This window comes from Rhopilema esculentum, chromosome 16, assembly GCF_057945365.1.
Source record: "Rhopilema esculentum isolate cy_ngs chromosome 16, ASM5794536v1, whole genome shotgun sequence".
NCBI lineage: Eukaryota > Metazoa > Cnidaria > Scyphozoa > Rhizostomeae > Rhizostomatidae > Rhopilema > Rhopilema esculentum.
The window spans coordinates 1-144,179 of NC_142830.1; the positions used below are offsets into that span (position 1 = coordinate 1).

Consider the following 144,179-nt stretch of genomic DNA (forward strand, 5'->3'; position numbering starts at 1 on the left):
CACTCTCCCGCTATAATCATCACTCTTATACTGAGATTTGAATTTATCACCCATCAGTTCTTCCACCAACTGCCCAACATTGAACATGCTCACGTCTTTACTTTTGTCACTAACCACCTGACACAATTAAAGCGATTAGCCTATAAATCAACCATGGGACATTTAATGTAGGCCAGACGTGCACGTTTTGCAACAGTAATTTCTTCCTTTTAAAATACAATCTTCTTTAAAATTTCAAACCATCGCTTAGACAGTAGAAATGATGAAGATACCTTATGTTTTACAGCCTCGCAAATATCAACTAAGATATTTCACCGTACGGATATATCAAAACAGAATCACTGAGAAAGTTCATTTTCGTATTAGGGGTATTCTTTCCCTTGACAATGAATTTTCAAGTTTACAATTGTAACAGCCATTAATGCAAGATAAGACTTTTGGTTTAAAAAACCACAAGTTTACCAAGAAGGGGGTTTTCTTCAAACGAAAACAACTTAGAAAAGACAGTGAAGAAACACAACATTTTCTACAAAATTTCGCTATGTATTTAAAGGGCCTGGTTTGTAATGTCTGGGGATCTTTAAAAAGATTGCTTGATAACTTTGATAATTGCTTGCTTTATCTCCTTTACCATAAAATGAGAGTTTTCTGCAACATCGATAAAGTAAGGTATGAATCTACAGTCCAAGGTTGTGTAAACTTACGTATAGAAGCTGCATCACTGGAGCATTACGTGGAAGCTGAAACAAAACATTAATAATATTTTATAGACTGAAATTAGGAGCAATCTTATCATACCATATCACCTCGATGTGACATGATATGATGTGACACGATACTCTATCGGCTAATGTAAATAATAAAAACAGAAAAATATTTACAAATCTACCAGACCACTCTCCATACGGGTCGTGCTTCAATTGCCATTAAAGTAGATGAATACTTCCACCCCTCAACCCAGCAGCAACCGGAAAGATGGCACCTAACAAGCCCCAACCAGGTCCAGAAACAGACCTCATCAAGATACATAGAGTAATGTTTATTTTTAAAATATTAAAAATATGAGTCCTATCAGAGGTCAAATAAGGGTGCAAAATACAGAGGAGCATTTCCGTTGATTGTATTCACTTACCGCTGCATAAAGGGAACAGAGAAGGTCGACAGTGAGAAAGTCCTTCATTTTGACTCCTTCGTTTATGAAAAGGGAAACAAAGTCAACTTTGTCATCAATCAGGGCAGTAAACATTGATTCGTGCAAATGCTCCATCTAAAAAAGAAATTCTTGATTTTCAATATGCCAAAAGCTGAAACGCATGAAAAGCATCAGAGGTCGAAATTTCTGCAACTGCTAGAAGCGCTAGCTAGTCATAATAATCAAATCTGCCATGAAAAAGATTCGTTTAATTCAAATGTCCTTGTTTCATCACCACATTAGAGTTTACTCATATAATTATTGATAGAAATAGTCTAAAATGATGACAGGAGAATTTACACCTCTGAAAATGTCAATTGAACAAAGGCGACGTTATCCTGAACCCAACCCATGCGGTGAATTAATAAAATGAAAATAAATGACGAATCAAAGTAATGAAATGAAGAAGGAGTAAGGGCAGCCGAGCTTTTAAAGGCAGCTTGTCCTTGAGCATTGCGAGACGTATTAAGCTAGAAAAGTTAACGAAATGTGTTCAATTTTGGCCTTCCTATTGAAGGCAGCTGCCCATATTTTGGAAAAAAGTATTGCAATTTTGTTTTAGGACACAAGAAAGAGTATCTGACGTTTTACAAGTAAACTGAAGGCAAATAGTTAGAGCCAACAAGTAACCATGACCCTAATCTCAGGCTAGATAGGTGTATAACACAGACCCTACCTCGATAAGCTGCCTATGGCCTTCGATAAATATCTCACTTTTGGCAACATCAATACGATTCCAGGCGAGAGCTAGTCGCAGTTGAGACTGAATGTGTTGGTTGGCTGCAAGAAAATTTCTTTGTCATCAAAACTTCGTAACAAAATGCATATGAGTCAAGTAGACCAAATACTTATTCCAAATCAAGGTAAAACGTCAGAAGAAGAGGATCAGGCAAACGAGAGGTTCGTTTCATTTGGTTTCAAAACAGTACAAAACATAGGATTCGGCAACTTTCAGAAAAACTCATAAAAAATCTCGCTACACTTCAATTTGTTCAAAAAAAGTAAACGCATACCTTTGAGAAGAGCTTTGAGAATGGCCAAATCGATATCCTGGGAGCTGTTATCATCTTTCAAACGATATACAGAGACCTTCAAGAAGAATTATATTTTCGTTGCTTTACGCTTTTCTTAGGACCAATGTAAATCAAACAAGACAATTCTCTTTCAATTTGAAATTTTCATTAAATTTGAAACTTTCATTTCTTTAAATTTAAAAAGGATCAAAAAGAGAAATATCACATGACTATGAATCCATGCATTATAAAATTAAGAGATTTGGTTTCCATGTTAAAACTTAGACTTTGAAACAACTAACGTATCGTCCGCTTTCGTCTTAGGTGGATGTAAGTTACAAAAATACATATTACCATTTTCCGGTCACGTAACAGCTCTTCAATTTGTTGATAAACCCTGTCTCTACTTTTTTCTCCAAAAACTTTTTCAACCTGCTTTTTCACATCATCGACAAAATCCTCATCAATCTCTTGAATTTGTTTGTTGGCATTGCTAAAATATACAAAATAATGATAATAATAATTCATATCTTCGTTTTCAATTAAATACGTTCGCTTAACTAAAGTTACAAATAATTATAACAAATAAAACAAGAAAACTTATGCAGGATAAACACTATAACAGTTACAACATTGCAGTAACGACACTGTGTGTCCCATGCCTCATCGTCTCAAAACGAAACGTATAACATGTTAAAGAAATCTCAGAAATGTATAAAAGCTTTTAAAAGATTGCTCGCGTTCCTCATTTTGACGTATGCCTAAAGAAAGCTCAATCTACATTTAATCACATATGTACTAAAGTGCATATTCTCTTTTGATTATTGATCAAAAAATTTTGGGGTTTAATACTCGAGCATTTTTAAAAATTGGAGCTTTTTCAGTACGAATTTACAATTTGAAGCTAATCAACATGTTCTCGTCTAGTGCTTCAAGAGTATTTACGGATAAGTGCTTTAGTTCTATTTCATTTGCGTAGGAATTCTCTAGTAACAAAAAAAAGCCAGTAGGTTTGGAATTTTTTTTGGTTTTCCTTTGCAGCATTTTACTGTAGATACAGATGTGGCAATCCATAACCTCCGTTGATTCTTTGAAAAGAAAAAACTGCATGCAATATGGAATTACAATTCGTATGGATGGTTAGAATAATACTAACAATTTCACATGCTTGAATGCAAAAGCGACCACATCGGCAGCTCTTCCAGACCCGTCTATCACAACAGCCGGCACACCTTTTTTTATTGCTTCAGCCATCGTTGCGATCGTATTCGGACCGCCCTCTAAGCACAGAATCACAACCGGGATTCCGATGGAACCTAAATCAGAGAAAAATCGAAACTTAAAACTAGCCAAAGAGGATATCTTAATGCTGGTTTAAATAGAAAGCGTTTCAGCGCTAGATAAAAATTACCAGATTAAAATTAAAATAAGGTATGCAAGTTATCTAAATAATGGACAGTTAGATGTAGAAAAAAAAATAGAACACACCAGCACTTGAGGAAGATTCAGTCTTTAAATTGTGCAGAATGGCCCCTTCTAGTGTTGAGCGCAGGCCAATTTCAACGCCATATTGTCCAATGGTGCCATTATCAACAAGAATGAAATGTGAATGGTTCATGTCCAATGGGGCTTTACTTGGATCGGACGTCGCTGTTGTGTACGAGGCTGGATAGCACCCTTTTCCATTCTAAATGGATTTGATAACACAACATTATGAAAAATTTGTAACACCTTGCTACATAAGTCAATGACAGTCATATTGAAAGATGCTCAAACAACATTGAAAGGTTTAGATTTCTGAAACCTTGTGTTGCTTTAGCAAACGCTTCAAGGTTCAATTGAATTATCGCACATACGAATAACAGAATCGTACTGAACACATGTTTCTACTAAGTTATTCAGGCAAGTAAACTGCACGGGATTAACAATGTCCTTATTTACAACTTCATTTAGCTAGCATATATGTAGTATTTAGTCATAAAGTTGGGGATGAAATATGTTGGGTCTTGTTAGATGGCAGACAACACAAAAATAAACGTAGATTGTCTTTATATTTTAAAATCAGTTAATAATGATACTGATGAGTTTTGTGTTAGAAAGTCATATGCACGTGTCAGACAGAAAATCTTCTAGCCAATATGTTGTAAAATGTTTGCTTTTTTCAAAGCTATATTTTTCTTGTATCTGTATTGGTCATTGGTTTTTAAACAACAACACTATTCCATTACGTTTTTTATCAAGATCTAAGTACCATGTTCAACGAATTTTTTAAGCCACAGCATTGTCAAATTTAACTGATTCAAGGAAAAGTTCGAGTATATAAAAAAGATATCGAGAGTATGGTTGAGAGTATAGCGGCTAGACATTGTTTTTCGCACTCAGCTTGTACAAGCGCGTTGGTTGTAATTGCTGGACTGCTTTCACCATTATTTGCCCTCCTGCACTACAGACACTGCAAAGATCATAAACCAGACACGGTTTGCTGGGGAATTAGGACGTTAAACAAACCACTACATCCAAACGTGCCAGAGGTTCATCGTTATAAAAATGGCCTAAGTCAAAGACTTTTGTTTTTCACGTCACGGAAATTTTTCAAATCACGGATTTCACGTTATAGAAATTCTAACTGTACTTTCCAGTTACTATATTATCCAGTTACTATATTACTATATTATAAATGTTCCATAGAGCAGTTGCAAAAACACACCGAGCCTTAACCTGCAATGGATGTGCCCAGCTTTGCCATATCGGCAATGTATCAGTAACTGAACACAAACGGCTGGAGAAAATCAAAACCTGGTACTGCCCTACTTGTACTAACAAGCAAATCTTGGAAAGTAAAGATTTGTTACCCTTTGCAGATTGCAGCAACCTGCAAGAATTTTTCCATTGTGCAGGTCAAACTAATGACAATGGAGATACCTGGGATGCAATGTTTAATGAAACAATTGATCAACAGTTTTCAACAATTGATAGGACATCAACAGAAACAGCAGAAGAAAGGCTCTTAGAATTGCGTAACAAGGACAATAGAAATGTGCTAATCTGCCATCAAAATATAAACAGCATACAAAAGAAAATAGAAGACCTAAAAGAACTGAACAAATCCCTGAGTGCGCAAATTTTATTTATAACAGAGACGAAAATTGACAACACCTACCCAGATGAACAATTCAAAATAGAGGGTTACAGAATTTTTAGGGAAGATAGAAAGAAGGGTGGAGGAGGCATAATGGCCTATGTAACAGAGCAAGTAATATCTAAGAAATTGAAAACTCCAAAAAAATGCTATGAAAAATTCGAAGTTCTGGCATGTAGCATAGTGCTACCTGGAGTCAAGTTAATTGTTCTTTGCCTTTACAGACCACCAAAAGCTATTGGAAAGGAACACTTCCTTAAAGTCGAAAAAGAGATAAATGACATTGTAGGCTGGGCAGCAATGCAGGGAAATAAATTGGTAGTCCTACGGGATTTGAATTTAAATAGACTACAACCAGAGAGTACAGAGGGAAAAATACTTATTGGATTAGAAGAGGTACATAATCTGCAATGCATGATTGAAAGGCCAACCAGAGTCACTGATAAAACATAAACATTAATTGATGTAATTCTCACAAATATCCCAGATAATTTCCAGCTAAGCGGGGAGCTCGACTCCGGTTTAAGTGATCACTTTATGACATTTGGCCTGATGAATACACGTATCAAACAGCATAAAAGGAAAATTATTACCTTCCGTAGTAAAAAGAATCTGAACCATGAAGAACTCAAGAAAGATATTGAAGCTATGCCCTGGCAAGTGACAGAGACATTCGATTCAGTTGACGATAAATGCCATTTTTGGCATGAATTAATAAGCCAAATCATTGACAAACACCTACCATGAAAAAGGATGAGAGTAAGAAAGAAAGATGTACCTTACATGACTCTGGAATGGAAAAAAGCAATCAGGAAAAAGAGAAGGTATGCAAAAAAATATGGAAGAGAAAGAAATGAAGAAAACAAAAAACATAGAAATGAATGGAGGAATAAAGCAACCCGAGAAAGGCGGTCAGCTATAAAGGCATATTGGAGAAAATTATCAGAAGAGATGAAAAACAAACCAAGAGAATTCTTCAATGCATTTAGACCATTTATACAGTCCAATACGAAGTCTTCTAATACAAATGCTATCAGACTTAAAGTGGACAATGAAATTATTAGTGACCTGAAGCTAGTCTCCAAACAATTCGTGACTTATTTTGCAGAGATGGGTCACATAGATGAAGTACAGCAGGAAGAAACAGAGTCTCTTGATATGCATCCAAGTGTCATTGCAATAAAAGACAACTTTGATGTCAGTTGTGAATTGAAATTCTCTTTCCTGTCCCAAAAAAGTGTCGAAGAAGCTCTGTCATTGCTAGACCCAATAAAAGCCACTGGATGCGATGGAATAACGCCTGAATTTCTTAAAATGAATGCTGAACAACTAGCTCCATCTCTAACATCATTATATAACTCGTGCATCACGCAAGGAAAGTGGCCCATCGAGTGGAAAAAAGGAGAATGGGCACCAGTTCACAAGAAAGCAGATAAAGACATCTATGAAAATTACAGGCCAATAACAGTTCTCAATGCAGTTGACAAAGTTTTTGAGAAGGTGCTCAGTGAGCAAGCTACACATTCATCTGGTAACAAACTAAGTCCGTGCTTGATAGCATACAAGAAGCAAAACAGCACAGAAACTTCGCTGCTGAGACTGATTGAGGATTGTAAATTCGCCCTGGACAATAAACAGATAGCAGCCATTCTCTCAACAGACATGATCAAAGCCTTCGATTCCATGGTTCCAAGTCTCCTGCTAAAAAAGCTTGAATCCTATGGCCTGGCCGAAGATTCTCTGAGATTAATAACATCCTACTTTGAGCAAAGACAGAATAGGGTCAAACTAGGAAATATAAGAAGTGAATGGAAGGAAACAACAAGAGGATGCCCACAAGGATCAGCATTCGGTCCCATGTTGTGGAATATCTTTCAAAATGACTTGGTCTTCAAAATAATGCACTCTCAGATAAGCATGTATGCCGACGATCATCAGATCTATTATTCCGGAGAGAACGGTAATGAAGTTGAGATGCGTTTGAATAAAGACATCAAGACGGCCTCACAATGGTACAAGGACAATCATCTGAAAGCAAACAAAAACAAATACCAAGCGATGGTAATTCAAAATAGCAAGAAAAGCAATATAAAGATAAAAGTGATGGCTGATGAAAACAATGAAGCAGAACAAACAAGATGTCTTAAGCTGCTTGGTGTTGAGGTTGACGATGAGCTAGCTTTTGGCACTCATATCAGCAATTTGTGCAAGAGAGTGAGTCAGAGAATAGGTGTCTCATCTAGATTTCGTAATATAATACCTACCAATGCGAAACTAACAATCTACAAGTCAGCCATTCTCTCTCACTTAACATATTGCAGTACAGTCTGGCACTTCTGCAAAGTAGCAGATAAAAGAAAGATAGAGAGACTCCAAGAGAAAGCCCTTAGAGTTGTTTATAATGATAAGTCTACGCCATATGCACAACTCCTTATGAAAGCAAACCTGCCATCTCTCCAGAATAGACGACTTCAGGACATTGCCATACTTATGTATAAAGTTAAAAACGGCATAGCCCCACACTTTATAAAGGATTTGTTTGCAGTAAAAGAAACTCCCTATGAATTAAGAAACAGCAACTTTGTAATTCCGAAATTTCGTACGGTAAAAGAAGGAAAACATTCAGTAAGATACTTTGGCCCATATCTGTGGAGCAAATTAAAGAGAGCCATCAAGGAGGTGACAACAATAACCCAATTCAAGAAATGTATAAGAAGAATGGACTTAGAAACTCTTTTAGACTGCAGACTTTAGTTTAGTTGTACATAGGATTTTTAGAAGTTTTTATGTTTTAATAATTATACTGTAATTTCATATTTTATGCTCTAATTTAAATTTATATACTTTTTTCGTTGTGTCCCCAAGTAGCTTGTAAGCTAAATATTTTTTGACACATTAATAAATTTTTTGATTGATTGATTGATTGATTGAGGTCGGAGGATAAGAATTTCAAAAATGCTCGCATCACAAACCTTTGACACCAGGCAATCAGAATTATCAACTTGTCCCCAAGGTGCAATACCAATGCAGTTTATTTTCCCTGACTGATGTCCAATTTGAGTTCTGCTCATGACAGCCTCTCCGACATGTTTCATTACACCAGTGCTGGTTCCACCTACAGAAAATTTGAAAGAAGTTGAGATCAGGCTGGTGGTATATGTCTGCAATTAAAGGAAGATGCTATGGAATACCACTTTTGGATAACAAAAACATAGTAGCAATGTATGATAGTAGAAATAGTAACCTGTGATTATCCAGGCACCAGTTGAGACAGCAACTTTGATCAGGCCTTTACTAAAAGCTTCCTTTAGAGGCGGTTTTAGTTTAAAGCTCTTGGCACCTCCAGTTACTGAGATCACTAAGTTTGGCACATTCAACTGCCATTTTTGAGTAAGAAGCTTCAACAAAGGCAATGGGTTTGTATCATGGGAAAGTCGTATGTACTGAAAAAAACAAAAAACAATACCGAAATAACTAAGAAGAAAATTTATTTCATAAAATATCGAAAGGAAAGATTCCACAAAAAAATTTACCTAAAACTTGACGTGAAAGAGACAGCAGACAGTTTTTATAAACAGACGTAGGTTTGCACTGCTCAATGCAATGACTAAAAAATTGAAATTACAGCTTAATTGCAAAGTTTCAGTACAACACGTCACGTCATACCATGTTGGGTAACAGACAGCATCTGTTTTGTTGCCCAACAAGGTATGATTTTAACATATAAATCTGTTTTGTTGTTTTCAAAACTAACGATATTTATCACCTACACAAGCTCTTCATAGGTGACGCTAGTAAATACGAAAATATGTAAATATAAATGTGATAATTGTCAGTTTTTCTGCGATGATAAGAAAATATAGTTACTAAAACTAAAGTGACAAAGTGACAATGTTCAAAGGAAATCTACATTTAAATGCAAAATCTTTAGTTAATCACCATAATAGAAAGGAAGAATGGATATGAGTTTTCATAGTCTTGCGACAAGTAAAGTTCGAGAGAAACAAATAAAGAAAAGCAGGCCAGCCAACTCAACGGGCGTTAGAAATCGAAGCGATATAGGTTAAAGAGAAGGACAAAATTTTGTGGAAAGCATTATATAATTACAGACGACATATAAGTACTAAAAAGTTCAGAAATACAACCCATTCAATGTTGAAAATATTTAAACATGAACTAAGATTGACAAAGAAACAAGTGGAGAATTGCTCACAGGTTTTCTTGTCGATGGATCTTCGGCAAACTCTATTTCCCCAAAGGTTCTTGTGCTGACTTTTTTAGTACACTGCTCTGGTGTCCATTTCATTTCAGAATCTTTGACTTCTATAAAACCATCTTGTTTGTGTTCAACTTTCTTCATACCACATTGGCAGAACCTTTCGACAGAAACAAAAACAATGTCGCAAGCAAATCACAATGAAATAAATGAAAAATCAATGATTTCCATGAAACAGATATGAATCAGATTTATATAGACATTTTTAGCCATTAAATACTTCTGCATCGAGGCCGGCGCGGCTAAAAACCAACAAACCATTGCAACAGACAGTGCCTTTTCGTAGCTTTGTTAAAATTCAACAAATGAACAAAAATATCAAAATTTAACAAATTTAACTCTATAAGCAACTTCCGTGAGTAACTGAACTCAGCAGTTGAGTGCAGACACCCTCAATTAAGTATCAGTATTCATTATCGAAAAAGAGGTAGCCTAATTTAAAAACAGAATTCAAGAACTAACTTAGGGACAAGAAATCTAAGAGCTACAATATTAAGGGTGACAGAGCGGCAACCAAGTAAATGAAACCAGAGTAACTTAATTGACAAATTAATGAAGGCTTAGAGATCTCATTTTTCAAAACAGAAACCAATAACTAAGTTTGGCAACAATTGCTTTAAAATCAAGTTTAGGAACCCCCCTATTTTAATGCAGTGATTTAAAAATCTAGTTTACAGACAATAATTCAGGAGCTGGATTAATAATAAGAGACATTTCCAGCCAATGAGTAAAAGAGATTTGTTAAGAATTTATGTCCGTCTCATAAAACTCTCATTCTTTTGAAAGTCGACCTAGCATCTCACTTACAGTTCATGTTTGAATGTAAAATCTAGCGCATTTAATTCTGTTTAAGAACACCTACAACATTCAACTTAAAAAAACGATGAAACAAGATTTTTTATTGATTTTGGAGGTTGCTTACTCGGGTTTAGCCTTATCTTGCACAAATTTAAAGCATTCTCGTTGATAAAATGTTCGACTGATCCAATGAGTTCCTTTCATCTACAAAATAAAGAAAAAAAGAGTTATTTATTGATGAGAAATCTGTAGCAGAATTAATTTTGAAAAAATTGTTAACTTCTGTACAAGAGACACGGTTTTGCTGGACTCATACAGTTATGATATACTATTAAGATCTACTGTCAACCAACAAAGAAGCCTCTGTACTTAATAAAGTTTTTCGCATTTCTCCAAATTTGCAGGCCTTTCAAGCTTCCTGCATTTCAGGTGTCTTTCAAGCATTTTTACGTATTGCGCACTACGTTTTTTTTATCTTTTTTGCGTATCTTTGCATCGAGAGCAAATAAAGTTTGAAATTTTACTTTAATTTTCATGTTTAACTTCTGCTTCAAAATTTATAGATTTCAACCTCATTTTACAAATTGACCGCATGCTTATGAAAGTCGAGGGTATTCTTTACTGCTTCAATGGTCACTGCGGCGCCTTGATTCAAGAAATAGGATGACCTACAATTGGGAAAATTAACGGAGAAACATAAGCAATGACCTATAAATGTCTGAACAAACTAGCTCCAGAATATCTAAGTGGTTGTTTTTCCAAATTGTCAGATTTCTATGCTCGCGTTATACGCAACAATGGGTCTGACTTACGAACACCATCAACGAAAACCTCCATGGGACAAAAATCCTTGGCCTTCCCTGCAGCCAAAGTTTGGAATTATCTTCGCTCAGAAACAAAATTCGCACCCTCTAACCATTGCTTTAAATCTAGATGAAAGACTTAAAAGCGTCTCCAACGTGAACAACGTAAATCTGTTCTTATTTTCGTTTTTTGCTCTACATTGCAATTATATTTTTAGCTTTAACAAATTCATATTGCAAATAGGCTTTTTCACAAGGCCAATAGTAAAGCAGAAAGTAATTTTTGAATTGTAACCTTGCATAAATTTGTTTCAAACGAAATGAAAATGAAAAAATGTTTCCTGATTTGTTCAAACCTGATTCAGAATTTTATGACTCGACCAAAAGACCATCGATATATGCAATCGGTCAAGAAAGTTCACGCATTATACATTCAAAATGATTGAAGGTCTCCACTGGAACGTGCTGGGGATGAGATTACGAGGGGGGGACGGTGGTTGAGGAGGCAAATGGTGAAAATGGCCCCCTTCTCCAGTTATCTTGAAATTTTGTTTAGGTAATTATACTAATCATCTTCCGTGCATGAAATATCTTTGGAAATCAATGAGAACAGAGGTTTCATTGACTCGTACATCACATTCAAAACGATCGAAGTTTTATTACATGACCAAGACTTGAAGAAGTTAGTAAGCAAAATTGACTTGAGAGCTTAACTACATTCTTGCGAAAATGGATATATATTTTTGAAGTTTAATTCAATTTTGACATCTATGTCTTAAAATAAAAAGTTCAATAGCACTTTTGCAAATTCGCGAGAGCTTTGTTCTAAATTGTCAATAACCTTGCCTTTGTAAAGGGAGATACAGTAGAAATCCGCATATAAGAACCTGTTTTTATAAGAACCTAGAGGCTGAAATTTAATCTTTTAAACCTTATAATTAAGAACCTCCAAGAGGCTGAAATTTGGAAAGGCTTTTATATTTGTATAAGGAAAACGGGTTCTTAGAATGGTATTTTGACACCCTATTCAAACTGGAAAATTAAGCCAGCTTAGAGTAAATCAGGTTATCGCATGTTGCATTCTAATTGGACAATCTAACAACACAAATTCATTTGACAGGTTGAAATTTATCATGAAAAACAAAGCTGGTTTAAGTGTATCCGTTAGAATTCTTGCGGTTACAAACATTGTTAATGTGAGCAAGGCCTTTACGTATATAAGAACCTTCTTAAAAACCTTTTAGGCTGGAATTTAAAACAGCAGCCTGCTAATTCAGAACCTATTAAGGCTGCCAGTAAAAAATCTAGGTTCTTTTATGCGGGTTTCTACTATAAATCTTTTTATTCAAATGCGACCATCAAACCCTCGAGGTGGCCTTGAAGTCTTGTTGAGTGTGTGATCTCACAGGTGCGTTAAGACGGGATGTGCACCTAATAGGCCTACTGCATGATACTTGTCACGACAAATCAGCTGTAAGGCATCAAAAAAGGATGACAGCTTGCTCTTTTCATCAGTTGGCATTCTACTATTTGCAAGACAACCATCTATGACTTCGTTGTTTTGTCTCCAAATCCATTGTCAAAATCATCAATCTCAATCAAATCACCAACATCACGTCTTCATGAACACCCCGATCTGTATCTATCAGCGGCATGCCGAAAGACCTTCAAGTGAGGGAAGGGTGGTGTAGCAAAGAAACTTTACAACCAAGTTGCGCTAGAGAATTTTCAATAAATGTATGTAATTCTTTGCATAACTCCAACTGTATTCCTAAGAGTATTGATGTTTGTATGCACAATGCACAACAATGATAATTGAAGATGTCACTATTAAGACAGACCGTTCAGGAGTCTACTGGGGGCCACCAAAGAAATGGCTGCTCTAGAGATGGCTGGAAAATGCATCTAAATATCAACTGAAGAAGAAGATGCAGAAGAGTCTGGATGGCAGTAGCAAAATCAGAGTCTGAACGAGATGCTGCAAAGATTCGTTTTTAAAGGCACATCTGCGGAATGTTTCCAAAAGCTGCAGCCTTCTCTGCCTTGCACCCATCAATAAGTAGTTCAGAATAACCGAAAAGCCAAAATCTCAACTCGAACTCTTACTGCTGACAACCCAAAATTATCAACAGCTTCTTTATATACTGAGGGGGGGGGGGTATTTTAACACCACACCCCCTACATCAGTAAGTAACTGGTATCTACTTTGTGCAAAAATCAATTAGCTTTAGTATGGTGATCGTTGATAAGTGCAGTTCAGTGTCCAGCTCAAGTATTTTCTTGTTCCTTAATGTCAGTGTCGTCAGAACTAATTTCATATTGGGGGGCTGCATTCTGCCCTATGCCCCATCCTCTGCCTCCTACCAGAACGCTACCGGGCCTATTTGGCAGTTACACTGGGAGGCATGTTTGCAAACACAAGGAGCTTGCCATCAAAGAAGCAACCTAATCAGAGATTATCAATGACAATTCATAATCAATGACAAGCTTGAAATAACTTTGCATGACATTCCAAACAATTATTTCCTTGGATACTGTCTTATTCCTTTGCATATTGATATCAAATATCAAAATAATTTGACAGAGAAAATTGTGAAATCGTGATGTTAGTAAACAAGACAAGATGCTACAAAATATAGAGGCCATTTGGTTGGTCGACAATAGACAAAACAAAACTCAAGTGGAAAACTAGAACAACAGATGTAATTCCTACCTTCCCATGAGCTAGAAATCCTGATGATGCAATTGACTCTTTAGAAACCCTTCTTCCACCTTTACCAAAAGATGACTTTGTTTTCATTGCTGCAATAAACGATGTTGATGGATCCAGGCTTGTCACTTTGTTTCCCTTCATTTCAACCTTTATATCTAAAAAAGTCTTAAACTTTCAAAAACTGTTACTGAATGTACTTTTACTAAATAAAATACAAATGACCTTTTATCAAGGGTGTGGCAAGTGTTTTCTTTCAGTGATTATCTTCCAAGACTATGAACCTAGCTAAATTTAAGAAAAAATCTACAAGGAAAAAGATATTGTTTTTCTAGTTTTTTAGTTTTCTAGTTTTTCTAATTTTAATTGACTCATTTCAAGGTGTCTTGATATTTTCTATTGTGTTAGGGGTCTTGAGAATTTCTAATGAAATATATGGCATGTTATTTATCAAGCAAGTCTAAAAAAGTTAGAACAAGCCAAACATAGGCAAAAGCAGCTACTCCTGTAGTCAGTCAGCATTACGATAAAGAAAGCTGATTGTACCAGGCTAAACAAACTATGGTAATATGTCATATTTAATAAGTCAATTTAACATCTAGTGGAGCTACTTTTGCCCTGAAAAACAGAGGCAGATCTGGCTCCTACAACAACAGTGTACATCAATTCACTAGAATAGCTGAAAATAATATATAGAAAAGTCAAGCAACACAAGTTCTATCACTTGCATAAATATCTTGGATAAAAAATTTTTATAACAACCATCTTACAACTGACTTTTCATTTAGCAGGTTTGTTATATGTTTCTATTGGATTAGGGTAACATACAATGGTAAGAAGAAATTGGCTGGCTATACTGTTTGAGCTATTTTTACAAGACCCTGATGATAAAGTATGCTTTTCATACTGATAGGTTATTCCTGTTAAACGATTCATTATTATCATTATTTACTTAAGGGAACAGTAAACTGATTTGTTATTTGTGCAGTTTTTTTCTATTGCTAGATATATACCTTAATAAGTATCCCACATTTGCTAAATAGCACCCTGACTTACAACTGTCCATCCCAGTCTTAGTGCATGAGGAAGATCTTCTGCTGCTTCCAGCCTCACGAACACTATATCTTTGTAGAAGCTCTACTTGTCTCAGTTTTTTTAAATCATTTATTGAGTGTATAAAGGTTTGTTGTGTGAAAAACAAGCAGCTAAGTCAGATTTTTTCAGAACCTACGCCTCAGACATTCCACAATTTACTGTTTAATGGACTTCCATGAGCAGAAATCAAGGAATGCAGACTGGTTTACATCTCTTTATCAGAGCCATCAAAATAATCAGATTATCAGTTGCTTTATCAGAAATCGGAAATATTATCATAAATCGGAAATATTATCATAAATATACCCTGACTATTTCAATGCAACATTTTTTTGCAAAAGTGCTGTATATGCTTATTGAAGCACTGTCTTCAGAAAACACCCATTTTTCGATTTCCTTGCATTCTAGTAGCAGAGCTTTCAAGGCATATTGATACCATGTTTGAAACTAAAAGAAGTTTTGAAAATACATCTTATGTAAAAGAAGGTTTCAATAACTTCTTTCTCAAAGCCATTATGGCTGCCTGTGGTTGTGGTCTGATGTCTCATTTTCAATGACTAGTTACAATTACATGGCACCTCCATGTATCCCATATAGGGCTGTATTTACTTAAACAAGCTTATAGATCTTAAGCTTCAAATGACTTGACCCGGATTACACTCTGGTTTACATGACCATGGTGTGTACCTTGCAAGTAGGGACAGTAAAATCTCATTTTCTCATAACTCAAAATTCCTTTACATACAGGTACAAAAAAGCTATTTTGTACCCAAGGAACCAATCGAATGGCACAAATATTTGCACATTGCTAAGACAGATGTCAGGTAAGCAATGTGTATGTCAAAACTTTTGCATTTGACTCTGGTCCATCTTTTATCGTCAAATACAACTGTTGGAGTGTAGAAAAATTGATTACCAATTTTTTGACATTGTTTACCTTACAGTGACAGTGTAAGGAGGAATTTGACAATTCTGAGACACACTTTGGTAGCTAAGGATCTGAACTTTCTGCTGATATGAGTCAGATTTTGTTACCTCAAAAAACGCAAGGGTACAAAAAAGCTTTTGAAGGTGGTACACTCTTTTTTGAAATAAATTTATCTGGAATTTACAATATTTGCCAATTTTTTGGATATGGGTAGAATCACATTCTTCTGCATCGAATGACGAAGAGTTTAATCTGATTCTGTTAACAGTTTGGCTTTCAGGGTGAGAAAACCAAATATAATGTTAAAAAAGTTTACTGCAACCTTAACAAAATTTCATAAATGTGCAATCTAGGCACACTTATAAAAATTCAACAGACTTTTCTCTTCTTTCTCTTTTCTCTTTTCTTTGTTATTGCTTTTTTATCAGTTTGTTTTTTCTTATCTTACTGTTGTTACTTTCTTAACCTTAATCCAGGTTTTATCTTGAAATGATTAGGTTGGGGCTCACATTTGAGAGTCCCTTGCAACTAGCGACTGTTTTATTGTCAATCATCAAGTACTCCTATCTCTTTATTAAGAATACAGTTAGTACAAAAAAATTGATCGTTTTTAGATCACTTCAAATGTTTTGTAATTAGGGTGTTACTCAGTTGGAATAGAATCAGGGAAACGATAAGAAATTCATGAATAACTCCGCAGTGTGATGTCAGATAGAAAATCTGACATCACACTGCGGAGTTATTCATGAATTGCTATCTAACTGGCTTGTTGGGTGTGAGATATAACATTTGCAGATGACCTTACATCCCTTTTTATAAATTGTTCCCAAACCTCTAGAACTGGCAGATCTGTTCATGTGGTCCGTCTTTCATATCGAATGCTCAACAAATGCGGCCTAGTTCCTTTACTATTCACAAATGCGTCAGCAAAAAATCTCAATCTTGCTATCTGCATCTATTGAGGAACGCACATCGTCCTTGAAGCTTTTACATTTCTTTGCTATGATAAGTTGAATACCAGGAAATCATCAGTTCGCAAAAGATTAAACCACAGCTAACCAAGAAACGCGCCGAGAAACGAAACGCGTACAGCTCAGACAATGTGGATAATCTAGGCCCAATTGTTGAAGTTTACTTTCACTCCAGGAGCCAGGAGAAGGCTCAAGAAATTACCAACGAAAAAAAGCAAGAACAACTTGCAGCAGGTATTGCTAGAGATAAACGTTAGTTTCTAAATGTCCAATGTTATCGACCTTCATTTACCTATAGTTCAGATAACTGTCGAAAATGGTTGCTTGCCAACAAAAAGAAACACAAAATAATAATCCTCCATTTAATGTGATATCAAAACAATATTTTCAATGCACCTGCAATGCAGAAAGTCTGCGAATGCTCCTCCACATCTGAAAGTGAGGAAGAACAACCAGTGAGAACAACCCATAGAGTTAGGAACTATGGAACAACCCAAAAAAGAACAGAAGTAATGGTTGGAAATGACAAAAGGAAGGAATTGTTCGCCGTCGAGAGATAAATAAAGCTCAAAGAAAGCAGCTTGGAAGCTGGGAGGATAAAGGACTCGGCCAGATACCTGAAAAACCTTCATACCCTTATATCCATTCCATGCAGTACTACAAGAGCTGGGTCACGTGCAAGACCGCGGGACAGTGCTTGTGGAATCGCCGAAAATCTAAAACAATTCTTTAGTTATTAAAAAATTATTTTGTCATTGCCAAAATCTAAAAAATTGATTTTATAAGTATATTTCAACATCATTTCATGAAAGAGACCACGAAAAGAAAGCCGTTTGTACTGCAATGGGAACAGTGACGTGCCTAGACAATTTGGCTGGGGAGGAAGGGGGGGGGGCGTTCAAAAAAGTTACCAGATATACTTTTTTGACGAACTATTTCTCCATAGAAAAATTTATCAACAATGAAATGGATTATCATATACACACTTATTATTGATAACAAAGTAAGAGCAAATAATGTGAAGGTACAAGGAAATTAGGTTTGCGGAAACTGAATTTATTGAATTTCACGTTTTTGGGTGGATCCATGAGCATCTTTTGTGGAAAACCAAAAAATGGACTACAGCTTGTTTTGAGCTCCTCAAAACAGTAATTTAAAAAACCTGCTTGGCAAATATAGCAAAGTAGGTCAAATACCGTAAATCCTTGATCTAATTGATCTAATTTAAAGTACTTTTGGCTCAAATATAAATTATCGCAAAACATCTGAACCTGTCACCAGTGAAAAGTATTGTTTATCGGCGAAAATATATTTTTCCGCCAAAAACCACTCCCTGATGCCAAAAAATTGTTCCAAGTGTAGTGCAGTGACGTATGTATTATTGTAGTGTGTTTAGGAACTTCATGCGACGAGAAATGCATTCAGAAAAAGCTAAGATGACAATAGGCAGCCTTTCACTAGCCTGGGTTAAAACATATCCGGGTTAAAAGTTATCCGTTTCTGCGTCGCGTTCCCACTAACCCACTTGAAAAACAGATAAGTTTGAAAACGAGTCTCATATTGCATAATTGAATAACGCGTTTTGTTGATTTAAGTCTTTTGTTTCATTATGTAGTAAACCTTAACAAGCTGTGAGAGGAAAAGAGTTGGATGGGTAGTGAAGAGAGAACAGCCAATTGGTGGTAACTCACTTTGATAGTTTTAAACTTGTAAACCTTTTTAAGCCGTCGTTTTGAATATTATGCTGTTATCGAATGTTGTTTTGATGTTTTGATTTGAACTGAATGGTTATGCCGTTGGATTTGACCATTCGTTACATTGGATATTAGAACATAGGCGGGGAAGGAAAATCATAGATTAAGAAAGTTCCCAACATTTGGTGTCAAGACAATTATATTCAATGAATAAGAGTGAGCATTTAGGGCATAATGGATGCAGAAAAAGCAGCGAAATCGAGAAAAGCACATCGCAAAAAGAAAGTAGGAGTTGCCGCCAAAGAAATTGGAAATGACAAGAATTCAACTGTTTGAAACCTTAGCAGCTATAAGGAAGCTGGACGAAATTATAGAAAGTGACGTTTGTGATAAGATGGGGGTATTTTAGCGGAGATAGAGGAAAGCAAAACAATAAATGGAAAGTTTCTTCGGGCCTTGTTGATTTTAGGCGAAGCATTAACGCATACCGTATCATCATCGACAAAACAACATGCTGCTAGCACAACTGTTAGGCCAAAATTGAGAAAGTTGGCACTTCAAAAATTTGATGGAGACCCCAAAGGTTGGATTCGTTTGAAGGCACTGTCGAAAAAATCCTGGATTGAGCCAACGAGATAAACTTGAGTGTTTAAAAGACAGTTTAGAGGGCAAAGCCAAACAAGTTGTAGCAGGATTTAAACTGACTGAGGTCAATTACAATATTCCCATTCAAATGCTGAAGGGCAGATTTGGCAGAGAAGTTGAAATAGGGCGTGCCCATTACGAAGAAGTGACAAAACTACAGCCAGTGTTAAGAAAGAACCAAGAACAATACTGGGATGTTTTTGTACCATTGATAGAAAATAAACTACCAGAAAACATTCGTTTGTCAGTGCTCCATCAAAAGGACCAGCAGTGGAACATAGATGAATTACTAGTAGCATTGTCAAGAGAAATCACAATTCGAGAGAAAAGTAAGCCAAACTTTGAATTCAGGATAGAGATATGCGAGAAGGAAAACAGAGAGCACACGAGTGACGTTGGACCAGGGCTAGATGTTAAAGATGGGCAAAATATCGCTAAGCAAACCGCTCAAGCATTCATAAGATTAGGAAATAAATAATAGAAAGAATGTTAAATGCAGGGTATTGTTTGATTCGGGAAGTCAGAGATAATTTATTTCTAGTGCAGTTGCCAGTATGTTTAACGATGTTGAGAAAAAGCAAAAGAAATGATTAATGGTTAGTAGATTTGGTGAAAAGGATGCCATTGAAATGCATTGCCATATCCACAATCTAGAGGGAGAACGAATTAACAGAAAGAGAAAATTTGGAAATCCATTTACTTGTGGGATCAGTCTATTTGTAGTCATTTCAAATAGACAATATTGTTCGAGGTAAAGGTGACGAACCAGTTGCAATTGAGACAAAACTTGGCTATGTATTGTCTAGGCCATTAAAGTGAATTGCAGACGGTGAAGTGCATGCTTAGGTTTGCATTGATGAAAAAAATGAAATAACTATGAATTTGCATAAGTTGTGGGACTTGAAAACAATAGAAATATAAGAAAGAGATACAGTCCACGAAGGATTACCAGACAGTACTAGATTCAATGGAGAATAGTACAGCGTAAAATTGCTCTGGAAAGAAGGTATACAAAATGTTGACAGAAACGGGGGGGGGGGGTGAAAGGCTTGGCGGATCGGCGTATTTCGTTAATTTCAAGGAGCGGATTTTGTATTTATCAGTTTGGCAGAACGGATTTTCGTATTTTGTTTTCTTGGCGGATCACGTATTTTTCCGATATTCTACGACGTATTTCGGACTTCACAGTTAGACTTACTCCATGAGCCTCTGTTTTGTTACTGCCTCACTTAACTGACGCTACAACAGAGACTCATATTCCAAAGTACTCAAAAACTGGCAACTTCAATTTTGTCTCGCTCTCGATTTTTTTTCGAAAAATTTCAAATCCACCCCCTGATTTGCACATTTTGCACAGCTTTTTCATTTACATGTAAAGATGTTAGTTTGTTCGTATGTCCATAAGAAAGGACAGTCATACTCAAACATGACACTGTCAGAAGCATCCAACAAAGTGCAACAGTGCAAGCAAGTTCTTATGGACTTTGAAAGAGCAGTCTGTTCTACAGAACTTTAACCAAGTATCCTAAATGGACCACAGGGGATGGTATCGGCGGCTACAATCTAGTCAGTAGATATTTTAGCTTGGGGTTTGCAGAGGCTGGATCCTATAATGTCATCTCTTGGAATTGTAGGCACGAACCTTCTCAGCTGCATGACGCTAGATGTGGAACATCTACATTCAACAAGCCATATTAAACACTCATTATTTGCTATCAAAATAAGAATACTGTAGGGATTTTGGCAATACCGTCAAAGAAAGTATCAAGCGCTTGTCATCATCATCCTTTTACTATCACACAAGTGAAAAAGCCTCATGGTATCCAAAGCCAGAGCATGGTATTCATTCATCAGCCCTACCTTTGGTTTCCCCACTACCTCAGATAAACATGGATGAAAAGTCAGAGGACAACTCGTCAAGAAACGACCATGGCAAAACATGGCACCATGCCAGAAATGATCTATCAATGAAAGCTAACCATCACAGAGAAAGCTAACTTTGCAAATCATCAAGATACAGTGGTTGATGCAGAGGAAATTGACAGGATTGGAAACGAAGTTGAAGAAATTGAACTCGAGTATGATTCAAGTGCTAACGACGAAGCTAATGATGCAACAAATTCTGAGCTCGACACAAGGTCAACGTTTCTGGTCGGAGTTTCCACTCGATATGGAAAAGCTGTGAGGGTCAATAACAAATACATATCATGATATCGTGACTATTGGTATAAATAACACATTAACTTGACGGATTTCGTATTTCGCCGGAAAAATTAGCGGATTTTCGTATTTGTTCACTAAAAGTAGGCGTATTTTCGTATTTCAATACCCCCTTTCACCCCCCCCCCCCACCACAGAAGTGAACACAACGCAATGAACCACAATGCCTGCCAAAAGTCTTGGAACACTGACATCAATTTCCAAGGTCAAAACCAATCATCCCCCTCTCCCCCACGGAACAATGTTGGTTTACTATCAAGGTTTTAGGTAGCACTTTCTTTTGCGCTTCTTTTATGATATTTCTCTAAATCATCAACATTGTTTGAGGGGGAAGGGGGCGGAAGTAGCAAATTTTTTTCATGAAAGGAATGAAAGATATCAAATGCAGCGTAAATTGGTGGGTGTTCCAAGTACTTTTGGCAGGCATTGCAGTTAAAACCACTTGTCAAGAAATTGAAGAATGATCCGGAAATTTTCAAAGAGTGTGATAACATTTTCAAGGAACATAAAAAAGAGAGGGTATTATTGAAAGAGTAAGAGATGATTTGAATGTCAAAGAAGGAAACAAATTCCACTTTCTACCTCATCATGCTGTGGTTAGAAAGAAGGTAGAAACGACAAAAAGTTAGAGCTGTTTAGGAGATTTATGGGGTATAAGCAATAGCGGATCCAGGGGGGGGGGCTGCAAAGGGTGCTTGAGCACCGGTCAGATTTTCGAAGTACTGTTTCTTGTCCCTGTTCCTGTGCGTGTTTCCGAAAAAAGCTAAAGATTACAACTGATTCGATGTTTTCATCTATTTTGCATGAAAAATATCCTTTCATCTAAAGAATTTTCTTTTGTCGCGTTAATGTTTACAATCGTGGCATATTCACCGGAACAAAATTCTGGTAGAATGCAAATGCTGACCAATTAGATTGCGGATGACAAAATCATCCTCCAATGAAATCCCATTATTCCATGCTATTCCGAGCACCGGTGGGTTCGTAAATTGAAATTGTCACAAACGGAGCTAGCCAATTAACTCTTTTCTCACCGGTGCTCAGATCTAGCATTATCCAATCATTTGAGCACCGGTCAAGACGAAATAGCCAATAAATATTCAGGGAAATTGATGGATAGGGAACTGGCATAGGCTTTTGGGATTAGCAGCAACTCTCGTTGGATGCATGAACAGAAACGTTGCTTTAATATTAATGGCAAAAGAAAAGCCTGGTCAAAGAAATAACAGAGAAGGGGCGATCCGGATGTTTTATGAAACAAACCTTCCATTTCCAGCAAGTGGTTTTGGTCAGTTTTCGTCTAAACTCATGAGAATTCAACAACACAGGGGACCTCTCTCTACTTACCTTATCAAATATCAGTATCCGTCAAGGCTACATCTATTGGTGAATTTTATGTACAAAACAACGGCACTGCTATTTCTCTTTTTAAATACGATTGAATTTTATGAAACAAACCTTCCATTTCCAGCAAGTGGTTTTGGTCAGTTGTCGTTGTCATTGCTAAACTCACGGGAATTCAACATTACAGGGCATCGCATAGTATATTCAAATCCAATCGGTTTATTGTTCTTGTCATATGACCATGTGACTGATTTATCCAATATGCAATGCGGAAGTAAGGGTCACAAAATAGAGGTCATTTTCACTGAAGTGCACCATTCTGTGGTGCAACTGAAATGTAAAAATGCTCTGTCAGGTCAGTGCTCCTGAATCCGATGGTGAAGTTATTTTTTCGGAATTAATTAACCGTTTTCAAGCTATAACCCTTCAAATTTGTGATTGTCAAAACTTTCCGTGCGGTCTGTGAGGAATTGCACTTCGTCGAGGAAGCGATGCAGGCTTCAGTACAGAACACTGTATTTTTCTAATTCGATAAAAAACCAAAAAAACTTGTGGAGGAAATAGTGCGATAGTGGTGCTTTTAAAATCACTACCTTCTATATGAACTCATTTTCGTACATAATAATGGTAAAAATCATACATCCAAACTTTTAACAATAAAGCTGAAGCTACGATTGTATTTAAAGTGTGTGAACTGAAAAAAGATATACAAGCGATACGAGCAGGGGCGTCGCGACCAGGAGTGTGGAGGTGTGACACCTAATATCCAAATAGGAAATTTTAGGAAAAACTGCTCAGTGGAAGAAACGCTTTAAGTAGTTCAGATACCTTCATGTCTTAAGATCAATAAAGGATCAAGCAGAGGTAGTTGCTCTGCTGGTTAAGTATGATATTCCTTGACCCTGAGAAATTATTTTGTTTTTGTGAAAATCTAGTATTTTCTTTGCAAAAGTGAATTTCTTCACGATAATACGATAAGTATTTTAGTCCGATCAATGATTTCCCCGAAAATCTGTCAAACTTTGGAAGCAGAGGGGTCATGGCCCCCCTTGCATCCCCGGCCACGACACCCATGGGTTTGTGTCAGCAGCTAAAGAATTTCAGGAAATTATCTTTTAATCAGGTAAATTTGTAGTCCACCTCTAGCTAGATATTGCGCCGATGCCTGCATTTGATCCAAAAACAGACCCAAGCAATCTTAATACAAGATGGAAAATCTGGATAAAGCGTTTTCAAACGTATCTCAAGGCCGCAAACATAACCGATGCATCGCAAACAGGGGCGGTCTGGCGTCAAAATCGCAGGGTGGCTCGAAAACTCAAAAGGCCCGGTTTAGGGAGTGGCGGGAAAAATTGAGCTACACCCACTGAAAATGTGGCCTAAAATACGATTGATTCAATATAAATTGATAATAAAGCACTGCGCTAAACAGCAGCAGTATATCGATTTTAATTCGTAAATTCGGACCAAATTGGATCCATACCTTTCCTCTCATGTAAACAGGGTTTAAAATCCCATGTAGAGTTAAGAATCAAGATCAAAACTTATTTACGCTCTCAGAGTTTCAACTCTTTTCGAAGAAGTGCAAATGAATCAGCAAATTGGTCAATGACTTGCTCGTTATCAAGTTGAAAGTTTTCTCTTCGCTTGAAATTATCAATAGCGCTGAATAATTTTTCAAAGGAAACTTGGGTGCAGCTCTCATGTCTTAGCACTATTTCTTTCTAATTCACAGGAGGGGTGAGAACCATTGATTTTCCGACAAAAATCTAACAAGCTTCTATATCTTTCTCGTAAATTTCAACATAACATAACAACATCAGAACTGAAAAAAAGATCATTTGATATATTGAATATTCTTATGTTTATTTAGGTTTAAATTTTTTCCATCAAAACATAGCATAGAACCATGTTAAATTTTTGAAAAGAGCAGAGGTTTTCCGACAAAATAGCAGTTCAGCTCTATAGTAGTCTTTTTGCTCCCTCTGGCCCCCTCTATCTACACCATTGCCACCGGCGCAGTTTAGCCACCATGACAATTTTAGCAACCAAAATAGCCACCCTAGCAGTTTAAGCAACCATAATTTTCAAACCTTTCTGGGGAGCATTCCCCATACCTCCTAGAAGCGTCTGCCTTAGGCATGCCTTATAATTTAATTTTTGTCCTGACCTGGGGCCCATAAATTCTCTCCGCGGCCCTGTTCTTGTATACAGGTTTCGAATAGTTAATGACGTCATCCCTTTATGATTTTTGTACTTTACTTTCTTACATTTCTTACTTTCAATAATTTTATGAAAAACATTTCAGCTATCTAAGCTTTGTAAACGCATTAAAAATAAAACAGTGGTGGCGCCAGCTGTAGCAGAATGGGAGGGTAATGGGCGTGACCAAGGAGACTACGCCTTTACTGTCTCATTTTAATTGTTTATTATGCCAGGTGCATTTTCATAGACAAATTTTGAAAAATATGACCTGCCCCTACCCAGTGCATTTTTCATCAATTTTAGGAGAATATCTGGACAATGTTTTGCAAGAGGGGATGGGGGGGATAACCGTCCATACTACCCCTTGGTGCCGCTACTGGAAAGCAAGAATGTCAAGAATGTATCAAACAACGATCCATTTGTTTAACCGACCGCCATGTTTATTTTAAAACAATTGGTACTTAGGTATTATCCGGCCCGAGAATAATTAAGCAGCACCGGCTCTCGGCATTCCATGTTATACACCTTGCAACAAGAAAGACGCAGGAGATTGCTGAGCCTAAACATATAAAGCGCGGGAATGGTGAAGTTTAAAGCTGAATTTCAAGAGAATTGCAGGTTTTCACAGTTGACAACAAGAAGATTCGTAATCAGCACGAAAAAACACACAGGAAAATGCTTATTAAACGTAGTGCCGGAATGGGGGCAACGAGACCAAATAAAAATCTGACACAGCTTACGGCCTATAAGCAAGTTTGCATCTTATCCATGCATCACAGTCTCGACATCCTCTTTCTTTGTTTTGTTTATAGGTGCGGGATTTTTTCCAGGATTGTTAGACCGTAATGCCTAGCAGGGACGCAGTGGCTGGGGGGCAGGGGGGCAGGGGGGCAGGCGCCCCCCTGGCAAAAATTTTGTCGGATAGTCGGAAAATCCAACATTTGTCGGAAAATTGGAAATATTAGACAAAATGTAAGGTTTTCATCAATCCTGTCCTGAAGGTCGCACATTTTTTAAACCTATCGTAAAATAGGGCATGCTCAACCCTTCTTCCTTATTTTCATTAGAGTATTTATCGGAATCTTCGCATTGCTTAAATTTGTAAAGGAAATTAACGCTTTGGTCTCAGTTGTTTTATAAACTCCCATTTCCGACAGCTAAAGTTCAAATCAGTTCATTTCGAAATGAATTCGCTGGTGTTATAGAAGACGCAAAAAGTTATTGTTTTCGCCATGACTTAGAAGAGCAAAATTTTGTCGAGCGACGAATACGCAGAAAGAAAAAGATGCCAGGGGAAAATTGCATGGATGTTTAGTAAATGCTGTTGCTTAGTTGTATTTACTAATTTAGTGAAAAACCAAAGAGAAACTCTCCACGTGTCTCTGTGAAACTTTATCATCAACTCAATTAAAAAAAATAGCTTTGTACAAACTCAAAAGTTGATAATAGAGAGTTATTGAATTTAATACAAAAAGAAGAGAAAAGAGCTAGATGAAAACAATAGAGCTAAAGAATTACTACGCAAGTTGAAAGCAAAAGTTGTTCTCTGCTATTATTTTGTGAGTTCACTACAATAGCCCCCTCCTTAGAATGTGAGTGGAGCAAAACAGGCGATTCAAACTCGTTGAGTACTAATAACCAAAGCGGTCCGGGAAATGTACTCGCCTTCCGGAACGAGTAGTTCGAGGCTGACTGACAGTTGAATTTTGTGGTGTCAATGAAGTCGTGGTATCAACTGGCAGGGGCGTGGCAATGTCAGATTCAGTATGGGCAACTTTGATACGGTCGAGACTGACAGTTTTTGGTTTTGCCTGCGATTTCGAGACGAAAGTATTTGTCATGACGCTCCAGCACTTTGAAAGGACCGTCATATGGTGGCTGCAATGGCTTTTTAACTGCATCGTTTCGTACGAAAACGAATTTAGATGTTGATAATCCTGGTGGACGATAAGACTGTGGAGTCTGGGGTCGAGGCGGTGTAGGACAAAGGTCACGCATGGCAAATTGAAGCCGATAAGCATAGACAGACGGGTCAAGCTTGGAATGTTCTGTAGAAGATGTAAAAAATTCACCAGGTAAGCGAAGATTGCAACCGAATACGAGTTGAGCAGGAGTGCAACCGATATCTTCTTTGACGATTGTCCGCAGGTGAAGCAGGATAAGTGGAAGAGATTCGCACCACCGGGTAGGATCAGGAGAAGCTTTTATTGAAGACTTGAGTTGACGGTGAAATCTTTCTACCATTCCGTTGGCACAAGGATGGTAGGCTGTTGTACTGATCCGTTTTATACCAAGAAGCAATGTCAGAGAGTGGAAAAGATCAGATTGGAATTGAGTGCCGCGATCAGTAGTGATGGTGGTAGGGACTCCAAACTGGGAAATCCAGTGGGTGACAAACGAACGAGCAACTGTGTCGGCAGTAATATCAGCAAGCGGGATGGCTTCAGGCCAACGAGTGAAACGATCGACACAAGTTAGTAAATATTTGTTGCCTCGAGATGGTGGCAGAGGTCCGATGATATCAATATGAGCATGGGCGAAACGAGCATCTGGTGTTGCAAAAGTGCCAAGTGGTGTTTTTGTATGGTGTGTGATCTTTGACTGTTGACAAGGAATGCAAGATCGAGTCCAGTTACGAATATCTTTGTTCATACCAGGCCAAACGTATCTTTGACTAACAAGATGCCGTGTAGCAGATATTCCAGGATGAGCAAAACAATGCAAGGTTTCAAAAATGAGACGACGATATGGTAGTGGAACATATGGACGAGGTTGAGTAGTGGTGGTGTCACAAAGGATGGTTCCAGCTGAAAATGGTAGAGGAAATTCTTTGAGTTGAAGTGAAGATGACCGTAGTCTAGGCAACTCTGGATCATCCTGCTGAGCCTTGGCAAGGACTGCAAAATCGAGAGTTGATGAAACGTTGCATTGATTTCCACCCAAGATAGGGTATCTGCAACAATGTTCTCTGTTCCCGGAAAGTGACGAATATCGGAAGTGAATTGCGAGATGTAATCCAAATGACGTGTCTCGCGTGGAGAGTATCGGTCAGGAGAAACAGATAAACCATGGGTAAGTGGCTTATGATCAGAAAAGACAGTGAAATGACGTCCCTCCAAATTGTGGCGGAAATGGCGTATGGCGGGGTTAACAGCAAGCAGTTCACGTCCAAAAGTACTGTACTTTCGTTCTGCAGGTTGTAAACGCTTTGAAAAGAAAGCAATGGGTTTCCAAACGCTATTGATACATTGTTGAAGGACTCCACCAACAGCAACATTAGAGGCGTCTACCATGAGGCAATACGGTGCAATTCGAGATGGATGTACAAGAAGAGTGGCTTTGGCGAGGGCAGCTTTGATGTTGATGAAAGCAGATTCAGTATCACCAGTCAGCGGGAAAGGATCGTCAATGTTGCATTTAGGTGACAAGAGATCAGTGAGCGGCGTTAAAATTGTTGCACAGTGAGGAACAAATCGGCGATAAAAGTTGATCAAACCAAGGAATTCACGAAGCTTGCGAAGAGATGTTGGAAGTGGAAATTCCTGGATGGCTTTTACTTTGGCAGGCAGGGGTGAAATACCGTCTGCAGAAATTCTATGACCCAGAAAGTCCAACGAAAGGACACCAAAAACACATTTGACAGGGTTAATAATGACACCATACTCTGATAGTCGGCTGAATAGAATTTCTAAATGCTGTAAGTGATCAGATTCCGTGGAACTAGCAATTAGTAGGTCGTCGATATATGCGTAGACAAAATTAAGACCGCGAAGTACCTCATCCATGAAACGCTGAAACGTTTGAGCTGCATTTCGAAGTCCAAAAGGCATTCGTACAAATTCAAACAAACCGAATGGCGTGCTGATTGCAGTCTTTGGGACATCATTTGGATCCACAGGAATTTGATGATAGGCACGGACGAGGTCGATCTTGGAAAAAATGGTTGCACCATTTAGATTGGCAGAGAAGTCATGAATGTACGGAATAGGGTAGCGATCAGGAACTGTTATGTTATTAAGAGCTCGGTAGTCACCGCAGGGGCGCCAGTCACCAGGTGTAGGTTTTGGGACCATGTGAAGTGGAGAGCTCCAGCGACTTTCGGAAGGACGGATGATTCCAAGTTGTAGCATGTGCTCAAACTCAGCTTTTGCAACAGGCAAGCGATCAGGAGCAAGACGGCGTGGACGACAGAAAACAGGTGATCAGAGCTTTATAAGGAGAAGATGTAGTTGGGAGGCAAAACATCGGACGTGGTGAAAATAACGAATAGTGAATACCGTTAACAGACAATCTTGTATTTGTGTCAATGAGTTTCCGATGACGCATATCCACTTTCAAGCTAAAGTTGGCCAGAAAATCAGCACCAAGGATCCCTATTAGTACATCCGCAATGATGAAAATCCAACGGAAATCACGACGAAGTCCCAAATCTAGAGCTATGGACTTTTCACCATAAGTTTTTATGGTTGACTTGTTTACCGCTTGCAACATTACAGGTGAAGGATGACATTTTTCAGAAAGAGAAGGAGGGATAACACTCACATCAGCGCCTGTGTCAACGAGAAATCGTGTACCAGTAGGACGATCGGTGACAAAAAATAGTCGACTTTGTGTGCTTCGGCCAGCGAGACTTGTCGCCTCTAGTCGCTGGCGGGGCAGTTTTCCTGGTGTTGAGTTGTGGAAGTGAAACTGCATGGCGGAGTGCAATTGCGAGCAGCTGAGCCAAAATGCCAGTGGTACCAACATTGAAGACCTGTATGACGACTTGCATTAGAGGACCGTGGACGAGAAGAGCGAGGTGGAGTTGGATATCGACTGCGAGAACTAGGCTGTGAATTGAAACGGCTTATCAGGGTTTGAACTTGAGAAGTCAATGTGCTAATTTGTTGTCGAAGATCAGCAATTTCATTGGACGGAGAAGAAGGTATAACTGAAGAAATGGCAGCAATTGGCATTGAGGGTGTAGCAACTTCAAGGATTTGGTCAGCAATGGTGGCTAATTTTTCAATTGAAACGGTGTCTGGTGAGGAAGCTAGGACCTGTCGAACATTCGTTGGCAAACGTTGGAGGAATAACTGACGGAAAATCCTGTCTTCCAACCGGGTATCACCTAGTAGGTGTTGCATCTTGCGAAGAAGCTGTGAGGGTCGTTTATCACCAAGTTCTTCAGAAATTAACAACTGATGAAAACGCCTTTGTTCTGAAGCTGATGTGCGCCTTATGAGCTCCGCTTTAAGCTGGTCGTAAGGCTGGTTAACTTGAGGATTGATAATGACGTCGCGAACTTCCTGAGCAATTTCTGGTTGCAGTGAGGCTATAACATAATTATATTTTTTTGTCTGTGAATTAATGCTACGGGTTAAGAACTGAGCCTCTACTTGTGCGAACCAAACCATGGGGTCGTTAGGCCAATATGGAGGTAATTTCAAACTCACGGCAGCGACGGGAGCGGCCATGACTGCTGTAGATAGAGCCGGAGTTGGGACGTCTAGTTGTGATTCGTCGTTCATGATAAAATAGCAGCAAGCGAATCAAGCGTAAAACAACGTTGGAAAACGGCGAGCGATGCAATGGTTAAAACGTCGTGGTCACCAATTTAGTAAATGTTGTTGCTTAGTTGTATTTACTAATTTAGTGAAAAACCAAAAAGAAACTCTCCACGTGTCTCTGTGATTCTTTATCATCAACTCAATTAAAAAAAAATAGCTTTGTACAAACTCAAAAGTTGATAATAGAGAGTTATTGAATTCAATACAAAAGGAAGAGAAAAGAGCTAGATGAAAACAATAGGGCTAAAGAATTACTACGCAAGTTGAAAACAAAAGGTGTTCTCTGCTATTGTTGTGTGAGTTCACTACAAATGAATAAGAAGGAAATAGGGAATCCGTATATCATAGTGATACCTTTATCTTTGCAATAGATACAGCTATCAGCTCAATGAATACAAGATTCACGTCTCATAAGGCAATTTTGACAGATTTTGCCTTGCTCAACCCTGAATGTTTTGAAAATATAATTGAAAAGACAGTTGTGTGCAGTGTCATTCAAAAAGGTTGCGAAGAATTACGGCCTGGATGACGAAAAATTGAGAGATGAGTACAGCTCTTTCGTCAATAATAACCATAAATTTAGGAAAGTTAGAGAGAAGAGCAGCCCTCAGCCGGCTGCAGGAGAAAGTCTTGATTTAAGCCCCGGCCAAACAACTCGATTTTTCACTCCACCTTGTTTGGCCACCTTGTCGAGCAAGTCGATTGTCGGGGAATCCCCATCGCGCTTTCTTCGGTATTCTAGTAAATTCTTAACCTATTATTCTTAAATCAACACGTTTATTTTTTATTGTGTATGTTTGGGTTACATAACTACGGAACTATGCAATTTACGTAAAAGCCTCACTTTGAGGCCGAGACAGTAGATTAAGGATCCAGCCAGAATTTTCTGGAAGCAAGCTATTGTAATAGGATTAACTACGTCAATCGTATTCTTAATTTTTATTGGCTTGAGTAGTAGTTAAAATTGATTGTGATTGGTTAAGATAAATTTTAGTTCCTTGTTTGCTTCTATAAAAGCTGGTAATTGAATCGAGCGCTAAGGATTCGTAGAGAGAGATTTTTCACTATGCACGTTGAGTTGTGTTGAGAAAAAAATTCAGAAAACATAAAGATTGTCTCTCTCTAAGAGTTTACTCTAATCATTTATTGAACCTGCGTTAACAAGCAGAGATATTCTCTACATTAATGGTCCACCGAGCCGGATAAATGAAATAGAGTAAAAGAATTTGGGAACCGAAAATGGATAATTTGGAGAAGACAAAAAAGAAGAGGAAATCTCATCGCGGAACTACGACAAAGCTCCTGAATAAAGTGGAAGATTCGTTTACAACAGTTACTAGCAGATCTAAAAGGCAAAGCAGAAGTTTTAAAAGCGTTAGATGGTGAATTTTTTGAATTGATGATCGAAGAAGCAGACGACGATGCCTGTGATGAAGAAGCAGAAGAAGCTAGCGACATAAAAGAGAAAATTACGTACAACTCAATTTCGCTTGAGAATGCCTTGAAGGAAATGGACATACAGTCATTAAGATCGGAATCCGGGACAAATTTGCAACCAGAGCCCTCGGGGAATTTGACAAGGAGTAGTTCCAGAGAGAGCCTAAATTCAATGACATCCTCGGTCAATACAGGAGATATCTGCAGTAGAAAAGTAAAACTCTCAAAGCTGGAATTGAAAAAGTTTTATGGAAAGATCGCAGAATGGTCAGAGTTCTGGGACGGGTTCAAGAGTGCGGTACACGATGACAGCCAACTTGCCAAGGTAGACAAATTTAAAAAATTAAAAAGTTATCTAGAAGAGCCGGCACGAAGCGTCGTGACGGGATTTGCACTTACAGACGCCGATTATGAGTCCGCCATTGAACTGTTGAAAAGCAGATATGCGAAGCCCAGCGTTATAAAACGAGCCCACATCAATGACCTTATCAATATGGCTCCAGTCTACAATGAGAAGAGTTTGCAGAGATTGCGTTATTTGCATGATCAGATCGAAACACGCTTTCGCGCAATGGAGGCTCTAGGTGTAAGCAAAGAGACCTACTCAAGTGTTGTTGTTCCTATTCTAATGGGGAAACTTCCAGAGTCCGTGAGAATCAATATGATTCGATTTGGAAAGAACCATATGGACTGGAACTTGGACGACATGTTGGAAGCTTTTCAGAAGGAGCTAGAGGTTCTGGAGGGACATTTTCCCATCATGCAGCGAGCCCAGCAAGGAGACAGAAGACAAGAGCAGCATTCCAACAGGCCAAGACAGCAGGATAGACCTCCAACGGCCTCTTCCTTGCTTACTACAAGAGATGCTAAGATGAAGTGTGCATTCTGCAAAGAAAGTCACGCATCCGAGAAGTGTGAAAAGGTGAAGGATCCGGACGAGCGTAAGACAATTTTAATTAAGAATGCTAGGTGTTTTAGTTGCTTAAAACCAGGCCATAGATCTTTTAAATGTCGTCTTAAGGTAGATTGTAGTAATTGTAAGGGAAATCATCACTGCGCCATTTGTCCTAATCTTGCCCGAAGTAAGGAAACGCAGCCTAAGCCTAATGCACCTAAGCTTGACCCCACCGCATCGGCTTGGGTAGGTAGCACTGGCTCTGAAGTGAATGTGGCCCTGCAGACAGCCTTAGCTCTGGTGATTGGCAAGGATAGAGTGAGAGTTTTATTTGATACAGGAAGCCATAAATCTTTCATCACAGCTAAGGCTGTTGGCAGACTCAGATTAAGGCCTGTGAGGAGTGAACAGCTAGGAATAAAGGCGTTTGGGAGTAAGGAGGCACATGTTGCTTTGCGAGATGTAGTGCAAATTTCGCTAAGTCCATGCAATGGAGGAGAGAGTGTAATAATAGAAGCTTTTGTAGTTAAGGATATCGCTGATATTCCTAATGTTCATATAGAGGTAGTTAAAAAGAAATTTGCACACTTAACAAAGTTGTCATTCTCAGATCTTTGCAAATCCAAAGACAGCTTGGAAGTTGATTGCCTAATTGGATCGGACTGACTATGGCAATTCCAATTGGGGGAAACGATACGAGACGAGCATGTGGCAGTCAAGACCAGCTTGGGCTGGGTTTTATCAGGACCAGTTAAAGGTGAGCAACTTGATTCTATTGACTGTAATGTGAATTTTTGTATTGATTCTATACCTCCTTTAGTTGCAGGTGAAAAACATGATTTAGATAATCAGATACAAAGGTTTTGGGACCCTGATAGCATTGGAATTCGAGAAAAAGATAAGGTGCATGAAAATGTACTTGATGATATTGCGTTTGTGGGTAACAGATATTCTGTTGGGCTTCCCTGGAAATCTGGACACAAGCCCCTAGCTTCAAATTATAATGTTAGCTTGCATCGTTTGAAGTGCCTTGTCAGGAAACTAGAGCAGAACCAAAAAATTTATAAACAGTATAATGACATTATTTCCCAGCAGGCTGCAGAGGGAGTAATAGAGAAGTTCACAGATCTTGAACCTGTAGGTAAGGTACACTATCTCCCTCACAGAGCGGTAGTGAGAGAGAATGTAGAAACCACCAAGGTTAGGGTGCGATGCTTCTATTAAGGATCGTGAATCTGGGGTGTCATTGAACGACTGTTTGCATAAAGGACCCTCTCTGACCCCTTTAATCTTTGATGTGCTTCTCAGGTTTAGAATCTACCCTGTAGCTCTTGTTGGGGATATTGAAAAGGCCTTTTTAAACATCGAAATACATCTCAAGGACAGAGACTCTTTAAGATTTTTGTGGCTAAGTGATATGCATGCCAAGAACCCTGGAGTAGTAATCTACCGGTTCAACAGGGTGTAACTCATCCCCTTTTCTCCTAAACTGTGTTTTGAGACACCACATTATGAAATATGAAAATGAGGATCCTGAATTTGTGGAAAAGATGATAGGAGGGTTCTTTGTTGACGATCTAGTGGTAGGTTGTGAAGACACACAGGAAGCTTTAACCCTATATAAGAAGGCTAAAAGAAGGATGAGCGATGGAGGATTTCATTTCCGGAAATGGAAGACTAATGACAAAGAGTTAGCAGGGGAGATAGCAAAGAAGGAAATAAATAGAGTGAAAGAGGACAAAGCCTCTAAACATGAAGACACATCGTTTGCTAAGGAGACTCTAGGCATGCCAGACAGTATGGGGCAGAAGACTAAGGTTTTGGGTGTAACGTGGGACAACACAAGAGATACCTGGGAGTTTAATCTGGGGAACAGAGGCGAGGTAATAGGTGAAACAGCCCAACCCACTAAAAGAGGTATCTTAAGCGCCTTGGCTTCTATATTTGACCCCCATGGGCTTGTTAGCCCTATAGCAGTATCAGCAAAAATCTTGTTTCAGGAGTTGTACTTAGGAAAAATCAGCTGGGACGATCCACTTCGTAAGGATAAGCTTGAAAGATGGGAAGAATGGGTCAAGGATTTAAAACAGACGGGTACAATTTGCCTTCCTAGGTGTGTTGTTTCCAAAAACAAAGGGAAGATATTGAGTCGGCAGTTGCACGGATTTGCTGATGCCAGCAAAAAAGCATATTGTGGGATGGTTTACCTTGTAGAAGAAACCACTGAGGGGACCTTTACTGGGCTGCTGAGTGCTAAGACAAGAGTTGCCCCTTTGAAGGAATTAACAATACCCCGGCTAGAACTAATGTCTGCAAGGGTACTAGCTACACTGATGAACACCATTATTCAAGCCTTCGGTCCACAGTTTAAGTTTGATTGCATTAAGTATTGGCTGGACAGTAAAACCGCTCTCTATTGGATCAATAACAATGGAGAATGGAAGCAATTTGTTCAGCATCGTGTCAATGAAATTGTGCGCTCAACCACCAAGGAAGACTGGGGACATGTATCAGGCATCGACAACCCAGCAGATCTAGGTTCTAGGGGGGTAACAGCAAGCCACTTGAAGGAGAGCACATTATGGTGGCAAGGACCTCATTGGTTAAAGGAAGGACAAAACAGCTGGCCTAATGTGTTCACATTAGAAGACTCGCCTGATGTGAAGGAAGAAAGAAAGAAGAACGCAAATGTGCTAATGCTCACAGATATGAGGCAAGGAGTGAGTGAGGTTGTTAAGGTCTAGGTAAGTTGCTCCGGGTCACTGCTTTTGTCCAGAGGTTTATAGAGATACTAAGGTGTCATAGAACAGGAAGCAAACCTAAAAAAGGACCCTTAACTGTGGAGGAAATAGAAAGAGCAGAAAGAACGTGGATTGAAGACACTCAACAATCTTTGAAGATGGGTGAAGATTTCAAAACGTTGTCAGTGCAGCTAGGTGTTGTAAGTGAAGATGGGCTCTTTATTTGTAAAGGGAGATTAGGTAACTCGGATTTGGATTACAGAAGCAAGTATCCAATACTACTCCCCAAATATGACGCTTTCACTGATCTTGTGACCCAAGATTGTCATGCTAAAGTGCACCACAACAAACTCCGATCAACCCTAGCTGAATTTAGAAGGAGATTTTGGGTACCCCAGGGTAGGCAACAAGTGAAGCGGGTGATAGGAAAGTGCCAGATAACCCACCGTTTAACCCACCTCCTATTGCAGAACTACCAAGCTTTAGGGCAACTGAGACCCCACCTTTCAGCAACACTGGAGTCGACTTTACTGGTCCGTTATATGCAAAGAGCAGTACAGGTGAAATGAGAAAAGTATACATAACCTTATTCACCTGCTGTGTAACTAGAGCAATACATCTGGAATTGATTTCTGACTTACATACATCTACGTTCGTTAATTGCTTAAGAAGGTTTTGTGCAAGAAGGGGAACTCCTAGACTTATAAACTCAGATAATGCTCTTACATTTAAGGCAGCAGTAAGTTTGTTGAAGAAGCTGACACAAGATCATATGTTCCAGGAGTTCACACAAAATCGTAGAATAATATGGAGATTTAACTTTTCCCTTTCCCCTTGGTGGGGAGGGTATTTTCAACGCATGGTGGGCAGCGTTAAGCGGTGTCTAAGGAAGGTACTAGGTAATGCTAGGTTGACATACGATGAGCTTAGTACAGTATTGACTGAAGTTGAGAATACCCTGAATTCCAGACCCTTAACCTATCTGTACGACAAACTCGGGGAAGCTTTGACACCTTCTCATTTACTTCATGGACGTAGACCCCCAGCATTATCGGAGGATATAGAACCAGAGCTCGAGTTAGATGAAACTGGTAATAAACTTTCGAAAAGATTTTTATATCTTACAAAAAAACTCTCACATTTCTGGAATCGTTGGAAAAAGAGTATATGGTAGATTTAAGAGAGTTCCATAAGCTGAATAATCATAATAATATTATTGTTGAAAAGGGAGATCTAGTGTTGTTGCAGGAAGATAACATCAAACGTGGACAGTGGAAAGTTGGCATTGTGAAAGAAATTATATTCGGAAAGGATGGAGAACCAAGGGGTGCAACAGTACGTAAGTATGAAAAGGGTAAGATTCTACATCTCAACCGACCCCTTCAAAAGCTCTACCCGTTGGAGATAATAAATTTATTATCACAGCTCGTGATAATAAAGGTGATAAGAGTGAGGAGAAAGTTCTGTCAAGGCAAGAAAGTGAATGTAGTGTTAGAGAGGAGAATGATAGTAGACGCCAGTCGAGCCGTGCCGCAGCCAAGGATGCGCGCTGGAAGTCTAAGCTTATGCTTGACCCATAACCTGGGTCAAGGAGGGGGGAATGTCGGGGAATCCCCATCGGGCTTTCTCCGGTATTCTAGTAAATTCTTAACCTATTATTCTTAAATCAACACATTTATTTTTTATTGTGTATGCTTGTGTTACATAAATACGGAACTATGCAATTTACGTAAAAGCCTCACTTTGAGGCCGAGACAGTAGATTAAGGATCCAGCCAGAATTTTCTGGAAACAAGCTATTGTAATAGGATTAACTACGTCAATCGTATTCTTAATTTTTATTGGCTTGAGTAGTAGTTAAAATTGATTGTGATTGGTTAAGATAAATTTTAGTTCCTTGTTTGCTTCTATAAAAGCTGGTAATTGAATCGAGCGCTAAGGATTCGTAGATATTCTCTACAACGTCTTTTTCACTCGACTTTTTTGATAGAGATCAAATTTCACTCGATATCACTCGACGCCAATCGAATTTTTCGCTCAACACAACTCAACGTACATCGTGAAAAAATCTCTCTCTACGAATCCTTAGCGCTCGATTCAATTACCAGCTTTTATAGAAGCAAACAAGGAACTAAAATTTATCTTAACCAATCACAATCAATTTTAACTACTACTCAAGCCAATAAAAATTAAGAATACGATTGACGTAGTTAATCCTATTACAATAGCCTGCTTCCAGAAAATTCTGGCTGGATCCTTAATCTACTGTCGCGGCCTCAAAGTGAGGCTTTTACGTAAATTGCATAGTTCCGTAGTTATGTAACACAAGCATACACAATAAAAAAAACGTGTTGCTTTAAGAATAATAGGTTAAGAATTTACTAGAAAACCGAGAAAGCGCGATGGGGATTCCCCGACACTAAAATAAAGCCAGATTATCCAACTTTTATGATTTTGACTTCACGGAATTTCACAGCTAACGTATCTAATCTGGAACTCGGGCTAATAGCTTAACCAACTGACAAAAAACCAGCAGAAAATTGATTAATCAAAAGAACGCTGACTATAGCACATGAAAAGTCAAGGGAGGTACGCTTTGCAAGGCTACAACTTCCCTGGCTGGGGGGGGGTTTTGCCCGAGTGCCCTGAGACATGGTCAATGCCTGAGACAAATACAAAGCAAGCAGATATAACTGGCAACAGCTGTTTAGCTTGATGTGAGGCCTTCTTTTTATTGACTCTAGACCAGGAGTGTAGAGCTAGGGGGCTCGGGGGCTGAGCCCCCCATATCAATGCCGAAAATTAGCCAATTTTTTACTTTTCCTACTGTTGTTAGCAACACTTTACGCATCTCTTATTTTTTGTAGCAACAAATAAACAATTCCTTCTGACATTAACAGTGTCGGTAAAACAGCACTGGAAATGTTTGTTTCAAATACATATTCTCTTTATCAGCTACAGACCGGAACACATGTCTAGCTGCACTGATGAGCACTGAAATTGGGCGAAACCGGATGTTGATAAGAAACTAACCTTAAATTATTCACTTTTGGTTATTCATTGCTGACTTGTATAAAAATGTAAGTCGAAAAGAACCCATTTCTTTACGAATTATGTTGACAATTTATCGCCTAATGTCCCTCTTATCGCCATTGATATCCAAGCCGCGGCATGAAAACGAGTTTATGGGTCCGATCTACTGATCAGTGGTCCGATCTAGGGAAATCCCATGACCACAAACTTCGAAGGGCTCCGACACGACACACGAGTTTGACTCAAATTTCAAAGCAGGTTCGTGCTGTTCTTGGTGAAAAGATGGATGGAAATGTTCTGTACCATTTATTGTTGCTTTTGCTTTGTATACGCTTAGGCAAATGCAATCAGCAAGCGTTTCAGAAGGCAAGTAGCAGCGGTGAGATTTGTAAGGAGAATATTTGCAAATTTGTCCTGACGCTACGAGAAGAGCTGAGCATGACAAGGACGATAAGACCGGGGAGAATTTGGACTTCAGGCGAAACCTTTTTACTTCAACTAGAGAACGGAAGGCTGATACAAAGGCTTGGAACATTTTATCAGCAGAAAGTTTACAACGATTACGATGGTCTTGTGGTTAACGCAACAACAGATACTATCACAGCAGACGGTGTTCGGCGATCGCTCATAACCATCAACGGTCAGTTCCCTGGTCCTATGCTCGAGGTTATGGAAGGCAGCGAGGTAAGGCCATGCGACAATATGAAAGCATTTAGCAAGCAAGATCGTCCTTCATTTTATCTCGGTGTTAAAGGCATTGAGTCATGGTAAATAGGCCTTCTCTATAGGGGTTATTTAATTTCGGCGTGATCGCTGCTGTTTCATGTGATATTCGCATCCGTTGTTGACAACTTGCTATTGATGAAAATGCTTTGTCAATCAGTACGAGGTGAGTTCGTGTGACCAGTTACAGGTCAACCAATAGCATCGCAGTCATGAAAATCATGACTCAGCGGATTTTGGTACTTAGGGTATACCCAATCTATTTTATCATGATTCGATGCCTTTAAGGCTTCATATGACGTATTCGACGTATTTCATTCCCTGGAAGGGTGTAGAAAGAAAGGGACTGTTAGTCATTAATCAATATTTTCAGGCGATACAAGGCCCTGTCATTAATCATTAATCATTAATTATTGATCATTAATCAGGCGATACAAGGCCCTGTTAGTCATTAATCAATATTTTTGGCTCCAGTTAAGCCGAGAACCCACTCCGGAAAATGATCCGCGGATCGGATCAGATTTTGTGTTGCGCAAGCGCTTTGGATGCAAATATGGTCACATGACTGATCCGCCATGGATCGAAACGGATCGAAAAAAAAGTTGAAATTTGAACCGTTCCGGTACAGTAGTTTTCTTTTGATCAAAATCGAATTAGAACTTTTTAAACAATAGGGCACTTGCGTCATGAGGCACGAATCCCGTGGAGATAATGTCAACGTGCATTCCAATCTAAAACGATCCGCGGATCGAAAGAACAACACGATCTGACCCGATCCGCGGATCATTTTCCGGAGTGGGTTTTCGGCTTTAGTCGAAATTTCTTTTTAGTACAAAACTGTTGGTTTTAACATTGTTTCATAGTTTCATGCACCAAAAGCAAAATTCTTATGATTTCTTAATTGAATTGCAACAACAAAAACAGCCTGACAAGGGACGTTCAGAAATTGTAATCCTCTTTCATACGTAGAACAGATTAAACGGCCAAAAGAAAAAACACTATCATTCTAAAGAGAAATCATAGGAAATACCGACATATTACGTAATGAAAATTGAAAAATTTTTGAAAAACTTTCAACGTCAAAGGAGATCAAGGACTTTACAGTGAGTCATTTGAAAGTCCATCCATCCTTATACTTGGCATTCGCTATTAGCCTTTTTGCCCTTGTGTGTAAACGTTGCAGTTGGGATAGTTTGGTGTTGGAGAGAGCACTCCTGACGCGATATTCACACATGTATCATCAGCTTACATATTTGGGATCGTGCTTTTTAGACAATTCTCAAAATCGTTAATGTATAGTATGAAGAGTAAGGGTCCCAAACACTAGCCCTGCGGAATACCGCACTCAATGCTGATTTTGCTGGAAGTGGATCCGTCTGTTTTAGCAAAGTCTGTTTTATCTCTTTAGAAACTCCATTAGTTAGTCGTGTACAATCTTTTCTAGAATTCTAGACACAATTGATAACACTGAGATAGGCCGGTAATTGTTTACATCTGTTTTTGTGCCCGTCTCATGAATAGGTGTTACTCTGGCTAATTTCCAGATTTGGGGGACAATGCCCCTTTCTAAAGATGCATTATTGCCCGCAACTCGCGCGCGATAGCGCGCGAGTGAAGGGCTTATAGTCTGCCCCGCGTATAAGTAGCATATGGAAGCTTCAGTTCATGTTGTCAGCACTTTTTCAGCAGATTTTGTCACTTTTCTGCTGCCATGACAACTGTCAATCAATTTCATTGTCAATCAATCGGCTTTGTCGAGGAGGTCGTTAACCGCCACCTCTTTGTGCGGAAGGGAATTATCTTCGGAGCGTTGCTCTGCCAAGACTCTGTTAAAGGCCTTCGGTTTTTTTGGCACGAAAACGGTGCTGCATCACAGCTCTGTTCTCCGCAATGGATTGAAGTTTTGATTCGAAGTTTTGGGAATCAAAACCAGTCGAATGCCACACTTTTCTCCCAAAAACTCGGGACCGTACGAGCAAAAGTTATGATTATCGTGATTATCGAAAAATAAATGTCAAACCCTCGAAAAACTTCATGATTTTCAAAAGGGCGTTGGACTTAAATCAAAGGCAAACTGAACACCAAAAATTCTTGATAAAAAGAATAGTTTAGCATCAACTAGAGCAGCTGTTTTTATAGAATTGTGAAAACCCAAGATGGTGTCTTCTTCGAATATCCTGACCTACATTTTCAAAACAATCATTATCAAGGAACTAATTGTTTGCGGGCAGTACTAGCAAGAGCTATTTCTAGTATATCAGTGTCGTTTATAGGATCTTTCAGGATTTTGACGGGGATTCTGTCGGCACCACGAGCCTTAGAGTTATTAAGAGCTTTTATAGCACGTTCTATATATCCTACACTTACTGTCTGAAGCTTAAATTTGGTTCCTCCGGCTCTATTTCCAAAAAACTTAAGAGGGTCATCGGAAGGCTGACTTTGTATTTTCCCCGCTAACTTAGGTCCAACCGTTGTAAAATGTTTGTTGAAAGCTTCTGAAAATTGTGAAGGTGATTTTAGTTCTGTGCCTTCAAAAATAATGCTTTGAGTCGCAGTGTCATTTGAGTTCTTATGTAAAACCTTATTTATTGTTTTCCACATAGCTTTTGGATTGTTTTGGGTTTCATCAATAAGGTTATGGTAATATTCCTGTACCCTTGCACGAAGTTCAGAAGTTACTTTGTTCCGCAATTTCTTATAGTCTGGCCAATAGGAAGCATCATTCTCGGATCTCTTTTTAGTTAAATCACATACGGCCCCAAAACTTTGCTTTGCCATTTTTTGGATGCCTCTGTAGCATGCATCGACACCCTCTTTTTGGTAATGTGCAAATATTTGGGCCTGCCGTAACCGTTTACACGAGGCCGCTCTCGAATTCGGCCGGCCAAGTTTCAAGAAGGACGCTTTCCTAGGTGGCCGAATATTTGGACGCCTAAGCGACCTGATTTGAGGTCGTTTAGCCGTCTCCGTGTAAACGCAAGGCCTAAGTGACCAAATATTTGACCGATCAAATAGTCGGCCGCCCCGTGTAAGCGCAGCCTAAGACATGGCTCTCGGGGAGCGGAAATTCATGTAGTAGTTAAGGGTCCTTTTTGATCCATCGTAGTTAATGAAGTGGCAAGAAATAAGAATTTTTGACGCTATGCATAGCGGCCTTGGTCACACTATTCATGCAGCAGCAACGTGCAAAAGTGTTTTTGGAAGAAGACAGAATTCACAGTCAGGTGTTTGGCTAATGTTCCATTTGAAGAGATTTTTACGAGTTGGAAGAGTGCTGTTAAAGCAGTGGCGGAACTAGACAAACATTTGAGTGGGTTCCAATATGGGCGTGGTCCCATATTTTTCTGGCAACGCCTTTGACTTTTTCCAAAATTGGGCGACACCCATTTTCGCTTTTTTCTAAGATTGACAATTGCAAGATTTTATTTTAACAAGATATATTATTTCATCATGATTCCAAGGCAAGTAAAAAAAATAAATCTGTAAACCAAACCAGGAATTGTCATTATGAATTCTAAAAGAATGGTTTCGATTTCTTGCCAAACAGAGGACCTTAATAAATTCCTCTAGCTGGTTACAGCAAGACATAAGCTTACTGAGTGTTGCAAGATTTGAGTGAAATTCATGCTTTAGATATTACCAAATAATAAGCAAGACAAATTTACATGTATTCATCAATTTTGTCAAAAATGGATAACGATGGACGAAGCCTCTTATCATATATAGCAAACAAACCCAATTATTAAAAAGTGCAAATTATGACATATGAAATCATCTTATCCCATTCTCTAAAGTTTTTCATTTTATCTTAATAAAGTTTTCCAACTCTATAGATAAATATATTATGTATAGGGCTTCAAGAGTTCTATAAACTTTCCACGTCAAAGAGAAAATATCTTCGACATTCCTGAGTTCCTGCCAAGAATTCTCTGCTGCTAATTGCAACGAATTCTCTCGTGAACGCCACTTTACACCTATGTGAAATGGACTTTTTGCTTGATCCATGGGCAAAAAAAGCGGTGATATGTTTTCTCCGGGTTGGCTAGGCCAGTCGAGAAAAATAAGCAAATAGTTGGCGAGGCGTGTTTGAAAAGCTTTGTTGAAAATTCATAGCACTCTTTCATACGATTATCAAATTTCATTGATCTTCAGGTGCTGGTCTCTTCCTTGTTGAGGGCTTAAAACAAGCTCTCGTCATCGTGCAGTCAAAGCCTCCACTCGCAGCTTCACGTCGCCATTATGACAACAGGAAGCATGTATGGTCAGCGGTCTAAATAAGTTCCAATGAGTTCATGAGATGGGTTCCAAGGGGGGTCTTTTGTTTGTAGCAATAAAACAATATAAGACAATCGATTGCCATGGCTACGAAAGGGTTCCTTTCTTAAAAAATACAATATGATACAAAGGGTTGCCTTGGGTACGACAGGGTTCCTTTCTTTAGAGGAATATAATACATTACAAAAGATAACCATGGCCACGACAGGGTTTCTTTTTTTCACAATATCATATTTAGAGAGCAGCAAAGGTTTTAGTACAAGAGGCCATTTGACGTTGGGACTCGTTGCGATTCATTCGAAAGTAAAGGGAAAACTGGTGTTATGTGTCTTTGGAAAGTTTGACAGGGTTCCAGAACCCTTGGAACCCGGTCTGAATCCGCCACTATGTTGAAATACTTCATGCTAAAGTTGAAGATATTAGCTGGCAGATTCCTCTGTGTACTTGACCAAATACCGTTCAGCTTTTCCAGTGATTATGTCAGTAGAAAGAAAATTTCAGCTCCCTGAGATGTTTAATTTTGAGGAAAACGTTCTTTGTTATCTGATTTTACAGCAGTTAGTACCTCTTTCGTTTCGTATTACGATGGATGTCGTACTTAAGGCTCGAGCTGTGGCTGGTGTATTTCCAAAGATTCGAATGTCGATGTAAGGAGAAGACTTTATGCCATTACGACTGACAGTTTGGCATTGCGTAAATTTGACAGAAGGCATTTGTAGATTCAGGTAAAACTGGTTTTTTGAGAGGATTATTCAATTCAAGGTAACAGAAAGTTGAAGATCAAGCCAATGGCGAATGTAATTGGACACAAGATTGTCTAGATTTTGAAAATCCCAGATCTTTGGTAGATCTGCAACAGTAAAATGCCACGAGACATTAGACAGAACATATCGATGGTGTAATAGCCGATTTTCTGGATGGAGAGGGAAGTCGTCAATATCCTTCATAAGAATAGAGAACAGAGAAACTAGTTTAGATTTATGATCTTGGTTACTCATTTCAAAATCAAACGGCCAAGATACTTAGAAGAATCGTCATTCTTGTCAGCAAGCACTATCTGGTTACAGAAAAAAAGTTTCGGTTAAAATTGGAGGGATCGCCAGTGGCGGATTCAGGATACCCAGAATTTAGTTTTCGTCTTCAGTCAATAAAATTAGGCAATCATTTTTTACCACATTTTCGGAAGAGGAGCACAGGGTGTATACACTTCTGAATCTCAAGATATGTTGTTTCAACTGCGTGTTGGATTTGCTGGGAAATTTGGAAAACCATTTAAAGGCAAAAATGTTTGACTGAACAATTTGAACGTTTCAGAGCTGGCTAAACTTTAAGATATTCCCCAGTCCCATCGCCACCCTCAGAACTACTACAAGGCCTACGAACCTCGTTGGTGTCGCAACTTCCGCTTCTAAAGAGTAGGGCGTCCAATTGAGGCGTTCAGGGGCGTAACTTGGCCAATAGTTTTGGGGGGGGGGGGGTGAAAAGGGTTTCTGCCCTGCAAAACTGAGTGGTGCCCTGCAGACCTCGTAGCAACGGTTTGTCTATAGGTTACTAGTGAAAGCTTTACCAGTGTACACTGGTCTTTACCAAGGACAAACTTCTAAGCAATAAAAACAAACTTGAAACTTCATTGCCTATGAAATTTCTATTTCTCTACGTGAGCGTAAATTGTTTTTTTATATTCACTTCATTTAATGTTGGTTTGCAAAATTAGGCTAATAAACAGCTAATTGGGGGGGGGGGCACATGATGTAGACAGCGCAACGAAATTTAACCCAGTGGGGCTAAGAGTCGAGTTTAGTGAGGTAGGAGGACCCACCATGGTTGGGTCCGACGTGAATAAATTTTTTGAAATTATACCTTGTAAAAAGGGCTAAAAAGCATCTTTCAGAAAAAAATTTAGCAAAATACTATTGTGCTAAAAGAACTGATTGTTTATTGAAAATATTATTGTTTATTGGGAAAAATAGGGAGGGGGATGTCATGCTAAAACTCTAGTGTTAGACGTTTGGGAAGGAAAGAAACGACAACCTTTCGTTTCAGATTGCACGTAGTTGTGAATGACAGAGGAAGATGTTGTTTTGATTGGGAGAATTTTTTTTCCTGAACAGAAATGTGCAGTTTCTTGTATCAAGAAGGCCATGTTCACACATCCAAAATTAAAACATTGCAATGATACAGAAAATGATTTACTGAATTAATGCAAATAAAAGAAAAATAATAAAAATATACGTGACAAAGTTAGCAATTAGATAAAACAAAATCGGTATCTTAGCGATTTATTATGTTTTTTAGTTCATGCACTCTTAAAAAGTAATAGAAAAAATGATAAAAAAATTCCTATCTTTACCAAAGTGAGGGACTTCAGCCCCTTATCCCCCCCCCCAGTGACGCTGTGCTTGTCATGAAAATAATTTACAACTTAAATTAATTTGCATGACTCAACCTTGCCCTCATAAACATATGCATCAATCATTGCATCCATTGGCTATGACTTTCGGTAAGAAATGCTTTCGCTTTGCAAATAACGGAGCTTTTCCTTACATACCTGTTCCGTTCTCTAAAATGCAATGTCAGGAAGGGAGGTTCATAACAAATACGATATTTCCATTTCAAAATTCCTAAACGGCTCTTTATGAACTTCAGAGGTGGCATTTCTGCGTGGCAATAAAGCTCTTCTTGGCGCCCTGCGAAATCTTCGATTGCCCTGCGAAATCGACTATTTTTTGGATTGGGGGGGTGTCACACCCCCCACACCCCCCCGGGAGTTTCGCCCCTGGAGGCGTTTCATCGATCAAAGTGTATCAGTCTTGCTTAGCGGGACCAATCACATTTAGAAGTAAACGCTTACAATAATAATAATAATAATAATGATAATAATAATAATTTTTTTTTAAACATCTCATTTTCATTGAATACATTTTAAATTTACAATTATACGACTCGCTTAATAATAATAATAATAATAATAATAATAATAATAATAATAATAATAATAATAATAATAATAATAATAATAATAATAATGATAATAATGGAAACTTTTCATTTTGAATTCCTGTTAAAACTACAATTACAAATCTCACTATTACAAGGTAATTTGTAACTGGCTAGCCTGTGTTTACAAAATAAAAACTATTACATCGTAGTAATGAGAAACAAAAAATTGTTAAAAGGGGTGTAGCTCTGGATTAGTCCAAGTTTTGTTTCTACAGCAGAATATATAGTATGTGGTGCGAATGGAGATGCTTGTAAGTTTGGAGATGAGGTAGCGTTTCTGTTGATGATCAATGGACAAAGAGTCACACATGTCGATGAATGAGCTGCAGGAGTCGCCAAAAATACCAAGTGAACTGATGGAAAGATTGACAAACGAGACTGACTTAAACTGACGTTTTAAGTCAGAAACGAGGGTGGCATATTTCCCTGACTTTCTGGCAGCATTGCAGTTGAGATTTGTTTCAAAGCCTATGGTTAGCTCTAAAACGTACAGACAGTTTTCCTTAGTTTTGAGAAGTAAGTCAGGGCGTAGTTGATCTCCAGTTATGATAGAAGGGGAAAGAAAGCCTGGTAAATCTGCGTAGAGAGAAGACCCATTTATTGCTTGGAAGGAAGTGGCTAGAAAGTTTAATGCAGAATTATGACGCCAAGTATAGCGTCCTTGGTCAAGGTACACTTTGCATCCAGCAACAACGTGTAGAAGTGTTTCTGGAAGAAGACAGAATTCACAGTCAGATGTTTGACTAAGGTTCCATTTCAGCAGATTTTTTCGAGTTGGAAGAGTGTTGTTAAGATACTTGATGGTAAAGTTAAAGATGTTACTAGGCAAATTGCTCTGTGTACTTGACCAAATACCGTTCAGCTTTTCCAGTGAATGTTTCAGTAGGAAGGTAATTGTGGCTCCCTGAGATGTTAAGTTTTGGGAGAGACGTTCTTTGTTGTCTGATTTGACAGCCTTTAATACCTCTTTAGTATTACGATAGATGTCGTACTGTAGGTTCGTGCCATGACTGGTGTTTTTCCATAGGGTTTGAATGTCAATATTAGGAGAAGATTTTAGGGCATTGCGACAGACAGTTTGGCATTGCGTAAATTTGATAGAAGGCAGTTGTAGATTTAGGCCAAACTGATTTTTTGAGAGGATTATTCCACTCAATGTTGCAGAAACATGAAGATCAAGCCACTGGCGAATGTAATTGGAAACAAGATTGTCTAGGTTTTGGACAACCCAGGTCTTTGGTAGATCGGCAACAGTAAAATGCCATAAAACTTTTGACAGAATATAACGATGGTATAATAGCAGTTTGTTTTTAGGATGGAGAGGTAAGTCGTCAATATCCTTCATAAGAGTAGAGAAAAGAGAAACGAGTTTAGATTTATGATCTTGGTTACTCATTTCAAAATCAAAGAAACGACCAAGATACTTAAAGGAATCGCCATTTTTGACAGCAGGCACTATTTGGTTACAGATGAAAAGTTTCGGTTGAAATTGGAGGGATCGCGTAGAGTGTTTCTTGACACCAAAGGTAACACATTTGTCAACCCTGACAATGAAGTTTGCCCATTGGCACCATCTGGTAAAGCAGTTTAATAAGAGTTGGTTCTCCTTTTCTCCACTGGTAACAACAGCAGCATCATCAGCATAATAATAATAATAATAATAATAATAATAATAGTAATCAATTTATTTAAAGTTGGCGCTACATAGCTATTTACAAAGAAATGAGCTAATCCAAGCCAACTGTTAAAACTACTACATCAAATAAATACATACGAGATTGAATACATAAAATTTTAAGTACATAATAATCCATTAAAAACAGAATTTATAGGGTAGTACTATAAAAATCTGAGCTATTTAAAACGGTAGAATTACAAAAAACCAAGCTGTGGTACGAATGTCCTACATATTTTGCATGTACAGTCTGTGCCATTCCAGCTTTCAGTTTCTTTCTTAAACTCATTAATAGATTGAGCATTCCTTATGTGCTGAGGTAAAGAGAGCCAAAGACGTTGCTCTCTATATTTGATAGTTTCGGTTCCATAAATGGTTGTTCTTACCCTTTGTACCATAAATTCATTATTATTTCTCAAATTATAAACAGCATGACACTCCCTCATAAAAGGAGGGTTGATATTTCCCTTTGTTTTAAACATTTCAATCATAACATTTCGCAGGTGCTTTACATGAATATTTACCGAGCCATCATTTTCTAGCAGAGTGTTGAAGCTAGAATCATAGTCTTTGTATGCAATTCTCAGAGCTCTTTCGTGTATTCTATTAATCTTACTATTCAAGTGCCTACTGTGGAACATCCAGACCAGTGGACAGTATTCGAATTGGCTAATTACAAATGCTCACATTAAGATTTTAAGTTTATTAGCGTCTATGTATCCAGATAAGCGAGCGAGGGCGGTGAGTTTGCTACCAGCCTTCTTACATAACTTACTGATATGTGTCTCAAAACTGAGTCTTTTGTCTATCTCAACATTTAGTAGCTTTTCCTCTTCCGCGTTTTCTATGATAGAATCTCCTACATTAACTTTGACCTGCTGATTAGAACTTCTGCCAAGAATATGAAATTACATTTGTTTGTATTAAATTTCATAAAGTTATCAGCGAACCATTGGATAGTTATACTTGAGTCATTCTCTAGCCTTGCAATAACATTACTAAGATTTTTATCGCACGCATATAGAGTTGTATCATCCGCGTAATTGCAGATATCCCTATCCATTAAGGAGAGAAGTAAGTCATTTATGTAGATGTTAAAGAAAAGGGGACCAAGAACTGATCCTTGCGGAACACCAAGAAACAGTTGTTTGTAGGTACTGAATGATCCATTAATCTTAACTCTCTGATGCCTATTTTCCAAGTAGCTAATAACAAGACATGCAGTGTGAATCCGTAAGCATCTAGTTTTGCTATAAGGTGGTCATGTTTAATACAATCGAAGGCTTTCGAGCGGTCCATTAGGATTGCGCCAACATTTTCTCCCCTGTCTAAGCTTGTTTTCCACTTTTCAAGCATTCGAACTAATGCGTGCTGCGCATTGTACCCTTTACGAAAACCACATAAAGTGACGATAAATAAGATTGCATATAATCAATAATCTGTTTATCTATAAGTCTTTAAAAAACCTTTGAAACAGTTGTTAGTACACTCACCGGTACACTTACAAGACACAAAGATAATATTTTGGACCAAAAATCAAAATGAATTTAATAGTTTCCGCCACTAACGACTTGACGGATGCATTCGAAGAAATTTCCAGTTGTCCATCAAAATTGTATGTTAATGCTTCTCTTCCAGCAATCGAATGGTTTGTCGTCGGTCTATACGTATGAACAAGTTTGTGCACAGGGGATAACGAATTCATCAAAGATTTGTTTTCCAGGAAAAGACCTTTCCTCGAAGGAATGTCTCCTCCTCCAAGGTTTGTCAGGAGCTGATCTGCTGCAGGTGTAATAAGGGGGAAGGGGTGCAAAAGTTTATGCAAATGCGTAAAAGCGTCTCTCAAGTGTACAGTGCTGTGTAAATGTAGTGAGGATTGTGAACGTCAGAATTGTTCTAATTGGTAATCATATCAAAAACGATTCATGCAATATTCCTTGGGGCATTTTCGAATTAAAGAGAAGAAATTATTTCAACCAATTTTGCTTATTAACAAAAATAAGCTGTTGAATAAGACGGGCTTCAGTTTATCAATAAGAAGAAAGCGATGTTCAAATTTTAGGGAGCTCCAGTCCAAGAGGCAAGCTTTTGATGAACACCAGCATACGAAAATGCGCGAAATATAAAACGTCTGTTCTGGCCTGCTGTTTAGAAATGTACACGACAATTTCCCAAGAATCCTACAAATTTCAAACCAGGGGTCATCCACCTCTGGCTACCCTTGGCTACAACACCATTGGAGTGAATAATTGGACATTTTCGCTGCATGATACAGATTAAATTTTGCTTTTGAAGTACGATTATTGTCAAAAAACTACTTGAAACCGTATATTATACAGGGCCAGGGGGTAAATTTTAAAATAATATGGCTTTTAATTAGCTTTAGAATACTTGATTGTTTATTGCGTTCAACAAGATACTCGAATATAGTATATTTTCTATAGTATGAATAAGACCCTTGCGCATGCTAAAGTCAAGTTTTTATCTTTCTTCAGTTAAAAAATCGTAGGGAAATCATGGTTTTTACCCCCTGGTTTGAGAAACTTCGAAGCTCTATAACTTTTTCCCTTCAATTTTTTACCTCAATTTTTTGGTATTTTTACCTCCATTTCTCGTGTATACAAAATATCTTTAGACCTTGTGAAAATGGCACTGTGTTTATGCGAATGGGATAAATATATATCCACAAGAAAACCAGAAAATTATTTTTGTTATCAATAAAAATTGTCCTTCTCTACCCCCTGTGCTTGCCCTGTGCCTTTTTCTGCATCCTGGTCCATTTTGTTCTCCTTGCGTAGCAAAAGGCTGCACAGGAGAGAAAGGAGAGAGTAGAGCATGTTAAGGCACCTAGAGGCCCATAGCCTCCACAGACACATTGATTTCTTTCCTTCTTGTGCCATTATAATCCCAGTCATATATGTGTGATGCTCTGCAAGCAATTTTTTTTTGTCTTTCCCATCCTTTTTCCATAGAATTGGGTATCCACTCGTTCAATCAATCAAACAATCAATCGGTCAATAAATTTAATTTTACAACAACAATTACTTACTACAAACTGCTGTATACATATGTATAAAGCATATTATTTTAGCAATGAATTTTGATTACGACAGTATTTTTTAATAATATAATGATATTAGATGTTGTCTAGGACACTAAAATATATCATAATAATTTTCGAACTCAGTCATCTTTTTTGTCTACTTTCTTGTTTACATTCGGGCGATATGCCTTGACCATATGCAACTTATATTTTTCTGTGTTTTCTTCAACGTCAACGGCTTTGGTGTGTGATCTAAAACTTTTTGTATGATCTAAAACTATTTGCGCGCTAAAAAATTTTTGGCCCTAGTACCCAGGGTATATCTTAACTTGAGAGTGTTTATAAGGGTTTCTGCAGAGGCATTTTTTAAATATTTGCATGATGGCTATTTAAGAAAGTTGTCAATTCTTGTTTAAATGACCCTAAATTAAACTATTTTTAGCTCTTGCATTTTGTCATATTTGGTTCACATTTGGTAAGTTCTATTTTAAAAGTAGATGCTGTGAGAACCCAAATTCAATTGTTAATGAATTCACGAAGCTGTGTTTTTTGTTATCATTAAATCATAACATTTAGCAGGCTTATGTTTATGGCCGATGGGCTCTTCTATGATATTTTCCGACAACACAATAAACTTTTCGACAAAATAACTGTTTAGCCTTACAGGGGGGGCTCGCCACCTCTGTCTCCCCTCTATCTACGATAATGAGCTCAAAGTTGATTTCGCATGGCTGCCTTTCTGTAAAATCAAGCTACAAATACATAGTAAAAAAGAGTCATTTAGAATTTTAAAATTCCGAAAGAACATCAAATCAAAAATTATCTCTAAATATGATAAATCAGCTGAATCTGTTTTTTGATTGGCTGAGATATTTCTAGTTTAGACTCGCGAATCGGAGCTTAAGAAATGTGGTTTCATAGAGAAATGAATATCTTGGACAAGACATGTCAGCAATGAGAAAATACTCCAGAGAGAGAGAAGCTCATAATATGTTTTGAGCCGGGGTTTCTTCGAACCAGATGTAAGAAAGTGCCTGTGCTTATGTGGCATTATCTCGTTCGATTTGCAACATATTTCATGTTTTTGCAAATTTGGAAATGTTTCGTGGTTTGCTGGCAAATTATGGGGTCAGAATTCTAAAATTCTAAAAATAGATTTTTTATTGCGTCACCAGTCGACGAGAGCCAAATATCATGAAGAAGTGTTACAAAAATGACGTTGTTTATGATATGGACTTTGCACACAAAAGCAGTGGATAGCAGAGTTCAACTGGCCTTTTGATAAACTAAATAGGTGTGATATTTAAGACAGTTTTAACGTAAAACCAACGAATTTGAGATTTGAGCACAGTTACAATTATTGTGCATTTTTTAGGTGGAAGTTATTGTTAATAACCAAATGCTCCATAAAAGTGCCACAGTTCATTGGCATGGATTTCATCAGCATAATACACCTTGGATGGATGGAGTCGCTTACATTACCCAGTGTCCTATTAGCCCCATGACGTCTTTTATGTACAGGTATCTTTAATATACATTAATTTTTAGCGTCCAAAAATGCTAATGTTGTTCCAAATTTAAGAATCTGATGTAGAGGACAACAACATTGATCAGGCGTTTCTCCGTCTGATTTGCCGTGATAACAATTTCAATTTTATAATATCAATTTTATGCTGTAACTCTCCAATTCTCTTTGACATATGTTTAATATCATGTCATAATTGCATCCTGCATCCTGCTTTCATCTAGTGGCCAACTTCATCCGCTTTGTTTATTATCTGGAAAAAATTGGCGACTAAATGTACAGGACGTTGTAACATTCCTTTTATACAAATATAGGAAATGCCTTAAAGTTGAATGACGTTAAACTTTTGGTAATTAGCATCTTTGTGTATTGAAGTCAATGTGAGCTGTTTCCTTGACTTCTAACATCGATTACATAATATTTTTTGCACCACCTGGATTATCTGACATGGTATTGCCCTACTTGCCGCAAAGCACTGATATAGAGAAGGAGATGGCTTGGCTGAAAGTGAAGACACCTTGACTCTACCCCCATTGGAGTCTCTGCAGATTGTTTGCCTGTTTGCCTGTGCAGACAGTCCTTGCCTCATGTTCAAACCCCTTTATACGACCAAACTGCCCAGCCACCCGTATTTTAGCCTCATTTCACTTTTTGTCAAACTGTCCATCAACTGCTGTGCCGCTCATAAGGTTTTTTTAACTATAACAAGCTAGGAAAAACTCGTGTTCTTTTCTCATGTTACTTAACATTTTCTGTATCATACTAAATACGTAAAGTTATACTAAATACTTAAATCATTTCGTGAAATTGAGCTTCTTTTTCGCTGGTATTTACAGGGTAAATGCTAGAAGTATTTGCAAAATCACCTGGCTTTGTCAAGATGTTTCTTATCTTCACTTCCTTTTTTAGGTTTATTGCATCCCCAGCAGGGACACTTTGGTATCATGCTCACCTTGGAGGACTGCGTGCAGATGGCTTGTTTGGGCTGTTCATTGTCCACGAAAAACCACCAACGATTCCATTTTACCCTTTTGTGGTAAACCATTGGCTTCACCTGCCATTTAACGAATACATGATTACAAATCCTTACAAGAAAACCAATCAGGGTGCAATTGCAGGTTCAGCAGAATACACATACAGCTTCGAGCATCTGCACATGGAAAAGCCAAGGGCATGGAGAACTATTGACGGTGTGCGACTGTCTTCCATGGTTTACACAAGCACCTTAATAAATGGAAGGGGCCAATACAAAAATAACAAAGCCCCTTTGCCGTGGTTTCAAGTTGAAGAGAAGTCTTGGTTTGGCTTTTATATCTTAAATCCCGGTGTCGAGTATACATTTGCAGTTTCTATCGACCAGCACCAGATGGTAATAGTGGATTTAGGTGTTGGAAAAATAAAACCTGTCACTGTTGATGTTGTGTATTTGAATCCTGGTGAAAGAGTTAGAGTAAAAGTTCATGCGAATAAGCATGTTGGAAATTACTGGGTACGCTCAAGAACTTTGGATGACCAAGGTGAGGCACTTGCTGTTTTGCATTACAGGGGTGCAGGCAATAACGAGCCGTATTCCTTGCCAAAGCTCTGCACAGATTTAGTTCCATGTATCATCTTTAACTGCCCCGCATCGGCATTTCCTGATGAGTCAAAAGTTTGCAAATCACCGCACGGTTTTACAGGCATAGGGAGAGCACGCGAACTGGCTGAAAAGGTGAAGAATGTCGATGTGCAAGTATTTCTTGACTTCGCATTTCCTATTGGAGCTTCCATAAATGGCTTCAGATTCGTGCTGCCAAAGAATCACCTTTATTCGGACGTTCCCCTTGACACTAAATGCTCAAGAGCCAATTGCAAAGGCAAAGCGTGTTGGTGCACCCATTATATTGGTAAGCATCGTAATTTATTTCAAGTAAACGTAGTTGGGGCGCGCCAAATGTAGAAAAAAAGTTAGAAATTTGGCATCCTTTAAGCATCCTTTAAGGATTCGATAAGATTAAAAAGCCTGTTTTTAAGGGCAACCTAACAAGTTTCCAAAAAGGTTTAAAGGTAGGAATCCTGTCACTGTGTGCGAAGAATGCCAATTCTCTTTTGATGCTTTGTAGGTAGTTCCATGACATCCTCTAGCCCATAGGCCGTTAGGTAGTTCTATTTCATATACTTGAGTCGCTTTTTGGATTGAAAACCGTTATAAAGTTTTCAATATTAACTGATGCGATGATCTTGGAGCCTTTCACCTACAGCACCTGAGGCCAGAAACGCCGAGCCGTGAAATTTAGTTGTTTGTTGCGACAAAGATAGCAATTCTTTGTTTAACTTGCTTTTTTTATTTGAAATTGCTTCAATTGGAAATTGTGGTGTTATTACGTTGCGTTTTGGTGACACGATTTGTAAGATCTCTTCAGTCGCAAAGTGCATAATTCTTAGGCACGTTTGAGCGCTAGCGTACTTGTGGAGGTAACTTCAAGGTAAGAGTACAGGGCTCTGATATGCGAAGAAAAATAATGGCCAAAGTGACAATAGCAATACACTTTTACCAATCAAAACTTTTATTGCCACTATATCCGTTTCTTATATCATATTGTGCCACAAAAGACTGATTGTTTTTGCTAAAAGCTGCGCCAACTTCCCTTCTGGCAATGATACGATACTTCTTTGCATAGTTGACTTTGCAATGATGTTGAGTGAACGATCGACTCATTGATCGTTATAATATATATATATATTTTATTTGTATTTCCTAACGTTTGCAACCGTGATCGTGGACGCAGGATTGCGAGGGGCGCCTACAAGAAATGGACATACCGAATTAAAGCCCCGAAATGTCCCTCGTGGGTTTCTGGCTGACAAGTTGCTTTTTTATCATTTTCTACCCATTTACAGGCTAATTGCTCAAAACATACAAGGGGCACGCACTACCACCCCCCATCTGAGTTTGAAGCTGTAACCAGGTGTTAGTGACTACTCCTTATCTCCATTTTTCTCATTTTTCCATTTTGGATTTTACACTTTTATTCACACATTGGTTTTGTAGTTTTTACCTTCAATGCCTAAAGAAACATATATATCCTACGATACCTAAGAGCCTGACTATAGCGGACCGCCTTCTTTGTATGCCAAGGGGGACAAGGTATCGTAGGATTTGCTCAGATGATCGCCAGTTTAAGGAACATGTAGGTAATCTCGCTAGATGGCTTAAGGATAGGGGGTATGAAGAGTCCTTAGTTGATAAACAAATAGATCGGGTACGTAGGCTAGACAGGGAGACTCTTCTGGAAAATGCGGGAAATAGGAAAACCAACGATGGGAGGGCTGAGAGGGTTCCATTCGTTACTACATACCATCCGGCACTTAATGGATTGGGGAACATTGCCAGGAAACACCATGCCTTGCTAACTGGTTCAGAAGAGCACAAGGAGATGTTTCCTGTGCCACCAGTAGTTGCTTTAAGGAGGTGTAAGAATCTTAAGGATATCTTGGTTAGGGCTAGATTAACTCGTGGGAGGGAGAAGGGACACAATAACAGGAGAAGTTCGAGTTGTAAGAAGCCCAGATGTCAAGTGTGTAAAGTCATGTCTCTTGTTTCCTCGAAAATGGCCGACTCTCGAAAATAAGCCAATTCAAAATAGCTTGATATTTTACCGAACCACGATCGAGTAGGTTAAATGTTAGGATTACATAACTTTTTCCATTCATATTCGCATTTTAGTCAAAACGTATTTATGAAATTTTGAAATCAAGTTGCAAAAATCGATTTCCCTTCTAGGAACAGATGCTTTTATATAACCACGATATATAGATAGGGCGCAAAAATCAACTTGGCCACCCCAGGGAAAACATAGCCACCCCGCCACTGGTCATGTTTCTATCTTTGTTTTATTTTTGGATAAAAATTCTTTTTGGTTTGGGTATCCATAAAGCTAGCCAGGTATAGTTTTGAAAGATTAGCAGCAGTTACGGATTTGTATTATATAAACAAACATCATATTACATAAAAAGTAAGTAATATAGAGTAAGGCTGTTCTTTGGACAGTTCTTAGAACATTGAAATATGTAACATGATTAGAGATCAAGTATCTGAAAACAGCATTTTATGAAAAGCAACAGCTAGAAACAGTTGATTTGCCTTTTATGGATCAATCAATAACTTACAAACACAGTAATTGCATTCCACTCCATTTCCACCATTCACAAATAAATACTATATTGACTCCATAGGGTGGAAATGAAAAAAAAATTACCTGTTATTAGGTTTGCTACTCTGTTTTCTTTTGGCCAGGTTTGATCTGTTCTGGTAAGATATATACATAATACGTGGTAGCTGTAGTCAGGCCAAAGTACACTGAAAATGTCCCTAAAAACAATGTAAACATTGTTGGTCAGTCCAAAAGAGGTCCAATCAAACCCTAGCCACACCCTTCGCCACACCCTATTGGCCCCGAAAATCTGTGTTTTACGCTGTTTTGTGCAGTGATGAAAATTCTTTAAATTAATGCCTGATGCATCTTGAATTAAATTCGGTGTACTTCAATTGCTATTAAATGATACAAAATTAATAATGGAAGTTTTTCAATAAATTGTCGTAGGTGCTAAGAATTAATTATTTGATACTGATACAATTAATTATCGTGTAAGCTAAGAATTAATTATTACTTGTTCCCTCTGTTACTTATTACTTATTAATTATTACACATTGTCTACTTGTTCCCTCTTAAGAACCTGTAGAAAAGGCCCCCTTCTTCTAGGAACCAGTTCCCCTTCCTGCCTCTGCCCTGTCTAGCTTTGCAAGACTTCAACTTCCCGGGCAGGGAGGTTTTGCCTGAGTGCCCTGAGACAAAAACAAAGCAGGCAGAGAAAGGTTATCTATAACTGGCAACAAATTTCTTGCAGTCATTTCCTTGCTATCGTTTAAAACGTTGTACAATTTTTAGGTTTAATTTTGCTATGTCTTGTTCATTGCATTATTAACCCTATCCAGACTAGGCTTTTTGAAACTTTCGGGAGACTAGGGGGGGCACAAAGTGCCCCCCCCCCTCCGTAATTTCTTTGTTCCTCTAGCTAGGACAATGAACTTTGTTTGGATGGTACTCTTATCTTTTCTCCACATTTTAGTATTATTGTTCAATTTTTAAGTCACGTGGTTTCACGATGACGTCATTATAATGGTGGCCGGGTGAAGCAAAAATTTAGAAAATTTTTGAAAATCTTAAAATATTCATTAATTCCAAAGCATCGGGCTAAGATATTAAAATAAGCAAATTTGATGCATTTTCTAATAGAAACAAGCAGATTGACACAATTTTAATGTTACTTCTCAAAATTATTAACGTTCCTAACAAAAGAACTCAACATATTTTGTATTTGGCTATAGTTTTTTCTATATAACTAAATGATCGATACAACCAAATGTCATGTTTGAGTTCATTTTTAATGCCTTAGCAGACAAATAATTCTAAACTTGCAGTTTTATTAATGTAATACCTATAAATCTGTCAACAGATGTGTGCGCATGCGCAGCAGAAAAATCATAGAAAAGGATGTTGAATTTGAATTTTCTGGTCAGAATCATGAAAAGAGCACAAATTAATGCCTAGATACTAATTTTCATCAATATATCTACTTTTGTTGCGAATCCGTGGCAGATTGAACTATTTTTTACTTGACTAGTTTTGAAAACGCCCCTACACAACCCCCTGATTAATAATAAAAAAATTATCTTTTTATATGAACATGTGTCAGATAGGTTAAAACTAAAAGTCAGGAGGTCTGAGGGGTATTGCTTTCAAACTCCTGAAGTTATGAAAGAAAAACCAACTAGGGGGGCACTTTGTGCCCCCCCTAGTCTGGATAGGGTTAAACTGGTTACCTCGAAGGGCTCTAGGCCCTAGAGTTTGCAATTTTGGTGTTTTTTAAAAGCAGTTCCCATGGAAAGATTTTCGATCAGCAGGAAGGTCACCCGGCCTCGAGCTCGCTTTCCTCATTTCGTATAGCATCAGCGCATTGCAAGGGCACTTTTTGGTTATGCAGTTGGCAAAAAAAGGCAACTCGGTAAAGCTGAAAAGGGGCATTTTTCCTGATTTTTCAAAAAGTGGGGATGGCACGTGCCCCCTGTACCCCAGTCTCTACGTCTATGAGCAAAAACATGTTGTTCTCATTTCCTTGCAAACTTACTTCGCATGTCGACTCCAAATCGTTGTGATTCATTGCGCTTAAATGAGAACAATGTATTTCTGCATCCTGCTTGTCTTATTCATTGGAAGCAACAAATAAATCTGTGACAAAATATAGCAACATGAAGGTATTCAGGCAATGATATTTCGACATGATAGCCCGATTTACAATTAAGATTTTTGCTATGGAGCATATGAAGAAGAGAATCGCACATCTTTCTGGTAATACTGTTTTTGATTTACATCTTTAATTGGGTTAATCATTTCTTCATCAGATCTGCCATATAAAAAGACTGTACAGATGGTGCTAGCAAATTATGGAGACAAGAGCAAAGATCATGGTCATCATCACACCATTCACCTGCATGGGTACGACTTTGTTGTGTTGAAAACCGGGTTCCCAGAATTCGACCAATCAACTGGCGAGATGATAAGAAAGAACAGCGATTTGTATTGCATTGACAAACTCTGTCGCAAAATGAGATGGAGTAACTATACTGATGTCGTGAAAACTTTCAACTTTGAGAACCCCCCAATCCAGGATGCGGTGTTACTGCCATACGGAGGGTACACCGTGGTGCGCATCCGTACCGAAAACCCAGGTAAATGGTTAATGCACTGTCATCAAATGATGCACGCCATTGAAGGAATGGATGTTGTCATTAGAGTGGCACCAGAAAAGGCTCCTTCGTTACCAAAGAATTTCCCAAAATACTGCGGAGGATTCACCATCAGCAGTGAGGAGTTCCACAGAATAATCAGAAATAAAGACTGAGCCACTGCGTATCGGCGTAACGCGAAAAAAGACAATAAGGTGTATTTTAACAGACTAAGGTCTATTTTGCTTATATTTCAAGAATAAAATTTATATTTACTTCACTTGTTTAACTTCTTATCTTATAAAGTATCACTTTGAGGATAGTAATCATCAAATTTTTAAGCATCTTGTTTTCTTTAAGAAATAAACTTTGAATTCTTTGATTACTTTTTCACTGAAAGTTGCCATCTTTACCAAAGCTCAAAAAGATAATCGTAAATAATCATCTAAAATTTGTGTTACCTGATGGTGAAATGGCATTTTCTGACAGTAAATGGCATTGGCTGCGATTTTTTTCTGTCCCCACAATAGACAGAGAATTTTGCATAACAATCTAGCAAACTGGGTAACCGAAGTTTTTAAAGTTTAAATCATAAGAGTAAAGGCCACTGATCATTTTAAGCCCTGGGAACATTCTAGCAAATGACCGGAAGTTGCGTTTCCGGAAGCATGAAAAATGCACGGTCAGCATTCAACTTTCGAATTTTTCAAATCTGATGATACTATCGGAAAGAACATGCAAAACTGAGCAAAAGATTTAAAAAGAGCAATATGATCTGATCTATAAGCCGAAAGTTGTGGCTGTGGAACTTTTCGTTTTGTCAAACAACTTGCTTTCTCGAGTTTCCTGATAGTGCAGGCGCATAGCAGTAGAATTGTGCATGTTATGATAATAGCATGAAGTTTGGTACAAGTACACAATCCGATATGCTGAATAAGATGAAGTTTATATCAAGCTTCAAAAAAGCCCCTAAAAGCTATTTTTGGACTGGGGTGCTGGTACCCAGTCCTCTTTCTGGTAAAGCACTACAACCTTCTTAACATTACAAGTTATAAAGCTGAAACTTTTTCTGGCGTTATTTGACGTGCTGGATAAAATGGGATGCAAAAAAGCTTTAAAAATTTCACAAATTGTCCTTAAACGTTGCAAAAACAGAAGCAATTATAATCGGAAGCAACAAAAAGCTACGCAAGATTGATACTCCTGACGCCCCTAAGCCGCAGTTTAGAATAGGTTCTGAAGATGTCAAACTTGTAAGTGATTTAAAATACCTCGGAGTTATTGTGGATCAAGAACTCAAATGGACTAATAATTAAACCACTGTCACAAAAAAGATATCCATGTGTATTGGCATTCTTCGTTATGCACAACAATATCTTCCGCCTGCTACAATTGAAACAATGTATAGAAATCATCGGAAAATTGCAAAAAAACGACAAAATTGATCACTACCATGATCACTAACAACCCATTCGATGTTTTTAGGTTTAAATTCTGATGAGTTGCCTACAGATCACGGTTCAAAATGTCATAATCGAGGCTTTGGAAGATCTGAATGTCACTTTTGAAAGCTAAGCTTTCGGCGAAAGTCAAGATGAAGAGTTGAAGACAGCAAGAGGCCTTTCATGAGAGATCTGGGTTTAAAAATCATTGACGTCGTTCGAACTTTGAGTATTGTCGTCGTTAGTGAGACCTGAAACCTCCTGTGTTACAGGCCTTAACGGATACAGGACTTGGTCGGGCTATACATGACAGCTCGGGGGGGAGGGTAAACTAAGCCTAATTTTTGACGAGGACGTGCCATTTTGGTTTAAAATTTGGACCCATAATGCCTCAAATGTGACCCATAATTCGCAAACATGATAAAAACTATGCCCATAATTCTGCAAAGCAAATAACATTTTTAAAGCGCATAAAAATCATTAAACAAATTTTGACCTTTGCCTCAAATCTCAATATTACACACATTTCAAAGTTTATTTTTTCTAACTGGTCGTTCATTTTGTTAATGCTAAATATCCCTTCTAATAATTCTACATGTTTCTTCGTATCGTACCCATATATAGCATATCGTATCGCACATACCGAAAATCCTCAAATTAGCCCCCTGGAAGCTTATTGATTTCTCATATTTTTGGATGGGGGCTTATACGAGGGGGGGGCTTATAGAAACATTGTTGACATAAAAAAGACATTGTTAAAAGACCTCGTTTATTTTAGTAGAACGTTTTTTATGAGCATTTAATTAATTACTACCAAAAGTATGAATTTGTTGTTGTAATTCAATAAAACGCCATCGGCGACTTCAGATGGCAAAAATCATCAAATTGAGGGGTCCAATTTGAGAATTTACGGTAGCAGTGAGGGCTTATTCGAGAGGGGGGGAGGGTTATTGACAATTTGTAGTTCTAGGGTGGGGGCTTATTCGAGGGGGGCTTTTTCGAGGCGGGGGGCCAATTCGAGGATTTACGGCATTTCAAAAAGTGATACCGATAATTTCGCACTTTTCAGAAAAAAGGCACCCCTAAATGATGGCACGTCCCAGTACCTTCAAACATGTTAAGGTACGATTCTATTAGGCCTAGGCCTTATGTCATTATCGGGCTTTATGTTACTAGACGTCTTATACAAATAATATTTAGATTTTTAGACACATTGGCCAATGATTAACTGGTTACCTGTTATGAGGAATTAACTAAATACTTAAAATTGAAATGCCATGATTGAACTTTATGAAATAAAATGGTATATTTGTGTGTTTATCGTTTTACCTGTGTTTGTTCAGTCCCATCTATATATAGTGCCATTTTGAAATTGATTTATTGAAAGTTTCTTTTTTTTAATCAGCTTAGCATACTTATTAGTTTTTAGGGTGTGGTCCATAGGTAGCTGTATCAAGGGCGTGGCGCACGAAGGTTGTGGTCAGTAAGTTGTCCAGTTTTGGACCCTTCAGAAAAACCAGGATCCGCTCCTGACCATAATAAGCCAACAGTTCCAAGATTCCGAGAAACTTTCCAAACATTCCGATCCGGAGCGATGAACCACGAAATGCAAGACCCAATTCTTCAAGAAATATAATCGTTCGATAATCCTTCTGAGAAGCAAATTCTATGGGTCTATCGCAGACAAAACTCTCTCTTCAACTACCAAATCTACCCTAGCATTTATTTGCAAGCGTTTCTGAAGCTCACGCAAAAATCATTCAAACAAGGGACAAAAAGCAATAGGCTTAAGTTGGATCCCTGTGGTATTCCTAATCGTCCTGTCGAATTTGACGAAGGTGATCCATTTAGAATACAACATCTTTAATGATCTTCAATGTACCACTGAATCCCGTTCATCTCACGTGTCTTAGCACTGTAATTTTCCTGTACAAGCAGTACCTCGAGCGCATTAGATGTAACTAAAGACTTGTACAAAGGAATGACAGGAGTAATTTTCCAAAAGGCTTGTTGCCAAAGGTTTGACTAATTGCTTTGAAAAAAGCAAATATTTGAGTAAACTTAAGCTTTTCGTCTGACAGTCTTTAGTGTTTAAAACGTCAGAACATCATCATCATAATCATTACATTTATATTTAACAACCCTTTTGGGTCATACAAATGTCTGCCCAGTCAACTACAACGTTAAAATTTACTGAGGTGATTTCGACATAGATCAAAAACTTTACGCTAGGAAACATATATACCCAGTTGTGGATTCTGCTATCGCGCAGCATTTACTAGAAAACCCAGATTGTGCAAAAAAATAAAATGGCGACATGTTTCGGATTATTGGTAAAGCCCGATCGTCGTTCCATCTAGCAGTTTTGGAATCTATCTACATAAGCACAAAAAACCGCTGTTGTGTAGACAAAAGGAGTTCGTTTTCACCTTAGGACTCCATTGGTAACATTCTCAATAGGCAAGCGGCACTGATTGGTCAACCTCAACAGTCATGTGCTCGCGTTTTTGATTGGCATATTTCGATCTACAACTGGACATATATATTTCCTAACATAGAATTTCGATCCATGTTCGACCAAAAGATTGTTTGAATAATTGTCGTGCAGTATTTTTTGATAGTTGAAGTGAAACTTTTCTGGATCAGGGGACTTTTAATTTTTAATTTAGCCTGACAAAAGCATTAAAGGAACTTTCTTCTGAAAGAATTTTAAACTCAAAACTAAGTTTGGATTTATTCCAGCAAGGACTTGAACACAATTGTCTCCATCACGTGATTCATTTTTTTCGCAAGTCAAAGACCTTTATTTGAAAAATGGTGGTTAAAGGCAGGAATAATTCCACCTTTCTTGTTCAATTCCTTATTCTTGTAGCTACGCTGGTGTTATACGATTGTTAAATATGAAGTGTTCCCAGGGGTCTTGTACCTTGGTATTATTTCCCATTATATTGCATTCAGGGCATATGTCATTGTTTTTACACACTCGCTTCTTTAAACTGCCTCTTTTCACAATGTCAGGGGTTAGCCATAGTGCATTACCATAGTCCATAAGTCTGTGACCTTTAACCATGTACACTTATAATTGATATAAAAACTTCTTGAAACGGTTCTGCCGTTATGTTTAGGCCAGTATTGATTAGAGCTTCTGATTTGATGTGAACTTTCGTCCAACTTATCCTAACCCTGATACGGTTTGCCCATGGTCGAGAAAACTACCGTGACAAGGGTTTTAATCATTCTTTTGAAAGTACAGCCTTTTTTGCGTCAGCAAGAAATGTGCTACTCTTGTGCTTTGCAATGATTGGAAGAGATATTTCAATTGACTGGCTAATTTAAAAAACCACGCGCTTTATACCTAAACTGGTGTCTTTCTAAATACCTTTTGACTATTCTAGCCAAAGTACAGCGGTTTAGGAGAGAAGCTTGACAATCCTTAATTTGAAAGAACAACTTTTTGAGCCGTAAAAAGCCATAAAAATACAGCTGAGTGCATTAAAAGAAATTTTAAATATTTAGAAATCTTCGCAGCAGAGAATAATCCATGCGATACTTAGGGAAAAAATTGTGAGTTGTTAGTTATATTTCAAGGTCTAGCATCTAAGCTGCATGAACAGAAAAACAAACAATTTTCTAAAACTAATGGCAGAAATAATTTTGCATACTGAATGAATTTAGTTAGCTCTTTAAACTATCATATCTGTTTTCAGTACTTAACATGGGTTTGCTTTCCTGGCACGTTCCTGATGACTTCATTCCGCGTTTGACCACTTCAAAATCACTACGGCTTGACGAGGGCCTAAAAAGGAAATACAAATAGATAACATAATAGTCCATGAATAGGGGACCCGTCTTAGTTTTTCCTAAGGGCTCCAGATCCCTCCGTTACGCCACTGCACGTTGCCAGGTTGAGCATTTCCATAGCATGATAGCAAGAAAGCAAGATGGCACGGTAGCACGATATCACGATAAAAGGTTAGAACAAATTGGACTGTGACAAAATGGTACGCAACATTATGTTGCAATGTCATGCTTTTTTAATATCGCGAAAACGGTTATTACTTGTTCAAATAGACGCTACACGATAATAAATGACTGATATCAACACATCGCATTGTTTTTTAAAAACCTACTCTGTTGCTGAAGTGCTTAAACTTGGAAAAGCTGCTTGGCTGGATATATCAGGCGGCACTCCAAACCTCTCCTTTTTCACTCGCTCTTTATATGCACCAGGAAAGTACTTTTGTGCAGATTTCGGGACATTTTCTGGTTCAGAAGATGATGCTAAAAAAGAAACAGCAATTCAGTGAAGTTGAAATATTGGAAGTTTATTAATAGATACCAATTTTATTTTTTACGCTTTTAAGAACTCGTTCACACTGCTCCCATTTGGAACAAACACCAGGAGAAAAATATCTGTTTTGTGAAAGGGTTCAAATTGAGTCGCACAAAAACGCACAAAGACGAAAGCTAAGATTGTTGCAAAAAGCATGAATGGTTGCAAAAATCAATGTCAATAGAAAAAACTCGAAAAGTCTCGAGTGTTTTTCGAAAATGTTGGTGATATTACATTCTATTCGAGACCTATCTTCGAGTCATATTGCGCAGTCCTGGCTGTGGAAATTTTCGTGGTTCTTAATCGGGAGTTAGAATTTTTAGAATTTCGCGACCGTAGACAGATTTAATCATCAAAACGAATCTGGAAATGTTTTTAAATGCGAGGACATAGACGTGGGGAACATAGGGGCTGGGGCGGTTCCAGCACCCGTAAGCAGAAAAAGTTAGGCCACTGTGAAAGACCCATCACCAGGAATAACATACTGAGCCTACATAATATATTTCTAGAAAGGTCACATTTCATAGTACGTTCAAGCAAAGTGGAGGCCATTAAGTATTGCAATCCTGTCTAGACCTAATAATGGTTTTGGAACTCTGGAAGGCGATTGGCAGGGAATGATGACCCTTTGTTGTATTTTAAAGGTTCGTAGATGTATGCTCAATCGAGAACCATTAATAAATGAGCAAATGTAAACGATCTCTCCCGTTATTGATGGGGGCCCTAACCATCACCATTTTCAACAGAACAAAAACATCAGTTATCAGTTAAAAAACTTGACAGATGAAAAAGCAATAGATTAACCCGTTCCTACTATATTTTGCATCCACATCTAATGGGTCATCATCTTTTTTTGGGTTTGAGAAATGGTATTTTAAAGCAAGCAGTTTTATTCGCGAAGACAAACTTTAAATCATAATAATCTTTGTAGCTGACCCGCACAAATGATTTGTCACAAACCCCAAAATCCGTGCGTTTTAGACACAGAAGTCACCCGTGTGCGCTTTGCTTAACAAAACCGTACGGGTAATCATAATTATAATAATTTTACAGTTGGTTTATTCATAGTTAAGGAACAAATTTAGACCAACTATTTACAAAATTACATTTAAAAACTAAGTGCATAAGTGACATGTACATCTATTTCCATCCCAACAGCGTATTTCAGTTCTGAAGATATTCAGAGAGGTTTTGTCTAAATTATTCCACATTAAACTCCCTCTAAATGATAGGGAGTTTATACCATACCATAAAGCATATGATCATACAATTTTATTTCTCTGTTCAACAAATGATATTCACCCCGTGAATTCGCTCTGCGTATAACTCTCTAGCCCAAATCCTCTTATTTTCCTTCTCTCCACTTCGTCGTCTTTGCAGTCTTCTTACCAATAGCAGAATTATAATTTGCCTTCTTGTCAAACCCATTCTGAAAATTATCTATTGGCCTAATTTTCTTTCGAACAATGTCGATCGAGGGTGGTCAATTCAAACCGCTTTCGTTTAAGTGGAAACCGGCCTTTACTTATGTCACGTAATGAGAATAGACGCGCTTTAAAGTTTGCGTTGAGAACAAAAGAACAGAGCAATAGGCTTCCAGACCAAAGCTTTTTTATACACCCTTTTGATATCTGGGGGCTTAATTTGCATAAAGAGACTGGGAAGAGAAATTTGGTGAAAAAGTTGCCACGGGCCTATGTCGTATAGATACAGCATTTACTGGCGACTAATCACTAGTCGAATGAACAAAAAAATTATTCGAAACTTTTTGGATTTTTATTCTTAAACATCTTCAAAAGTCTGTTTTCTCGAAAACAGCTTTCTTGAAAGCTTCTGAATGTTATCACATTTTTATTCACCGATTACCTTACAAACTTCATGAAAAAAGCTAATTTGTTATGACTGCCTACTTTGTGTTGAGCCTTGTGTTTGAGATGACTTTGCCCAGGGTCCTGACGACTGCTCCTTTTTGCTTTCACTTTCACCTACAAAGGTTGGCATAACATTGAAAAAAAGGAAATAGCATGGTGGCTTACTTAGAATAAATTTTTCACCTTGTCATACCTTGTCAGAATATACCCCAAACACTTAAATTAGCTTGTCAGAATATACCCCAGTTTCCAAACTTTTACATGAATCAAAACCTTTTTGGTGCATCGTATAAAACAGATACTGGCGAAGATCTGCCAATCAAGTTGCATCTACCAAATACCAACTTTTAGCGAACTAATAAAGATATAAATCTCGTTCTGGCGTTAGTCAGACGTTTCTTTATGATTGCTTTAAAATCAGCACAAACTTTACTGTTTGGATAAAGCAACAACTACTTGCAAACATAGGACGTAAATAAATAAAACACAATATTTTTTAGATAAGAGGGGTCCCAAAGTACATCATAACGTGAAAGCTGCAGAGCTTACTGCTGTATATTGATTGCAATCAGGTAGCATTAGAACTTGCAATTTCAGAAACTACAATGGATGAAGACATCAAACGACAAGCGATTCTCTTGATACTTTACCATTCTGAAATACAGATTGGTTGAGCTTTTTATCATAGTTATGAACCCCAGAGCTTAAACAATAATTTCTATCAATTTTCAATCAATCTTACCATCGCTAAAGTTCTCATAAGAAGTTCCTTCTTCTTCTTTTTCATTCTCATCACTTGGATTCAAAATATTTGCAGATTAGCAAAACAATACATGGTAAAAAATATTCATTTTTAGTGAAATAGGAATCAGTTCAGCATCTAATAAACCTAAAGAGTAGGGGATATCAGCATTTAATAATACCACTATGTTTGCACTTTTGTAAAATTTTTGCTGACGGTTCACATTGTACTAGCAATTTAATATTACAGCAAAAGTCTCCAGGTGCCAAACCAAACCAAAGTCAACCATCGGCTTGTAGTAAACATTGTATTTGTTATACAGATTAAAACAATTGTTAAACATGAATTACTTCCAAATGAGATTTCCACACAATTTGCTAACTAGTGTTTTGAATAACGAAATAACTCTGCTTACAAAAAAGCGGAACACAATGAATAAGATATTTAATGGATATTACTTTTCTACTATAAAGTGATGACTAGATGTTGCAAGAAAGGGGTCGTGCAAACTTTGGTGTATAAAACAAGATGGTCTTAAGACAGTCAATCACCAATCAACTGTTCTGGAAAGGACCAACAGTCTAAAATAGCATGAAACTTTGAGTTGCAATTAGATCTGCCTTGCTCTACACAATAAAGTTAGATATTAAAGAAAATAGGTCCAATAAACAACTTGATGTAAAATATACATTTTCAGGCTACATTTACACTTAGTACAGTAAATAATTATAACTAAAACTTGCCTTTTATAAGATAATGTAATGTGATAATCATTAATAATATGACAGTAAAGTTGACTTACTTAATTTGGAGGGCCTGAACTCTTAACCCAGAATAATCAGTTTCCTGAGGGGCGTCAAAATCTTTCCATTGCTCTTCAGCCTAGCAGGAAAAAAATGTAGTTGTATGCTACAAAAGCAAAGTCTTTAGAAAATAAATACATGGCAATCATTGTAAAAAAACTGTATATAAGCTGCTTCTGAACATTTGCTGCACCTTTAACACGAGGCTTACCACATTATGGCAAACTTTTTGGTTTTTGTCTATCTTAGTACAGTCTTTTCCATTTGAATTCATTCTCCAAAGAAAATTACTTTTATTTTGAAGCCTTTCATTATTAAATACTGGGACATATATTGATTGTTTCACATTACAAAAATAAGCATAAAACAATGATGCACCCAATACTTACAACAGTAGATTTTAGTCCATGATAAATGAACACCGGGCTATATAATTGGAGGTACCACAGGACACTGTGTCATGGTAAACTATTAAAGGTGGTCAACTGCACGATGTTAAAATATCATTACAAACAGACAATGTTGAAGTGCCGTCTCTTGATTTCAACAGTCAGAGGTCAAAATTTCTGAATGGAAATTTTGATAAAACTCAACCTACTGACTACAAAAACCAAATACTGTTCCAGAAGTTTACAATAAACCATTCAGTAATGTGATGTTCTACCCCCTTTCCCTGAAACAGCCACTTTACACATTTGATGGTACACATTCCAACCTCCTTCCATTGAAATAGTACCTATGACTAATTTTAGGCTACCCATTCATGTAATGCTCTCATGGTGTTGTCTTCAATGCTGAAATTGTTAATAAACCCTTATTAGATGAAGGCAATGACTAAAAGTTGCAAGCATAGGATGTGGTTGATATTTTACAATTGGACATCTTTCTCTTTAGAAACATATTGAAAGAGCCTTCAGGAAGTAATCCAGATTCTTAAAGATGGACTAGATCCTTCAAGCATCTTTTCAGGTTATATCAGCATGACTGTTTGCAGCAATAATGGAACGATTGCTGACGAGTTTCGTCAATGATTGTTGAATTTATTTGTTCAATAGAATCACCTTAAATAATCAAAGTGTTGGAATAAGATTATGAACCATGATTTTGAAAAAAAGAACAGAGTTTTGCTGATGATTGCTGATAATGATATCCCTTTCCAGGATATAAACTGCTGACTCTGTGAAACAAAACCACAAACAAAATAACAACCATGAATCAAATTGGTACTGTGCACTGGGTTGTTTCTCATGTTTTTTCGGTATTTTCAACTTGTAAAAGCCTAACAAATGAACAACTTTTACACTTGAAAATGATGTAAGGCTGTACCCAAAGAGTTCATTTATAGATTGTTACAGTTTTTATGAGACATTCACCATGGATTTGTGGGGAAGAAATGAAAAATACTATTTCTCTTGGTCATGTCTTGTGATGGGAGATTTTCAGTATTGCTTAGAGCAGTATTATAACTTTACTCCAGGATGGTCTGTTCTTTTTATGGTTCTTCTATGGCTTTGTTATTAGAAAGCCTTTCCTAATAGCACACTAGATAAAAATGGTGCTAGGCTAGGACCGCATTGATAAAGCCACACCCTAAGACTGCATTTTTGTAGCAGCCCCTTAAATAATAGTCTTTAAGGTTACTTGTCCCATCTTAACCATTTTAAATGAACACCACGGTGTTTGTTGCTTTGTTCTGAAGTATTTTTCAAAACTAATCAAGTTTTGCCATAGAATGTAGTATTTTTCCAACAATTTGGGAAACTTTGGCACCATACCCTGGCAGGCCTCTCCGTGAGCAATTTAGCGGCCGCGTGCTCAAACGCGCGCCTCGCCTTGCTAAGGCGCGCGTTCTACCAAAAAATATATTTACATTAAAGTAGGTGAAAACAGCATGTTTTCGCATGTAAATACTTTGTATCTAGAAATATAATAAAGTATTAAAAGAAAAAAAAACACATTATAGTTGCAGTTCGTCAATGTCTAGCTCAGATTCCGATGAAGAATCGGAGTCAGAAGAAGTGGAAGAATCAAAATTCGTTCCATTGAAGTAATATTCAATTGCTATCCTGGCACTTCCTTTACAAAGAGGATTTGATAAAATAACGCTTTTGTATTTTGAGCAAACTTTACACCAAATCGAAACCACAATTGTCTTCCCATTCCTATCTTCGGTCTTTGATCCGCTAACTTCGTCCTTGCGATACTTGCGAAAGCAGATAGCTCTATGGCTTGACCCTTTGAATTACTGGCCATTTAAAAAACTTATAACAATCAGGAATAACAATGACAGTTTATTGGTTATTGACCGGAAATATATTCAAGAGGTGTTTGATTTAACTTGGCAATAACAATTTCCTCGAAAGAGGGATTAAAAGAAGCAACCGTTTATTTAGATATCAATCGATTTCGAATCCGCAAGGCTCTTGGTATAATAATTGTTCAAATCTAAAACACAAGGAGCGCGATTTAAAGGGTCTTTATAAACCAGGCGCGTGATTTATTGCGCGTCTCGGCAACGATAGGAGCGTGCCAAGGCGCGCGCGCGTGATCGCGCACCTTAAACGGAGAGGCCTGTACCCTGGCTTTGTGTACCACTTCCTTTTGTTGAGACTCTGGTTTTTGTAGTCAATAGGTCAAGTTGTATCACAATTACCATTCATACCTTTTGGCCTCCAACTGTTGAAATCTTGGCCATCAGAGGCGGCATTATTATAAAGCACTCAACATTTTTGTTATGATATTTTGTTATATTTTTTAAATATTTAGATTTGTCCTAATTCTAAGAAATATATTGTTACTTGCTTCTGATTAGAAACTTTGTTGTTGATTGGGACTACAACAAAGTGATAGGATAAATAAAAAAAATTGAAATTCGAATGAACATCACAGGTTGAATATATGCTGGCTAACGTTTGGCTGCATTAGACTGCTCCATATAAAGTTCTTTCACTTGAACATTTTAGGTAAAAGCTAAGGAAATTCTTTTGTTAGATTCTGCTTGTGATTTAATACGAGATAAGGCTGTCTATAATTATACAAACATTCAAAGTATGTTTTGCCCATGCTCTGTTTATGTTACCATTGAATGCTGTTGTCAATTGCTGTAAAGAAGCATTAAATGCTGTAATGGAGCATTAAATAGGTATTTTTGTTCCTCTTTGATTCATTAACAAGTCTTGTTGAGACTTTGTAAGATAATGCTGGAAAGTTTGAGAATGTAATCTTGGTGCAATACTGCACTTCTCTCTTCTGGAAGATGAAGATGTTTTGAGAACAATTTGGAAAGATATCATACTTCCAATAAAAATGATGATAAAAATGAATTTCAATGCAGAAAATGTCAGATAGCATAACAAATTCCAGGGCATGCTGAGAATAAAATGGCAGGGGTGCAATGAATTGCACTCCTTGTGGTGCCAAGGCGTGCAATGGTATGCTATTGCACCATAGTACTTAATAGTACAGTCAGCTGTACATAGACTAGACTACATAACTTTATCATAAGAAAACATTAGACAAGGCTAGCCTAATCATTACATTTTTAGTAAACAAGCTTTACTAACGTCAAATCCAACATATTCAAGAGAACAACATTAAAAATAAGTTAGGTTAACTAAAATGTAATCCTGCAGTTTATAAACCCTTCTCGCCTGCTTCTCTTGAAAATCTTCAGATTTTGGACTGTTTTTACACCATAAAGAAAACTAATCTATTGACAAGTGATCTATTGACTAGAATTAAATTGTTAATTACATGTTTTTTATTTTTTAAGAAAACTGCAGTAGCTAAAACCTCACAAGTCTCTTTATTTTGGAACATTTCTGACCACATTTTATTAGTAAAAGTTTCTAAAGAGTTTTGTATTTGCATATATATTAGAAAAACGCACATGAAGTAAACTATATATAAAGGAATTGTGAGTCATGTGAAACTATATATAAAGGATAAATGTACTGTATTTTAAATGCCAAAAATGCTGAAAAAACATTGTAATATGTATTTATACTTAATTATTTTTCATGTTAGATATATATGTATGTTTTTTTAAACAATTTTTCTTTGTAGTAGGCTTGTATTTGCTTTTATTTTGTAGCTATTTTTAAATGCCTACTTTAAATAAACAGATAATAATAATAATAATAATAATAATAATAATAATAATAATAATAATAATAATAATAATAATAATAATAATAATACTAATAATAATAATAAGCGTACAAAACTGTTAGAACTAAATGCAGTGGAAAGCAAACTCGGTGAAACTGACTTTAATTTCAACCACACGCTACAGGATTAGGCCCTATTACACTAAAATTTAATCATATGGGCATCACACCACCAGCAACTAAAATAATTAAGGAGCACTTGGGATTGAGAATCTACAGTATACATACAAGAGTGATTTACTTTTTGGTAACTAGAGTTTAGCAAGGCTGGTTTAAAGTAAACACCATCCATACCCACCTCGGAGACTTCCTTGGGCGCAGTCTCTGTTGCTTCTTCAGTTTTGTCTTTTTTCTTTTGCTTTTTATCAGCAATATCTTTTGAGGTAGTAAATGCTTTACTCTTGTTCTTAGACTTCTTACTTTTTGACTTCTTTGCAAAAAAATCGTCTAATGATTGTCCTTCTTCTGTCTCTGACATGTCGAAGAACCGTCTATTGCAGCTGTGTTCAATCAAAGAAAGTCAAATATTTTAAACGTTAGTTCAGCTGAATTCTCGCAAGAGTAATCTTACCCACTTAATGCAAAATTGAAGCCAGTTACTGGCAGAAATCCATAAAAAAGAAAACGTATTAATGTCTTCTTCCTCACTCAATACGAATGCTTATGTTCACTCAAGTAAGCGCATGTGCTGGCTTGAATCGAGACACGCAAACATGCAATCGAGATTTTTTTTATTACTGCAATATCACATGTATCACAGGAAATTATAAAAATCTTCCGATTTTCAATATTATTAGTTTGGAGCGTCTGCTCTCTTTCCCTTTTCCTAAACAATCTTGGTTATTCATTCGAATTTTCAATTTTTGCCGGTAATTTATATCTAGAGTTTGATTGAATATTGAATCTCACCCTACCATTTTTCTCATGTCGTTCTTATTTTTGGGCAAATCTCGGCCTGATGTTTCGCAAAGTATAGATATTGTTCTTATAATATACCGTGTACCTGGTTACCCAATCGGAACCACCTAAATTGCAACTATAATAGTGCAAGTTGGAAATAAAAACTTTGCTTTCCAACAACCGCATACTTTTCTCTTTTGCAGAGCGCCCCTTGATAAAATTTTACGACTACGCTTATAGGAGGAGTTCATTTGTCGGATAATCTTCATAATTGAGTTGCATTGAAATTTGAAGTCATTTTACTTGAAGCACCGAAGCACACCAAGTCGATCGCTTGCCGCCATTATAAATGCCTCAGAAGTCTATGAAGCTATGGCTGGGATTGCCCGAGTAAAGGAACAGTAAGTGGTTATTTTTTTAATAATTTTGCTTTAATTTAATATTAGGGCCAAATATTCGCGAAAAGGCACTTTAAAATGTTCATATTCACCCAGAGGAAGCTTCATGATGCGGCGGGGCAGGAACTGGGAAAGGACCCCTTCGGATGTCAAAGTTCCCTACCAAAACAAAAAGGGAATCGTCTTTTAGCCAGCGACAAAGCCTGGTTGTATGTGAAGGCCCTGTCAAGGGAAAGAGAGTCGGTGGTCTGGCTGGGGGCGCAGCTCCAATGGAAATTTTACGTTGTTACATAAATCAACCTCAAGGGGGGCTTGAACCAATCCTACCTTATATAAAAACAAAAATTTGTTCTGATGGCCATCTACATGGCTTGATAAAACTTTTGGATATAACTCCCCTGAACAAACTGTTTTTCTTTCTTTGTTTAAAGTTGGTACAAAAGCTAAATAAAGCCATTATTTTAATTACCAACACTAAATATGATTTAGATCAAATATAACTGATGTTGCATACATAAACATATTCCTTGCAAAAATCACTAGTACAATTGATTAATGAAAATTCTGAGATTTTTCCTTGAACATTTGTAAAGTTGGGGAGTACTTATTCCATTTGGAACCAGCAGGGACGGCTGGCACCAAAAATAAACTGTTATTAGTCAGCCAAGCAATGGCATAAATTACAGGAGGCATAGAGGGCTCCCCCTCCCCCCATTTGCGTTTTTGTTTGGGAATTTGGGCTTTCAAACCCCTTATATGTTGAGTCTGTTTTCTTGTCGAAAAAGGAAAATAATGTAGAATTGTGGCATGGGTATGGCTGTGGTTTTGATAGCCATGCAAAATTTAATTCAAAACTCCAATCCCCAATTTATTTGAAGCCGACCTCAAAAACAGCGTCTCGATTACACAGGAATGGGCTGCTACAGCAATGCGATCTAAGGGCACAGCTGACTTTCGATGCCTTATGGGTTTTATCAATGCGGCCCCAGCAACATTTCGGCTACTGCGTTATTAGAAATGGCTTTCTAATATCGGGGCCATCAAAGACATGTAAACTATGGAAATAACAGACCATCCTGGATATAGTAGAGCCCTAAACATTACTTTTAAAAAGACTTGATGATATTTCCTTCTGGAAATCTCCCAGCACAAGACCCGGGCAACGAAAATAAGTATTTTTTTATTTCTTAACAGCAAATCCATGGGATGCCTCGTTAATATCTTTATTAGAAAAGAGAAGTCTTTGGGTAGGCCATCGCTATAGGCAGGCCATGCTGGGAATGGCGTGCGATCGCACGCCCACGCCTTGGCACACGCCTTCCGTTGCTCAGAAGTGCAGTTTATCGCACGCCTTAAATAATCTGCAAATAACACTTTATTCTAAAGTGACCAATATTGCCCAATGTAATTTTTTTATCATAATTCAACTATGAACAAACGGTGATAATCATGCAATCGTTTCTATTTGATTTCTACTTGACGAAAAATTTGGCGAATATTCTAATTTGCTTAAAGTTATGGTAAACGTTTTCTGGATGAAAACATCCACTTCTCGATTTCTTCAGATTCTAGTAGCCGGACTTTCAAGGCACACGATGATACCATGTTTAAAACTAACAGAAGTTTTGAAAGTGGCGAAAAACCCCTGTAAACGAAGGTTTCCATAATTTCTTTATCAAAGTTTTGAGTTGAGGTCTGAAAATCGCTCGACCTTTTAGGCCGATAATCCTTGCTTTGCAGTTGTGGTCGCTTGTCTCATTTGCAATAACTGCAGTGGAATCACGATATAACGAACCCCGGATATAACGAACTTCCCGGTATAACGAACTAAATGCCTGGTCCCTTGGATTCTGCCTAACAAACTCCTTACAAATTCTCTCAGTATAACAAACCCCGGATATAACGAACTCTCGTTATCACGAACCATTTTTAGGTCCCTTCATCATAATTACCCTTGATATAACAAACTTTCATAAATTCTTCATCTGTTATTTTTTTTATTTATTTTCGGTGTTCATTTATCACTTTCTCTTGGGGAGAAATCATTTTTAAAATCGGCAAAACATGCCGATGATACATTTCAAGTACTGGCTGATAGACTCAGACCACGAGATGAAAGTTTGATTGCGTCAGAAATTACTGCGAATGAGTACATTGACACTAACAAATAACTTCTTACATATAAGGCATTAGCAAAAAGCGACGACAAAACTTTATTGAGAGACCCAGATGGAGAAGCAGAAAAAGACAAGTAAGAATGTGAGGTAATTGAAGACATCATTCGGGCACCAACTAGGAGCAAAGTGATACCAGCTTTGCCAATCTCTTGGTCCCAAGTTATAAAAGGAACATTAAGATTTTCATTTTCAATGACCAGCCAGTTGTATTATTTGAATTCAGATTGTTTTTTTGAGTTGATGGTACATGTTTGGCTGTACATGTGCACAGAGGTTGGAGATAGCCTAAACAAGCCCACCACAGGTTTTTTAGGCGTGAACTGCGAAAGGACCCCCAAAAAATGTTATCTCTCGGTTTAATAAACTCCCGATATACGAACTATTTTCTGGTTCCCTTCAGAGTTCGTTATATCGGGATTCCACTGTAGTTACAACCCCATGGCACATGTAAGGCTTTGTTTATTTAAACAGGCTTATTGATCTTTAAGCTTTAAATGATTTGACCCAGATTACACTGTGGTTTACGAGTGTATCTTGCAAGTGCGATCAGTAACATCCCGTTTTCTCAGGACTCACAATTCCTCTATATACAGTTTACTTCATGTGCATTTTTCTAATCTGTATGCAAATACAAAACTCTTTAGAAACTTTTACTAATAAAATGTGGCCAAAAATGTTCCAAAATTAAAAGACTTTGAAATTGTGAGGATTTAGCTACTGTCGCTTTCTTACAAAATATAAATGTGCAATTAACCATTTAATTCGTTCTAACACTAGTCAACAGATAAGTTTTCTTTATGGTGAAAACACAGTAAGAATTCTTAAATTTTGAGAACGAGATTGTCAGGAGAAGCAGACCAGAAGGGTTTATAAACTGCAGGATTACATTATAATTAACCTACCTTATTGTTAATGTTTTTCTCTTTAATATGTTGGGTTTGACGTTAATAAAGCTTGTTTGATAAAATGTATTGATTGGACTAGCCTTGCCTATGTTTTCTTATGATAAAGTTATGTAGACTAGTCCATATACAGCTGACTGTATTATTAAGTACTTTGGTGCAATAGCACACCATTGCACGCCTTGGCACCACAAGGAGTGCGATTCATTGCACCCCTGCCATTTTATTCCCAGCATGGCCTGTATAGGCGAAAGAGTTGTTCATGCATTAGACTTTTACCAGTTGAAAATGCAGAAAAAACTTAGAAACAACCCAGTGTACAGAGCCCGTTTGAATTATGGTAGTTATTTTGTTTGTGATTTTGTTTCATGAAGTAAGCAGCCGATATCCCGGAATGCGTTATTAGAATGAGGAGGCTAATAACGTGCGAGTAAGATACAATGGCTTTATGCCCTGTTTTCTATGACAATACGTCTCATTCACAGAGTAAAAGCAAAGGAAATGGTGATTCGCGTTATTAGGCACACAATCCTAATAACAGAGATGTTAGCAAGGGCTATTGTTGACATTTTCAAAGGGAGATTGAAGGCAAAAGAATTTCAATAAAAGTCTATTGACATGCGGAGCCTTGAGCACAAATCATTGTCTATGAAAATAAACAATGACTGCAACTACAAGCCTATAGCTAGGGAAAAAACTGTTATTAGACTAATAACACTAATAACGCTGTAAGCCGCCCCTGGGAACCAGTATGGAATCCATTCAGCTTATGCCAGAGGTAACCGACATAGACTAACAATTTCCCATTGTCTTTCTATTGTTTATTGGCGTATGTCCGATGTTAGTTTCAAAAGGATTCCACCTTAGATTTGGAACTGAGTTCCATATTTGGCTACATTGTATGACAAAGATCTTGAGAGCTTTAAAGGAATAATATCATTCAATTATAGTCCATTGGCTGGAGGGGGAGCATTACCACCTAGAAGGAGACTTACGGGATCCATTTTTCTATGGTAGTTTTTGGTGTAGATTTCAAATCTGAGTGTTGATCAGGCCGTTTGGGTGTCTTTCCCAAGATATAGGGGGTTTAAATTTGTTTAGGGTGGTGTCTGTAGATAATGATATATTTTTTAGAGCACAAACAGTGCTAAAACAAGCATATATTAATGAAACCTACAAGAATATAATGGTGTTTTATCATTTGGGCCAATTCCAATTACTGGGGGGAGAGCTTACGCAAAAACCTATAGTTTAGTATGCTGTTATTGAATCAGTTATTATGTGCATAAATTATGCAAAATCTTTAGTGCTGTAGTTGTTTCTTGTAGTACTCAACATATTTTTAAAGGTCCTGATGATATGCAATATCCAGACAGAATAATATTCTGTTTCACAGGAAAGAGTAGCACGTTGACCTACTTATCTGTGCTGCCACGTGAAATATTGACCTACTTATTGCTAGCTCTTTCTTACAGTTCTGTTTATATTTCACATTGATTGACATTGATTGGAAGATTTGATAGTGGAGCCCTTAAAGTAAGGTTCTGTTCTTCAGAACCTATTCTTATCAGTAGACTTTCATCAATGTTTTTAATTCAAGAATATAATTTGAAGACCATAAAATATCTTAGTTGATGCTAATTACAAACCATACACAGCGTTTCCCTTTCATACCGTTCTCTGGATGTGAAAGAATCATGTAAAATATTGCAGAAAGAAGTGTGAATTGTTTGTCATTCACTAGGGCATTTGGAATTTGTAAATAAGAACTTAACTCTCCTGACATCAAAAACCTATGATAGGCTTTTGAAAAGAATCAAGAATCAAACCCTGAGGACCCCATAATCATGAAAAGCAGAATCAAACTCTGAGGACCCCATAATCATGAAAAGCAGATTAGAGGAATGCCTGAACAGTTCTCTAGGAGAGCATTTTGTTCATAGATCTTGCTACCACGACTTTACTAAATCCCTTTTAGTGACAGAAAATAAAAATGAAAATGCAAAAAATATTGCAAAAAGGCATTCCCCCTTTGAAAAAAGAAAGAAGGCTATGTGTACTGGAAGCCTCTTCCCGAAACTTTCCATAAAGTGCCCATCTGCAAAAGCAATCAAGGGAAGAAGCAGCCAATCTGTGTAGTGTAGACATCCTCTGCTTGTGAAACACATAAGCAAGTGCATCCCACAAACTGCTTCTGGTTCCTCTGCAATGGAAAGAAAAAGAGCGACTCTCTGAAGTAATTGAGGAGGTTTGGACGGCAAAAAAATTATATAGCTCTTGGTTGTTGCAGAATGTGAATACCCCCTCCAAATCTGCTGCACCAGATTTCGTAGAAGAGGAATGTTACCAATTGAAGCTCTTCAAGCCAACCATGAGGCAGCAGACAAAAGGAAATGCTTTCTGGTACACCAAGCATTGACAAGAAATAACACAGGCATTACTAAATATGTTCTTCTGTCAAGATCTTGGAAGATAAATATCCCAATTCCTTGTCCCCAATGAAGTTCTAAACCTTGCAGTTTACATAGACAGTTGCAGTGGTAAGAATCCAAAGGTCTTGACCTTTCTTTGCTAGAAAAGGCAACTTTCCTAGGCTTGCATTCTTACAGTAGAAATGATTATGGAACTAACAAAAAGTACACAAGTGTTCTTGTCTACATTTGCAGAGCTTTTTTTATCCATATGAAATATTACAAACATAGGCTACATTCTACTATACTTTAAATAACTATGCAGTACTACAGGATGATGCCATGGGAGCAAAAATAAATGACTACACCACAGTCATAACATAAAGACATGGAACTAGCCTACATCTACGATACAGCTTGCTTATACCCCATTCACACTGCCAAGTCAAACCAGCCCAAACCAAACCAGATCATTATGCAGCGATTAACTAAGCTGGCTCAGCCACATCAGTGCGAATAAGGTATAATCAAGCTTGGTGTGTCAGCTGATTTCCAAGAAAATGTTATTGCATCACTGATTGTTGCCTGTCTCTTGTTTGGTAAAAGACAACACACCAGAATAGATGGCGCCTACCGAGAAATATTCTAGAGAAGTTTTTGTGACCTTTTTGTCAGCAATGACGATGAAACTGCAATTAATTTAGATGAAGTCTTTAGATGAAACTGCAAAATTTGATAATTTTTCATTGCTGGTATTAAGTTGTGAAGAGCATCCTTCTCTTCTTTGTGAAGTAGGCCTCAAATAACGTCGGAATTCAAATAACCTCAAATATTTGTGAAGTAGGCCTTGTATAAACTTTATTTTGTTTACATTTTTCTTCCGGGAGGGCCTGATTGCAAAACCTCTGCTTTTTCAATTCTATTCATAAAATAAGGGGTAATGTAATGTAAGAGGTTGGAGATTGTATAAAGTTTTTGGCATGAACATTTGATCATTTTTCATTGCTGGTATTAGGTTGTGAAGAGCATCCTTCTCTTCTTTCGTGAAGTAAGGGTACCATGTTCGTATAAGGTGGTATCATCCATATCAATTTTTTTTAAAGATTGCACACATAAAGGTTGTGCAATTGCGCATTAATATAAAGCTCCTGCAAGAGAATCCCTTTGTTACCATATTAAACTTCCCAAAAATTCTTGAGCCTCCTGTTCGTTTGTGGGCCCCCGGGTCCAGGCCCAGTGGGAAATGCAGCCCTGGGTTCACACTAGATATCAATGTATTGAAAAATTTTAACATTATCTCTATTTATTTAACTGGCAGGTTTGTCGTGACGAAAACAGAAAACATTTCAACGGAATTTATCAAAAAAGGAAGTTATGAAGAAAATGTAGAAGTTCCAAGTGAAGAACAAAATTATTCAGTTGGCGAAAGTGAATCGTCTGCTCCAAAAAGGGAGAAAAGAAAGAAGAAAGAAAGGGGTCAGAATAAGAAGAGACCTAGAACTGTCCCAAAGCAAGCACCTAATGAAAGACTATGCCCAAGTTTATCGAGAGGAAACTATTCTTGTGCTAATCAAAAAGATTGTAAGTTTCTCCATGATGTGGACGAATATTTAAGAAAGAAGCCAGATGATATTGGTGAATGTTGTGTGAATTTTCAATTAAATGGAAGATGTAAGTTTGGACTAGAATGTCGCTTTGCGAAGTGTCACATTTCAGACGACTTTAAAAATATTGTAGACGAAGAAAAGTATGAAAAGAGTCAAAGTAAGGCTGAAGAGGCTAGGATGGCGCGTTCCAAAGACTTACAAATAAGATTGAGAAAGAAACAGTATGATTTTCCAAAATCAGACACATTTCTTGGAAACCTGTCTGTTGATACCCATCCGAAAGTAGAGACTGGTGAAAGGGTGGCGTATGCCGACGAAGGTAGGCTTGGTTGCTGTACCAATGAAGATATAATCAAGCAAAATGTTAGGGAACGGAAGCAAGTGAGTTAATTATTTTTTAATATCATCTACCTTCCCCTTCCCACTGTTATTAGAAAGCATATTGTAATCTGCAAGATACAAGGGGTGAAAGGACTGTGTTCATTCCGGACAACCGTACACCTTTTGAATAATTGTGATCATTTGAATAAGTTATTTTCACAATTATTACAATTAATGTAATTTCATTTTACTTTATTATCAATGGGATCCCCTTAAAAACCGAAAAGGGGCCTAGCTAAAATTTGCATTAAGATACAAATAATTTTCTAAATAGAAACAATGACTTAGAAAGATAAACTTGCAATTAAGCTGACGAAAGAGCATAGGGAAATAGGAACTTTCCTTTGTTCGTTTGTGGCTTTTGAGAAATTATATAATGCATGGTAGCTTGTAAAAATAATTACAAAATGAAATTTTAACAATTATGCTCTTTGCGTTTTAGGTAGACTTCTCAAACAAGCTGTATTTAGCCCCCTTGACGACAGTAAGTATTAATTTTTCACAGACTTCAGAATCTACAATTCTAAGCAATTTTCCTTTGCTTTGTATTTATGTAAATAGCCACAAATGTTTGATATGTTTCCGCATTGTTATACTCAACAGCGGCCAAGTATGGCCCCAGTGATGCGGTGTTGCAGTACCCTACGCTAGCCCTATTAGAAATTTAAGGTGTCACCTGTCATTAACAAAATGCAGTAGTTCTGCTTAATAATATTTCATGCTTAATACTTGGGCGCTGTATGTAACTGGAAATACTTTCAGTTGCCATCAATAAATTCATTCACTGAAGGCAAGGAAGGCAAAAAGATATTATGAACCATGCAAAGACGATGCCGCCTAAAAACTTTAATTGGTAGTTGCCTTTTAATCAGCTGCCTTGCACAATTTGTTACATGTCACAGCTTTGTGATGCAAGATGGTCCCTTTTAATATGTAACAATTTTTCATTGCTGCTTTCATTTCATAAATAGAAAAAATTTGGTCATTGATTTTCAAATGAAGCTGTTTTCTTTTTCTGAAAATGAGTTTAAATAATATCCATTTGTCTGTGCAAACAGAAATCATGTTTCAAAATGGGTGCTTTAACTTCTGCATTTTGCATAGCTTCGTTGCTAGGGCAAAACACCAAAGACATCGTATTTGTGTGCTGCAGCCTCCTCTCTCATTTAGCAGCGGTAATAACACTTGTGGCCGCAGCAAAATTGTAAACAATAATTTTTATTTTGTATACATGTTGGGAATCTACCATTCAGACGTGTATGCAAAGAATTTGGAGCCGACATTACGTGCAGTGAAATGGCCATGTCAATTAACCTGCTGCAGGTATGCATGTAATCTTTGTCCAATGATTGTATGTTGTGATGAATATGGGAAATCTTCAATCATCGTGATGGATGTGTCTTTTTGTCCGATTATTAAACAATTTGTCAACAAACGTATCTTATAAAATGATTTATCATCATTCTCTGTCATGAAAAAGTTTGGTTTTCAATAGATTTGACATTGAATAAGTAAAGTCATTGAATAGCCCAAGGGTTGGATTGAGTGAATCCAAATTAACAAATCCCAAGCCCTACAGAAGTCTCTCTCTTATTATATGTACCTTTTCGCCTACAGGGTCAGCAGTCCGAATGGGCTCTTATTAAAAGACACGAATCAGAAGATCTTTTTGGAGTCCAGGTAAGCAGTAGCGCTTTCCAATTTTCAGTTTCTGAAGAATAAACAGGTAATGACAAAGCCAGACGCTTAAATAAGCTTAGATTCACAGCATAACAAACGCAGTTGCTCTTGTCTGCTTGCAGCTTTGTGGGTCATTTCCAGACACGATGACTAGATGTGCCGAAATGCTGAGTTCCGAAATGGATGTTGATTTCATCGATGTCAACATTGGCTGTCCTATTGACCTGGTCTTTAAAAAGGTACTTAGTTTTTTTTACAAATTATTTTAATTGAACATGAATCTGCCAAGAACAGCATTTTGTAGAAATAATCTTTGTGCAATAAAGAATGAAAAGCTCTTTAACAGCCCCGGCTCCAATCAAAAAAGTAATGTCGCCACATTTTGAAATTGACGGTATTATCTACTCTTTTTTTAACCATCATGCTGCATGACTAAAGTCGTTAAAATTTGTTACCCTAGTGTTTCAATTTGCTTAAACATTCCGTGTTTTTTTATGTGTTTCACAAATAAATTGATGTTTTGAATTTTTGCTGCATTCTCAGTTTAGTATCCAGATTTAATGTGTTTGCCCGTCATAACGTTTTTAGTTTCTGTTTATGCCCAGGCAAAAATGGCACCGTCCTCGGATATTCAGAAAAGTGCTCTGCAGTGCTTATAAGCATCCAAAATTTTATAGTTTATTTAGAGGTAAAATGGTCTTTGAGCTGCAAAATCTCTTTAAATTACTAGCGTCTGTGTCTTCTGCAGGAAACTTGGGAACAAATTCAATCCAACCCTGATCCTTCGGTCGCCTTATCAATTGCTTAAATTTCCTTTCTTTTTAACACAACTTCGACCATTTCCACTTATTTTAAGTATATTTTGCGTTGTTTGCATAGCGCCATTTTATTTTTTGAGTTTAACGCTACGACCAAGATATAAGGCTAGTTGCATATGTTATGTTCTAAAAATTAACAAATTTAGTCACAGCTCCAGGTTTTTTGCCCGATGTCGCCGAAAAGATTCCTCGTAATGCCTAATAATACCTAATAAATTATACCTAATAAAAGTTTGAAAACCCTTAAGGCAGAGGCACGTTTTTTCCCGTTGTTTAGGCAAGGATTTATGCGATAGCGATTTTTAACTGTCCAATAATTTTGGCGCATTGAAATTCTTGGAGTCACTATTTAATTAAATTTCATTCATTCAATTTCATTTTCAATTGTTTAAACATTGTAGCCCATTCAGCTGGTTTTCAAGTGGCAATGAATCTACACTAAAAGAGAAACTAACGTAAAATAGAATAAAGCAACTAGTTCCAAACATGATAGAATACGCTACACGACCCCTTCTAACCCACCCTAAGTACTAATGGTACTAAGCAACCATTCTATTGGCAACCCTTTGAGTCACTCTTCTGGTTCCATTTCAGGGTGGTGGCTGTGCACTGATGGGCCGGCAAAAAAAGTTCCAAAACATTGTCAAGGGAATGGTTGAGGTATTGGCATTGAGACTAGCTTGTTTGTTGATTTTGCAGATTCACCTTTTACAGATACATAATTGCATTGCCCCACTTATCTAAATATACATTCAATAGCCACTCACACCCAGCTTGTTTTACGGTATTTCTTTTCATTAAACAAATTTTTGTTGTTTATTTTTTCCCTTCTACATCATTTTACCTTCTTACCTTCACAAATCTGCAGCCATTTCGTTACCACCCGGCCTTATTTTGAATGTTGCTAATCTTGTAATTTCTTAAAAATCTCTGAAATAGTTTCTCTTTAGAAAAGATGTCTCTTTAGGTAAGATTTTCTTTTGGAGTTTAGTTTTATGCTCAGCCCATCAGGGCCTTCGGGTCCGAATGTTGCAAATTATCGACAATAACTTTGCATGTTTTGACAATCGCGTCTGTTTCAGAATGCATTATCAAAAGAGCCTTCATAGATAGATCAACTCTAAGAGTGAAAAAAAATTCGCCGAAAGATATCTCTTGAAAATATCTGGTGACGACGACGACGTCTATGGCGGCGGATAGACGATGGCGGCGGATAGACGATGACGGCGGATAGACGATGGCGGCGGATAGACGATGGCGGCTTTTCTTTCTAATTTCTGATTACATCCGATCAAAAAACTCAAAATTTAAATCATTCAAAATGCAAATAGCGAAATTTCTCTTGGAAACAGTGATTTTTAATTTCAGATAAACAGTTTTTACCAGAATCAATTCACTTGCTGCCACAGGCGAGCAAGAGGTGTTCCTTGTTTTCTTTTTTAGACCCCTGTCTAAAATGTATCGTTGCATTAATCCTACTATAAATGCAATCTCTATTTCTGTTCCATTAGGAAAACAAGGTGTCTTTTAAACTTTTTCTTTTCAGGTATCAAGTGTCCCGATAACAGTTAAGATGAGAAACGGCATTTATGATAAAAATTGGACTGCGCATGAAATTATCCCAAAAATAAGGGACTGGGGAGCATCTCTTATCACTGTACGTTCCTATTTTAGATCTACTCATAAATTATCGATTGGCACATTATTTGTTCTTTAGAGCTTTTTTTATTTAAAAAGCAATTTTTGTTGGATCCTTGTTAACCTTTCTTTGAAAATATTCTTTATTTTACGATCAGTGCGTGCAAAGAATCTTCTTTGTGTTGAGATCCTTCTGAAATTACTACCTTCAATTCCTGGTCCGAAATTTCGTCTTTAGAACGAATGTTTTCATCGTCGTGGGATTTTCAATTCATCTTGTGATTAATACCAGGATTAAATCTTTGCAACAAATATCGTTGGAGGCTTGAATATCTTACCTTATTGTAGGCCTACTCAGAAAAATGATGTTTTTATAAGAAGTAAGGCTGTTCTCGAAAAGATAAAAGTTCTAATGCGTTCCAGGAAACTTGTTAGATGTTTTGCACGATTCATTGATTTCAGCTACATGGACGATCTCGAGAGCAGCGATACACACGCCTTGCTGATTGGGAATACATCAATGAATGTGCTTCTGCTGCCTCGCCAATGCCTCTTTACGGTAACAGACATACGTTGCATTTCCTTTAATTTGCAGCTAAAAATGAGTGTGAATCAGTTATTAAACCTCTTTTTACTCAATGTGAAGCCAACAACATACAATGAAAACACCAAGCGTAAATTCATTCAATTTATTCTTGACGATGCAGAAATTTTTCTTATTCTTTTTTATTAACAAAGCTTTGTTTTATCGCTTCTTTTTATTGGTAAATTGAATGAATTTTTTTGTATCGTTTGAAAAACAGAGAAAAACGCAACTTTTGCCCTAATTTTAATGTTTTTAGAAAAAACGTGATGAAGCATTTTTTGCTAAGAAACAATTACAAGCCATGTAGAATCTGTTGCATTATTTTGCAAATAGATCTAGCCGTGGGGAGTGTCTCTTTTTAATCAGAAACAGTTTAGTCTGACTCTTGAAAGTATTTTGGGATGATGTTCAGATGTTTTTCACGTATAAATAGTTTATCTTGGTTTTGTTTATTCAAAGAACGGTTAAAAGAAACCTTAACTGTGAAATGATACTCTTCACAAGTTAGCTTTTCCCAAAATTGCCCGTTCAAAATAAAAAAACAATGTGGATATGCAATTGGCTACGTTGAGTTATGTAGGGCCATCAGAGCCTCGCTTCTAACGATTCGTGAAATTCGCCCAATAGCTATCGAGATTATTGATATGCACATGGCCATAGTATGTGTGCAAGCTGTAGAATATCAATGCACTTGTCATAAAAAATCACGTGTTTTCAAGGAAACGGAGACATTCTTTCATTTGAAGATGCAAACCTGCGTAGAGAGAACACAGGAGTAGCCGGCATTATGATAGCCAGGTAATGACGTCATCCGCTTGTTAATCCAGCCCCTTGGAATGGAGGCTAGATTAGCAAACTGATGACGCTACAAAATAGATATTTACATTGAAATCAATCGATTATTTATGCATAGCCTATGGTCGTCAATGTGCGCTGAATACAATACTCTCTTACAAATGAAGTCCAATGTTGATGTACGAAACCAGCTTTGAACACATGTAAGGAAATTGTCAGAAATTGACGAGCCACATTTGCCCTGTTTTATTTGATAATCAGGACTTAGTTTTGCCCTTTTAATCATCATGAAAAATACTTTATGTGTTTTACTGTTTCTTTGACAGGGGAGCTCTGATAAAGCCGTGGATATTCACAGAAATTAAAGAACAAAGGTTTATGTTCTTTAGTAGTCAAATTGACTGTTAAGAGTTTAAATGATTGGAAAAGATTTGGATTTTGTTGGTTACAATGGGACAAAATGTTTGAATGTTTTCCTTTTATTAGATTTCCAAGGTTATTTCGCTAAAATGCATCATTTTGATAAATATATTTTCAAAGGAGATTGCAGGCAAATAAACTTCTACATGTTTCTTCTATGTAGCATTTATTTGCTATCAGGCAATGCCCCATAAATGGGTGAAAGCCAAGCTAAAGAGTAGAGACAGAAGCCTTTTTTCTGTTTGCGACTGTTAGCGATCCTCTAGGTAATTTTTGCGTTCCTTCGAGGACCTGCGCTAAGGCAGAATTTCAACTAACCTATCGCCCTCTATTTGTTTCAAATCTTAAACATTTTCCAACTTTTGGTGACTTTTGCGATACATTTTGAGAAAACCGTAACTATAGGTAATGTTTTTGCAGGCATTGGGATATATCGGCAACCGAGAGATTGGATATTCTGAGAAGATATACCAATTATGGTTTGGAGCATTGGGGCTCGGATACCAAGGTATCATATGCTATCAACGTTGCTACTTAGTTATTCTTAATTGTATGGAAATTTTGCTCGGTAGAAGATTTATTTGCATGAAACCCCTTCGCTTCGCATGTGAGGTCTATACTCTATGGGTCTATTGTATTTGCTACTTTTCTTTTAAATCATTTTCTGTATTTCACAGGGAGTAGAAAATACAAGAAGATTTTTGCTGGAGTGGCTCTCGTTTCTGCATAGGTCAGTCAAGCAAGAAGTTTAGACGTATCTTGTATTTACATTTTAAGTTTGTGGTGACATTACCTATTACGTTGTATCAACGACTGTTTGCAGGCAGTAGAGCAAAATAATCGCAGTCATATACAGCTTCTGCTGTAACTATTCTCATCTCAATGCTTGCCTACTTACAGAGACTGATAATGGTTGTTGCCAACACCTAGTTTAAAGAAAATGCCACTGTTTTCCCAACGTTGATTGCTTATGGTTGATCTATCTATCCTTTCAGTTCATTTTCAATGCTGTCATTGAATATCTACCCTGATCTATTTTGGCTAATAATTCCTTTTCTCGTCAAGCAGCAACATTGTCTTACCGAAGACGACACAAGGTTTTCAAGGCTGGACATACCTTACCCTTCTCCACTTATATATTATTGCCTTATCATTTTCATCTTAATACCTAGATACATTCCTGTTGGGCTTTTGGAAACACTGCCGCAAAAAATTAACGCACGTCCACCGTTATATGTCGGAAGAAATGATTTGGAAACATTAATGGCGAGCAGCAATTGTGCAGATTGGATAAAGATTAGGTTGCACTTTGCATTTAATTTTCCATCATTGATATTTGCAACAGTAATTTTGTGATTGTGATGTCCTTATTATATGAGGTACTTTACTGTATTTTTAAAGGGCAAACTACCCTTTATGTTAGAGAATAAATCAACTATGCCAAGTATTTCCTGCGTTTAATCACACAATGAGTGCAATGAAAGTTAGAGAATATTATTGCTTATTTGGTGATATTAGTAGTGATTTTATATGCTTCAAAAGAATATATTTACTTTCATGTTCTGTAAAGCAGACATTAAAATATTAACTTTTATCTTTTCTTCGTTCTAGTGAAATGCTTCTTGGCCCAGTTCCTTCGAACTTTGATTTTCTTCCAAAACATAAAGCAAACTCTTACAATTGAAGATGCTTTTTCATCTCAACGAAGACTGGCGGAATTGTCGTTTACTGTACCCTTTTAGCGTTTTTAATGTTTAAATGAGTGCTACCGGTGAATAATGGAAATCGATTTATCATACCTATTACCTGTTTCCTGTTACCTACTGCCCGTTCCCTTTCAGTGTTGAGCCACGGTCTTGTTGCCAAGAGACAAGAACTAACCTGGTCATCAGTTGTTCTATGTTTAAATGAGAGAGGCTCTAGGATAATTACTTATCGTGACTACAGCAAATTTGACCCCCCAACGCTATAGTTACGGGTGTGCTGGATATTCATGCACCAATAAAGAAAAAATCTGTTAGAGCGAATGATGGCCCATTTATGACCAAAGCACTCAGGAAGGCAATTATGAACAGAACCCGACTCAGGAATGGATATTGCAAAGATCGTACTGATGACAATTTTGAAGCTTTTAAAAGCAACGAAAATATTACGACAAGCTTAAAAGGATTACTATAAAGATCTTGACATCAAGAACTTGGCGGATAATAAGAAGTTTTGGAAATCAGTAAAACCCCTTTTCAATGACAAGGTTAAAACTTCTTCTACAATTATTTTGATGGAAAACGACGAGATTGTTTCGGAAGACCGAGCTGTTGCAACTATATTGAATGACTATTTCAGTAATATCACAAAATCATTGAATTTTGCAGACAATGATTAAAATGTATCAACTGGTGATGCGATTTCAGATCCAGTCACTGCTGCCATCGAAAAATACCGCTCTCATCCTAGTATAATTTTGATAAAAAGCCATTATGACAATGTTGAGGTTTTCAACTTCAGGAAGGCCTCAGTTGTAGAGGTTCTTGAGCAAGTTAATAACTTCGATACTAAGAAGGCTTCGCCTATTGGTAGTATTCCTGCTAAGATTATTAAAGATGATGTTGAGTTGCCTTCCACCTGCTAGACCTCTTCAATAAAAGTGTGGATGGCAACTTTTTCCCTGACGAAATGAAAGACAGTTATGTTAGTGCGCTTTTTTTTAAAATAGTGACTCGTTTCACACAAAAAATTATTGACCAAGAACAGTATTACCGTCTGTCTCCAAAGTTTTTGAAAGACTTTTGGCTAATCAAATGTTACCTATTGTGAACAATTTTCTCCCACCTAAAATTTGTGGCTATCGACAGGGGTACAATACCCAGCATGCTTTGCTAAAGTTGGTGGAAACTTGTAAGAAGACCTTAGACAACAAAGGCTTTGTCGGAGCAGTCTTAATGGACTTATCCAAGGCTTTTGATTATCTCAACCACGAACTTTTGCTTCCTAAATTGAATGCATACGGCTTAAGTACAAATGCCTACAAATGGTGCATATCTATCTAACAAGTAGAAGGCAAGGAGTCAAAATAAATGGCTCATTCAGCTCTTGAAAAGAAATTAAATTAGGTGTCTCTCAAGGATCAGCTCTGGGGCCTCTTTTGTTTCATATATTGATCAATGATATTTTCCTTTTGTTAAATGAGACTAAAATCTATAATTATGCAGATGGTACGACAATTTACTGTTCTCATCAAGAGTTACAGGTGGTTATCTTAATGCTAGAAAGTGACACTGTTGAGCTAAGCAATTGGTTTGCAGAAAATTTTATGATATTCAATGGAGAAAAATGCCCCCTCTTAGTATTTAGTAAAAAAGACACAGAAATGCCTTACTGTGGTAAATTCTTTTCTGTTAGCGAAAATCCATGAAACGAGGCAAACCTACACAATTTGACTTGCTGAAAAAGACACAAAGTGGCCCTCCCACCTATACTCCTTTGCCTTTTTTGACTGGGGTACTTGCCATAGTGCATCCCATTTATTCTCTCCGCCAGATATTCCCGCCAGGAATTTGGGTATGGCAGGATTCCACGCCAACGCCATTTTGAGCTGAGCTCTTCAGGAAAATGTACGCAGCCAACGTAATCTATGTTTTGAAAAAAATCATTTTCGGACAAAGATTTTCCATAAAGATTCCCAATTTTATAATGCTTTTTTAAATTCTTGGACATTTTGAATGCTACTGTTTTTGGTAATTTCTATATTTTTAGCTGCGTTTTACTGCTCTTCTCAATGTTTGTGTTGTTTGATCCAAAAATCATTTGAAGATTAAGGAGTAAAGTAAACTTTGTTTTATGGCTGTCCAGTGCAGAACAGACTGCAAGTAAATTCAACTAAACATTCCTATACAGATACCACACAGTGTTCAAAGAGATAATTGAACTAGATATTGACCAAAATAGTATAAAGCTGAAAAAGATGTAATAAAAACGTAATTTTCATGGCTGTTGTTGGATTTAGTTGTCTTATTCAAAAGGGGCTGGAGCCCTCCCCCCCCCCCCCCCCAATAATTGTCAGACTGTAGTATATTTCCTTTTCAACAGTGTCATAAATGGGAAGGAATACAATGGGCACCCACCCCAATATGAATTTCGTTCCGACGGCACTGTGATGGTAGAAGAGAACTGGCTGCTGGCTGCCATGACCATTCACACCACGCCAAAACTGCCCGCCAGAACATAAAACTAATAAGATCTCCGCCAAAAACCTTGCCGTGAAAAAATTGGGAAATCGCTCTCCGACGGGAAGGCCTCGGCTCGGAATGCACCCTGGCAGCCCCCCCGCCCGCCATTTCTCGGCAGGATCAATTTTGTATTTCGTCTAAATGCGATTTAAAAAAGTTGAAAGAGGGGTAATATTTTGTTGACGCACTATTAGTGATGAAATCCAATGTTTTTCAAACTGCCTTTACATAGCAAAAAATTAGCCATGGGCGTTTCCTTTATGTAAAATTGACGTTCCTTGTTGGTAAAAGGGCATTTTCTAATGCTAAAATGAATGGACTTGAAAATTCTTGTTTTGCCCCCCTCCCCACAGCCTAGTGGCTGGCACCGCCATTGCCTGCCCCCATACCCCTTCAAGAAACACACCATGTTCCTTCTAGAAACTCGCACAGGCCCTAAATATTGAACCAGTCTATTCCTGCTTGCTCATGAAAACAGTAATCAAGAAGATGAGAGTGAAAAGGAAACTGGTGCGAAATCAAAAGAAGTGAACTGATTTTCCATTTGATCAGATAACGGAAGCGCAGGTTGAGTCACCTCAAATACAGCTTTGTTCGCCCCATTGTTTTATACTTTAAAACACTGATACTGTTCGCCTGGCGAGAGTGGAATCGAATAGCATTTTGTGAATAGGATCAAATATTAACCAATCAACTTAAACGTATTGTTTTAGACAAATGCGGTGAAGCCAGACATAAGTAGTCGCCAGTCTAGGTCATGGCACCGTCTCTGCGGCCGTTGTAACATTTCAAAGCAATGGCGCCAGTTGCCCCGCAGCCACCTTTGCAGTGCACTTTTGCTACAAAACCTGCAGAGGACAGCATAAAAAGTCTGTTATCGCTTCTATTTATCGCGGTTATTCGTCTTTTTAGACCGTCCCTACATTATTTGATAACTGATACCTTTTGTAGCCTCCTTACAAACAACTTTGCAAATGCTCTCTATTTTTCTTTCATATAACCGATAATTCTTGATATTAGCGTTGCGACCAAGAAATGGTCAAATCAAAGATAATGGAATAGTGATTATGCCACCCTTTCGTCATATCAGCCTGCAGGAACCAATGATAGAATCGTGCTTTCCCGTTAGATTTTCCTGTGTTATGTTGTCACTGATAACACGATGTTGACAGTTAGAGTACTGGTAAATTGAGATTCAGACTGGTTGTTCTTAATTTCTCAAAAACCTTCGGCTGCGATTTTCTTATTTTTTCCTAAATAGTTAGCGAAAAATATTTTCCTGAAAAATAAAACTAGTTCTGCCCCCTTCCCCCTAGAACAGTATTGATGGTTTAGACCGACCTCTATGTTAAACCGACAATTTTCCCCTCGGGGGGAGGGGGATGGCTCTGAGTTTGACCTTGAAAACAAACACCAGTGTACCAAGACTTTTGGCAATCATAGCAAAGGATAGTGTTCAGGGCCGCATGTCCATCAAAGATTTTGCAGGACGCCAAAAAGAATTTTATTGCAGCACAGGAACGCCACCTCTGAAGTTCGTTAAGGATCGTTTAGGAATTTTGAAACGGATCTATCACATTTGCAATGAACTTCTTTTCCTGACATTGCATTTAAGAAAAATGCCGTCCGTTTCCTGGTGCCGTCCCTATCATGTAGCCGAAAACTTATGCCGTGAGTTGCAAGCTTTTTTACAAAGCAAAATCAAATTTGACATTGTATTTAAGCTCACTTAAATAAATAGATACTTCGTGGGCAGTTAAGTTCAAATTTTTCTACTTGCTTAGAAATTTATCCTTGGTTAAGAGAAATGTAAATTGGTAAAGCTTTCACTAGCAACCTATAGACGAACCTGTGCTTCGAGGTCTGCAGGGCACCACTCATTTTTGCAGGGCAGAACCCCTTTTCACACCCCCCCCCCCCAACTTATAGATCTAGTTACGCCTCTTCTTGTGTTCTTATTAATCTGCTCTTATCAAGGTAGAATGTTATGCACCATTATTATGGGATTCTTTCAAGTATGGTAGACTGAGGCAGGAAAATGAAAGCATTTTTAAGGTACTGCTGTGTGCTGTCGTCAGTGAAAAATACCTAAAGTAATGGGAATAGAGCTTCACTTTTCGACATGAATAAAAATACTATGGCTGATGCATTTTTCTTATGAAATTGCAAGATTGATGCTTTTGTTATTATTTGAATAAATAGGACAAGATGCATCTATTTGCTACGTTTGCAAACAGATTTTCTGGTCCTGTATAGCGGCTATCTTGGACAAACCTCACAAGTGCTGGTACTTACCAAGTAATTTAATATAATGTCAGAATACAAATGTGCAATAACATTTTTGGTTTGTGACTTATAAAAAACCAGTTCGAAAAAGTTAAAAAAATATTTCGTGAAAAAAATATGTAAAGATTTTGCAAAGAGAAACTCTTGTTTCTTGCGCGAACAATTTTGATACTTGATTTAGATATATTTGATTTATGATGTTTTGATTTTGGTGAAAATTTTTCAACCACTTGTAAAGATTTTCTAGCTCCGATGCTTTTTACAGTTCTTCATTTCAACTAACAAATTTTGTTCTTTGCAACTGCAAATTTTCTGTTTTTCAGTTCCACTGTTCATTCATACTTGTTTAAAGGATCGTCATGTACTGGTTTGTTCTACTACAAATCCATTTTTAAATCTAACATTATGCTCTCAGGAGATCAGAGATGTTACTCCGCGTCCCCTGAGGCACGTTGCAATCACCATATACTCTTCTAGTGCTCACCCTTTCCAAGTCTCTTTTCTGTTCTCCCTAGATCTTGAAACTTTGGATTGCTCCACCCTCTCCCTGCTTCCCAGTTTCTCAACTTGTTTTTATTCAAAACTAAAACCAACAAGACTTTTCTTCTTAATACCTTTTTCTTTTCCTCTGTTAGGCTTCCAGGCTTTTTTCAACAAAACTGACCAAAAAACTGCCTGCGGAATTTGGTTACAGAGACAAATTAAGGTCACAAGGACTTTGGATGTTCAGCCCCTTCCACTCCCTAAAAGCTTATTATTCCCCTTAGGAGGTATCACAGCTGCTGATATCACAAGCAAGAATATATAATCTTATGTACACAATATTGAAAATTTTCTTTCTTTTTAAATAAATAGCAACTAAAAAACCAGGTCCAAAATAAAAAAAATCCGGATATCTAGAACTCCCGCTATGTCGAACAAATTTTCATTCCCCGTGCGAGTTCGAAATAGCAGGACTCGACTGCACGTTATTATCGTTAAATTGGTGAATTCCAAAGGTTTTTATTCCTTTTTGCCTGCCAAAAAGAGTAAGAAAATATCATATGAAAAATGTAAATCATGATACCAAGAATCGCTGACCATGTTGCTTGCAAAGATGTACCCTGGGTACCAGAGCCGCAAAAATTAAAAAATAATGAGAGCTGCGGAGGCGAAGGAGAGAGAAGAGAGAAGAATCTGTCTTCTCTCTTCTCTCTCCTTCGCCTCCGCAGCTCTCATTATTTTTTAATTTTTGCGGCTCTAGTACCCAGGGTAGCAAAGATGATGTTCCTTTTGTTATACTTGAGGTTGAACGACAGTGTTAAGTATAACATGAAATTGCGTGAGTTCTTACTACTTTAACAAATACCAATAAAATTCAGGGCTTTAACTTACGACCTTGCTTCTGAATCTTTACTTTAGCGGCGGCAGGAGAACGTCAGAGAGAGAAACGGCGACTGGTCTTTATCTTTATCTTCATCAGCGTCAAACTAGCGTCTAAATTACAACTTCTCTAAATCTCTAAACTAAAAGCTCAAATTTATATAAGATTAAACAATAGATGGTGCAATAAATCTAAACATCCAATAAAAGTTCCAGCAAAGCAAACGTCCAATAGGAAAAGGGGTTCTTGTTATTATTTGTCCAATCATAAGGTTTTTCTTCGAGTTGCACTTCGTGGTGCAATCCCTGACGGCCAAAATATACCATGACGTAATATGTTTTGAGTTGCATGTCGTGGTGCAATCTCTCGTAATCTCGTCGTCCAATGACGTAATGTTAACTATACAACACGACTCCCCCCTTTCGAAGCAAGCCTCCTGGCTTGACCAATGACAAAACTATACACCGCGTATAACTTGAGGGGTAAAGGTATCCTCAGGGCGCGTAATCTGCGGCTCCGTCGATGAATCAGTGTCTGAAACTTGCTGAGCGATACGGCGAGTGTTCTCCTGCGGAGGAGCTGCTTGCAGTGGAATGAAGCTGTCCGGTGGTAAGTCCGCGTCTTGTAAATCAAGAGACGAAGAGTCATCGACAGGTGGTTCAATCGGTCGGTCGGCCGGGTCGTGGTATGGCTTTAGTCGATTTGCATGAACCGGAACAGAAACAGGGCGATTATCCAATGTCCGAAGTTTGAAATGAACCGGAGATAGCTTTGGTACGATGCGATAAGGACCGTGATAGTTATGCTGTAATTTCTTCGACAGACCTTTGCGTTTCTTCGGTGTATAGACCCAAACGCGCGAACCGACATCGTATAGAACAGGAGTCGCTTTGAGATCGTAGTAGGCTTTCATCTTTTGCTGCGCGAGTTGCGTGTTAGACTTAATGATAGACTGCGCATTCTCTAAATTTTGAACAATTTCAGCACGCAGTTTGGCAACTGACGACGACAACTTAGAATCCGGTAAAATCAACGCAGCATCAATCGGCAAGCGTGGCTCGCGTCCATACAATAGATAAAACGGCGATTCTCCTGTCGTGGCATTAGGAGAAACACGATAAGCGAACAGGACCATCGGAATATGTTTGTCCCAATCTTTTTGGTTAGAGCTGACGTACATAGAAAGACCCTCGGCCAAAGTTGCATTAAAACGCTCGACAAGACCATCTGTCTGTGGATGGTAGGCCGTGGTGAGCTGACGCCGTGTGTTCATAATTTTGCACACTTCTTTCACAATTGATGCTAGAAAGTTAGGCCCGCGATCAGAAAGTAGGGCGCGAGGAGCACCGTGACGAGCAAGAATTTCATCAACGAGAATATGCGCGATCCGGGATGCTTCAGTAGACGGTAAGGCAAATGCTTCCGGCCAACGAGTATAATAATCGGAAAAAACGATAATGTAACGATTTCCATCGTGAGTTTCTGGAAATGGACCGAGAATATCCATAGCCACTCTGTCAAAAGCACCTTCCACTGGAATAGGTAACAATGGCGCCCTACGGTGTCCACGTGGTATCTTCTTCATTGCACAATCAACACAAGAATTACACCAATGTTCGATATCCTTGAACATATTAGGCCAATAATAACGTGCACGTATTTTGTCATAGGTTTTTGTGATACCAAGGTGACTAGCGGTGCAATGATCATGGCAAGCAACTAAAACTTCATGGCGTAATGAAGCTGGAATGACAACTTGTACACACAATTGTTGAACTCGACGTTTACCTGGACTCCAAAGATGACAAAGAATTCCACGCTCATTTAAGAAGAAAGACTCGATGGACAGGAGCAAGGAGCGCGCTTGTTTATCGTTGGAAGGCAATTCGTTTGATTCAAGATAATTAATAATATCTATGAGATTGGAATCTTCGCGCTGAAGTTTGTATAAAGTTTCAGGCGGTGGGCATGGATGATCTATGACAGCCAGTGGAACGGAAATGTCAGCAACAGAAGCGAGATGTTCAGACGATAAAGAGTTAACGGGCGTTGAGTATGGGCGGCGGGAAAGAGCATCCGCGTTACCATTTGAGGAACCAGAACGATGAAGGATCTGAAAATCGTACTGTTGTAGCTGCAACGCCCATCGAGCAAGTCTACCTGTAGGATCCTTTACTTTCATCAACCACGACAGACTACCATGATCAGTGTGAACGAAAAACGATTGTCCGGTAAGGTACGGTTGATAACGCTTTATACCATCTACTACCGCTAATGCCTCCCGTTCCGTCGTACTATACTTCTTCTCCGCGTCACTTAGTTCGCGGCCACCATAGGCTAACACAACTTCCTTACCATCGACAACTTGGCCAAGTATAAAGCCAATAGCGTACTGACTGGCATCCGTATACAGATGAAATGGCAAATCAAAATTTGGATATGCGAGAATAGGAGGCGAGCATAGGCGAGATTTGAGCTCTGCAAAGGCGATTTCACAATCGGGACTCCACGAGAAACGTACGTTCTTCCTAGTCAAATGATTTAGCGGCGAAGCTATAATCGCAAAATCCTTCACGAAACGACGATAATAATTACACAATCCCAGAAAACTGCGAACTTCCTTAACGGTTTTCGGCGTTGGAAACGAACGAACAGCGTCCAGTTTGTAAGGATCTGGCGCAATACCCTTAGAAGATACAACGAATCCAAGATAATTAACTGAATCTCGGGCAAAGTAGCACTTGGAAGGCTTCAGTTTAAGATTAGCAGCGCGAAAACGATCAAATACGAGTTTCAATCTAGAAAGATGCTCAGCGAAAGAAGACGAGAAAATGATGACGTCATCGATATATACAAGGCAGACCTTCCATTCGAGGCCGTGAAGTACACGAGACATGAGTCGTTGAAACTGCGGAGGAGCATTCGTCAACCCAAAGCTAAGGACATTAAATTGGTACAACCCAGCATGAGAAATGAAGGCTGTTTTCTCTTTCGATTCTGGGTGCATCGCCACTTGATGGTAACCTGACTGCAGGTCCAAAGTAGAAAAATATTTCGAGCCAGCAAGCGAGTCCAAAGCGTCATCTATTCGTGGCAGAGGGTAACTGTCCTTATGGGTTACAGCATTTAATTTTCGATAATCGATACAAAAGCGTGTACTACCATCTTTCTTCTTCACTAGGACGACTGGTGAGCTCCAAGGGCTCGACGAAACTTCAATTATACCTTGGTCAAGCATATCATTGATGTGGTTTTCGATAGAAACCTTCTGAGAGTGAGAAGCACGATATGGTTGCTGTTTGATGGGCGAAGCATTGCCCGTGTCGATTTTATGTTCAATGATAGACGTGTGGCCTAAATCGAGGCTAGAGGTTGCGAAAATATCAGCGTATTCCGCTAGAAGGATTTCCAATTGTCTGTTTTCTGCAGGAGATAGAACTTGACTAGGCAAACAATTGAATTTCTTAGAGTTAGCCTCTGGAATGGTAGCTGCGGAGGAGTCAGCGATAGACACAGGAGGATTTGATTCAAGTGGAGTGATTTTATTGTAATCAGAAATTTCTTCAAATTCACCAATAGTGGTACCTTTATGGATGACAACTGAATCAGAAGATGGATTTAGCAAGCGGAGAGTGACTCTACCATCAGCATCTGGTTGACAAAGTGTAGAAGCACACAATAAATGATAACGGTCAGAGAGCTTAGTAGAACCTTCGATCAGTCCTACGACAGTCTCCGAGGGAAATGACGTCAGAATGGCGGGAATAATAACTTCGCTGCTACCGTCAATAACAAAGGTCTTAGCAGATCGAACATCAGAAATAACCGGAGGAGAATTACCGGTAGCGAATGTAACAGTATTATTTTCTGAGAAAGTTACTTTTTCATTCCCAACATCTATCACTGCGCGATATCTTTGTAAAAAGTCTCTCCCAAGAACGATATTGTAAGCCAAGTTGGGCACGATTACTGCATTACATTCATAGTCAATGTTTCCAAACTTAACTGAAAATTCAATGGCACCGACTACCGACACTATGTCACCATTCGCAGTTTTAATACTATCAATTACATTGCTTTGGGTAATCCCGTGCTTGGTGCGCAAAACATCGCGATAAAATTGTTCGTTAACTACACAAACAGCGGCACCGGTATCTACAAGTACTTTGAAAGGCTGCTTCAGAATAGTTCCCCATATCAATACATTAGAAGATGTGGCAGCGTTACCGAATGTCTCAGCATTTACGCAGGGAACTGAGGGCTGTTTTTCATCGGATTTACTGGCAGCTTTCAAACCCGTCGGGTGACTAGAATCCCTTTTTAATGAAATCGGAAAGTTTTCTTGTTGTTGAAGTAACCCGTTTTCTTTTTTCCTTCGTCCAAATGAGGGGTCTCTTCTAGCTAGACTCAATGATGGGTGGGCCTTTACTGCCCCCATTGTAAAGGCCCTGTGCGGTTTAAAGGCTCCCGGTTTTGGAAAGAAACAGATGAATTATTTTGGTTGCCACGAAAACCTCCCCTACGTGCAGACTGAAATTGTTGTTGTTGGCGTTGGCCAAATCTGCAGTACCTAGCAACGTGTCCCACTCGCTGACAATTGTTGCAAATGGGCTGCCCATCAGTAGTGCGGAGATTCCTCCCACGCGCACCTCGACGTTGGCTATCCTCCCAGTTGTTATTCCCGTTCAGATTATTGAACCCGGTTTGAATGGCTGCAATCACTTCCTCTTTTAGATTTCGAGGATCATTATGACCGAACCTATTGTCATTTTGCGGCATGCACGGGTCGAAATCGAAATTTTGAAATACATCATGCGGTATTTCTGCATGTGATGTCGACAATGCTTGTATTGGCTGTGTTTTCTTTTGCGAGGCCAATGAAAGGAGTAAATTAACTTGACCTTCGAGTTCTTTAATGCGACGGTCTTGCACTGTTTGGGCGGAAAATGTGAGAGGCAGTGTTTTGCCAACAGAATCTTTCAAGCGGGCCAAATTTTCTGCCTCTGCGAATGTTTTGGGCTGACTCAAAATGACGTGGGTTTTAAGATCGTCAGTCAGGCCATTTATAAATATGTTCATTATATCCTTGTCTGGCAAGGCGAGGCGTTGACATTTCTTAATAATATCCTCGGTATAAACAGCGAGATGCTCCCCAAGCCCCTGTTTTCGGGAGTAGAGTTCTTGCCTGAAGAGAAATTCTAAATTTTGTGCTCCAAAACGATCCCTTAAGGCAGTGCAAAGGTTGGCAAAACTACCAGTGCCTTCATCTGGTAATGTTTGGTACCAGGCTAACGCGGGGCCTTCTAAAAGCAAAGTTAGTGCACCAAGTTTTTTGGCATTCGACCAATTATAAAATTTTGAATAACGTTCAAATTTTCCAAGCCATTCATTTACGTCTTCAGAGGGAAGACCGCTAAAAGAGCGAGGTTTGAATAAACTGGACTGGGAATTCCCCTCGATAGCAGCTTGAACTGCCGTCAACTGAGTTTGCAGTTCTTGAACCGTTGCTTCCACTTCCATTGTTTACGAAAATACTTTTATGCGAATACGTCAGAATCCCGAAATAAAATGTTTACATACGTCTGATGCAAGAGTTAATCCAATTAGAACAACAACAGCTAACGGCACGTGAGTAAATACTACGATACAAAGGAGTGCTTCGACTGACTGGACTGTTCTTGAAACTTGTAAAATGCGGCAAAATGTACTCCAAATAAAAATGAACAAAATAACACTTGCAACAAATAAAGTCAATTCTCTATCTTCGACAATTCCTCACACGGGGCACCAGATGTTATACTTGAGGTTGAACGACAGTGTTAAGTATAACATGAAATTGCGTGAGTTCTTACTACTTTAACAAATACCAATAAAATTCAGGGCTTTAACTTACGACCTTGCTTCTGAATCTTTACTTTAGCGGCGGCAGGAGAACGTCAGAGAGAGAAACGGCGACTGGTCTTTATCTTTATCTTCATCAGCGTCAAACTAGCGTCTAAATTACAACTTCTCTAAATCTCTAAACTAAAAGCTCAAATTTATATAAGATTAAACAATAGATGGTGCAATAAATCTAAACATCCAATAAAAGTTCCAGCAAAGCAAACGTCCAATAGGAAAAGGGGTTCTTGTTATTATTTGTCCAATCATAAGGTTTTTCTTCGAGTTGCACTTCGTGGTGCAATCCCTGACGGCCAAAATATACCATGACGTAATATGTTTTGAGTTGCATGTCGTGGTGCAATCTCTCGTAATCTCGTCGTCCAATGACGTAATGTTAACTATACAACACTTTGCTTTATGAAATTTGCTGTATGTGATTATAATTACTCGTATAATCAAATAAATGAATGTGCAGTTGCATGTCGTTTAAATAAATTAATATTAGATTTGGGAATCTTTACTACTTGCATTTCGCATGTTGATTTTTTTCGTGATGCTATCGGAGGTATTTCAGCTTGCATTTGTTAAATTTTTGTAATGGTGGAGATAAATCAGAGAAGAATCAGAGAAAATCATAGATGAATCAGAGACAAATCAGAGACAATTCAAAGACAAATCAGAAAGAAATCAGAGACAAATCAGAGACAAATCAGAGACAATTCAAAGACAAATCAGAGAGAAATCAGAGACAGAGACAAATCAGAGACGAGACAAATTTGTTTTTCCACGCGATGGCATTTCTACAGCACCTGTGAATGGGTTGTGTAAGATTGCATGTTGCAGGCACCGCAGAGCGTTGAGAAAAGTGGGAGGGGGGGTTCTAAAAAAGTGCGGGGGCTAAAAATGAATAAAAAGAAGCTTCACTGGCGGTTCACCTCTTAATATTTTGCAGCTTTGCATAAAGTGGGGTGCTAAAGCCCCCCAGCCCCCCTGCTCCGCTTTGTTTGTGTTGAACCACGTAAGAAGTGGTGTAGCATGAATGAACACAAGTATGTTAATTAATGTGGCTCTCGTATCATGTCAATTGTCCAACTTTATTGTGATGGTAAATCAATCTTGAGGATCTACACCTTTGTTCTGAAGCTATTTATGATTACTCTCAGAGCTTATTCTAAGGAAAAATTCCAGCCCCACAAATCATCCTAATATATTGGTGCTATTCCCACTATAAAACCAGATTTCTGTCAGAGCAAATGCAAACCAAACCACTACAGTAGATCTTATTGCAGTAGATCAACTTGTTACAGGTGTTGGCACGGCCGCCAAGGGTTTTAGTGGTTGTGATGCAAAATCAAAAATAGCGGACCTTGCAAGCGATCTAGCAGAAATCTTTTGCAGCTTCATCTTTCAAATTAACCTAGAAATGCATTTCAAGATGTTTCCTGCAGTCACTTTCTTGCAATTGTGTAAAATATTTTATCATCTTTATTATATTTTTGTTACGTTTGGTTAATTTTATTCTGAAAATAGAATTCATTACTTTATGAGACCTTCTAGACCTTGAGGCTGTGATGTACTTTGCCCCCCTTTGCCCTCTCTTGGCAGCCCTGGGTGCTGGTTGAAATTTTGTTGTTATCTATTGTGCCCTAGATGTAATGTCTTTAGACTACATTTGCAACCAGAAACATTTCCAGCATCAGTACAGACGAACTCTTTAGTTACAACGAAATGTGATAAGAAAAATAGTTAAGTAACAAAACATTTCTCTTTCGTTTTCTTTGAATTTTCCAACTCCACAGAATTTCCTATTCTGCTCCGCATTTTGAATTCCAGCTCCAAGAAACTGGCCCAAATCCAGCTTAGAATAAACTGTGATTACAGTATTCTCTCCAATTAGCGGACACCGTCGGGGCCAGAACAAGGTGAGCTATTACGAATTGGCTGAGATATGACCAGATAAGCACAAGCTCTGGCCCCATCAAACCTCTGTAATTTGGTCTCCGTTCATAACTTTATAGACTGAGCCAAAATAACAGTCAAAAATCCGTTAGCAAACTTCAAATCTTCTATTGGCCATAGCTCACCCGATATTTGACAAATTTAACTGGTTTGCATATATTGTATATATGGTCAAAATTTGAAAATTCTAAAAATAGTTTTCTTGTGACATCACATTTGACTCCTCTATTGTCACAACATTTCGAGCATTTCTCTCTTAAAAAATTGTCTATAAGAAACCAAGCCAAAAGATGACAACAAAAATATAGCCATAGTATTGATCATCCCAAACCTTAAGAATTTGCTCGAAAATGATTATTCAAAAGATGGGATAGAAATGATTTTTTTAGATGATCAAGTGTTTATTTCTAGATAAATTGTGATAGACACAAAAGGGGAACTTCGTGCGAGTAATAAGGTGCAATTTCTTAGACACAAACGGGGAACTTCGTGCGAGTAATAAGGTGCAATTTCTTACAATAGATTACGTTTGTATGTGCTATTTTTTTATGATCCATAACATTGGATGCTCAACCAAGGACCGCGGAGCATGTTATAGATTGAGTGGCTGAAACGTTAAGGGGAAAAGGGACTAAACATGCTAAGCGCCAAGATCAGGGCGATTTTTGGCATGATTTTAAGTACACTTTGAAAATTAATAGGGGAGCTAAAGCTCTTTCTCCCCGCTTCCACTATCCCTGTGTTCAACAAACCTTTTCAAATCTCTATGCACTCAAATCACATGACATCAAGAAACCCAGTGCTAATGAAATCACATGAAATCAAGAAACCCATTCTTTCAAAAGATGCTTGTATTTCTGCAACAGTGGCCAGGCGGGGTTAGCAGGGTTGGCAAATATCCATTGCGTCTCCAGACAACAAAAAGTTCAGTATGATCTGGACTTATTTCATGCTCTTTTCTGTATGTCAAAGAGCTTTGTCGGAAATTTTCAAGTGTTTTTGTCTGCCTGCTCTAAAACATCAATTCTATTGTTTCCCTGTGTTCAAATACACAAGTTTCCCTGTCTACACACACTATTTCAGTTCTAATCACGAAAGATAACTGGCATGTCATCATTTTGGATTCTTTCGACCTGGCTTACTGATCTACCAATTTTATGTTGTTTGTGCTGCACTACTGATATCTACGCTGAATAGAAGCATTTAAAATTATTTTTACATGATGGATGAAGGACCTTGTTTGAATATTAGTATAACTAAAGTACTTATAAAAAGTTCAGCGGTGGACTTGAGACAACGCCTCGATTTATTGTTTTCTGGGGAGAAGTAGCATATCACCTTCTTTCTTTTGCGAACCTTCGTATGTTTGTTCGTGTTCGGATTTTAGAATGCTAGAGTGTTCTCGAACCCTTAAAATTTAGTCTTCATTTAAAGGCTAGGTTAATCTTTTTTTAAGAGCATTTGAAGCCAATTTTGTTCGAAAAATTACCTTACAATAAGCAAATGCGTTTTGCTTTTTCCTGCATTGTCGAGTGACCAGCAGTAAAGAGGGCAAATGCGCGTAAAGAGACCACCACATGTTGCCACTTCCATGGGCCTTGTAGCTGAAAAATTGCTACAGGATGGCAAATCACGGACCTTTCTATAGGTTTTTTCTGATCTGCGGCGATGTAAATAAATTGTGTGCGACGAGCAAATACGGCAAAACCATCAACGATATGAAAAAACGAAACATTATTTTACCAACATCCAACAACGCCACGCAGAGGACCTTTCTCTGAATTTCTACTGTAGCTGGTAAGGTCTAAAATGGCTTTCTATACTGCGCCCAACTGTGGTAAAAGTCAAGAATAAAGAGGCAAGTTTGCACCAAGGCAACACAGAAGGTGGAAACATTTCAAATAGATATTTTAAAACAATTTGAAAAAGACACTTACTGCTAGCGAATCATAGGCAACATGTTATGGGTATAGGCAACAGGTCTTCTAGTTAGAAACATATTATTAGTTTCATTTCGTTTTCCTTTTAGGAAAAATACTATATAGACTTTTTATTTTGATTCTTACTCAAGCTTGCCTTTTTTATTGCAAGTTCATGGCACCTCTCTTTCTGATGTGGTAGTCTCAAACTGAACTGTTACCATGATTAAAAGTGGAAAATTTCAAATATTAAAGCGGGTTGAATTACTTAAAAATAAATTTTGCGAGGAGACTTCTTCTGCCCCACTCCCTCTCCCCCATTTCATCGCCTCTGGCCGCAATCTTCTGCCAATCAAACGATCTACTTATTGCCATGCAAACAGTGTCATGCAAAGCTTTGTTGCACTTGCCAGCTCATTAAGTCACGAAAGAGCAACACAAAGAAGTAAAGATGAGATTTCTCTTTCTTTTATGGCTTTTTATTTTTGTTTATCTTTAGGGTTGGTTTTTTATAGACGATTTTTATGAAAAATTGGCCCCTGTGGCGAATGGTCGCTGCGAAGGACATTTGCGGCCTCGGGGCTCTGCTTTATTTGGGCGGCTGTTAAAGGAACAGAACTTTTGCAAATTGAGCCGACCAACCACGAAAGATATTTCTCTGCAAATTATCTCCGCGACCAAAGCAATCGGCTATATCATACTTCAAAAACTATCTTTATCAAGCTGAAGGCGCCTATCAAGTCTGGAAATTAAAGGCCACAGTCTTCGAGGGAGGAGAGTTCCTTTTTTTCGTTGCAGAAGTCATTGAAACTACCTAGGCCTAAGTGCCAAGCTTAGGTCTGTGTTCATTCAAGCGATTGTATAACTGTCAGTGAACACGCGCGCTGGTCAGTGTAAAACTGGAAAGAAAAACATTACCAGGAGCTTCTGAGTTCAGTTTATGTCAATGGGAGTAATTTATCGATGTTTAATGTTTTACGTGATTTTAACAACTGTTTGCTGAGTGATACCTGATAAGAGGCTTCATCATGGCAGGCATGGCTTCTCTTTTTTCGTTTACCTCCCCTGCCGTAAAGCGACTATTGGGATGGAAACAGGGTGATGAAGAAGAAAAATGGGCCGAGAAGGCCATAGACTCGCTGGTAAAAAAGCTCAAGAAAAAGAAAGGAGCGCTGGAGGAACTAGAAAAAGCATTGTCGAACCCGAATTGTGTGTCGAAGTGCGTCACTATCCCAAGGAGTTTAGATGGAAGGTTGCAAGTATCTCATCGGAAGGGTCTCCCTCACGTTATTTACTGTCGCGTATGGAGATGGCCTGATTTACAGTCTCATCATGAGCTGAAGCCACTAGATTGCTGTGAATATGCATTTAGCCTTAACAAAAAGGAAGTATGCATCAACCCTTATCACTATCGAAGAGTAGAAACCCCAGGTAAGCGATTTGAAGCAACCAAAACCTATGTTTACAGATAAAGTAATTATAGTTTACAGCGAGCGTATAACAACATCACCTTGAGTATGCATTCTCTTAACTTTCAAAAAGCTCGCAGATCAGGAAGACCAGGATAAAAGTTACACTGTTTATCCTGTCGTAAGCTCATCCCTTATTTCTAAATATGAACAGAAGCTTAGAGTTTATCGAATAATTCAACAATGGTAATAGCAAGATCGCTTCCCTCCCAAGCGCGGCAATGCCGGAATTTCTTTCTCTCCTTTGATTGGTGTTTGGACTACTCTTCAATCAGCCTTATTCTGAAAATCTTGCTGTTACCGTTGTTTACATATCAATTCAGGATGTTTTTCTTAGGAATAGCAACCTGCTAAGATAGAGGCGAATTCCCGTGTTTATTTATCGTGACATAGGCCTGATAAATTACGACTGATCTGGCTTGGTTTAATAATGTATGCCATTGTTGTGAGGGAGCTTCTTTGTAGATCAATTTGGCGATCGATAATATTACTTAAGTTCACAAGTTTATTTTTTGTTTTTTGGGTTTATCTTGTCGGCAAAACTCCATTTTTTCTGTTTTATTAGTCAAAGAATAAAACAACTCATTACCTTCGATGTTCGCTGCTTCTTTTCCAAATTCCTAAATCAAGATGCAGTCATTTTTCTGTTGTTTTCTTGATGCGATGTCGAGTGCGGAGTCAAATAAGTCAAGTTCATGTTTCTTTTGGCTTTTAATGCATCACATATTCTAAACATTTTAACAACACAAAGAGAAAAATAAACTACATGATTTGAGTTTTTGTGTTAATAACCCAGAAGTATCCTACCATTTTCAAAACTACATAATTTTGGATTTCACAATAAGTATACATACAGTCCTAAATTTCCTTTTGGACTTTTTCCCAAGAATAGAGCTATTTAATCAGAATGTAAGCAGGTTTTGTTCACATTATTTAAAGACAATATTTACAAAATATGCAAAAATTGCTAAGAAAGATAAAGAAAGTGCTGTTTCATTAAAAGAAACTATCAAAAGGATTTGATAAGCTTGATAAATGTATATACATGTAATAAAGATAATTTTTTAAATCATACATTGAGGTATGATCAATTACCATAATTCTTTCAATTACCCCAATGAATATTTTTAAATTAGTCTTTGAAAAATGGTAGAGGCTGTCAAAATATTATTGAGATATATATATATTTTAGTTATTAATAGTTATTTAGCTAAAAAGCAATGTCTAAACCACTTTTAACAGAAAAAAGTATTAATTTATTTTGTATATTCATTAAGTTTGCAGAATATGCAAATTGGAGTTTATCTTAAGTTTCTATTAAATGATTTTTTATGTTGGTAAATAATTACCTTGACTCTTGTTAGGTCAACTTGAAGGGCTTAAAGTCAGATCCAAGGGCTGTGAAAAGTATAAATATGAGAGGGCAAAATGTGTTGATTGTGGGTGTAGTTAGTTTAGGCCGCCACCATGGTTGGCAGCAAGAAAAATTGTTGCAGGCCAGAACTGGCCAGCAGGCCGGGGGCTGAGAATGGCAGGGATATATCATGAATGGTGAACATTGAACTTGGGTATCTGCTATTGTGATTTTATATGCATGCAATATTTGCAAATGGCTTTTAAAAGAGCAAGCATGTCACAACATATATACTACTTAAAGCTTTTTCATCTTACACTCCTCAGAGTATAAAACTCAGAGAAAAAAGATATTTGCAATGTATGATATTTGCATTCTTAAGATGTTGAAACCTAAGACATCTATTTAGTGGAAGCCCAGATGTTCGTAACCATCACAGCCAAAAGCCATAGGAAGTTCATTTATCTTTTTCCATAATATTGCTTTCATTGTTAATTTGAAACTCAACATACATTCAAATTTAACAATGAATAGAATTGTAACAAATTATAAATGCAAATCTGACTAAGAATTAAATAGTAACAAATGATAAATCTATTGATACAGTTAGTAAATGTTATCTAGAATATGCACAAAAAGTTTTGTTTAATTTGCACACACTAGAATTTCTTAATAGAGGAACTCTCCTAATAGTTCAAAAATTTATGAAAGGAGATTACGCCCTTGGTCACAGACACATTTTACGGACGGAAAAGAGATTACCCCCTTGGTTAAAGGCAGATAGATGAATATTTTACATTGCAGAGCAAAATTATTTTTAGTGAATAATTGCAAGGAATTTTGAATTTTTTTTCAGATTTTTACAAAACGAAAAAATTTAAATGGAGACTTTCTTATTTCTTTTGGAAGATCATGTCATATTTGCTATGAAATTTCTCTGATCTCTCCCAAACTGGGTACTTCAAATTGGAATTTATAAGTTGCAAAGTTTTTAAAAACTGGCAGGTTTAGCAAATGTCCATTATGGTCCACCAACTATGGTAAATTATACAGGTCTTTCTTTCTATGTCATACTCTAGAATCCTGGCATCTATTTTCTTTGGATAACATTCCAGCCACTATTGCTTCCAGGAGTTACACAATTAATATTTTTATTTTGAATCCTAAACTTCTGGAATAATTTGGATTAACTAGCCACCTTCTTAATATTTTACTTTATCAAAATATCACCAATACATTTGTCAAAAAGTTTCAAAAGCAGATGGACCTGGTGTGAAAAGAGAACTGAAGTGCTATATCCCTACAACAAATTCCCTGATGGGGCGGTTTGGTAAGATTCTTAAGCAAACATTTTGTTATCATTTCCTGTCACAGTAGGCTTGGAAGGTAGCTACACAAGATGCACATTCTACAAACTATCCCATCATGAAATTTAGAAAGCTGGCACTGTTTTTCCATTATTCCATAAAGTAGCATAAAATATTAGTGACAGTGACAAAAGTATTTTCAGATGATTCTCCTTGTTTGAAAGTTAGATTTGGGTCCCTCAAGAACCTGAATGATGTGCCAGGACCAAGTGGAAACGAAACTTCTCTGGGCCATTTGGAGCCCGTATTCACAGCCATGAGATTCACTGCATTATTCAGCCTGTGTATAAAAGTAGATAAAAAGTTGGCGTGGTTTAAATCAAGATTCTAGTGTGGTGACTTAAAAATATTTGCTGTTTACAAAGCTGTAAAAACCGAAAACCTAATGTGTAATAAAAAGTGAGGTCATCCTGATACTTGAATTGTTCTCTGCAAAGCTAGATGGCAAAAAAAATTAGTTGAAATGACTTATAATTGGTTCCAGTAAGCCTTAATTGTGAAGATGCCATATGCAGGTGCAAAAATGCTAAGATACCTGTTATGCAGAGTAGTCAAAGATATTGTATTAAATAGATGTATCTTGACTGTGCCATAGAAAGCTTACATTTCATGAAGATTTTGATTTGTAATAGTACTAAAGACAACTTGTTTGAGCCATTTCCAAAAAACAATGATATGTGCCAAAAAAGATGCTGCAAAAACTTCACATGTAATGATAAAGTAAGTAAGGACAAACAGAAGGAATTTCTACAGTTTAGCTGACTTTTGCTCTTCCACGAAATGAATTGTAATCCACATGAGTTGCTTTAACAATCGAGTAAATGTCTGGCCAATGTTAAACAACAGCCCTGAAACTAGAAAAAGACAGGCACAAGACATCCATCTAGAGTACAAGAAATCAATCTGAAACATGGAATCCAAAGGACATTTACCAACAACACAACTGCCACAAATACCTGATAATCAGTAATCAGGATTTCTTTATGCAAATTAGAGGCTTGCTACGTGAACGCCCAAACGACCTAAGCTCAGCGTTTTAGAAAAGAATGTGAAGATCGACCAATTCAAGAAGTTGTCAATCAACGATGCATATCAAAGTAAAATGCAAGGAGTCCGTTGGCAGTAAAATACCTTTCAGGATTTTGCTGCTTTCGCCTAACCTAAGCTAGAATATTGGTGAGGTTGTAGAATGGCAAATCAAATGAATGGAGTCTCTTGATAAAGACTCTATCAAAATATTGTGTTGTTGTTTTGAAAAAGACACCGCTCTCGAGAAAGACTGTTTTGTTGTGATAAATTTGAACTACAATACCTGACATTTTAAGGAACAAGTTGACATATGGATAGCTAGAATCCTGACAAAATTGGCACTTCAGAAATCATCCCAGAGAGAATGAAATCTATCTTTTTTAACCAAGCAATTCTTCATTCAGACAACGAGGGTCATAAATCTTTTCTTTTCATGATTTGGTTTATATCAGATGCTGCCGAAAATCGAATTGAAAGGTCTACCTTTTTTTAGCTTGTCTAGCTTTCTAAATAACGTTTACCTAGTCTCTAGTAGGATTTAGACTTCTGACATGTGATCCAAAGGGTAAACCAGTAAACACACAAGGAAAGCTAATGAAACATCAACGATCACCTTGCTTTGTTAATCTTGAGGTCAAAAGATACATTGTTTCGTCTGCTCCACGGTGACCAAAATCATTTTAAGCTTTACGCCAAGTGAACCTAAGTTGTTGTCCTGGTCAATCCGCTTAAAGTCACGCTGCTGGCTACAGTCACATAAAATTTAGTCCTAAATATGTCAGACTATTCAATGTAGCTCGTTTAAAGTCACGTTAATTTATAGTCTTAAGTTTTCTTCAAGCAACATTTGGCATGACTATAACCGGAGTCCACTGTACCATGCTGGGGCTGGGCTGTAATCGTTGTATCAACATGCCTCTGTGATTCATTGACCTGTGTGATTTATTTATTCATAAAAAAGAAAGCAGTTCCTACAGGATACAAATGTATTGGATCTACCAGAAGATCAGTTCTATTTTCCTTCTCTAAAGTATTTTGAACCTGGAAGTGACGTCCTACGTGTTTATTTCTTCAAATGATGGCTGACCTTTTTCTGGAGCATTTTTTTATACCTCTTTTATTTTCACCTTCAGGCCGGCGTTTTTTTCGATAATTCGGCAAAATATTGCCGTTCTTCCTTTAACTTTCAAAGCCAGAGTGTTGTTGTTAGGGATATTTGGACTTTTGGCTCAATGCGAAAAAATTGCGGACGGGCCGTAGCCTTCTTTGTAAGATGAAATATTTTCTGCACAGAATGACTAAATAAAGCGACCGTAATGCCGAATTATGTAAATATTCCAAGTGAAAAGCAGTTGAATTGTTTGCATTCTTTCTCATCTGTAAACAAGAAAAATGAAAGTTATTTCGTATATTTGTAAATATTCATATAATGAATCCGTCCAAAGATGATCTCATCGCTAACACTGTTACAATTTGTTATTGGGTGTATTAGCAGGATCCAGACAACAACTCATTATTTGAGTGACCCTTTAATGTTTGGCAGGGCCATGTTTGGCAAGACCATGTTTTGCAAGAACAACTTCTGCCATCATATTCGCTTCTCTAATTCCTGCAACACAGAAAGAAACGATAATTTCCATTCACACAGTTTTTTATGCTGGTTGTTTTTGGGGCGTTGCTATGCCAAGGCGAGATAAAAGTCGTATCGTTTTGAACAGGTGTTCTAGATATACACGTTATCAGCGCTTTGAACACCCCCTTTTCTGTTTTGTTGTGTTGTAAAGGTTTTCTTAAAGCTTCTTTACTGTCCGTTCCTATACGCAAAAAGGTGTATAATGAACGGGGGCAAACATAGAAATGATTTCTCTGAATTAAAAGTAGAACCTGTTGCGTTGATTGCCAGAGATAAATGGATCTTTTTAAATTTTTTCCTCCCTCTCTTTCTCTAATGGGAATTATCTTCATTTTAGTACTACCACCAGTCCTTGTCCCAAGGCAGAGTGACTTCCCCAGGCCCACGGGCCCGATGCCATACCACATGCAGCATATGTCATCTGTCCATGGAATGCCAGGAAATGCAGGATTCCCACCAAACTTTCAAAGACCTACTCCTGGTCCAGGTGAGCATTGAACGTTTTCATTATTTTTTTTGAATGAGAGGAAGTATTTGAAGACGTCCAATTGTGTATTGCACACAGGACTGAAGATACAACCCCGCCCCCGTCAGCCATTATTTTCCAGTAGCTTTTTTGCGCCTTTCATGTGACGATTGTCCCCTTTTGTCATAGTGGAAGATAATCCTTTTTATGAAATTGCCAATTCAGGTTTGTAAAAAAAGCCTACAGAATGTCTGAGCAGAGCCGTATTTCTGCAAGGCAACAGGGTCGTATTGCGAGGAATATGTCGGATACAAACTGAAACAGAACTTAACCGAAATATCTGTTGAACAGAATCTGAATCTGTTGAATTTGATAAAACCCAAGTAGATGTTACGGTTGGCTCAGCCTGTGCAGGACAATGAAAATAAGGCGTGTTTGGTTAAAGGAGAAGTCGCTACATTCTACACCTGTTTCGGTTTGCAACATTAACCCTTTTGCAAAAAAATATAAATTCTTATCCGGAGTTGAATTTTATTAACAAACTCATTAAGATTTATTTAATCTATTCATTAATAGGCCATGTTTTCGAAATTTTAGATGCAGCCCTGCCCGGTGTTTGATTACATTATTTACTTTTCCTGATCGCATAAGTTTTGCTCTGGATGAAATGTTTTGACAAGACAACAATCAGAATCTTTACTTTGTTTACAATTATGTTTGATATAAAGTGTATGTAATTAAAATTCAATAAACTTTTCGACACAAATTTTTTTGAAGTGACGAAGAAAACATTTCGATAAAGCGAACTGCAAAGCAAATTTTTATAACGTCAATGATGATGGTTTGTAGATATTGACGAGACATTCCCGTTTATGTTGTGAGAGGCATGAAAGTGTTTTTTGTGGATTATTCAAAACATGCCCCTATCTGTACGATGCCCCTCTCCTATAAATACCCTTGAAGAATCTAAATTGTTGTTAGAGAAGATACGGTAGGTGAATGTTGCTTTGTACTAAGACAGAAACTTTTAAACTGTATTACTAATTTGTGATACCGTTCTTGAATGTCGATTACGCAATCATGAAATTGGTTATCTGTATTGAAAGAAGTTGAATAAGACAAAGCTTTAACGATTAGCGATTCATTTTTAGAAACACCACCGCCTGCTTATATGTCCGAAGATGGAGGGAGTCCACGGCCTGATCCAAACTCAATGGAAACTGGAGACACGGTGCCACCTGGTATGTGTTGCGGCAAGCTTTTTGTCCTGTTGCTCAGTCAAAATAGAGCTTTCTAAGCTTTGTGCTATTGAGCTCGATAGGATATCTGTTTTTTGTGAACACGTTGTTTGTAGCACATTTCCCACAATTATTAATATGCCACAATTATTAATATTCATATAATAACTATAGGTATCATTAAAATGATAATCATCTGAAATCAATACAACATCTGAAATTGTATGTTTAAAGTAATTCATCTGGCAAATGATAGATAGCCTGTAACTGCCTTTCTTTAAAATAGGGTGTTTTGGACATTTTATGTTCCTTTTTATATTCAAATGTTCCCATTGTCAACTCAACCGAGTGTAGATAACCACTTTTGGCAACAGAATGATCTCTTTGCTGATGGCATCAGTATCAAGTTGGCTGTAAAGTTATCACCATAATCAAACATTATTCAGCAAAATCAGAAATTTGAGCTTAGGCAAAAAATCCTTATGTTAAGTTATATTAAATTATAAATCCAACGACATTGTCACTTTGTACTTCTAGATGTAACCCCTATTACGTATCAAGAACCAACTCATTGGTGTTCAATTGCCTATTACGAGTTGAACAGTCGTGTTGGAGAGCCGTTCCATGCCTCAAACACCAGTGTTGTCATTGATGGTTTCACAGATCCAAACATCAACAGTGACAGGTTCTGTCTTGGAGGCATGTCCAATGTTAATCGCAACTCTACGATTGAGAACACTCGACGTCATATAAGCAAAGGAGTTCATTTGTATTATGTTGGTGGGGAGGTCTTTGCAGAATGTCTGAGCGACAGCGCCATTTTCGTCCAAAGCCGCAACTGCAACTACCACCATGGTTTCCATCCTACGACAGTGTGCAAAATTCCGCCTGGCTGCACGCTCAAAATATTCAATAATCAAGAGTTTGCTCAGTTGCTTTCTCAGAGCGTTAATCATGGCTATGAAGCAGTTTATGAATTGACAAAGCACTGCACTATACGGATGAGTTTTGTCAAAGGCTGGGGAGCCGAATACCATAGACAAGATGTAACAAGTACACCCTGCTGGATCGAGATCCATCTGCATGGTCCACTTCAGTGGCTAGATAAAGTTTTAACTCAGATGGGGTCGCCTCACAACCCTATTTCTTCAGTTTCATAACTTCGAAGGGGTACTCCGGGACATAGTTATTGTAAAAATATTAGATTTTAATAGCGGACACTTTGGTTTTGTAACAGTAACCCATTTGCCAGTTTTACTGACAAAAGATAAGGCATAACTGCTCTTAGTGCGAGGCAGAGAAGAGACAGTTAGTCGAGTATTGCAAGCAGCAAGTTATGACACTATTGATACTAATAATTGTCAACATGAAACTAATTGACTTTTCTGGTAGCAAAAGGAGCATAATCGAAAGCTTTGGACTTTGCTTTGCAGCTAGATAGTGTAAGCTGCTACTTTTGCAAGCCTTTATCACGTCGATTTCTTCTGTGCAAATGGGAGGGTAAGAAGTTTTGTCAGCCCAATCAGATTTTGATCTAATATTAATATGAACTTTCACCGAGATTAGGACTTTTTAAATTAAGACAGTTGGCAGAGAACCTTGCCGACAACTTAGGTGCTTTGACTAGAGCTTATGAGTTCAGACTTCTGCTTTCTCAAGCTAAAAGTATACATGGAAGTATTTTTTAATCATAAGTGTTCTAATTTTCATTATTTTCGCTGGTACTGCGTTGTGTAAGAAGTACTTCCAATTATGTTTTATCTTTTTTTCCTTATTAAAGAGAGGGATATGTAGTCATGTCGATTGTAAGTGACAAAAGAAGAAGACTAAATGGCTCTGGCATCGTGTTGGGCAATGGGTTTCGACATATCAAGTGACTTTTTGCACATAGAATGCATGTTTCATGGTTTATGTTTTTATTTTATCTGACTGCACTCATTCAGCTTTAAGCTTTTCAAATTTCAGAATCATTGCTCGTTTGCTGTTGTGAGACCACCGATTAACCATTTGAGCTTGTTTTCTGCATTTTGCTATACAGATGTTATAAATCAAAGCCAAATGTTACTCTTTGTGAATTTAGGATATTGAGCAACTGGTTATTTGAATCATATAAAGTGACAAGCCATCGCAACAGAGACTATGAGTAGTTTGGGATGACTGGTGGCTGATGACGACAGTTAGTCATCTCCGTTACTTGAACAGGGTGTTGGGGGCTTTTGTCTTTCGAAGCCCATTTGAAGGAGGCATTTGGAAGATGCCTCTACCATGCTTCTACCATAAAAGAATAACACCGTTTTATTTCTGATCGTCGTCCCTGCATTGCTTAGTTTTATTTGAAAGATAGATAGAGGCAAATTATGCGATTTTGGCTTGATGACGATGACAGAAAGGTACCTAGTCGGCGGTTCTGAGTTTCCGCTATTCTGCGTTCAAATGGCCTGTCCAAGATATATCACGAACCCTGAACCGACACCTTGTGTGCGCTTTTTCAACAAGTCTTCGTCCTAAAGTCTTTTTCACATGCTCCTAATAAGTTTGGAATAGTTTTGTTATCAAGAATATTTTGCTTGCCGCAATGCGTTGGCCGACTGGGATACCCATCACCATCAATGCTAGATTAAGTTTATGCGCACAAATACATTTAGAATTGCAAGTAATATGTACTTAGCTTTGGTGCTCTTCGAGATGTTATTAGTAGTTAGAATTAGAAATAATCTTTTAAATTGTTCGTTGAGAAGCATTTAATGGGTAGTTGCAGGAGTAGACAAGATAATAGTAGAATTCAAATCTAAACATTGTTTAGATACATTTTCTAATGCTACTCTTCAATATCTGGTCGTATACTCCAAAGCCACTGCTCAAATCTTTATTATAAATCGTTATTTCGTTGATTCATAGTTGATTAAGACATAACTTGAGGTATTTAATTTCGATGCAGTAAACTTGTTGTAAAATCTTGGCTTCTTTCTCGTCTGACGCTTTTCTTCGGCTTTTCAAATGCCTGTTGATTTCAGGAGTCCCCAATGTGATTCAAGGACTGATAACAATTTTTTTCGCTTGCACCTATAGAAAGGTAAGTAGCATCAATCCACGGGCTGTTTTGGCCGTGAGGGCAAAGCACTTCCCGTGGCATCCGGTACAGGTGTCCCTGAAAGCAGCTCTTACGTGTGCATCACTTGGCATTCGTTTGTTGTCGGTATTTGAAGCTATGCGCAGATAACTATGATTCGAGCTTCATAGTTGTTTTTCCTATTTCAAATACCTGGTCTTTATCCGTATAGTCTTATTCTGTGTCCTCAAATATCAGCAGCCACAAATTCACGAACGATAAGACACTGAACTGTTTTTTGCTGAAACTGGTATTCTGTGTTATACAGTAAAGTAGATTGCTCTATTATGGAATGCGTTTGAAGGCGTTTGAAGATGTCGCTGGAGGGATATCGAAATGTATTATTCCAATACAAACGCGCTAAGTGAGCAATAATCAAGACAAATCGGTCGTGCTTGAAGTGTGAATTTGGCGTTTTAGCATGAAAAAACTTGATCTGCGGGAGAAAAGTCAGAATTCTCATAGTCGATCCAGTTTTGTAGGCACATTCACGTTCTTTGCTAAGCTCTCTTCGTAGCTCTGTGTCTCATTTGCTTTAGTTATAAAGCCAAATCTGTTATTTCTGGTCACACATCATTTTCTTTGACATTTGCAAAACTGCATTTATTTAGCGCAGTTTTGAGGATTCATTTTTTCTAAATTGCACTCAAATTCAAATGAGTATATTTTTTCTCAATCGCAGAAAAGACAATGAAATTTTTCGCCAGTGAATCCAGCAATTTTGAAGAATCGAATGACTTTTATTGATAAATGAGCAAGCAGAAGGAAGATTTTACAGCATGGTTTTGTTTAGAACAACCAAATGGGTAACCTAAAGACAAATTTCATTTCTACTTCACTGCTTGGAAAGCAAATAGAGACAATGGTCCAACTGGTTAATATGTTAAAAAATACCATGTTGCAACTTGTGAAAATACCATGAAATCAGACCGTTGCGAAGTGAAAATAATTTTGATTGATGTGAGTATATGTACGATTTTATGGCTTCAAAAAAGGACTTCCATGATATTTTAGAATTCACACAATACTGCACTAGTCAGTTTAACTGAAAATATAAAGTCTTAATTACACAATAACAAATGTGGTTGTGGAGCCTCCAAAAGGCTCTCGACATGGCAAAGTATGTACATGACGTAATATTTCAGCCGGTGTTCCTCGTGGTTCTATCCTGGGTCCTCTCCTCTTTCTTGTCTTTATCAATGACTTGACTGATGGCTTTAAGTGTAACGTAAAACTATTTGCTGATAACACATCTTTTATCACAGTTGTGATAAAATGTATAAACTATGAAATTTATAAACTTTATTTTCGACCACATTTGGCCTATGGTGACATAATATATCACATTCCACAAATTAACTGCGAATTTAGCAAGAATGTCACTTTGACTAATTTGGTTGAAAAACTCGCATCGGTGCAATACTATCAGTAACTGGCACTTGGAAGAACACATCTCTTGAGAAAATTTACGATGAACTTGGTTGGGAATCTCTCAACCTACAACGATGGGGTAGACAGCTTGTTATTTTCTTTAACATCATTAATAAGTTAACTCCAGATTACACTAGAGTTCCCATACCACAGCATCAGGAACCTGATTTCAGTCTTCATAGACGAAAAGTATCAAACAGAAAAATTCAAATCAAGTTTCTATCCGAACCGTCTGTCGGAATGAGAAAAACTTGACCCTGGACTCAGCGAACTGAATTTTCATAAGTTAAAATATACCTTCAGCGACACTTTAAATCCTTTGTGCCCGATAAATTATGGTATTGATGATACCTTTTCCTGCTTTGTCATGCTTATGACAAGGATAGACGTAATCTTCTCGATAGCGTGGATGCGCTCTTGCGACCCCATGGATTGGTAAATAGTTGAATTGAAAACTAACTCGAAATTGTCCTGTATGGTCATGAAAAGTTATCTTTTGATTCAAATGCAAAAATGTTGGAGACAATCTTGAGATACATTCGTGCCTCAGAACGATTTCGATAGGTTGTTGTTAAAAAACCTCCTCACTTGTGTAATGTGTGTTTTCTTTCAAGTGAATGGTCATGCATTTTAAACACAAAACATTACATGTGGCGTTTGTGGATCGGAACTGGCTCCTTTGCTATTCTTCCTCTTTGCTGATGACACCAATATTTATTTAGAATCTGATGATCCCTCAAATTGTGTCAAAATATGAAATAGGGAACTAATTGCAAAAAACGTGCACCAGAAGTTTTTTCTTGTTTCTCTTTACGATAGAACCAGACTCGTCCTAAAGATTTATTTTTGTATCAGGTTAGCACGAACAGAAAGAACACGTTTAAATGTCTCTATGTGCAAAACCAGTTAAATGTTTTGCATAATTACAGCAATTTGACATTAAAAGCAACCAGTCTTGTGTAACTTTTCTAGAAAAGGCACCCAACATTGCCAAACCAATAACGTTGCCCTAACAACAGTAAGAACAAGCTTCAGGAAAATTATGTTGTCTTTAAAGCGTAAAGGTTTGGAACAAGATACGCTGAAAATCTAAAAGAATCTAAACAAAAAATGAAGAGCTTGTTTACTAATAACCTTCAATAAAATCCTAAATTGCTAACTGTTACAGAACACTCACGACTCAAATTACCAAAAGGACCTGAACAGTGTCTTATTACTCTTTTTGTTCTGTCCCGAAGTCAGTTCTCAGTGTTCTTCACAACATCACATACATAAGATCAACTACCACTGAAGATGTGAAGTTCTACGAATCACCTATAACATTTCTTCTATAGAACATGTTTTACCTGTAATTAAGTAACGAGGAAAGACCGAAATGCCGCGAGCCCCCCAAAAAACTTAAATAGCATAAGTAAAATACTTTTATTTTGCAAATTATGCCTGTTGTTGCATCTATCTTTAAGGGCTGGCTTCCAAAACAACAAGTTGTATCTCGGTCTTTCGTAAAGAGCTACTTTTTCGAGGGGATGTGACGCCCCCTCTAACCCCTCGCTCACAACCGTCTTAAAAGGAATGTCTGTGCATTGGTGCCTAGACCGTTAGAATTTGGCAATTAGAATATTGAATGTATATATGAATTCGATATTCTTATACACTTATTTTTTCGAAATATTCAATGTCCGTTGCAACCTATATTCAGAACGATATCAAGATGGGCGTAGCACAATGTTAACATATCAGTAGAAGCTACAGAACCACACAGTCCACAGTTGTGTAGCATCGCCCAGTGTGATCATCTGGGTTTCGTATTACACTATATTTTCTCGGTTTCATGACGAGTGGTCCTTGTTGTTTTGTATGTTCTTTTCTCACAAACTGCTTAGCAACATTAACATCAACGACCTTTGTATTGTGACGTAACTTAGGAAAGCTGCTCTTTGCCGACTTCAGGCTGTTCCTCATTTTGCCGACTGAATGTAATTTTTTACTTGATTTGCCGACTGAGATCTGGCCAGGGCCTGGCCATGGTCCCTCGCACTTTTCTGTGAAGCAAGAAGTTTTAAAACTGCAATAAAAGGGGAAAAGGCTTTGGCCCTCTATTTTTGCTAGCCTTGGCCCTCTATTTTTGCTAGCCTTGGCCCCCCAATTTCAAATTCGTTGCGTAGGCCCTGACAAGCATTAACATACAGTAAATAGAAAGTTTGGACATTTAGCACACTTTGAATTTTTCACAGTTTTGACCCTTTGATAGAATATTTGACAAGCCAATAAAATAATAACGGACTAACGGACCCTCCAACCCCAAAGATCTTATCTGACATCGGGACAAGCCCTTGATAGAGAAACTACCCGAAGCGGCACGGTTTGCCGCTGAAGGAAAGGAATATTTTCGAGTTTTGATGATTCTAACTCGGTGAAAAATGCATTGTTCTAAGCAATTTTTACTAAAGCAATTCTCCTAATCGTACTGAAAATTCGTTTATTTTTGCGAACAGATTGTGCAGCAAGAAATCAAGCATTTAGTACCAACAAGAAATCTCGAAATCATTGGCGTCTGTAGAAAATGCCATGCAAGTGAGGGTGCCAGGACAGAAAAGGTGGTAATATCAAAAGAGTGGGACTGATAAGCTCCTCCAGTTAGCGTTTGCTTCCTTCTTTCTCTTCTTCATCTGACGTGCTGTGGGTGTGTCTATTGCGTCATTATTGGCCTCATCTAGACCAGGCTCGTCCAACGCGTGGCCCGTGATGTTGCCTATGTGGCCCGCGCTTGGGTCAAAGTTGATAAAGAACTGCATTGTATTTATTCAAGTTGTAAGAGAGAAATTGATTCATATTATTTACGAGATTATTCGTTCATGTTATTTACGCGCACGTACACTTGGCGACTTCCAGTTCAACGCAGGGAACCCAACCCTCTATTCTGTGCCCAAACTATGAACACGCCGCGCTTGTTTAAAAGCCATGTTTCTAAAAAGCGGGGAAGAGGGGGAGATAGTGAACTTGATAAACGCAATTCAAATTATCGCGGATAACCAATTTTTCCGTAGCTAAGCAAATGACTTTGTTATGTGTTTGATTTTGTTTGAAAAAATGGCAGTGCGGAAGGAATACGATATTACTAGGCATAATAACTAAGCATTCATCTCATGATAAGTTGGAAGGCCAGTTATATGTTCATGACTTAGAAGTTTATAGTCAAAAATCTCTAAAGAAACCATATTTTTCCAGTTCGGATTGTGCCACAAAAGTAAACATGCCGTGATTTACTTTTCTTCTTGGGAGCACATACAAATATAGTAAATAAAAATTGTTAAAACTGATGGCAGAAGCAGATTAAGACCTGGCTCGAAAGGGAATGATTGCGAACTGTTCCAGTGGTGCTCAAAATTTTTGAACAAACGGGAAATGAACAGTTCAGACGGGAACGGAAAATTGCAAACGTACCCATGCACACAAATTCTACCCTACTACAAAACATCTTTCCTACCCCGGGTTGTAAACGACCCCGGGAACGCTTTACGCTCCTCTTCTTTCCCGGATTCTTACAATCAGGTCTTCTTTGAAGACTAGAATAAGATAAACTTATTTCCTAACATTACCAACTGAAAAAAATACACAGCAGCAGCACTTCATCCGACGACTTATTGGTTTAATTTTGCATATGTAGTAATATTCGAAACGTAATAGATATATTGTATATGTCAAACAACAACAACAACCTACTGAAAGGTATTAGACGATGCCAATTCTTGTTGAAGCCAAATTCTTAGCTACATTTCAAGATGGCTACAAGAAGGAATGCGAAAAAGTTGTACTTTCCCGACGGTGCTCTTCTCAATGCTATGGAAGTAGCTGTTGTCGAGTCTGAGAGAAGAAAGACTGAAATAATGAAAGAGCCGTATACTGTGTACCTTGTCGAAACAAGGTGAGACTTGCTTAGTTTCGTAAACCTTGTTTTTATCTCGACGTGTTAAAGATTGCAAAACAGATGGAGTGCTGCAGTTCGCAAGTTTGTGCACTTGTTGCCGTTTCAATGTCCTCTATAAGCTGCATTAAATCACTTACTAAGGGTTGTTGCTTCTCCTGCTTTCGCCAAATGACTGCCAGAGTTTAAGGGCATCATCTTTCTACCGAAGAAGCCTAAGATCTAAGTCTAAGATAACACGATATGTCTTGTAACTGCTAGGCAACTTGAAACTGAGCATGTTACAGGGTTGCGTGTTAAGAAACCTGATTTTTTACTATTTCTTGAAAGGAACCAATGAGTAAAACCAGGTAAAGGGCAGAAAAGAAATGTAAATACGTAGCATGGAATCTAAAAATGAAAGACTGACCTGTTACTTTGATTCAGCAAGGAAATATCAACAATAGCTGTTTTGTGTGAACAAAGAAAAGTTCATGATAGCAGGCTACTCGAGGGATGGAATTCTTGCGGCAAAAAATTGATAAAAATCTAGCGAATTAGAAACACTGCAATGCAACGAGATTGAACAACAACAAATACACGTAAATCAGAGAGCCAAAAGCTCTGATGAAGCCCTGTATGCTGGGGCAAAATATCAGCCTTCTCTGATTTAGGTGTATTTGTTGTTGCTCATTCTCATCACATTGAAGTGTTTGTTATTTGCTACAATAGTTGTTCTGAAGTCAATTCAAAAGGAATCCATATGGAGCAAAACCGAAATTTTGAAATTCGAAGTATCATCAGGGGATGGCATGACCCTGAACACCCCAAACATAGTCTGCCTTTGGGGTATGTCTGTGGGCCTCATCAGTGCTGTGCCCTCCAAACATAAGCCTTGAACAGTTAATTTCCTGACACTCCTTCAGAAATGATTTAATTTGCACCCCTGCTAACAGTACAGTTGTTTTGCCTGGATAACACATTACCAAAGGGGCACAAAGATGTGCCCTGAAGTGAGATTGCACCTTGAGGATGCACCCTCAGAAAATTTTGAGTTTGAAGATGTCTTCTTTCTCTCTGCTGGTCTCCTAGGGACCTAATTAGCTGACCCTTAACAAGCTTTTGCACCCCTACAAAATAGTCAGCGGGAAGGGCTTAGTATGACAGTTTTTGACAAGATGTCTCACAAACACAGTCATTTCAAGCATGTTTATCTCATGGAAACCTTTTTCTTATTGTTATTTCATGCACAAAGAAGGTTTTTGTAAATTTTCTGCTATAGTTAATTCAGTGTGCAATTTCAAGTTTTGGTATGCAGAACTACACTGACTTGACACACAAATCTGCCATACTCCACAGACTGGCCTAAGCGGGAACAGAAGTGTCATGTTACCCAATTATCTTAGTGATGTCTAATAGACTAAGACTTAAGGAGACTTCCTTGTTGCACATCCTTGACATGAATCATGAGCCATGGATTTTGGGCCTAGGGGAAAATGTAGAAACATATGTATCCAGGGCTAAAAGACTGGAGTATTATGGAGTGTTTCAAATGTCTAGGCTCTTTTGTTTAACAATTCATTCTTTCTGATCATTCTTTCTGTTTTACCATATTTATGCATACCTCACTGTCTTCCCCAGAAGGAGTACCAAGAGACTTCAGAGAACATTGCATCTTTTGCTATTAAGTGTACTTATTTCTCTGAGCCTATGCTCATAGCCTGATAACGAAATCCTCACCTTGGAAACGCAAAAAGGCATTTCAGTTTCATTTCAAAATTATTTACCAAAGGTTGAAATTCAATACAAATACTGTTTTACAATTGGCTCTGCAAAAAACTTCATACATAATATAAGAATTATAAACCACAAATTTACAATAAAACAAGCACACTTAACAGATTAAAAACAGACAAAAATTAAAAATGTAGAAGATGTGTTTATGAATAATAAAGTTTCAACATAGTGATGCCCCTTATGTACATAAAGATAACTTTTCTTGAGTTTGGATCTGAAGGCATTAGTTGAAAAAACCATTTTGTATCCAAATTAAGAATGTTTAAGAGACTGACCCCACGATAGGCAAATGAAATCTGGTCATTGCCAGTTCTCTTGGATGCTGTCCAGAGAGCCTAGAACGAAAAGGTTCTCCAATCAAGACATTGAGGTGCAAAAGAGTTCAGAGGTTTATAAACTGTAGAGCCTGTTTCTTTATCAATCAATTTTTGAGGGCTGACCAAATTTCTGAAGCAAAAGGAACTGCAGATGCATCAAAAAGGCTACATGTTACTATTCTGACGACTTTATTCTGTATTTTTCAAGCACATATAGTTTGGGAGCACAGCAAGAGGCTCAGACAGAACAACAGTAGCTTAAGTGTGGCTCTGTTATGTTTCTATATAAATCAACCAAAATGTCAGTTTGGACAAAATTACAGGCATACTTTGAAAGGCCAATTGCTTTGGAGATTTTATTTTGAACTGTGCTAATGTGGCTTTCCCAGCTAAAGCAATAATCAGTCATTGTCTCGTTTACCAGCTGGATTTCTTCACCTGTGGATTTCCTCATACTTTAGAAAAATGAAGTGTGCTTAGATTGTTCTTCAGTTTCTTAAGTTTTGGCTTAGAACCAATTATCACAGCCTCAGTTTTAACAAAATTAAGGGAAAGCTGTATAGACATCTTTCCATGCGTGAGAGCTCCTCGTTGATAACAAGGTCCAGATCTCCATACCTAGTTGCCTTTGTCTTCTCATCAAGGTATTGCTATAATTGATCTTATATAAGCCCTTCGAATAGTCTTGGCATGACTGGTAGAACAGATATAGGCCTCCAATTTGACCAGTCATTAACTTCACTGTCTTTCAAGATAGGGGCCACACAAGCTATTTTCTAATATTCTGGGAAAGACCCTAAAAATATGTAAATATTAAAAATGTCACAGACAGAATGACATATCACAGGAAATGCAATTTAAAGGTTACTCCAAATGTCTTCAGATGCAAACAATTACGAATTTCATATTACCCAGAGCTCTGTCAATTGTAAGTTTCCTGAAACTGGAGGCAAGCGCTATGCTAGCCGAGTCTGCTTTTTTGCCAAAATAATAAGAAACGAGGTCCTTAGCATAATTTTAGTATCAGCAAAGCAAAGTTCAAATGTTTATCTTTGTGTAATCAGGTGTCAATATAAAATATCCAAGATAATATTGACTGAGAAAAAAAGGAATTGTTGACTTTTTGGCTTTTGTATTCCTTTTTTCAAATCTACCTTTGTGTGGGGATGAGAAAAATGTGAATGAAATATGTCGCTATTATTCTTAAATGATTGATATAACGTCTTGGTCATTCAGAATATTATCTGAAAAAAAAATATTTCTAACCCATTCCTCTTGAAAATTCCAAGATTTTTCCCCAGACTTTCTGCCAAAAATTTTTCCAAGGAAAATCCAATCAACATGTGATCTCGGATAAAATCCCAAATTTGGCAACCCTGAAAACACAAAAAATGCTTAGAATGCAATCTTATCCATCTTAGGAAAATTTCTCCACGGAACCCCAGGCTCTCCCTCCCAGAAAAGACGATTCAATTTCATGTGCATTACAGGGATTTGGCCAGTCTACCTGTAATCTTCCGGACCATTGAAAATGGGATATAATACACTTCAATTACGCCTCCGCTTCCGAAATGAGAACACCTCCCCATAAAGCATTCTTTTAGATAATTGACTGAGATTATTTGGTTGACAGGAATGTGCCACCATGATTCAGCTCAGTAGTACATTGATAGTAAGAATCATAGTGAAAAACTATCCAATAAAGACTGCAAGCAGCGCTTCTGATGTTCCATTTATCACACCCATATTCCTATATTGTGGCATTGCAACCTTAAAGTCCTACTCTTGTTAAAAATCATTGCCGTTTATGTTGATTCATCACCTTCATTAACCAATTATCACCACGGCTCAACAAATCTCTTTTTGGAGGAGGCAGTGGCGGCTCCAGCCTGGGATAAGTGGGGAGACAAAAGGTGTGTCAGGGACAACGCCCTTTTGGACCACGCCCTTTCCCCCTGTTTGAAATTTTTTCTTCAGGAGGAAACACCTGTTGTCTCCCAAGAAATGTAATTTACATGAGACGATCTAGATAACGTACATACCCCCCCCCCTGAAGTTTTCTTATCAGGTTTGCAAAAATCTCAAGGACCAACTTTCTGAAAAAGTGGGGGGGGACTAGTCCCCCCCATTCCCCCCGTGGCTCCGCCACTGGGGGGAGGTACGATGTCGCACAGGGGTCATGCGGACAAGTATCACACATGTAGTCATTTAATCTCAAAATCAATACCTTGTGACTTTTAAAAAGACAATGATACTTTTCGTTAACATTTTGCCAGTTAAATTGAAATGAAAAATTTTTGCCTGTAAGTCACATTTTCATCATTCAGTGCAGACTTTTCTGAAAAATTTGGAAAAACTTTTATGCAAAATTTGCAAGAAGGGTGCGTGCTTGAATGAATTTTGTTTGCTAAAGGTCTGAGATGTTTGAGATGGATTTAAAACTAACGTCGGCATTGCGTTATAAAGGTCCTTGGATCTGTCGAGGACGCGAATCTCTTCATGTTTGTTTTAGGCAATATGCTTACATCGTACACCATTTCAACTATATTCATCCTTCAGTGCTCATATTTTAGCTAGCAGCAAAACCATATACTTTTCTTTCTGTGCAAAGTTTTGTCTAACTTTCTAAGTTAATATGTTTCTTTATCTTCGTTATTATGCAACCAAATCAATGTATTGTTAAGTAATGCCTCTGTTTTCCAGGCCGATTGATTCAAGTTTTAGTGGCGAAACGGGATCAGCTCTTTGGAGAAGATACAGTGAATTTGAACTTCTAAGAAATTACCTTATGACAGTGTATCCATTTGTAAGTAAACAATATCTGCTTTGTCCTTTTTTCTTTTATGTATTTTCCTTTCGCAGTGGCCTTTTCTTTAATTTTTTCATTAACAGGCCTTGTCAGTTATCAACTGGTTTTATGAAATGTATTTCTGTTGAGTTCGTATTTTGTTACGATAAAGCTCCTTACACATAAAAACATGACTTTTTATATGCTCACCCCTTTTGCAGCCGCATTGCACAATAGATAAAAACACAAGTAAACTCTAAGCAAATTTTAGTTTTTTCATCTAAAGTTAACTGTTTGAAAGTCCAACAGGGAAACGTAAGCATGCTGTTGGCTTCATTGTTCCAGGAAAGCTTCGAGCTATGACAATGGACGCTAGATGAGCAAACGTTTTAAATGAGTAAAATTTTTAGCAGGAAGGGCGATTTTTCTGGGGAGGGGCACTTTTAAAGAAAATGCGGTATACTGGATTGTCTAGATATCAACGTTGTTTTCAAAGAATAAAAGTATTATAGACAATCATAAGTATTTCTTTAAGTACTGTTTTGATCATGCTGATTGTGTGAAGATTTATCCTACAACTGCATTAGCTGAAAATTAACAGAAAGGGCTCTTACAATTGTGGAACTGCCAAACTGCCAGATTGTAAAATGAAAATGTTATTTCTTGTACAGCAAGGTCATTTTTTTAATGTTAGATATTTTAAACCCTGTTTTCCTAAAGGTAGGAAATCTTATCTCCTGCAGGCAAAATGAACTCACTAGGTCTCTTGTCACTTTCTATCACTTTCTTCACTAGGTCTCTGGGGGGCTCAGAGAACACCAAGTGCTCACAAAACCCCATTAAATTTGCCTGTTTTCTAATTTGCATTCATTTCTCCACATGTTTGCCAAGAACAAGTGCTCTTCTTCATATGTTCACTTTTCGAACATCACCTGACAAGTTTTTTTATCTTTGATCTTGTAACGCTTAACTAGGGCATTGTTTTAAGTGTAAATATGGATTAACTGTAAATTTTTAAATGTTTAAAGCTATCCTGAAGCTCTTCAGAAATTTTTTAATTATCGCACATTATTTTTTTGCAGATTGTGATGCCACCACTTCCAGAGAAAAGGGTTTGGCTTTTCATTTCAACAAGACTACAATGAATTTACTTCAGTTTATTTTAATTTTTACCGGCTTTTTCTTTTGTATTTCCAGAGATGCTTTTACATTTCTTTGTTTGTTTCTTGATTTTTACAATTAACTGTTTGAATGACTTTGATACTATTTACATAAAATATTTCCAGGATCAAGACATGCCTTTTTATGGAATTACCAATGGTTTGAGTCAATTTTTTAATTTGATTATGATTATATTTTTAAAGCAGGCGTCTAAGGTTTCGGTTTTTCACAAGCCCCGTTAATGAAGTAACAGATGTAATTTTCCGTAGATCAATATGCAGAAGCTGCAGCTTGCAACCGATAAATTTGATCCTGAATTCATCGAACGAAGGCGACAAGGACTTGAGGTGAGTCAGGAGCCACCTTCACTGGGTTGAAAGAATGAATGGTAGTAGAAGGAGAGTCGATTTTTGTGAGTTGCTGGCGGCTAAGGCGATGTATTGTCAGCCTAAAAGCAAGGACCTCCAGAGTTGCTATTCTTGAGACCCTAAGACATGGCTCGCTATGTATGATATCTCTGTTGTTGATTAACACTGCTTATAGCAAGATGGGTTTTACTAACGAAATGAAAGAGTTCAAAGAAACAGAAAAGATAGCGCATATGAAAACTGGGATCCGCTTGTTGTAATTCAGTCATAAGTTATGTACTTTTACAAACAATGAATCGTTATTTGGAAGAAGGAGCCAGTTGAAGAAAACAATTCATTTTAGAAGGATTTGATATATTGAATTTTATATGAGAGATGTTTTGAGAAGGAAAGTTTAAGAACCAATGAATGCCCTCTGCTTTCTCTTGTCCAAGTGGATTTTTCAAGAAAGATTGATATTCAAACATTACTGTTATTATAAAATTATAGCATGATTAAGTTCTTTAAATGTTGTTAGATATTAGAGGGTTTTTAGAGATCTTCAGATTTTTAGCTACAACGGTTCACTGGTCGTTCGAATTTTATAGTATCATATTTGACGGTTGAAAAATCATTACGGTTGAAAAAGTATTAGCAGCTTGGGGGTTGGAACAGTCTTCCCACTTTGAATGCTAAAACTGACACTTTTTACATTTTCCTTTTTTTAGTGCTTCCTCCTGCGCTTAGCTTCACATCCTACCATATCACAAGACAAGATGTTCGTCGGCTTTTTGAATCAGGTTTGAACCTTTCACATCAGCCATGATAAAAGTGCTGTATCTTCACTTGTTTGCTCTTTCGATGCTCCAATAGTATGAATCATGCCTCGTGCGTTAAATTTTGCTACACGAGAAGAACCCGTCTCTTCTTGACAAAGGCCAGGGTCCAGAGCTTGTAGACTGCTTGACTTGTGGTTTGTATCATATTTCAGTTTTGTTGAGGCTGCAACCCTTTCTGAGGCACTTCTCCTTAAATAAGTGAATAATCTTTAATATCTTTACTCAGTATCATACTTTTCTCTGCACTAGGAAATGAACTGGAAAGAAGCAGTTGTTGCAACGGGATTTCAGTCCAAGGTACGTTTGCCAATGCTTGGTAATAATTATGATTATTGTAATAAATGTTCGTGTTGTTGATCTATTTGAAATAATAATTGATACGTTGCTAGAATTTTTCTCTATGTTGTTTTTCACTAACCCGATTTTTCACTTTTGTAAATTATTTAACTCTAATATTCAATGCGTCGTCTTGCAGCTAAATGTTGCTCGTTGGAAGCTGATCAGTGCCACCACAAGTGTCAAAAAGCCAGACCAGTTTGTACTGCTTCTTCGCTTCGTTAAATCGGCTTCTTCCAATGTTCAACCTTAGACCTCATTATCTGAAGCAAACAAATTCTTACATCAAAACTGAAATAACCTATTAATTTTGCTTCACATGGGTAAAATTTTATTTTGTATCATTTGGTAGGCAGTCAAGGTAGCATAGCCACCAGATCTATGTTTGAGTAGGAAGTTCAGGTTATTTTTTTTGCTGCCGATAGTATTGGCAGATCAATTAAACCTTAAGCTAGGCCTATTTGACGTGACGTTCTTAGTTGAATAGCAAACGAAGGACTAATTCAGCTTATCGACCGGTTTTTCAATCAGGAAGTGAATATAAGCGGGAGAAGGGTTTCAGCAAAGAACCCATATACAAATTTCGCATAAAGCTGTGTTTTTGCTGAAACTTTAGCAAATATTTGAAATTCAAAGTCTGCCTAACCTAGAATACCCATACATTTTTCTCGACCCGGGGATATTGGCAACCATTATAACCTTTTAAATTGCTATAATCATCATGTTATCCAGGACGTTGGAAATGTACTTCCATAATCCATGCATTATTTTCCAGGCGCTTTGAAGATGTGAGGAGCTACTGTGAAAGCCTTTCTGCCAATATAAACGCTCTGATCAAACTGCAGCAGGTAGAAGTGATTTTACTGATCAATACACGACAACTTTAAAAGGCTGATTAGATGTCAAGAGAAAAATACTTTTCGCTTTATCTCCTTCCTCTCCTACATCATTGAGGGTGATAGAAACTAAAATTAAACATTAAATTTTGTGAATTACTTGTACAAACTTGGCAGTTAAGAATTATTTCTTCTAATGAAGTTCTGTTTTTATGTTCAAATAACTTTTAAAATTTATGATGTTGCTAGTCTAGTATTTTAGAGCCGTGAACATATTGGCATCGCAAAGACATTGCCTAGAGCAGGTGGTATCTTCTGTTTTAATACTACCCTTATAATACCACTGTTTTAATGTTATTCATTATCAGTATAATCTTACATTTCTAAAATTTTGTTCTGTTATAGAGAATGACTGAAAGACAGTTGATTGTTGCACAGAACCATGGTGGATATGGAAAGTTGCTCAGGTGCTCTATCTTAATTGTTCTATGCCCTACTCTAAACTTTACTATATACTATCAGCTTTATACTATATACTATATATTATATACTATATACTATATACTATATTCTGTATTCACTATATACTGTATATACTTTATACTATATTCTATATACTATAAACTATATACTATGTACTATATACTATATACTATATACTATACACTGGGGTCACAAAAGTATTGAAACGGTGTTAAAAATGGTGGCTCACAGAAGTATCGGGCCTAAGCCGACAGGTTTTTGAAACAGAAGTTCAGCACGAAGGTGTTTTTGTAACGAACGCTTTCGCCACGAAATGTTTTCCCTTATTCCATTGGCTTTTGTATGAAAATAAATTTGAAAGACTACCTTATTGTTTTGTGGGTGAGTAGTCAGGGAAACATTGGACCTTTGCTTAAAAAAATTTCTGGAAAATATTTTTGAAGGGTTCATAGAAAAATGCCTCAAAATACAGACAATACTTAATAAGTATAAGATAATCTAATTATACTTGAAACTAAATACGTGCACCTTTGTTCCGACTTTAAATATATTACCGAGAAGATCATTTTGGCTGAGAAATCAGGTTTTAGGCTATTAAAAGTGATATCATATAAACAATTTCTAAAGCTTTCGTTTAGTGATCAAAATAGTTTTCTTGCTAAATAACATGCTTTGTTATGCTATGATGCTTTGGGTGTAGATGATTCTTTTCGTTAATATCAAAAGCATAATAAACCTTGAACGTTTTGCTTCAGTTTTTTTATTGTCATGTGCTTAGGTAATGAGCAAATCAGAATTCAAGATAAAGAAGTCATTAACATCAAATGTAGAGCAACTCACCGTGTGTCAGTATTGAAACTTTAAAATTAAAGTGTTCTGCTAACGTCACTTTCTCAGTTATAATTTTTTCGTGAAAAAGAAGCTTTAAGCAGTTCGCTTCAAATTTTAACATTTCTCGTTCACGTTTCTTCAAAAAAGTAACACTTCGTGGTCATCTTTCATGAATACTCAGATAATATTTTACAGAATTTTGTTTAAGGAATGCTTCAAAGTTTTGCTGAATTTTCCCTCTCAAAACAGCAAACCAATCATCAAATTTTCTTTAAACCGAAAGTCGAAGGAATGGCGAAAGCATTTTCCCAACATATCATATCGTTTCCAAGCCCCTTCACCTCATAATTCTGATTTTGAAATTGGTCGGCTTAGGCCCGTGGTCACTGTGAGCTGCCATTTTGACTTACCGTTTCTATACTTTTGCGACCCCGTTTCTATACTACATACTATATTCTATATACTATATACAAATTCTATATACTATATACAAAATGAAATATACCCTATACCAAATACTATATACTATATACTATCTACTATCTACTATCTACTATATACACTCCGGTTCGAAAAGTATTGCACCCCCACCACAAAAGGGCAGCATTGCCGCCAATTTCTTTTAGCAAACCGAAATTCAAATAGCTATAGGAAGTTAAATAAATGTTTTAAGATATCTGTTTGGGTGGAAAATAATGGAAAGTTTATCAAGGAATAGTAATGAAAATAAAAAATAAAAAAATACGCTTGATATTTTTTTATTTCTAAGCCATGTCGACCACTGCGAAAACATGAAAAACGAGCTATGATGATAGAAGTACCTGTAAAATAATTGCAATTAAAAATATTTTTCTCAGCACAAACTTGTAAGATTTCATTAAGGCGAACTCGTAGATACTCACCTTTTGGTTGGGTGCCCGAAACTCTTCATTTCCCTGTCTGATATTAAAGAATTATATAATATAATATATTATATATACTATATACTATATACTAAAATATATACTAAGATTTCTTGGTAAGTTTGCTTAAGACGTCGTTCCTTGACTCTTTTAGTGAATGGAGTGGTATAGAGAATGAAATGGCCGATGGTTTACAAATGGGTGGTCACCACATCGACAGGTCTGTACATTTGTGCCAGAATTGTTTCCTTTTTTTATGAATGGTACAATAATCTACCACTTAACGTATATTCAGAACGTATAGGTGGGATTGTTAGCAAATATTCTTTCATCAAATTCATATTATTGGACTTGCGGCTGAATTTTTGCTGATCTATTTTCCTTGAAATAAAGAACAGTTAAGTGACAAAGATTTAGTGTAAAACCCCTGAGCCTTAAAGTGATTTGCAGCTGTATCTGATTGTTTTTTTATTGTTGAAAGAAAAGATTTTGTTTTAGAATGGTTTAGTAGATAATAGATGAAGTTGAACAATTCATTGCTTACAATTATTTAGATACATGGAAGTACAATCTTTCAGTGTTTGTAGACAGTAATCACGTTAGCATGTTCCCTCTTCCTTCCTTCAAGTAAGCCCGCAGACATACCTTTGGTCGTTTGATATGATTTTTTATTGTCTGGGATTTGTGTATAAGGGGTACGGTACAAGAATAATCTGCTGCAATCGCCACAGTGTTAGGCCATGCTTTTTATCACTGTAGGATCAAGATAGTTTCTAAGATTTCAGCTCTCATGTTATCTCATCGATAAAATCTTATCTTCTTAATAGATATAACCAGCAAACTACATCAATTTTGGAAGAAGAAGGCACTGTTTATCTTGACCAGCTGAAAGAGTACCTCTTTTTCACGGAGTCGTTGAGGTAACAAGCTCAATCCACTGGATTGTCTTTCTTGCTCCTATTCTTCCATGCTACGAGGTACAGCAAGAGCCCGCAAAATGGAAGCCAGTTTGTCAGAGACTTCAGGTTGACATTTAGTGTTGCCCTCCATTACATACATTTTGTCAAAATCAGCCATAGTAAATTTATGGATTCAAACAAATTTTATATTTTAGGAACCCTTGTTAAAATTGGATGCCAATTTTTTTTATAAAGGTTTCACGCAAAAGCATTTATCTATACTTGTATGCATGCTCTGGTGATGATAACCGTATGTTCATCTCTGAACTTCGGCCGACCTGCTTGAGATTATGCTCCAAGCTTTGCGATCCAAGATTTCTGATTTTGCTTTGATCCATGCTCAGCTGAGAGCAGCTCTTGATGTGGTCAAAATACCGGATTTTCTTTTGTTGGTTAAAGTTAGAGGGAATGTCAAGTAACAAAAGCACGTTTTCTCTTGGCTTTTCCCAAAAGATTTCAGCTAATATTTCTCAAGTCCTCCACCATATTATAAGAAACCTTTCAGGCTGTTTCTCGAAAAACTCCCTTTTAATAAGAAACCAAAACAGGCTGTGTACTAGAAACTGACTTCTTTTTTGCCGGCTCCAACTGTTTTTGTAACATGTCAACTACATATGTTATGGTGTTGGTAGATTTTGTTATCATTTTAGCAAATCACAGCAACCAATAACCAGTTAGTTAATGAATACTTTCATATATTCGTCAACAATCCTGCAGCTTAGCAGCTGCTTGATTCGCAGATAAACATATTTTTGTCGTGAGAGATGCAAAGACATTGCAGCGTAACCTTGCCTTTTTTGCCAGTTGACAAATCTGATTGAACTTCTTATTGAGAAATGTAGCGACCCCCAATCATGACTTCGTTTTCAGAAGCTCTTGTGGTTCACATTTTTCACAGGGAACTGGACCACAATAGACATCAATTTTCCTTATCAATCTGTGTATTTCATTGAAATTGCAGAGCAATCGTGAAGAAACAACAGCAGAAACAATGCGAGCTGGAAAAGGCTGAAGATGCGCTAAGTGCCAAAGTAGCCCAAAGGGACGAGGTTCTTAGGCAAATCCAAGCTGAAACCGTAATTTCTATGTATATTGGATTATCTTGATGTTCATTAGTAAATTTCTACATTTTTTGGGGAAAATCTGACTGCCAGATTTCGGCTTGAAAAGCTGCTGTCAGGCAATCCTTTAACACTGGAAAACCATCTTGAAATTTGAATGTAGGTATAGCCGAACAATATAAAAACCAAAGGGTTGTTGCCGCATTCTAAGGAAAAACTATTATCATTGATCCTTACAAGGTCGGGCATTGATCTTATTGACTATATCTAAAGGTTGTTTGTACGGGTGTTTTGTCATTAGAAACAAGGCTCATTTCATGCATAGAGTTGGTTTGAAGCTCTGCTACAAACATTGGCAGTTGTATCCTGTGGTTGAAGCGTTTTACGTCTGCCTTCTTTTCAAGGAAAAGTGCAAATTTAGCTTTTCAATACTAGTAGCCTTGATTGGCGTTAAATCTGCTTTTCATCATACCTTTATTCATTGAAGTGGATCAGAAAGTTATTTTGTCTTATTTTTCCTAAAGCTTGCTTTTAGCCTATATTTTTGAATCTTTTGTTTTTGCCATTCAATTATCGTGATGCGCCGTAGTTATCTTGTTGCTAACCTTTTTTATTCAAGGGAGAGAACCCTCCGCCATCGCCTCCAGGATTTTCCTTGAAAGGAATTTCCAACATTTTGTTTGGAGCTGAGACTGTAGAGGCAAAACAAGAGAAGGCAAACGAATTGAGTAAACAAGTTGAAGAAGCTGAAGAAGCTGTCAGGGAGCGACAGGCCGAGGTCAAGTAAGATGCTTGAGGGGTTTTTTATCTTCTTAGAAAATGTTGAGAAAATGCACTTGAATTTCTAAGTATTTTTTAACAACTGCAGTGAAGTTAGTCTTGAATTATTAGGTCTAAGCAGAAGTGAAGGGACCCAATGGTCTTGAACCAAAATATTAAGTATAATAATCGCTCCTCCTTTCCAGACTATTTTTTCTACAGATAGATGTATTGAATAGTTTTAAATGCTTTCGTTTCCTTGCGCGTAATTCTATTTTCTTACTGTCTGTCATGTTCCGTTCTTTTTATCGCTTCGACAAAAATATGGAAGTTCAACTAGTTTTACTTTGCCCGGGTGTCACGTCAGTTATTTAGGTGTTCTTTAGAAATTTTTCTACTTTATTTAGCCTCTTTGTGGACAGAGCCTTGAAGGACTACGATCGATTCAAAAAGCAAAAAGTCCGTGACCTCACTGAAGTCATGCAGAATTATATAAAGATGCAAATCAAATTTTGCAAGACGGTAGATCTTTTTTGAATTTATATGTTGATATCTCGTATTCAACTAACTCGCCCTTGTCTTTTAAACAGACAAAATCGTCCTAAACCATAAATGACAGTATTTTGTTCTGATTGTTGTGATATATTTCGTTAGAATGATCGTTAGTTTAAGCGCATTTCTTCCCGAAGATAGTTATTAACCATTTTTATTGCTTTACCAAGATCTGACTAAGACTTATCGATTATGATAAATTATGTTATAATGTTTTGCTAATGTCACCGAACAGTCTATGTTGGAAGGTGATTTGTTTTGAACTTTAATGTTTAACTAAGAGGATATTAAACAAATGCAAAATAGAATGATATTGCTTCCATGAGGTTTTTCTTGATTTTTAAAGCTAGTTATATTCAAACATTCATGATGTCGAAGAGCTTGAATTAGGATGACGCATTATCTTTTTACCATTCCAGGGATTGCAGTCTTGGAAATCAGCCAAGGAGTGCTTCGCTAACATTTGAACTTAATAACTTAGGCATATGATTCTTTGTATCGATGAATAACAAAAAAAGTATTACTTTGAATTTTGGACTCAGCATCTTTTTCAATTATCTAGGATATTCGTAACCATTCATAATTTTTGTTGCAGTTGTACCTTTAATTTAGACAGAATTATCGACCAATGCAAAGATGTCTTTTGAACTTCTCCTACATCTCTGATGCTTAAGGTTTATTTTGCAATTGCTTTTCAATTTATGAAGGCGGACTTAGTTTTTTGAAAAAAGGAAAATAACTCACTTGTTATAAATTGAGGCAATTGAGGTAGCCCTTGGCAACGAAGTTGTAGTGGGTTTGTTGTTGTTGTCCACGATGATAATGTTTTTGCCAGGCTTCGCCGAGTAATTTTTTACATTCGTGTACGATGCGTCATTAAACATTGCTTTTTGTCTCTTATTTTACACAATTATACATCCTACGCATTACATTTGAAAAGAAACCTTGCAGGCACCTTTTGCAAAACAGTTTGTGCCCGCAGGTTTCAGGGAGGTCTGGTTTTGTTCACTTTCGGGTGCATCCGTAAGACACGTAAATTTTAGAAGTATTTTTCGATAGTAGGCTCACGATATGTGTCTTATTCCTAACAGACAGTGTGCTAGCTGCTATTTCCAAACCAAGTTAATATTTCTTGGGCAAAAAAGGACAGCGAATTGCTAGTTCTTCAAGTCCTATTCCGTAAAAGCCTCTTGTAACACCAGCTGCAAAAGAGCAAATCTCATGTCCTTTTTTCCAATAAGGAGCTCTCTTGCTCATTTTCTCACAAAACTTTGTTCAGACATGGACAGTTAATCTGTTGCAAACAGCTCTCAAAAAGATGAAAGTCAATGTAGAACTGCTTGATTCTTGTAAATTTTGATAAATCAAGTTTTGAAGCTACGAACTGTGTAATAAGCCCTTTTCTAAACAGTTGTTTTTTAAGCATTGCCTTGAGTGATAGAAGAATGAACATTAGTTGATACAAAAAAACTTGGAAGTCAAGGGAAAACGCTATTAATGCCAAATGAATTGGGGGCAGTTTACCCTCTTGCTATCAAAATAACCCATCAACGTGCATTTCATTGTGCAAGTTTCGCCAAAAAGCCAAAAAGTAAATTTGTATTTCGGCAACAAAGGGAATGAAGCACAATCTTAAAATGCGTGTTTGTAGTTTGAAAAGTAATCTGCTTTTCATTTGAATCCTTTTCCTGAGTCTAGACTATTCTCATCTAATAACTGGATGAAATTTGACACAAAGAGATAAGAGCTGGCACGATAAGAATTGTTAAAATAAATGAAGAAATTTGATAAAATACACCATGACTTGTTTGTGTGGCCCCTGTTCTTTTAATTTCCATATAATGGATGATTTCATATGCTCACATATGTTTATAAAAATAAAATAACGGATAGATTAATACATTTATACACTGTTCTACATTAATCTACATTAAAAAACAACGAAATCCCAATAACCACTCTGGACTCTGCAAAATAAGGATAAGCGCTTACCACAGGGGGCTTTTAAGGGTGGGCGTACGCTCGAGGAAGCCACGTAAGAGCGGCCATAGAATTTAATCTTGTAGCGTACTATAGTGGAGGGGGAGGTTTAATGCAGAATACAAGCCGATAGCTAAGTTTTTGGTAAAAACCTGCGGGAGCACTGCGGCTTTTTTCAAAGATGACGAGGATATCAACATAGAGATTTACGTTAAACAAGATTTGAGAAAACATACTGTAAGCGATTAACTACACTTGGTACAACGGTATAACAATCTAAAAAATTGGAAGCTGACATAAATGGCAATAGAATTGAATCCTTGATGAACTCGCCCCTTTTTTCGAAAATTCAATTGCACCACGTAGAGGGGATCAAAACAGAGATCGGCTGTTTAAGATTCGTCCAATTTTTGAGATGCTTCGTCAAAACTGTCTGCAACTTCAGCCAAAAGATGAACAAATTGATTAAACAAATGTTTCCATTTAAAGGCAGATGTCCTTTGAGGCGATGCTTTTCCAAGAAGCCAAAAAGTAGGGATTCATCTTGTTCTCCAGGAATGTAGAAAATGGGATTTGTTACGACTTTGATATATTTCGCCTACTATTCGAAAACCATGAAAGTTGTTATGTCATTGAGACTCTGACGGAGACAGGGATATTGACATTTCCATAACATAAACACGTTTTTTGTGAACTTTAAAAAATTTTCACAAAATCTATATTACGTGTTTTTGGGAAAGAAAACATTGTCCAACTTTTTTTAATTTTTTCATCAAACTTTTCTTTTAGTATTAAACGCCGCCCTCTGATAAACGCCGTCCCCTATTGAACGCCGCATCCAAAAGTTGGATTTTTGAGAAACGCCGCGGCTTTCTTTAGGGGGAATACGGTATGTCATTACCATAAGTAGCCGCATTGGAAACAACAGGATATAGAAAAACGTATGTATGTAAGTTGGAAAGTTAGATTTAGTAGATACATAGAGGTAAGAGCAGATGCACGTAGATATACAGAGGTATGTGAGACGTCAAGATTTGTGAAAACGCACTGGTACGAATTAAGGCTATAACGTTTCATGGATGCTAACTGCTCTGCTCAAGAGGCTTGAGAAAGCTCTTGTAGCTTGTCGATATTTTGTTGTTATTTAGATATATTTAGGACAGGCAGTACTTGTAAAAGACAGCGCTGGGCCTCGTCGCTGTACGTTTTGGACAGACAGTACTTGAGAGACTGTGCTGTGCCTCATCGATAATTTACGTTCGCGGAGAACCGATGATTGTTTTATTGCATTAGCTGAAAAGTAAAGTTTAGCGTGGAAAGACTACAGCGATTTTCGTATTACACCCTTTACAGTCTTCACTCTAGTCTTGCCTCCTTTTGTGTATAATTAAAATATTTATCTGAAACTTAAAGATGTCCCACCTCTATAACAAAGTCACTGTGAAACATTTTTTGCAAATCCACAAATTTTGAACACGAAAAGGATTAGCGGGGTGTATACTGCCTTTAAATTTGAAACAGAAGGAACATTTACAATTGCCTTATAAGAAAACGGTCTGTTTTCATTTTTTTATTTTACGCTACGACGAGCTTCAAGAATCGCAGATTCATTACGCTCGAAAATGATAAACAGGATAAACAGGAGGTCTGGAATAAGGATGTAATGCGTGGGGTTTTTGGAAAAATTAATAGGCGGGGAGACGTTTATTCCGGACTAGAGAGTAAGTACGTTAACAATAGAAAAGTTAGCCAACCGGCGGGATATGCAAATTGAGCTAGATTCCGAATAGATGAGTCACAAATGGTAGTTCTTATTTGACACATCCTCTTTTTCCGACAGTTTTTGTTGTTCCTTATCATCGATAATTTATTGGCTAGCTGTCTATACTATAGTTGGCTTGCGGATCGACATGAAGACAGTAACATCTTGCACATAATTACATAAATCGGTATCCTTCATCAGATAAAAATGTCGTTAAATATGGATATTGAAGAGCAGAGGGCCTAGCACTGAGCCTTGTGGAACGCGGTAATTTTTTACTTAACGAACTATTTTGCCTTCCATGCAAATAGCTGTGTACAGGCACCTTTGCTGAATCCGTATGCAGAGAGTTTTGCTATCATAAGTTCATGATCGAGGCAATCTCAAGCCTCAGTAAGATCCATTAAAATCTCTCTAGTATATCCTTCTTTTATCTAGGGATGATTTGCATTTATCAAGAAGCCTTATAAATGCCGGCTGTGTGTTGTAGCCTTCCCGAAAAGCACAGATATTTGATAAAAGGAGATCAGGGAAAGGCCTAATTTCCCTTTCATCATACGTTCATCAACTTCTGATATTGGAGGCAAAACAGTTATTAGTCGATAGTTTCCTTTTTGCAATGAATATAGCTTCTTAAAGACAGCTGTAACACTGTCCTTTTCTAATTCAGAATGAAATATATCTTTATTGATAGTACAGTTGGAAGGTTTTTGTAATATATCTCAGAAAAAAAAAGAATATTCCTTTCGAATCCTGTAAGGTATGTTGCCAATCGGGTATGCTGAATTTTGTTTTAGGTCTTGTAGTTTGTTAAACGTTTGTAACCAGTCGAACCTGACAATCTGCAGGTTGTACTTTCTCGTTTATACTTTGAAAAGAATTGTATTCCCTGATGGCAATTTCAGCCAGATCTAAAAGTTCACCTGTACAGATGATGTTATCCTCAAATTCAGTAATTCCCAACACCTCGACATGCTCTGAGCCAAAGTGGCATTGTTTTTTGGACAAATCACAGGCTTGTTTGATCATATGAGGACTCATGTGAAGGTAGTCTTTCAAAATAACTCTTTTGACGTAAAACTTTTGTAAATTTGACAACTTTATTTACTTGCAATTTCACTGTCCCAAAATTCCAATAATTCCCAGCACTTCTGTTTGAATTTAAAACTTCTACTTCTATTTCTTCGTATCGGCATTGGTTTAAAATTGCTACATGTGATTCTGATATCTTTGTGATATGAATAGTCAGAAACAAAAATTCATCTGAATTCCTTTGTATCTGATGTTCAATTGCTGCTTGTGCATGCATTCAATGATTTTTATTTCCTTGTATCCTTGTTCATTGTGCGTTCCAGCCATCAACTATACCAATGCTTACATACTGTGTCAATGACCCAAATAAAAAGAATAAGTTGAATATTCCTTTTTCACATCAGACAATCACTGTCTTGTGGAGAAAACTTCAAATTGCATGCATACATAAACTGCACTGAAATTTCAGGAAACAAGCATTTCAAAGGAAATTGTCTTGCCACTAAATCAAATGAGGTTGTGTGAAGAAATGCAGACATTAAGACACAGAACTTTGCTACATGATTCTCATTCAATAATGAAGTTTTACAAGTTTACGCAACAAGAGCTGAGGCAGTTGCTGATTCACTAGAAAAAAAAAGAAAAGAAAATTAAAAAATTGCATTGGCAAGAAGTCGCAATTAACAAACGTTTCTTAACCAATTTATTTCCCAACCTAAACAGAACTTTGCTGAAAAGTAATTTGAAGAGAGAAATGAAAGATATGTCGAATAAAGAAACCTTAGAGGTAAGAAATATTACGAAGTATCCATATGACATTGCATTAATTTGTTCTTTGACTTAATGATCAAATCTTTACTGTGTAAGAAAACAATCTTTATTGCAAAATTTCTTGTTTACTAGTTAACTTCCCTGCAAAAAAGCTGATTTATGACACTGGTATGTCACAATGTTTACAAATAGTACTCATTTGAAGGACCATGAAAGTAATTCTGAAAAGCAGCCACTGCATCTAAACATGTAAAACAGACTTGCTAGGTCAAAAATGATTGAAATGAATGCCATGATTTTAAGTGGTATTTATTTGATAATTGGATTGCCGTTGCAACCTACTCAATTATGCACTGCAAACTGACATCTGAATTTTACCTAGGATTTGCACCTTTTCACTCAAGCAAATTAACTGATAGAAATTTTATGTTTGCCATATCCGGCATTGGAAAAAAACTGTGACCTTCATTTCTAAAACAACTTGACGATAAGCTAACAACTTAATTAGATTATTAAATGCATGCTTTGGCTGGCTAGGCCCTTTGAAAAAACCAGTCAGTTAACCCAACAGGTACATCATATTATCTGCTAATTTCACAACAAAACTCACTATTTCCAATTGGGTGCCAGGACTCTCTTTGCTTTGTAATAGCGAGCAAGTCTGTGGATCCTTGCCTCAATAAGAATCAATCTGAATTTTGAATCTTTATCCTATAAAAAAGTTAGATAACTATTTCACATATACATACCTTCTGAAAAGAAAAGAATTTTGCACTGAAAGTGGTAGTAGTAGAACAACCTCATTTAAAATAAAATGTGAAAAAGGCTCAGCAGTTAGGGTTGCTGACTACAGATTCAAGGGAATGTGGCTTGAGCCCCGGACATGACCTAATTTTCACTCAGAGTGAGGTGAGTTATCAGCTCTCTGTATTTCCAGGTATAGGAATCACAAGGTGTGGTCAAATTGAGAGGAAGTAACTTCTCAGCATCCTAAAACTATCTTCTGATGCTTGTTAGCAATACAATACAATACCTATCACCTTTAAGATAGTTGAAAAGCCCACAAGAAAGTGTTTGGAATGTTTCCAGTAAAATAATCATAATGCCTCAGAATGTTACAATATGTCAGCAAATGAAACTCAGACATATGCTTGTCTGTAAAACTCATCAATGGCATTACTTGGCAAAAAGAAAACAACAAAAACTGAGATCAATAAATCAAGTTCATGTCAATTGAAGCAAGCTAGAACTTAGCTGGAAAAGAGAGCTGAACTCATTCAACATAAACAGGCAACTGCCAGAACCCACCTTTCTGTTTCTTTCTAAATGCTTTCTCACAGCTACAGCCTTTTTAATGAGACAGTAAAGATCTTCTGGGAGTGCTGGTGCAAGCCCTGTTATCAAGATTAAAAAAAACTTTACACACTTTGCAGAAAAAAGAAATGATTGTATTGAATTTGAATGCACAAATATGTGGAAACATGCATATATTTTTCATAGCTGTCTCAGACTAAACAAGTCATCATATTTTTCAGATATATGCTTGTCGAATGATGTCATCATGGACAGCATGTTTGACAGGCTTCTTTCTTTCACAAGACAGTCTCCCTTGCCAACACCCGTGCAAAAACACGCCTTTTCCACAAGGGACAAGAATGGCATTAACAGTAAATTCCAATAAATTGTGGTACTCCTGAATGAAAGATCAAGTTACTAATGAAAACAAACCATTATTGCTTAATTATTCTTGTTATAGAACATGGCATGAAATAGTTTGTTTACAAACTGGTGGTAATCATAGATTTAGAAAACCATTTAGAAGGTAAGGCAATTGTGAGGCATGTGAGCCTGCAGGCATGCGCCCCATGTTTCCTTTAGGGGCGATTAGTAGTGCATCCAATGATAACATTTCTCTTGAAAAGAGCGATTACTGGATGCTGATAGTTCAATCCACTTGAGAAACTCTTTCTGGAAACGGAAAGTTTGACATTGAATCCTAGTTTCCATTACGTGATAACGTCAGATTGATCAATCATTTGTGGAAATCGCTCTCTTTGGAATACAGATGAATGGGAAAATAGCATTGGGAGCTGGGGATAAATTCTTCAAATTGATACAGAGAATGAAAATAAATCACCAAAAGAGCATCGCCAGAGTTGGATGTGGATAATAAAATCTAGAAACTTGGCCTTGTTGAAGGAAACATGAATGTAACTATATATACAATAAAGAATTTAGTTCATTTCAAGGTTTTGTCAAGTTT

General features: G+C 37.5%; 10 protein-coding genes and 1 pseudogene across 11 annotated transcripts in view; 7 read left to right on the forward strand and 4 right to left on the reverse strand.

The window, feature by feature from the left end:
- Nucleotides 1-3: 3 nt before the first annotated feature.
- LOC135682832 (transient receptor potential cation channel subfamily M member-like 2) lies at nt 4-23,058 on the reverse strand (the record flags this gene model as incomplete). The annotated part of the gene is made up of 14 exons (XM_089112900.1): nt 22,943-23,058; nt 13,935-14,089; nt 10,543-10,622; nt 9,558-9,720; nt 8,589-8,787; nt 8,317-8,459; nt 3,694-3,892; nt 3,362-3,521; nt 2,560-2,698; nt 2,206-2,281; nt 1,869-1,972; nt 1,133-1,267; nt 705-740; nt 4-117 (listed from the first exon to the last, which is right to left on the reverse strand). Coding segments are annotated over exons 1-14 (1,746 nt in total), but the record flags the coding sequence as incomplete, so codon positions are not given.
- On the forward strand, nt 4,867-5,797 carry LOC148958182 (uncharacterized). Its single transcript, XM_089113083.1, has one exon. It carries the CDS (start codon nt 4,883-4,885, stop codon nt 5,795-5,797), a length of 915 nt encoding a protein of 304 aa, XP_088969209.1. The 5' UTR covers nt 4,867-4,882.
- Nucleotides 23,059-29,673: 6,615 nt separating the features above from the next.
- On the reverse strand, nt 29,674-30,543 carry LOC148958183 (uncharacterized). The gene has a single exon (XM_089112901.1). It carries the CDS (start codon nt 30,541-30,543, stop codon nt 29,674-29,676), a length of 870 nt encoding a protein of 289 aa, XP_088969027.1.
- Nucleotides 30,544-30,682: 139 nt separating this feature from the next.
- LOC148958184 (uncharacterized) lies at nt 30,683-33,614 on the forward strand. The gene is made up of 2 exons (XM_089112906.1): nt 30,683-32,960; nt 33,525-33,614. The coding sequence occupies exons 1-2, from the start codon at nt 31,982-31,984 to the stop codon at nt 33,578-33,580; spliced, it is 1,035 nt and encodes a 344-aa protein (XP_088969032.1). The 5' UTR covers nt 30,683-31,981; the 3' UTR covers nt 33,581-33,614.
- A 793-nt stretch (nt 33,615-34,407) lies between these two features.
- LOC135682125 (uncharacterized) lies at nt 34,408-37,320 on the forward strand (annotated as a pseudogene).
- Nucleotides 37,321-38,741: 1,421 nt separating this feature from the next.
- LOC135682090 (uncharacterized) lies at nt 38,742-60,035 on the forward strand. Its single transcript, XM_065196818.2, has 4 exons — nt 38,742-39,371; nt 52,779-52,924; nt 53,838-54,814; nt 59,371-60,035. The coding sequence occupies exons 1-4, from the start codon at nt 38,826-38,828 to the stop codon at nt 59,868-59,870; spliced, it is 2,169 nt and encodes a 722-aa protein (XP_065052890.2). The 5' UTR covers nt 38,742-38,825; the 3' UTR covers nt 59,871-60,035.
- A 4,727-nt stretch (nt 60,036-64,762) lies between these two features.
- On the reverse strand, nt 64,763-73,739 carry LOC135682091 (protein CDV3 homolog). Its single transcript, XM_065196819.2, has 6 exons — nt 73,353-73,739; nt 68,885-68,964; nt 68,083-68,135; nt 67,380-67,454; nt 65,267-65,417; nt 64,763-64,932 (listed from the first exon to the last, which is right to left on the reverse strand). The coding sequence occupies exons 1-6, from the start codon at nt 73,530-73,532 to the stop codon at nt 64,812-64,814; spliced, it is 660 nt and encodes a 219-aa protein (XP_065052891.1). The 5' UTR covers nt 73,533-73,739; the 3' UTR covers nt 64,763-64,811.
- A 503-nt stretch (nt 73,740-74,242) lies between these two features.
- On the forward strand, nt 74,243-89,565 carry LOC135682449 (tRNA-dihydrouridine(47) synthase [NAD(P)(+)]-like). Its single transcript, XM_089113120.1, has 15 exons — nt 74,243-74,355; nt 81,161-81,830; nt 82,273-82,314; nt 83,064-83,153; nt 83,448-83,510; nt 83,633-83,749; nt 84,923-84,988; nt 85,875-85,985; nt 86,429-86,525; nt 87,272-87,350; nt 87,674-87,721; nt 88,188-88,275; nt 88,445-88,497; nt 88,940-89,068; nt 89,379-89,565. The coding sequence occupies exons 1-15, from the start codon at nt 74,327-74,329 to the stop codon at nt 89,449-89,451; spliced, it is 1,755 nt and encodes a 584-aa protein (XP_088969246.1). The 5' UTR covers nt 74,243-74,326; the 3' UTR covers nt 89,452-89,565.
- Nucleotides 89,566-106,007: 16,442 nt separating this feature from the next.
- LOC135682351 (SMAD family member 5) lies at nt 106,008-116,913 on the forward strand. Its single transcript, XM_065197211.2, has 4 exons — nt 106,008-106,834; nt 112,593-112,742; nt 113,873-113,962; nt 114,497-116,913. The coding sequence occupies exons 1-4, from the start codon at nt 106,432-106,434 to the stop codon at nt 115,117-115,119; spliced, it is 1,266 nt and encodes a 421-aa protein (XP_065053283.1). The 5' UTR covers nt 106,008-106,431; the 3' UTR covers nt 115,120-116,913.
- A 5,306-nt stretch (nt 116,914-122,219) lies between these two features.
- Nucleotides 122,220-137,256, forward strand: LOC135681998 (sorting nexin-4). 2 transcript variants are annotated; one of them, XM_065196695.2, is made up of 15 exons: nt 122,220-122,424; nt 127,221-127,323; nt 128,388-128,417; nt 128,748-128,813; nt 129,542-129,613; nt 129,902-129,949; nt 130,128-130,186; nt 130,764-130,836; nt 131,230-131,291; nt 133,195-133,260; nt 133,868-133,960; nt 134,961-135,075; nt 135,680-135,843; nt 136,227-136,341; nt 136,791-137,256. In XM_065196695.2, the coding sequence occupies exons 1-15, from the start codon at nt 122,282-122,284 to the stop codon at nt 136,836-136,838; spliced, it is 1,257 nt and encodes a 418-aa protein (XP_065052767.1). In that variant the 5' UTR covers nt 122,220-122,281; the 3' UTR covers nt 136,839-137,256. The 2 variants fall into 2 exon arrangements, with proteins under 2 accessions (XP_065052767.1, XP_065052766.1); XM_065196694.2 differs by having other exon boundaries at nt 122,221-122,424; nt 128,736-128,813.
- Nucleotides 137,257-141,697: 4,441 nt separating this feature from the next.
- Nucleotides 141,698-144,179, reverse strand: part of LOC135682000 (small ribosomal subunit protein uS15) — a 6,281-nt gene continuing 3,799 nt past the window's right edge. The window contains exons 5-7 of the mRNA XM_065196698.2: nt 143,225-143,310; nt 142,527-142,627; nt 141,698-141,772 (exon numbers count right to left, since the gene is read on the reverse strand). Coding sequence (XP_065052770.1) covers nt 141,739-141,772; nt 142,527-142,627; nt 143,225-143,310 — 221 coding nt within the window. The 3' untranslated portion in view covers nt 141,698-141,738. The remainder of the gene's footprint in view (nt 141,773-142,526; nt 142,628-143,224; nt 143,311-144,179) is intronic.

What these genes read in the sequence shown, in the direction of transcription:
- LOC148958182 (XM_089113083.1), top strand. Translation starts at nt 4,883, where the DNA reads ATGTTCCATAGAGCAGTTGCAAAAACACACCGAGCCTTAACCTGCAAT.
- LOC148958183 (XM_089112901.1), bottom strand. Translation starts at nt 30,543, where the DNA reads ATGAACGACGAATCACAACTAGACGTCCCAACTCCGGCTCTATCTACA.
- LOC148958184 (XM_089112906.1), top strand. Translation starts at nt 31,982, where the DNA reads ATGATCGAAGAAGCAGACGACGATGCCTGTGATGAAGAAGCAGAAGAA. An exon ending in GGTGAAGGATCCGGACGAGC is followed by an intron (nt 32,961 to 33,524) that starts GTAAGACAATTT and finishes TGTCATTCTCAG; the next exon opens with ATCTTTGCAAATCCAAAGAC.
- LOC135682090 (XM_065196818.2), top strand. Translation starts at nt 38,826, where the DNA reads ATGAAAACGAGTTTATGGGTCCGATCTACTGATCAGTGGTCCGATCTA. An exon ending in AGGTTATGGAAGGCAGCGAG is followed by an intron (nt 39,372 to 52,778) that starts GTAAGGCCATGC and finishes TGCATTTTTTAG; the next exon opens with GTGGAAGTTATTGTTAATAA. An exon ending in TTGGTGCACCCATTATATTG is followed by an intron (nt 54,815 to 59,370) that starts GTAAGCATCGTA and finishes TTTCTTCATCAG; the next exon opens with ATCTGCCATATAAAAAGACT.
- LOC135682091 (XM_065196819.2), bottom strand. Translation starts at nt 73,532, where the DNA reads ATGTCAGAGACAGAAGAAGGACAATCATTAGACGATTTTTTTGCAAAG. An exon ending in TTATGAGAACTTTAGCGATG is followed by an intron (nt 67,455 to 68,082) that starts GTAAGATTGATT and finishes CAACCTTTGTAG; the next exon opens with GTGAAAGTGAAAGCAAAAAG. An exon ending in TTAAGCACTTCAGCAACAGA is followed by an intron (nt 64,933 to 65,266) that starts GTAGGTTTTTAA and finishes TTTCCTTTTTAG; the next exon opens with GCCCTCGTCAAGCCGTAGTG.
- LOC135682449 (XM_089113120.1), top strand. Translation starts at nt 74,327, where the DNA reads ATGGCTGGGATTGCCCGAGTAAAGGAACA. An exon ending in ATTGCCCGAGTAAAGGAACA is followed by an intron (nt 74,356 to 81,160) that starts GTAAGTGGTTAT and finishes TTTAACTGGCAG; the next exon opens with GTTTGTCGTGACGAAAACAG. An exon ending in ACAGAAATTAAAGAACAAAG is followed by an intron (nt 87,722 to 88,187) that starts GTTTATGTTCTT and finishes ATGTTTTTGCAG; the next exon opens with GCATTGGGATATATCGGCAA.
- LOC135682351 (XM_065197211.2), top strand. Translation starts at nt 106,432, where the DNA reads ATGGCAGGCATGGCTTCTCTTTTTTCGTTTACCTCCCCTGCCGTAAAG. An exon ending in TCGAAGAGTAGAAACCCCAG is followed by an intron (nt 106,835 to 112,592) that starts GTAAGCGATTTG and finishes TCTTCATTTTAG; the next exon opens with TACTACCACCAGTCCTTGTC. An exon ending in AAGACCTACTCCTGGTCCAG is followed by an intron (nt 112,743 to 113,872) that starts GTGAGCATTGAA and finishes ATTCATTTTTAG; the next exon opens with AAACACCACCGCCTGCTTAT.
- LOC135681998 (XM_065196694.2), top strand. Translation starts at nt 122,282, where the DNA reads ATGGCTACAAGAAGGAATGCGAAAAAGTTGTACTTTCCCGACGGTGCT. An exon ending in CAACGGGATTTCAGTCCAAG is followed by an intron (nt 129,950 to 130,127) that starts GTACGTTTGCCA and finishes GTCGTCTTGCAG; the next exon opens with CTAAATGTTGCTCGTTGGAA. An exon ending in AGTGTCAAAAAGCCAGACCA is followed by an intron (nt 130,187 to 130,763) that starts GTTTGTACTGCT and finishes ATTATTTTCCAG; the next exon opens with GCGCTTTGAAGATGTGAGGA.